The 144179-nt window shown below is 39.5% G+C and overlaps 3 protein-coding genes and 1 long non-coding RNA gene across 42 annotated transcripts; 1 reads left to right on the top strand and 3 right to left on the bottom strand.

Annotated features, from left to right (window-relative positions):
* Positions 1–5867: 5867 nt before the first annotated feature.
* LOC311620484 lies at positions 5868–9358 on the bottom strand. The gene is made up of 3 exons (XR_014794701.1): positions 8987–9358; positions 7593–7730; positions 5868–7113 (listed from the first exon to the last, which is right to left on the bottom strand). It is a non-coding gene; the product is annotated as an uncharacterized lncRNA (long non-coding RNA).
* A 7138-nt stretch (positions 9359–16496) lies between these two features.
* On the bottom strand, positions 16497–37558 carry FGL1 (fibrinogen like 1). 2 transcript variants are annotated; one of them, XM_084879248.1, is made up of 8 exons: positions 37437–37558; positions 31204–31283; positions 28631–28811; positions 22673–22832; positions 22323–22420; positions 21950–22038; positions 21592–21779; positions 16497–16846 (listed from the first exon to the last, which is right to left on the bottom strand). In XM_084879248.1, exons 2-8 carry the CDS (start codon positions 31273–31275, stop codon positions 16687–16689), a joined length of 948 nt encoding a protein of 315 aa, XP_084735374.1. In that variant the 5' UTR covers positions 31276–31283; positions 37437–37558; the 3' UTR covers positions 16497–16686. The 2 variants fall into 2 exon arrangements, with proteins under 2 accessions (XP_084735374.1, XP_084735373.1); XM_084879247.1 differs by lacking the exon at positions 37437–37558 and adding an exon at positions 35722–37403.
* A 21341-nt stretch (positions 37559–58899) lies between these two features.
* On the bottom strand, positions 58900–60740 carry LOC311620138 (BOLA class I histocompatibility antigen, alpha chain BL3-7-like). Its single transcript, XM_084879244.1, has one exon. The coding sequence runs from the start codon at positions 60731–60733 to the stop codon at positions 59540–59542; it is 1194 nt and encodes a 397-aa protein (XP_084735370.1). The 5' UTR covers positions 60734–60740; the 3' UTR covers positions 58900–59539.
* An 81-nt stretch (positions 60741–60821) lies between these two features.
* PCM1 (pericentriolar material 1) lies at positions 60822–142613 on the top strand. Of its 38 annotated transcripts, none has more exons than XM_084879208.1 (43): positions 60898–61149; positions 62843–62911; positions 72249–72366; positions 74298–74543; positions 75574–75843; positions 76665–76835; positions 77018–77134; positions 78572–78760; positions 83093–83270; positions 83407–83496; positions 85959–86068; positions 88899–89115; positions 91170–91356; positions 92219–92392; positions 92785–92939; positions 93054–93289; positions 96182–96336; positions 96479–96608; positions 97832–97972; positions 98692–98882; positions 100338–100541; positions 103200–103419; positions 103526–103671; positions 104082–104272; positions 105468–105639; positions 107576–107931; positions 111410–111574; positions 113824–113880; positions 118757–118929; positions 119245–119376; positions 124403–124523; positions 125909–126055; positions 126298–126434; positions 129197–129331; positions 131454–131651; positions 133605–133667; positions 133926–134061; positions 134868–135028; positions 136164–136239; positions 136733–136989; positions 139236–139328; positions 139417–139531; positions 140671–142613. In XM_084879208.1, the coding sequence occupies exons 3-43, from the start codon at positions 72271–72273 to the stop codon at positions 140694–140696; spliced, it is 6534 nt and encodes a 2177-aa protein (XP_084735334.1). In that variant the 5' UTR covers positions 60898–61149; positions 62843–62911; positions 72249–72270; the 3' UTR covers positions 140697–142613. The 38 variants fall into 38 exon arrangements, with proteins under 38 accessions (XP_084735339.1, XP_084735345.1, XP_084735318.1 ...); XM_084879218.1 differs by having other exon boundaries at positions 76662–76835; positions 93057–93289; XM_084879186.1 differs by having other exon boundaries at positions 76662–76835.
* The last annotated feature ends 1566 nt before the right edge of the window (positions 142614–144179 follow it).

Raw genomic sequence — 144179 nt, 5'->3', positions numbered from 1 at the left:
ATCAGTGCATAAAAGCCTGTTAAATCCAGATAACATCTAATGAGGGTTCATTGATTATTATATTCTTCTCTAGTTTCTGGTCAACTTTTATATATTTTTTTTTGTCATACAAGTAATATACAAGGAGGAAGAAATTTCCATCCAAATAGGAATGTTTGCCAAGTAGAGACATGGAAGCAATCATCAAGAGTGTCCGACAAAAACCAAAGGGAGTACCACTGGCTCAATTATTTCTTTATAAAAATAGTTATTTGGGAATACAACCACTAAACAATCTATCAATGCCAGAATGATGGAATGAGTCTTTATAGATCTTGTACTTAGTCAGAAATTCATCCTCTTCAGGGCATTTCTTAAACTGGTCATCAAAAAACACTAACCACCACCCAGCTGGTGTAGCTCAGCAGTTGAGCATCGACCTATGAACCAGGCAGGAGGTCATGGTTTGATTCCTGTCAGGGCACATGCCTGCAGTTGTGAGCTGTCTCCAGTGGGGGACTTGCAAGAGGCAGCCAATCAATGGTTCTCTCTCATCCTTGATGTTTCTACCTCTCTATCCCTCTCCCTTCCTCTCTGACATCAATTTAAAAATAAACTTTTAAAAAGAAAAAGATTATGCTTCTTACTGCATATATGCTACACCTCCATAAAAAGAGAGCAAAGCGAATATCTCTGATTAATACTATGAAATGACTATTTTCATGCTAAATAACTTCCAGCTCTGGGAAAATTAGAAGACGGGAAAATATTGAATATTAATCTAGTCAGGAGGCTCCACAGCTGAGTTTACTGCATATGGACTTGACATGGCAATATTACTTTGCCCAGACCAGTGGTCGGCAAGCTGCGGCTCGCGAGCCACATGCGGCTCTTTGGCCCCTTGAGTTTTTAGCAAAGGCCAGCTTAGGAGTGCCCTAATTAAGTTAATAGCAATGTACCTACCTATACAGTTTAAGTTTAAAAAATTCGGCTCTCAAAAGAAATGTCAATCATTGTACCGTTGATATTTGGCTCTGTTGACTAATGAGTTTGCCGACCGCTGGCCCAGGCCATTCTGTGCGATGCCCCAGTGGGACATTCGGGGAGAGTAGTGAGTAGCAAACATACAGTGAATGTGCTTTCTGGTGAGTCATGCGTGAGTCAGAATGTGGAGGAGAAGGGAGTGGAACCTTTCCCCCACACGGTGCCCCTCCTGGCCACAGATTCTTGGTTTGGCTCTGAATGGGGCTTTTCTGTCAGATTTTATGGCTTTCCACATTCTACAACGCAGGCATAAATACATGACACATGCTTACCGCCTGCAGATGCCGTTAGCTGTTTCCTGGAGGTCCCCGGGGGCCAGTTCTCTACCTCCCCCCGCCCTCAGCCCCTTTCCTCCTAATGCAACACAGATTGGGCCTTTGGACTTGGATTGGCCGGCAGCCGTTAGGTTTTTACTTTGGGCTTTCATTTGCCTGCCGCTGAAGTGGCTCTAGGTGAGGTCCGATTAGGGTGTAGCCCACAGGATTCCAGTGAAGAAGCTTTTAGAAATTGTTCGAAAGGTCACCTCTACCAGAGCAAAATCTTTGGGATGTCGCTGTGAATGGTAACAACATGCTGGTGTACTGGAGGTTGCATTCTATACAACTGTCCTGTCACCACCCTCGCTGGTTTGGCTCGGCGGAGAGAGCATCAGCCTGCAGACCAAAGGGTCCCAGGTTCGATTCCAGTCAAGAGCACATGCCCGGGTCAAAGGTCCATCCCCATTAAGCGGCGTGCAGGAGGCAGCCGACCAACAATTCTCATCATTGATGTTTCTATCTTTCCCTCTCCCTTCCTCTGAAATCAATAAAAATATATATTAAAAAAAAAAAAAAAAAAAAAAAAAAAAAAAAAGGCCGGGACCGGTTTGGCTCAATGGATAGAGCGTCGGCTTGGGGACTGAAGGGTCCCGGGTTCGATTCCGGTCAAGGGCATGTACCTTGGTTGCGGGCATATCCCCTGTAGGGGGTGTGCAAGAGGCAGCTGATTGATGACTCTCTCTCATCGATGTTTCTAACTCTCTATCTCTCTCCCTTCCTCTCTGTACAAAATCTATAAAATATATTAAAAAAAAAAAAAAAAAAGAACTAACATGGAACCTAAATGCAACTGGAAAAGGTCGAAGTAGCTTAGCCCCTACCCTTAGGCACAGGGTACATCCTGTGGGGAAGGCAGGAGGGAGAAGCTGGAATTTCTGCAGAGCAGCATGGCGTAGGGTTTCTGCAAGGCCAGCCCATTAGAAATAGCAACGACTGGTGTGAGCTCTTCCCCCGCTCAACACCGTTCCAAATCAGGGAAAGAAATAGCTGGGATCCAGAGAAAGGACTTCGCCCTGTGTTATCCTGGCCTAGAGCCTGGGGGGACGGGGGTGGGGGGGGGGGGGAGGCAGAGGAATGCTTGCAGGAGAGAGTCCTGAGATTGTCAACATTCTTCACAGCTCACCACCGGCAGCCTCCTGAGACATCCATAACCTTTTCTGCTCGCTCTGAGTCAGAGGGTGGCTGAGCCTCACTCATGTGACTGAGTCTGGGCTTCAGTGCAGAGACGATGATTGAAGGAGGTGCTTTCTTACCTTTGTCCTTGTAAATGGTGGCAAGAGAATTCTTCCAGCCTTTATCATTGGTGTGCGAGGTCAGATACAGGAGGCGCCAATGCCAAGTGGCTAAAGGACATTGGGAAGTGCATTTCTAGTGATTCTAAAAGAGAAGAATTAGAATTGCATTATGGACATCTGGCTATTTATCTAGATTTCAAACGAAGCGTTCATGTTTAATGGCTATTTACCATTCTTTTTTTTTTTAAATGCATGTTTTATTTGTGCATTTTGCAGAGCCATTTTATTTTATTTTATTTTATTTTATTTTATTTTAAATATATTTTATTGATTTTCCACAGAGAGGAAGGGAGAGGGATAGAGAGCCAGAAACGTTGATGAGAGAGAAACATCGACCAGCTGTCTCTTGCACACCCCCTACTGGGGATGTGCCCGCAACCAAGGTACATGCCCTTGACCGGAATCAAACCTGGGACCCTTCAGTCTGCAGACTGACACTCTATCCACTGAGCCAAACCGGTTTCGGCTATTTACCATTCTTTTAAAAGGAAAATTGCTAGCTCGTTTTTCCTTAGTGGTTTTCTTCACCCTTGCCCTCTACTTTTTTCTTTCTTCATTTTTTTTTTATTGTTTTTTATAGAGAGAGAAAGACAGACAGAAACATCAATATGAGAGAAGCACATCAATTGGTTGCCTCCTGTAGGAGCCCTGACGAGGGCCTGGGCCGGGGAGGAGCCTACAACCAAGTATGTGCCCTTGACCGGAATTGAACCCGGGACCCTTTGGTCCACAGGCTGATGCTCTATCCACTGAGCCAAACTAACTAGGCAACCCTCTACTTTTTAGAGACACTCTACATAGGTGAGTGAATTCTAGAGGCAAGATACTTGGTTTCAAATGCCAACCCTTTGCCTACTGGCTGTGTGACTTAGCCATTCTGACTTAACCTCTCTGTGCCTGTGTTTCTACATTCATCAAAAGGGGATGATTAGCTGAAACTGGTTTGGCTCAGTGGATAGAGCATCAGCCTGCGGACTGGAAGGTCCCAGGTTCTATTCCGGTCAAGGGCACATCCCTGGTAGGAGGTGTGCAGGAGGCAGCTGATAGATGATTCTCTCTCATCGATGTTTCTAACTCTCTATCCCTCTCTCTTCCTCTCTGTAAAAAATCATTAAAATATATTTTTTTTAAAAGGGGGGGGGATGATTATTATATAAGCCTACCTCCGAGGGTTGTTGAGAGGATGGATGAGTAAGCAGAGACAAACACCAAGAACAGCAACTGGCACTTGGTAAACACTACAGTATGTCAACCGTACTCCCATGCTTGCTGAGGGATTGCTTCTCTTGTATCTTTCACTCCACAATTTGCCTCTTCTGTTGCTATTTCTCTCTTGTCATAACTCTAGCCTTTCCTCTACATCAGCATCCTGAGCTCAGTGCTTATTTCTTGGTGAACATTTTCTCTCAACAGTTTTAAATCATAAGCTCCACGGGGAAGTAGATAATGGCCAGTATGGTAAGCTTGTCACATGCTAAGTGATTCATTAATTACCCGCTACTGTCATGCACTGGTCATAAGACTATTGAAAGGCACATATTATAAGAACACTCATCTACTTTGTTATGTTTTGGAAATAATGTGTAATTTTTAAAATATATATTTTATTGATTTTTTTTACAGAGAGGAAGAGAGAGGGATAGAAAGTCAGAAACATCAACAAGAGAGAAACATTGATCAGCTGCCTCTTGCACACCCCCATGACCAAGGTACATGCCCTTGACCAGAATCAAACCTGGGACCCTTCAGTCCGCAAGTCGACGCTCTATCCACTGAGCCAAACCAGTTAGGGCTGTGTAATTTTTTTTAATCCTCACCTGAAGATATTTTTCCCATTGATTTCTAGAGAGAGTGGAAGGATGAGAGGAGAGAGAAAAGGAAGAGAGGGAAGAGGGAGAGAGAGAGAAACATTGATGTGACAGAGACACATTGATTTGTTGTCTCCCACACATGCCCCTACCGAGGCTGTGGAGCCTGAAATCGAGGTACCTGCCCTTGACCGGAAATTGAACCCACAATCATTCGGTACACAGGCCAATGTTGTAACCATTAAGCATCCGGCCAGGGCAATAATGTGCAATATTAGCACCACATCTCCAAATCATAAAATCTGAGCTTTGAGACCAAAATGATCACTTAGTTTAACTACCTAGCTGATGCTTGTGGACATTTGCAATGAGGTCAGTCCCAGGATGGTTGATAAACTTATCAACTCAAGAGACAGCTTATTTTACCTTTTAAGTAGCTGTGATTCTTGTGAGGTTCTTTCTAACTTTACTCAAAATTAGCATATTTGAATATGCACTCTGCATTGGTAAATTTTTCATTTTTTTATTATAATGCCTAATAACTTATGTTACCCAAAGCATGTTTGCCAAATAAATGTTGAATTAATTTTTTACAGTGCTTTTTAAAGGTCACAGTACCATAATGTCATATGAAATTAAAAAAAAAAATTCAATTATGGTTTACATTCAATATTATTCCATGTTACTTTCAGATGCACAGCAAAGTGGTTAGAAAATCATATACTTTACAGAGTGGTTCCCTCGATGCTTCAAGTACCCGTCTGGCCCCATACATAGTTAGCATAATATTATTGACTATATTCCCCATGCTGCAATCTATGTCTCTGTGACTATTTTGTAAGCACCAATTTGTACTTCTTTTTTCTTTTAAGTGTTTTTATTGATCTCAGAGAGAGAAATCGAGAGAGACAGAGACAGAAGCATCAATGTGAGCGAGAAACATTGATCAGCCATCTCCTGCACACCCACCCCTCCCGTCCTCTGGAAATCGAACTTGCAACCAGGGCATGTGCTCTGACCAGGAATTGAACAGGAAACCTCCTGGTGCATGGATGACGCTCAACCAACTGAGGGCCACATAGGCCAAGCCCAATTTATACTTTGTGTTTTTTTTTTAATGAAGTAAATGTCTTTATGAATGTGATTAGAGTAGAAGTTCAGAATGTAATGAGGTAGGAACCAGACATTTCTCTTTTGTACTTAAAAGGTTACGTTGAATAGCTAAAAAGAAGTCATTCTTAAAGAATGTATATAAAGAAATATACAACTTAAGATATCAATGAGACCATTACATTCTTGAAAGTAATTCTTTAAAAAAATTTTTTTAAATCATTATTGTTGAAAGTATTACATATGTCCCCTCTCCTTCCCTCACCAATTTGTACTCCTTAATCACATGGAATTTTTTATAGAAGAGGCCCAGAGATTAATAAGCCCATCTCCTTTCTTAAAGGCCTGCTTACACCAAACCATCCAGTTGACGAGTTGTAGATCTTGAGTCTTATGGACATCAGGAAAAGGGATTATTAAACCCAATAACTTAGTCATGCATGTGCCTATGTATGCCTCCAACCACACAACCACTGGGCCTGTAACAGTATGGGTGGATTTCTGCGCAGATTCAACACCTCCCATGGCAGAGAAACAGCTGGAAGACAGAAGCCACACACAAAGCTGCTCCACAGAAGCCTGAGGTGGAAACTTCCAGTAAATCCTGCTGCCTTGGCAGGCACATGGCATCCCACATTCTGGACCAGGGAAACGTTTAGAGAACAAGCGTGCCTTTCAGGAGACTGCAATGAATCAGACCTTAAACTATACACTAGGGGCCCAGGGGATTAGGGTTCTATTTATGTTTTTTGTTTTTACATGGAAAACATATGTGTATATACACATATGCATACATGTTATACGTTACACATAGATGTTTTATATATAAAAACACAAACAACATATGAAAGATACCCTTTCCTCATTGGTTTCGGTTAACAAATACTCTTTGGTCATAGCTGCTATATTGAACAGAGAGGAACAGCTACCTCAAGGCCTTAAATTCTACCGGATTTTTCAAAATTGATATTCAATTTACAGCTTAGCTTTGATAGCAATCCTTTCAAATCATAATAAGTACAAAACACTGAAGCAAATTCTCCTGACCATGAGATCTTATGGGCACTGAGGGGATCGGAACACTGGAACCGTGGGTGTATGTGTCTTTGATGTGGCTCTTACAGCCTGCATCTGTAACCGGGCAATCAGTGGGTCTGTGCTGCCGTCACTACTTGAGCCAATTAAGCAGAGAGGGTTGACATTGAGCGTTTATTCCCGTACCGCCGGCAGTATGGGAGAGCAGCAGGTCATCCACAGAAATCTGCTCTTCACCCCACCGTAAACCAGCTGCTTGCGTTGTGTAGAAGGGCAAAGATGACATGGGAAGTAGGCAAAAGGGTAGCCAAAGAGGCAGTTTACGGGCAATGCGGGCGGGAGATTTGCAAAGGCCTGCAGGTATGCAAAGGCTGGGGTTTGCAAAGGGCTGGCGGCTCTGGTTTCTGCAACAAGGTTGTTCATCTTCCCATGCTAACAGGCGGCTCCTGGATGGGGTGAGGGGCCTCATTCCCAGGTGAGCTCTCAGGTCCCACGTGCCTCTCCCAGCAGGTGACAATGTGCCTTCTTCAATCAGAATAAAACAATCATGATTAACAGAGCATGGTGAATATTCTTACAATTATAGTTGGTCCCCAATATTCCATTTCTGCCCCTTATCACATCCAGTCACAACTCCCTTCCTTTCTGTCCAGAAATCCCCATCAATAAAGTTAGAACCAAAGTAAATAGAGCTTATCGCTTGGTTACTGTAGGGCATTGCCCTTCCTTGTTAGCACCTCAGGCAGCAATGGCGAGTCAGCACCTGAGAAGGTACTGGAAGGAATCTACTGAGAGACCAGGTTCCTGACAGTTAGTTCCCATGGACCGAACTTCTCCCCGGGCCCACAGGTGGAGCCTCTGAGGGCCAAGAAGACCCTGAGTGGCCTGAGCAGAGAATGCCGAGTGGGGAGGCCTGAGGCCCTGGGCCAACCTCCAGGAAGCTCACTGGGCCAGCCCTTTGGGAAGGGAAGACTGAGTCAGGAGGGGAGAGAGCCGAGACTCACTTGGGATTTGCCCTGGGAAGGAAGTCCTCCTTGAGTGGCATTCTTGCCACTGTGACCTTGCAGGGTCAGCAAAGCCACGTTGTGACTTCACGATACAATCCTGCCTGGGAAGCAGCAAGAGCAGGCCTACAAAGCTGCCTGTGGACACGAGATAGAGGCAGTTCCTCTGTTAGAACCCACATATCGCCCTGAGTGGTTTGGCTCAGTAGATAGAGTGTCGGTCTGCGGACTGAAGGGTCCCAGATTTAATTCTGATCAAGGGCATGTATCTTGGTTGCGGGCACATCCCCAGTAGAGGGTGTGCAGGAGGCAGCTGATCTATGTTTCTCTCTCATTGATGTTTCTAGCTCTCTCTCCCTCTCCCTTCCTCTTTGTAAAAAATCAATAAAATATATTAAAAAAAAAAAAAAAAAAAAAGAGCCCACATCTCCAAGCAGGGAGATGGTCCTGCAAACAGTGGCCACCTCTTACCAGGACGACAGACCCAGGTCACAGCCATTCCATGAAGGGCCTCCGGTCTGCTACCCCTTCCTGCCAAACTCAGATACACCAGTGCTAACAAGAGTGTCTTCCTCTCCCCACCATTGCTGGACTTTTATTCCATCAAAACCACAAAAATCCCATCCTAGTAGGTTTTCTTCCTTTTATTTTAGGAAATTTGAACAAAATACTTTTCAAATAAAATATACAAATGCTTATTTTTAAATATTTTAAATGTTTGTATTTAAAACACTCTTTGACTCAGAAATTATTCTTCAGTGAAGACTCGTCACATCTTGGAGCAGAAGGCTGTGTTTTGGCAGGTGTTATTTATGGATATAGGAAAAAGGGAGTAACTGAAAATGGCCAAGAAGACTGCCACACACTTTACAAAAAATAAATTTAAAAAAAAATTTTTTTTTGTTCTAGGCCTACTTCCAGCATGGAAAAGTTTTCCTCTCTAAATAGACTCTTTTAGGAAGTTTTGGATGGTGGTGAAGACTGTCTACAGAAAGTTAGTCACCCTAACTTCAGCTTTGGTGAACATTGTCCTATTAAAAGCTACAATGGCCAAAACCGGTTTGGCTCAGTCAATAGAGTCAGCCTGCAGACTGAAAGGTCCCAAGTTCGATTCCAGTCAAGGGCATGTACCTTGGTTGCAGGCACATCCCTGGTAGGTGTTTCTCATCGACACAGCTGGTCGATGTTTCTCTCTCATTGATATTTCTAGCTCTCTATCCCTCTCCTTTCCTCTCTGTAAAAAATCAATTAAAAAAAATATATATATACACACATAAAGCTACAGTGACCAATGAGCTCCAAAAATCAGCCTTTTACTAAATTGTGAAACAAGCCCCCTGGCAGCTAGCACGATCCAGGCTTTCTGACCGAAGGAATGAGTATGGAGAGCTCACCAGCTGTCTGAGCATCCTGGCTCCAGCATCTGGTCCTCCGGGGACTGCTGAAGAATGTGGCCACACACCTGATGGCCATCTGCACGCTGGAGTCATCACTGCATCGCTTTTCTCTCGCCGGGTTTCAGAAAACTGTGAGAGAGCGTAGGTCTGAACTTCTATCCCATTGAGGTTCACCCTAGAAGACTGTCCTTGAGCTAAAACTGCTATGTCAAACTGTTCAACTTCTCTGAATGAGAACAGTGTTGAGGAATCACACCAAGGATCTTGAAACTTCTGGGTGAATCAGATTTATTTCTGGAACTTGTTAAAACTGAAGTGGCTTGGGCCTCCAATGTGGAGCTGCCATTAAAAATAGCCTTGAGAATAAAACATATTCTTTCCAAACTCCCGCTCGCTCCTCCGAGTTACACATCCTATTACATGCTGACTCATACACAAACAATATGCAGATATTCCTTGAACCTAAGTTTCGAAAGATCCCTGTTTAGAAAAAGTTCGTCCTCATACTCACCAAATTCCTTACATAGTGTGAGTGTTTTCAGAGTTATTCTCTCTCTGGCCCTACTGGTCTCCAAGTCAACATGGCACTCCTGCTAACGTTTTATTTTAATTTGACATCGCTTAACTTTGCATAATCATTGCATATGTCTATCAGCTTTTGACTTTTAAAAAACATTTTTTAAGTATACAGTTTTCTGTCTCTTTTTTAAAATCCCTTATATTGTTGCTGTTTTTTAACGTCTATGTTTTTATTGATTGTGGAGAGAAGAATGGAGAGGGAGACAGGGATAGAAATATCAGTGATGAGAGAGGATCATTAATTGGCTGCATCCTGCATGCCCTCTACTGGGGATTGAGCTCAGAACCTGTGCATGTGCCCCGACAGGGAATCCAACTATGACCTATAATCACTGAGACTCACTGGCCGGGCACTATTTTTTTTTAAGTATACAATTTTCTGCCTCTTCCATATGAGTAAATGCACAAGGCTATAACACTCTGAAGCCACAACCACTAGCACAGGACAAAGTGGCTGGCATTATGTCGACTTTCCACCAATGAGCTACTTAGCGTTTCAAATTTAACTAGGGAAACACGGGCTGTTTCAAACAACATCAGTTAGTGGTTGAAGAGCTAGTCTTATCTCTAAAGAGCCTTCTTTAGGAGCGTGCAATTCCTGAGAAGCTCAGTTCGTATGGTCAACAGAAAAGGTCAGAGACGCCTTTGTAACCAGCTGACTTTTCGGAGGTCTCATCTTACATGTCAAGCAGCCTGTGTTCTAACATCACCCAAGCGAAGAGAGACGCTGCAGGCGTGATGAAGGAGGAGAGCACACGGGAGGGAACCGCTGGCACATGTCGGCCACCTCTAAGAGCTGCAAAACTACCCGGTGCTCCCCACAGTGACGTGCGCGATCATTCCGAAGGGTGTCATCGCTGCTCCCGGAGAGAGCCACCGCGGGAGCCAGGGAGGCAGCTGCCACCCGACAAAGGGGCGTCTGTGTGGCAGCCTGGAGGAAACCTTCCCATGACCCCAAACTCAAAACCGTGTAAGGTCGACGTCTTTTTTTTTTTTTTTTTTTTTTTTTTAAATGTATTTTATTGATTTTGTACAGAGTGGAAGAGAGAGGGATAAAGAGTTAGAAACATCGATGAGCCGGGACCGGTTTGGCTCAGTGGATAGAGCGTGGGCCTGCAGACTGAAAGGTCCCGGGTTTGATTCCGGGAAAGGGCATGTACCTTGGTTGCAGGCACATCCCGAGTAGGGGGTGTGCAAAAGGCAGCTGATCGATGATTCTCTCTCATCGATGTTTCTAACACTCTATCCCTCTCTCCTCCTCAATAAAATATATTAAAAAAAAAAATGCCCGCAACCAAGGTACATGCCCTTGACCAGAATCGAACCTGGGTCCCTTCAGTCCCCAAGCCGACACTCTATCCATTGAGCCAAACCTGTCTCGGCAGGTCAACGTCTTCTAATGAACGTATATAGAGGGCCCCTTGGGAATGCACATGGATGACCTTTAAATTAATGTCAGCTGAGTCCGAGGTGACTGGCACGGCCGTCCCCCGGAAACAGCCTCCCAAAATGTGGGAGACGGTCATCAGTACTGATTTCTTATCTTTATCCCTGTGCTTGGAATGAGGAATAAATAGGACCTTGACTTACCCAGGTCTTGATATGCTACACCCCAGGACTGAGGGAATGAATAGGACCTGGGCACCCCCAAAACTCCTTTGACCTTAAACCCCCCTCTGGAAATCAATAAATGCTCTGTGTGGTCTGTGGTGGGGGTTGACTGTCCCTCCATCAGAGTGACAGCCCCTCACCCGGGTCCCAGCTTTTGGATCTATTTCTGCCTCTTGTCTCTTTCTTTCTTTTATTTCTTAACCCCCAGCTCCTCCGCTCAGGAACCTGTCCTCCTCCCTTTCCGTGCGGGACGCGGAAAAAGGAGAAGCACCCACCGCAAACGTACAAACCTTCTAAGACAGACCCCGGCCCCCTCCCCCTTGCTGTGTGACTTTGGAGAGACTTCTTTTGAAGTTCTCTGTGTCTATAAAACCTGGATAATAATACCTTCTCCCAGCTGGTTGAGATTGCAGGAATTAATTAGTTCAGGCTGGAAAGGTCTTTGATAACGCTTAGGCGCTGACTGTTGTTCTGGCTACAGGTGCAGGTGGAGGCGATGCTTCGTAGCACGTCTGTTGTTAGAAAGGCCTAGAAACTGCAGCGGTGCCAGCGCCCAGGAGTCCGGGAGACAATGCCCCGGGTCACCTGCTCCCGGGAAGAAGCGGGGTCGCTGCCGCTAAAACCTCCTTCCGCCCTCTGTCCTCCCGGCCAGGCTGCCGCTGGTCTGGGCCTGCCCCGTGGGCACGGCCGTAGGAGGTTTGACTCGGGGCACAGCCGTTCAAGGCCGCTGTCTAAGCCAGTGTTTCCCAACCTTCTCTCATGATGAGAATCACCTGGTGGAGTTGTTAAAACACAGATTCCTGAATCCCAACTAAGAAGTGCTAAACTAGAATTTTTGAGAACATATAGGTAAAATTGCATACCTAACTTAGTGCTCTGTATATAAAATCTGTCTTAGAGCACTAGTTAAGTATACAATTTTACCTATATGTTCCCCAAAATTCTAGTTTAGCACTTCTTAGTTGGGATTCAGGAATCTGTGTTTTAACAACTCCACCAGGTGATTCTCATCATGAGAGAAGGTTGGGAAACACTGGCTAAGCGAAGCGCCGACGTTCTTAGGTCTGTGATGATGCCTGTGGCTCTACTGGTCAAGGGAGCCAGTCAGTCCTTCCCCGGAAATACCTGGAAAATGCAGACGGTCTCTCGGTCTATACCATAAAGGGAGAGGTCTAACTAAACCTTCTTTCAGAGATGGACAACTTTGTTTTTCTTCCCCCCCCCCCCCCCAAACAAACAGGTGTTTAAAATCACAAAGTGTTGTCTGGAATGTAAATAGGTAAAATATATAAACACGGAGCTTTGTCAGAGTGGAGAGCTCTCCTGAACCCTGGCCCCCCATGCCCAGGCCCTGTCCTCCCATGTCGCCTCCCCCCACCCCAGTCTGCACCAGCTCCATGCCCACAGGGCCCTCTCAAAGGACCCTCCCTCTGAGTGGTTAGGAGCCCAGCTCCCAGGAGAGATCACAGGGCCAGGCAAGGGATAGAAACCAATCCGAGGCAGGTGTGCCCACTGTGACCCTCTGGAGAGGATCATCTTCTAGGGAGCTAGGCCAGGAGGCACCCAGGGAAGAGCCCACGGGGAGCCCGGCATCGGCTGTTGCCTGCCCATTGGCGGGCTGTCCCCACAGGAAGGGCCCGTGGCCTGCTCTGGGATGCCGCTTCACCTGCACCCCATGCAGGACACGGGCGCCCCTTCCCAGCCACTGCCACAGACTCCCAGACCTCACCAGGTCCCTGCTCAGAGGACAGGATGCCAGGCCCCCCCCTCCCCTCTGTCCTGCCCCAGCACTCCCTCTTCTCATTCCCCCCACCCCCACCCCTCACACACTCTGTGCTCCAGAAGGTGCTGGGGGTGGAGCTTGTCCAGGGAGGCGGGGTCACTAATACTCGTAGACTGAGCACTGAAAAGAACACACTGGCTGGTGGACCCTGATGTCCAATCAGCTGATAGAAAGGAAAAGCATATTTGCCTAAGTAACTCCCTAAGGATGACATTTCAGAGGCACTTATTTTAGACTGGGGTCTTCCTGATATTTGTGGCTTCAGGTGGGGCAACCGATTTCCCTCTTTTACACCCAAACTTCTCAGGTGACTCCCTGTTCTCTCTCTGCTTTTATTTCCTGGCCTCCGGTTATTCAGGAGGTAAGGATACATTACATTATCACCAAATCCAAGGTTCTTTCATTGGAACTCTTCCTCGTCCCTCTTTTTATGGCATTTACATTTTCATGTCATTCCTGCCGGATTGTAAAACTCGTATACAGAGCTTTAAGTCACACTATACTGGTTTAACTGCCCTCCTACTTTTCTGTAGAATCACAATTTTTTTTTTAACCTTTAAAAGCTTTTCTTCTTTTGATCTCTTAATTGTATGAGTTCTCCAGGCCATTCGTGGAGCAAATAATACCATTCTTTCTGCCTTTCTCAAGTGTGATCTGCAGCACGCCATTCCCACAGGGCTGCATTAGAAAGCAAATGTTCAGAAACATTGGGGAAGGACTCTCACCGCACCTCCTGGAGACTATAAAACGGAATATTCTCTCCTGATCGTCCTTCCAGATGGAGTGACCACATGACGCAATGCTGGCCAAGAAGGCAGAGCTGGAAGTCCGTTGACCCTTTGCCCTTCTTCCTGCCTTTTCCGTGGGCCGGAAGCAGGCTCTGCAGTGGACACCTTGTGACTGTGAAGAAGGGCGCAGTGAGCTGCAGAGATTCTATCAGCTTCCACACTGCAGAGCCCTGATCCTGGGCAGCAGCCTCCCGCCTCCGGGGCTCTTGTTACATAAGAACAATCCCCTGTGTTTGCATTTCCAAATCAGGTGACTTATGCCTCCCCACTGAACACACTTCTAACTGGACATAAAAATGCGGCATGCTATCTGTCTCTCTTGGAACCTGGGAATGCACATTAGAATATTAAAGGACCCGAGAAAATATTCAGGAGAAATCTGTTGAATTTTGTTCCATGAATCATCTCTTAAACTCATTTGATTAAGGGGCCCTTTTTGTTATTGTTTTGTGTTTTTTGTATCAAGGGGCCCTTTTATTCTTGCGTGAGCTATTACTATCCCATAAGGCTACAGTTTCCTACATCCTTGATTTTCAAAGTGTGATCTCTAGAGCAGCAACTTCTGCTATCATCTGGAAATTTGTTAAAAGAAGAAAACAAAACAAAACAAAAAAAAACAGAATCCTTAAAAATAAATAAATAAATAAATAAATAAAAATAAAAATCCCCCAGAATCCTAGCCCTGCCCTCCCCGGAATCAGAACATGACATTAAAGGTTGAGAAGCACAACTTTGGGAATAAAGTTAGGGAATAAAGTAAAACTAACCTTAACATTTTTATGTGACCCATTATTTTGAGACATCTATTATTATTGTCCCTTCATGCCTACTTCACTGATAATTATAACTAGTTCTTACTGACTGCTTACTTTGTGCAAGGCATTATCCTAAGTACTTGAGTAATTCTCACTCAACCTGAGATTAGTGCCTGTGGCAGGTACTATTGTAATCATCTTATAGATGAGATAGCTGAGGCTCAGAGAAGGTAAGTAGCCTTCCAGGGTCACACAGCTGCTCAGTGACAGAATCCTCTGTTTGAGGATGAAGGATCACTAAGTGATACTGCCCCTCCAACCTTTTTTGTTTCCATGCCCTTTCCAGCTTTGTGTGCTTTTTTACACAAGGGTTTCCTCCCGCCTGCAACAATCTCCCACATCCACCGAATTAAAAGATGTTAGTTGAGCCCTCATCGGTTTTCTTAGTGGTTAGAGCATCGGCCTTTGGGCTGAAGGGTCATAGATTTGATTCTGTTCAAGGACATGTGCCTCGTTGCAGGCTCCATCCCCGGCCCTGGTCAGGGCACATGGGGTGTGTCTCTCTCACATCGATGTTTCTCTGTGTCTCTACCCCTCCTTTCCATTCTCTCTAAAACATCAATGGCTTGGCTCAGTGGTAGAGCGTCGGTCTGTGGACTGAAAGGTCCCAGGTTCGATTCCGGTCAGGGGCATGTACCTGTGGGGGGGCTGCAAGAGGCAGCTGATCAATGATTCTCTCTCATTGATGTTTCTAACTCTCTATTCCTCTCTCTTCCTCTCTGTAAAAAAAAAAAAAAAAAAAAAAATCAGTAAAAAAAAAAACATATTAAATCATCAATGGGAAAATATACCCTCTGGCGAGGATTAACAACAATACAGATGTCAGCTGAAAAGTTTAGTTCTCCCAGGAAGCTTTTCTCATCCTCTCCCCCAAACCAGGGCAGGCCCCTGCTACCAGTACACATGTCGGAGGCCTCTGGTTATTTTTCCTTCATTCTTATCTGCTTTTAAAACTATATTTGACTCTACTAGAGGCCTGGTGCTCAAAATTCTTGCACTGGGGGGCAGGGGGAGTCCTTCAACCCAGCCTGAACCCTCTCATAGTCTGGGAGCCCTCAGGGGATATCCAACTGATGGTTTAAGCCCACTCCCCATGAGAGGCTCCCGCCATCACCACTGCACTGACCACCAGGGGGCAGCTCATGCAGTGAGCATCTGCCCCTTGGTGGTCAGCGTGTGTCATAGTGACCAGTCATTCTGTCATTTTGTCTATTTCCATATTAGCCTTTTATTGGAATATCTTGGAAAACAACTAAGCTTCATGTGGGCTTTATCTGTATTCTCTGTACCTGATTCTTGTCGGCACTCAAATATTTGGAGGAATACCTTACCCTTAGTCTTGATTTCACTCTCACTTTGAAGGTTCTCTCTCTACCTCACCTGTCCACGTTCTAGTCAGAAGAACCTGTAGCAAGGTGGCCACATGTTTCATTTGGCCTCAGAAGGCTTGGGTGTGAGTCTTTGTTCCCTTACTTACTAGCTTTGTAACTTTGAGCAGTCACAGAACCTTAGATCCATAAATTCTCAGCTCTGTTCATTGGGATAATATTGCCTCATAAGGTTTCTGAAAGAAGAGTACAAACTACATAAACATCCTAAAAGTATAAGGTATGTTTTCTTGTTATTAAGATCCTGGGTTGTGTTTATAAGATTTCTAGCTTTGTAATCAGAGACGTGTGCTCAAATCCCTACTCAAAATATTTATTGTCCATGCAGTTGATCTGGCAATCCATTGTTTGCTGGATTTTTTAATGTGTATATTCAACTGCATTCATACTTAATTTGGTATGTACTTAGGCTTGTGTTAGCTCTCAAGATGGCATATATTCTATGCTTTTTATTTCTTTTATGCTCTTTACTTTTTATTTAACTCTTTTTAAATTTTGTATTCAACTCATCCTATCCCTTTTTACACAGGAACACAGTCAATATTAACATAATCTACATTTATTTGGTGAGTATTACATACAATTTCTGTACACTAAGTAACAAAGACAAGTGAGAATGAAAAGCAGTACGCAACAATGACCATCATGATCCATGTATATTGTTCAGAATTGCTATTTTTCAAATCACTTTACACCAACATGATTTGCAGAAGGAAAACCCCAGGGGGAACGATCAAACGATGTTTGAAATAAAGTCGTTTGGCCTGATTTTCATAACCACGGATTTCAGAGAATACCACCAGCCGTGCCAGGTGTGCCAGACAACCCCGTTGTCCGTTGTGTTGCTATAGGGGCCTCGGTAGTATAAACCATTCAGGTTAGCAGAGTGACACCTAGTGGAAGAAAACATAAACACAGAACAATCAGACCAGAAAAACATGCCGGCACCCCTGTAGACTTTTGCTAACAAATGATCAAAAACATCTTTATGAATTCTTCCATTTCAGACAAGGAAATATTTGTCAGTTTTCAGAAGCCAAGATATTCCTACAACAGATGGATTAAAAAAAAAAAAACTGGTGGATTTTAGCACCATAACAAGTCTGAGGATCTGAGTCAGGACAGTTGTAGTGAGCATATTGATAAAGAAGCATTTCTGTTATTAACAGCCTTTAAACAAAAAAGAAAAACAAGCTAACAAAGGCCGAGCTTTGTGGTCCTCGGCCTTGGCAAGCGTGGCGGTGGGTAACGCAGCGAGGTGGGGCAGAGTGCTCTATCTACCACTGCTCCCGCCCCCCTATAATTTGCACTGACACATTCATCCCTCTGCTGCCAAGACGCCGCTTTCGTAATTCCAACTCTTTCCCTCCGCTTGTAAAAATCGCTAGCATATCAACATTTTAACCTCAAGAATAAGAAAACAAAGACTAAACCCACAATTTAAAATTTTCCCCAAAAAATAAAAAAATAAAATAAAATAAAATAAAAATTTCCCAGCTGACAACCAATAATTATTTGTCAGATTCACTGAATTAATTTTTTACTCTAATATATTGCTTCAATCTGGGTAAAGTGGTTAGGTTATGATGCATTTTATTTTATTTTTTAAAATATAGTTTATTGATCTTTTACAGAGAGGAAGGGAGAGAGAGAGAGAGAGAAACATTGATCAGCTACCTCCTGCACACCCCCCTGGGGATGTGCCCACAACCGAGGTACACGCCCTTGACTGGAATCGAACCTGTGACCCTTCAGTCCGCAGACCAACGATCTATCCACTGAGCCAAACCAGTTTCGGCAATTATCATGCATTTAAAAAAGTCTCCCTTCTTCCTTTACTATCTATAAACTAAAGGCCTGGTACACGAATTCATACACAGGTGGGGTCTGGCTGGCCAGCCTGATGAGGGCCAATGGGGGCTGGGCCAAGGGGGAAAGGTGTGGGGGAGGAGAGCCCATGGGCAGTTGGCCCCACCTCTGATCAGGGTGGGGGACCAATAGGGGGCCAGACTGGCCAGGGGGAGGAGCCATGAGGTTGTGGAGGGGGGTGCCAATCGGGTCCTGGATCAGGCCAGTTGACCACTGTAGTCATTCCGGTCATTCCATTGTTCCGGTCACTTGGTTTTTATATATCTAGACTTTGTCCCTGGCATGGACTAAGAGTATGTACAGTGTTATGAAATGAACTGCTGTGTATTTCTTTATTGATATAACCAATGAAAAGATGTCAGGCGCCAAAACGTGTTTGGCTCAGTGGATAGAGCATCAGCTTGTGGACTGAGGGGTCTTGGGTTCGATTCCAGTCAAGGGCATGTACCTTGGTTGCTGGCACATCCCCAGAAGGGAGTGTGCAGGAGGCAGCTGGTCAATGTTTCTCTCTCATCGATGTTTCTAGTTCTCTATCCCTCTCCCTTCCTCTCTGTGAAAAATCAATAAAATATATATATATTTTAAAAAGATGTCAGGCAATAGGATGTAAAGAGAACATTCACAAAGAATAGTTCTAATATCTACGGAAAGCACCCAAATTATATGGTCTTCCTGAATTAAAAACAAACAAACAAACAAACAAAAACACCATATAATTTGCCCATAAATGCTAAGTGCTTGGTTTGGATCATTCACCCACTTGATAATTCACTCCTGCTGACCACCCTGAAAGTCATCCTAATCTAAGTAGATGGAATTAATCGAAAAAGTACATTAAATTTGAAGTGTCAATAGTGTACTGTGTTTTTAAAACTGCATCGAGTCTGGCTGGTGTGCCTCAGTGGCTGAGGGTCCACAAAGGAACCAAGAGGTCACTGGTTCCATTCTGGTCAGGGCACATGACCTGGTTTCTGGCTCAATCCCTAGTAGGGGGTGTGAAGGAGGCAGCCAAACCATGGTGTTTCTCTCTCATTGGTGTTTCTATCTCTTTCTCTCCCTTCCTCTCTCTGAAATCAATTTAAAAAATATTTTTAAAATATAAATAAATAAAAGAAAATCTATGTGACAGAAAAAAAGTAACAAGGAAGAAGAGGTTGATAAAGTTAGACTACAGTAGTACGTAGCAGGCATGGGAGAAGTAACACTAAACTTATGGAAATAATTGGCTTTTTCTCCAGCTTTTCTGATTTCCCACCTGCACAGCCCTCTCATCTCCTCTGAGTCCAAGGATAATGCAGGTTCCTTGGGTGGCCAACCACTGAATTGCCTTTGTGCTCCCTGAAGCCCTATTTTTAAAGTCAGGTAGATAATGTATTTGCCCAGGCTCACATGTCTGCCAGCATCTTTCAGACACAATACAAGCCGAACAACTGAGCAGACACATGGTTTTGATCTTATGCTAATATTAACCAATGTAATTGCCATGTCTGCATATGGAATTCTGTTCAAAAGTAAATATGAAGGGATGCTTGCAATTTTGTGAATTATAGTTAAGTTTTACATAACTTACAAAGATGGGGGGGGGGGGGCGCGAAGAGGAGAAAAGAGAAGGTGACCAAAGATGGTTTCTAAAAGAACAAGAAGATTGCTAGGGAAAGGACTATCATTGCCTCTGAGTCTCTAAGTAGGAAAGATAAACTTTGTCTCTCTGACCCTTCTCACTGCTGTATGTGCTTCAGCTCCCTTACAGATGACCAAAAGGTAAATATATTCGAACTTTTAGCAAAGCAAAGTCCAGAGAGAATACTGCTTTACAACTACTTAGATTTAACTTGACCCTACCTACAACCCCTAGCCATACAATTCTAAAACCTCACAATAGCAGATGTTCCTAATGAGGCCGCTCCTGGTTTTAGGAAAATTAACATATATCTCCCATACCTCCACTTTATATGGGAGGTGATCCTTAAATGCTTTAAAAGTGCTTATATCATGCTGAAACCGGTTTGGCTCAGTGGATAGAGTGTCGGCCTGCAGACTGAAAAGTCCCAAGTTCGATTCCGGTCAAGGGCATGTACCTTGGTTGCGGGCACATCCCCAGTAGGAGGTATGCAAGAGGCAGCTGATCGATGACTCTCTCTCTCATCGATATTTCTATTATAACTCTCTATCCCTCTCTCTTTCTCTCTGTAAAAAATCAATAAAATATATATATTTTTTAAAAGTGCTTACATCAAAAATGTGGAAAATGAGGATTATGAAACTTGTTCTTAATTGCATGGACAATCTGACATTTCAGAAACAATTATGCACAATACTATAATGGAATGTTTAAATGTCCAGATATTGCGAGGTGGCCCTGCCTTCTGAAGAGAGAAGACGTTGAAAGCTGGGGTGCTGCCCAAAGGTTGAGCACATCAGCTCTGCAGACCAGGCCCATCAGCTTGCTTTAAGGACGGCTGTATGAACTGTCCATGCCTGCCTTAAACGTGTGATTACAACACAGGGAGCTGTCCTGAAACCACTGTGGGTGGAGCAGAGGTAAAGGAATTGGGGGTATCTGGCCTAGGGAAGAGAAACTGTGGAGGAATACAGTGAGTGCCATCTGAGCCAGAGCCTGAAGACCTACGTCGAAAAGGAATTACAATGACTTTGGAGCTATCTGAGGAAAACACTGGCAAAGTATAAGAAGGCAGCTATCCGGTTAATAAAAGCAACAACTTAATACAATCGGTAGTGGAGCGAGCTTGCTGATTAAGTAACATTGCAGTGTTCCATCAGAGAGTGGAACTAGGTCTCAGGAATATGATAGAGGAAATTGCTGCATTGGGAGGAGCTTGGGTTCAATGATTTAATGAAAGTCACAGTAATTGAAAAGTATTATTACCCAGAAAAATTTACAACAATAACATGGCCACCTCTTATGAGGGGGGAGGTGAAGAACTACTTGGTTACTAAAAGGCCTGATATTAAAAAAAATATATATATATATATATATATATATATATATATATATATACACTTTCTTTTTCTTCATACCTACTTTCTTTTTTTTTAATATATTTTATTGATTTTTTACAGAGAGGAAGAGAGAGAGAGATAGAGAGCTAGAAACGTCGATGAGAGAGAAACATCAACCAGCTGCCTCTTGCACACCCCCTACCGGGGATGTGCCCGCAACCAACGTACATGCCCCTGACTGGAATCGAACCTGGGACCTTTCAGTCCGCAGACCGACGCTCTACCACTGAGCCAAACCGATTTCGGCTTCATGCCTACTTTTTTCAATTTTTGGCCTGCTGTTTATGATAACAGAACCATAATTCAGGTTGCTAACAATTTTTTTAATTGATTTCAGATAGGAATGGAGAGGGAGAGGGAGACAGAAACATCAATGATGAGAATTAATGATCAGCTGCCTCCTGCTTGCCTCATAATGGCGATCAAACCAGCAACCTGGGCATGTGCCCTTGACCATGACCTCTTCGTTCATAGGTCAAAGCTCAACCACTGAGACACACCAGTCAGGAACAAACATCCTTGTAAAAACAGTCATTTGATTTATTTCTAAGACATATTTTTCCTGCTTTGCTAACATACACAATGAACGAATACTCAAAAATACTTCACCGGTGAAGAATTCTAATAAAGATGATTACTTAATGCCAGTATTACAAAGAAGACCAACATGACCTCATACAGATATAATTAATGCCCAACAGTGAGATACCATCAACGCCATTGCACCTATGTTTATAACCCGTCAAACCTGTTAAACCACCAGCCGGACTGATCTTCCTCTGCACAGTTGCCTTCGTAGTTGTCATGATCTCTGTCCCATGTGCTGAACTTCATCCTTTGGTGACTGCCCCACCATTGCACCTCCGGGTGAGATCTCACTGCAAGCGAGTCTCCTGCTGTTCCAGAATATTCCCCGATATTCAACTCATAGGAATCCTGAAGGAACAGAGGCAATTTCTACTGTCAGTTGTGACTATTAAAAAAGTAGGTTCATATAACAAACAAAAGAATTCTGTTGGTATATGTATGTTTTCACTGACTTCGGGGTTCATCTTATAAGTGTTACGCATTAATTGGTGGTATTTGTTATTTGAGAATGTTAGTACCTTTTCATCTCCAACTTTGAAATTTTGGTATTGGGCATAACGGCTATTTCTTTCAAAATCTCCAAGGTCGATTTTTAAAGTGTAGTCTCCTAGGGGGGGAAAAAAATCATAGTGGTTTCTTTTTTAATGTATTAAATAACAATGACTTACTGAGGTTTAAAATAATTCAGTCCTGCTCAGTGGACAGAGTGTTGGCCTAGTTTCTTTTTCCCTATATCTTAGCTTTAAACCGCCACATTTTAGAAAGGGAATTGTTACACAAAAGAGGCCATTGCTGTCTGTGAATTAGCTCTATTGTCTATGATTCAGAGAGAAACATTTTAGTGTTGTTTTCATTGTATTTCCAATGAATATGATATTAGGCAAATCTTACCTTGTGTGGTTAATAAGTGAAGGTTTTTGTTACCCAGCCAATATTCACCATTTTTTTGGACAAAATTTCCAAAGCCGTTTTCATAGTCATTCCAGTTCCTACAGAATTTAAAGTGAAAGCTGATTTTAGCAAAATCCAAATAAACCTTTGCAGTACCCAAGGTGCCCACACCCCCTCGCTGCTGCTCTCACACCCAGTATTTCATTGATTTGTTAATGCACTTTCAGGATTCTTACTTAGAGAGAGTGAGAGTCTGTCTGATTAGTAGATTGTAGGACACGAGAAAAGAGCTCCCTTATAAATCTCACATGTGCTACTCCAAATCAACCCTTATGTCCTAATCAGCACACCTGTTAAAGTTCTCACTGCCATCAGAGCGTCTCTGAATCACAGTCCATCCTCCTCCATCAGACATGTCACAGTAAACAGAGAACTCTGCCGGGCTCTGGAGAGGTTTGATCTTGTAAAATCCACTGAGCTTAGATCCATCATTGAAAATTTCTGAACAGTCTGTTTGCAAAACAAGCTAATGTAACATTTGTTATGTGTCTTTAAAAAAATAAAATAAAAAAGGGAGCCTCTGAATGAGATTACTCAGTACCAATGGAGACAGATAAACACATGACATAGATAATTAGCTTTTTAAAATTGCATCTTGTCCATTAAGAAAGCATTTCTTTCCTTAGTATTTAATTATCCTCTGACTCCCTGATATGATCATAAAAAATGGAGTGAAATAGGAATCTGCTTTTTCTTTTTAAATATATTTTATTGATTTTTTTTACAGAGAGAAAGGAAGAGGGATAGAGAGTCAGAAACATCGATCAGCTGCCTCCTGCACACCTCCCACTGGGGATGTGCCCGCAACCAAGGAATCGAACCTGGGAACCTTCAGTCTGTAGGCTGAAGCTTTATCCACTGAGCCAAACAGGTTAGGGCGGAATCTGCTTTTTCATTTCTAATTTTTGTGGAACACAATTTTTTAAATGATGTGTGTTCAGTTGATTACATTTATTTAAGTGGAACTTACAGATTTATCAGGCAGAATAGTGGAACTTATCTCTCCTCTGAAGCTAAAATAAAAAGTAGAACTATAACATCAAACAAGTCATATGGGTTATCTTGACTTGGAGCATTGCAAACCATTCAGAAAATCTGGGAATGAACTCAAAATAGTAATATTTTTTAAAATATGTTTTTATTGATTTTTAGAGAGAGGAAGGGAAAGGGACAGAAAGATAGAAACATAATGAGAGAGGAACATCATGGTTGAGGTTGCCTCCTGCACAACCCCCACTGGGGATCAAGCCCAAAACCTGGGCATGTGCCCTGACCAGGAATCAACTGTCGACCTCTTGATTCCTGGGTCAATGTTCAACCACTGACCCACACTTGCAGGGATAAAATCATAATCTTCTTTTTAGATTCTTACAACTTTCCAGTCTCATTAGATGTTTTACTAAACCACTGACATTTCTAATAGTCCAGATATTCTTAGATATTTTTGCTGAAAACTGAAAGTTTCTACTATTCTTATCTCAGCATTCTTTTTTTTTAGCCAGGGTATTTCTTTGACCATTGGAGCAAAAATAGCTACCAGTTTGTCACTATAAAGTGATTCCTGTTTCTTAAACCACTTGAGGGTGAGACAAGTTAATATCATTGGGTCTCATTTAGGCCAATCTGTGCAGACTTAAAGAATATGGCAAGCCCTAGCTGGTTTGGCTCAGTGGATAGAGCGTCGGCCTGCAGACTGAAGGGTCCTGAGTTTGATTCTGGTCAAGGGTACATGCCTGGGTTGTGGGCTCAATCCCCAGTAGGGGGGTGCAGGAGACAACCAATCAATAATCCTCTCTCATCATTGATGTTTCTATCTCTCTCCCTCTCACTTACTCTCTAAAATCAATAAAAATATATATTTTTAAAAAGAATATGACAAATACAAACTAAGCTATGGTTTAAATGCCTAGGAATCTATGTTTTAAGGTAAAGTACTGTATTGGTCACTATACAGAGATTGTTTCAAGAACACTCATTCACAGACTTTTGAATAAAGACTATACTATGACATCACTAACCTTCAAATTTTACCCTTACAATTTTGTTAATTTCCTATCTTTTTTTAAAAAAAAAAAAAGTTTTATCTTCCTGATTGGATAATTCTGTCCTTTCAGCATACTTTTAAGTTTTTTCTTCATTTTCATTGTTTTGACAACGAACTGTCTACAACTCTGCTTTGTTACTAGCATATACTCCACTTTAAGTAGATTGAGTAGGCGATAGGAATCAGAAGAGAAAGGAAACAAAGAAACGTGGTCACTTTCTAAAGCCCTCCCCAAGTTGAAACGAATCACACACTATTGCTTTGGTGAGATGATCATCTTTGTAATGATTTAAGCTTTGTTCACATGTTTATTTTTGAGATTCAGAAACACAAGTGTTCTTGATACTGCTGAATTATAAAGAAATGTCCTGTAAATGATTACCTAAAATTAGTTCAATGTTCAAAAGCTTACATCTTGTAGGCCACTTTTCATTAAAGAAGGCAGATTTTAACTTTCCTTGTTAAGAAAGCTTTTTGCTTACATTTAACCTCCTACCAAAATGCTGAATAGTAAAGTCTCATAGGTTCAGACTATTTTCCAGGCAAATATGGAAATAATTAGCTATAATGTTTGCATCTGGAAAACTTTGTGAATATGGACTTTTCAACCAACATTTCCTATTTGTTTTTATTTTATGCCAAGTGTTAGTTTGTTTGTGTGTGTGTGTGTGTGTGTGTGTGTGTGTGTGTGTTTTAATTTCTTCTTCCCAGAGGAAAATGTCAACTTCAACTTAAGATCCAGGGGAAAGCTTTCAAGCAGGGGAAAAATAACCAACACAGAACAACACCCAACATATAAATGGAGTAAGCGCCTGTAGCAAAATTAATTATATCAAATAAGATAGTCGCCTACCATGAGGACATGTGACTTCCATTAACAGAGTAGGGTTTTCAACATTAACTAAAACTGTAATTTTCAAAATGTTTTGAGTCACTCAACCCCCCTGGAGAATAGGCAGGAGGTCAGGGTTAAAGAGCTCTGTGTTCATGGGACTTAAAAAAAAAAGAAAAAGATTTTTTGATACTTACAAAATATTAGAGTGAAGCCCAGGCTTCCTGCCCCATTTGACAAGCACTGCATTAAACTGGGCGAGGTGAATACCTCCTTTGACCATGCAGAAAACAGACCATGTTGGAAGTCTGAATGTTTAAGCTTTTCATAAAGGGATATGACAACCTGCCAAATGGGCTTTTCCTCTTGTCCCAGCATGGAGGCTGAGCTTAAAGCCAAGAACTAAAGGCATTTCAAAAGGCCAGGAGGCCTTTGCCGGTTTTCCTCAAGGGTTAGAGCACTGGCCGGTTGACAGAAAGGTCTTGGGTTTGATTCCCGGTTCCCGGTCAAGGGCATGTACCTCAGCTGCAGGTTCCCCAGCCCTGGTGGGGGCGCATGTGGGAGGCAACTAACTGATGCTCTCACTAGATGTTTCTCAATTACTGGGGATTGAGCCGCAACCTGGGCATGTGCCCTGACCCGGAGTCAAACCGTGACCTCCTGGTTCATAGGTCAATACTCAACCACTGAGCCACACTGGCTGGGCTCCCCTCTCTTTCTTGCACCATTCTCATTTTTCCCTTTTCTCTAGTTTTGATCATGCACTGGAGGTTTTCATTACTACTTCCTCTAACCTCCTCCCTCAGTTCTGATCCCTTTTCTGATCTAGGGGTTAAAGACAGAGCACCAGGGGCTGAGGGTGACAGCAGCAAATTCAAGGGCATGTAGGAAGTTGCATCAAATTTAAATAGCAGCCCTACCCAGTTTGGCTTAGTGGATAGAGCATCGGTCTGTGGACGGAAGGGTTCTGGGTTCGACTGCCGGTCAAGGGCACATTGCCTGGGTCGCAGGCTCAATCTCCAGTGTGGGGCGTGCAGGAGGCAGCCAATCCATGATTCTCTCTCATCATTGATGTTTCTATTTCTCTCTCCCTCTGAAATCAATAAAAATATATCTCTTAAAAGAAAAAAATAATTTTAATGGCAAGGACTTCACATCCATCCGCCCCTAGGAAATTAGATCGGAGAGAAATAGATACGATACATAAATCTGCTCAATTTTGTCGGGACCCCTTCCAGTTTTATACTCGGCTTCTTGTGTAACACAAATTTACCTTTGAAATGTTTTTTTAAAATGATAGCTATACCGTGAGCACTTACTGTGTGGCAGGCACAATTCTAAATGCTTTCATTCACTTAATCCTCACAACAACCCTATAAACTGGCAGCCGTTACTATCCTCGTTTTACAGCTGAGAACATTGAGGCATGGAGGAGTTAAATAACTCGCCGGAGGACATGCTGCTATCAGGGCTGCAATCCATTCTTCAAACAATGGGCAGGACAACCCTCATTTCAAAATAGACTGTTCATGTGTGTTTGGATGACTAAGAGCAGGGACATCCAGGGAGGGCAGATCCAGGCTGGTCCTTTAGGAAGATGCTCTGGCAACAAAGATCCTTCTAGGCTTCCTTCATTAGAGTCAGCTTCACCAACACATGCTAATTTTATGGGTTGCCTGTCTGGTTTCACAGTCCTTGGGAGTTCTGACTCAAGGCATTTCTAGTTACTTTTCTTATTTAAATATATATATATATATATATATATATATATATATATATATATATATATATATATATATATATATATTATTGATTTTTTTACAGAGAGGAAGGAAGAGGGTTAGAGCTAGAAACATCGATCAGCCGCCTCCTACACAACCCCTACTGGGGATGTGTCCGCAACCAAGGTACTCGCCCTTTGACCAGAATCGAACCTGGGACCTCTCAGTCCGCAGGCTGACGCTTATCCACTGAGCCAAATTGGTTTTCGGCCAGTTACCTTTCTTTATAAGAGTGTTACCTTGCTGGGCCAGAAGCTGATATCTAAGGCAAGGCAAGGAGCATTAACTTGCCATAATAAAATGCCATAGATTGGGAAGCTTAAACCACGGAAATGTATTTGCCCACAGTAGTGGAGCATGAAAGTTCAAGGTTAAGGTGTCCGTATGTTTGGTTTCTTCTGAACCCTCTCTCCATGGCTAACAGACGTCTGCTTTCTTGTTTTGTCTTTCCATGGTCTTTCTCCTGTGCACCCATATCCTTGGTCTCTCCCCGTAGGTCCAACTTTCCTCTTCTTAGAAGGACACCAGTCAGATTGAATGAGGGCCCATCCTAATGGCCTTGTTTTCACTTCATCACCTCTTCAAAGGCCCTGACTCCAAACATAGTCATATTCCTGGTGCTGGGAGTTAGGGCTTTAATGTGAAGATTGGGAGAAAGGGGACAGAATTCATCCCATGAGGCAGGGTCATCAATCAGATGGCCTTCTGACCATGCTGGTGATCCCCTTTTCTGTGAATCATTTCTGTCCTCCACAATGATCGGCCCAAATGGCCCAGTGAGGTCTTACAACTGTTGCTTGTGGACTTTGAAAGGTGCCTGGAGGAAATCAGGTGAGCAGTTTTCTGAAGGTAACAGTGATATGTTCAGTGCTGTGTTTCTATGGGGAAATACTGGCCTCATGAAAAGGGAAGTCACCAAACTATAGAATATACACGTAAAACAACTCTTTTATTTTCCTAAATAATTTTCATTCCTTTTCCTTTTCCAAACATTTATTCTGTTACCTTACTTATTTCCTAAGGCACATCAGAGTTTCAGGAGGAAATACTGTGTTAATGTACCAAGAAAAGAGACACAAATAAAAACAAAGCTCACCCTAACCTGTTTTGCTCAGTGGATAGAGCATTCGCCCACAGACTGGAGACCCCGGTTCAATTCCAGTCAAGGGCATGCACCTTGCAGGCTAGATCCCCAGTAGGGGGCGTAAAGGAGGCAGCTGATTGATATTTGTAACTCTCTCCCTTCCTCTCTGTAAAATCAATAAAAATATTGATTTTACAAAGCTCAATTGCAAGATTTTGCAAATATAATCTGCCATTTGCAAACTGATATTTAAGCAATCTGTTGTCTTGATCTCTTATTAAACAATAGAAATCCTCGATATTGATATTAAATGTCCCCTGTAGAGATAACAGAGAAAATAGGATAAAATATGATGGAAGACATTTAAATTTGATATAATACTTACATTGCTGGTTACTGGATTAAAAAAGCTCTTTAGCAAAATCTGAAGTAATCAAATGATTAGCATCATCATTGCACGTGGGTTTACATAAGCTATTGAAACACTAAAGAAAAATAGATTCTGACCTGCATATTGCCTCTTGCCGCCAAGGTCAATGACACTGCTCTCCACTCCTTCATCCAGGAGCTGGATTTCCTTCTCGTGCAAAAGCTGAGCGATCTTGACCTGTTGTTGTTTGACCCGGGTCTCAAGCAGGTGCACCTGGGCTCTGAGACGCGCCTGCTCCTGGAGACAGTTCTCAAGAGCCTGCAAAGTAACATGCATGTTGTCCTCATGGGAAATAAATGCTCCTGGTAAGCTGGATAAATTAATGATCCAATAATATTCTGAAATTCCCACTTCAGAATATTATTCCAACCAGAAATCGTTAAAACTTCTAATACTATTAGTTATTTGAAGGATAAGAAGTCATGGTGTATGTTAATGTGCTTGAACTTAAAAATGTTATAAAATAATCTGATGATTACGCTAAGAATTTTAGAGTCACTGTCTCATTTGACCCTCATAACTATTCCGTGATGTGGGGATGGGTTCCATCCTGATGAGGAAACTTGCTGAGGAATTCCCAGTGGGCAAGAGAAGTCAAGATTTAAACCCAGCTCAGGTTTCTATTCTCGATCTCTACAGGACACTAAGTGCCTCTTACCAGTGAAATGAACCAGGCTTGTGAATGACCTTTCGATATTAACACATTGCACACCAGTAGTTTTATTGCTAGCTTTACCTAGAGGCCAGGGAAGTTTCTGTTGAACGAGTACAAAAAAACGTTGTACGAAGATTCATACTTTAAAAATACATTAGCTTATAAGAACGTGTAATAAATAACTGCAAAATGCAATGGGTATTTAATTTTAAGGTGTGCCTTTAACATTTATGTAAAACACTGGGTAATATGAAAACATGAGAATGCTCGTGATGCGCCCGAAATGTTTAATATGTTTTAAACATATTATCATTGAACACTTATGCTCTTAGACATAGGGTCACCTTTGTTAAAAATGCTTACTTTAGAGTCTAAAATTTAGACTCTCATATCCTTGAACTTCTCACCCATTTACCTGTTGCTGAAAATTCTACTGGGTTCACTTTAAGTTTTTGCTTACTTATCGGTTTTTCCTCAGTCACTTTAAGAAGGCATGGGAGGAGCCTGAGCCTTCCAGGTAAGTCATTATCTACTCTAAAAAGGCAAGTAGCTGAAACCCGTTTGGCTCAGTGGATAGAGCGTCCTGAAAGGTCCCAGGTTCAGTTCCTGTCAAGGGCATGCACCTTGGTTGCGGGCACATCCCCAGTGGGGGGTGTGCAGGAGGCAGCTGATCAGTGTTTCCCTCTCATTGATGTTTCTAGCTCTCTGTCCCTTTCCTTTCCTCTCTGTAAAAAGTCAATAAAAATATATTTAAAAAATAAAAATAAAAAGGCAAGTAACCCAAGCATATTGCATGTGAGACAGTTGATTAGCTTCTTTCTAAAGTGGCATCTGACTGAGCAAATCCTCAAAAGAGAAAGCCAGTGTGGTGGGTGGATGGGGAAGGAGGCTCGCAGAGCTGGGTCTCCCGGGAAGAGGAACTGAGGCCAGGAAGCTGCAATAAAGCTCATGAGTGTTCAATGTGGGAGCCCTGCTAAGGGGGAGTGGGGAAAAAAAAAAAAGAAAAGAAAAAAAAAAAGAGGACAAAAGACCATTTCCCCCCCCCATTTTTACCTTGACTTCTCTATTTGTAGCCAATGTCATGATCTCCTGCGGTACAAGCCAATGTTTACTTCTGAGAAATTACCAATTTTACTGTGTAAGATGCTTCACACTTCTTTTATATACATTATTTTCTCAAGCAGTCTGATATAGTATTTCCCAATTTATATTTGCATCACTTCCTGTCCCCGTCTTTATGGGCTACCTCATATTCATGCCATAAATACAAGGCCCTCCTGCTGGGTAGGACTATTTCTTATTTGTTCCTGGTTTATTCTCTTTGATTTATCCTCGTAGCCCCCTGAGTCCCCCCGTCTAAAAAAAAATGAACAGCACAGACTTTTGATGGTGTCTGGAATCCCGTGAGGCTTTTAATAGTGGAAAATAGTTTGTGATCTTGTTAATGCAGTGGACTATGTGCAACTTAAAAATAACGGAGGGGATTACAGGGCAAGTTTGTTCAATCTGTTAGATGTTCCTGAGACCTGACATACAGTGTTAGTAAGCTTATTTAACACCTAGCAGCTTTCTTTCTCCCAGGCCTGTGAGTAAACGAGAATTGTCACCTTTTTGCTCATGAATGGAGGAAGGCATGAGATCATGGTAATTACTTTCAAATAATCGGCCTAACTTATACTAACAGTGTTCAATAGCAGAAAGCTCAGGGTCCATTTTAATGGACAGTTTTAAATTCCTCATGTTAGGTAATCACCCAAATAACCCAAGTAGTTTAAAGAGTTTACTGATTTGTTGTCAACACTGATTTTTTTACTTCAAAAAGTTTTTAAACACTTGGTAAGTACCTACTATGTGGCAGGTGCTGCCACAAACCTTCGTCTCCACCCCTTAATTAAGTTCTTCAGTTTCACAACTTACTATAGATTTTCTGCAAAATAAAATGACATGCAGGTCAAAGCAGGCGTTACAGACACAACAGTCTTTCTATGAGCTTACCCAGCTGGCCTTGCCCGTTACCAGAGCAGTGGTAACAAGGATGAAACTGAACATCTTCGCCATTTTCCCCATGGAAAGGACTGCAAGAACAAGACTTTCATAAAGTTATTGTCTGTGAAGTTTTCATGGGGGCAGGGTTAGGGTCAGACTCAAGGCCATCCAGGAGGTCAGATGCAGTTCCAGGTCACCTGAGCGTCGCCGAGGAAATTCTCCTGGACTTTGCCTGGCTTCCCCCCAGGACAGATCCTGGCCCAGTACCTTTAATAGAATCAAGCCTGTTCAACTGCAAATATAGAGGAGGGACTCTGGATCTGCGGGCAGTCTGAACACGCTGCTTGTACACTGTTGCTGAAAGGGCAGAGGCTCTGTTAGCACAACACAAAGGGTTCAGGGGTCTTCAAACTACAGCCCGCGGGCCACATGCAGCCCCCAGGGGAGTCTGATCCTGCCCGCCAGGTTTTTTGGGCAGTGAGCGCAGCCAAGGTGTTACAGTAGGGATTAGTAGTTCATATAGTCCGGCCCTCCAGCTCTCTGAGGGACCGTGATCTGGCCCCCACTTTAAAAAGTTTGAGGACCCCTGGCTAGATGTTCGCTGAAATGCTTTCTGGTGTGTGGCCTCAAGCACTTTACTACAAGGCTTTTTATCTCTAAAACTAGAGGCCTGGTGCACGAAATTTGTGCATGGGTACGGTCCCTAAGCAATCAGGGCCATCTTCCCCAGCTGCTGGCAGCCTGCTCCACCCCCCGCTGCCACCCACTCCCAGTTCCACATTTGCCATTGGGCAATTAGAGCCTGACAGTGGGGGGAGTGGAGGGAGCTGAGAAGTTGGCTGTTCCTGCCCACTCACTGGCCCTGCCCCCACCATGGGTTGCCCTCTGTGTATGGGGTTAACGGTGGGGCGGGGGCCTTGGCCTGGTGCTGACCCCATTTCCTACCACCCACCCCCGGTTCCGCATTCCCCATCAGGGGATGGGAGCCTGCCTGCGGGGAAAGGAACTGAGAGGTGGTCAGCGTGCCTCATAGTGACTGGTCAAGTGGTCATTCTGCTGTTAGGGTCAATTTGCATATTACCCTTTTATTATATAGGATGGAGATCCCAATTCCTACTTTGCAGGACTGCAGCAATTTTGATGTGAGATTTTAAGATACCCTGGCATATGATAAGTGCAAAATGAATAGTAACTCATTTTGTATATGGAAGACAGCTTTTATTTTTTAAAAGAAGAAGGAAAAAGTTACAACAAATAGAAGGTGATGTACATCGTTTGCCTTCATGTCTAAGTGTTTAGGCAAACTCCCAAGGTAATATAAAATCTTTAGGCCCTATTGGAAATTGTGGAGGAGAAATTTTGCCCATCCTCAGATTAACTTCTGTATGCTGCCAGTGGTGAGTTTTTGTTTTTTGTTTTTAAATATGTTATTATTGATTTTTAGAGAGAGAGAGGGAGGGAGAGGGAGACAAAGAAATCTCAATGTGATAGCAGAACATCGATCTGCTGCTTCCTGCTTGCCTCCCACTGGGGATCAATCCTGCAAGTGCCTGACCAGGAATTGAACTTGCAACCCTTTGTGCTTGGGATAACACCAACCAACTGGTGCTGTCATAGGGTAGACATAGATCCTCTACCCTTATTTTGGTCAAGGGGAAAACAATGGGCTAAGTGCATTTTTGAAAGTAAGTATTAAGGGCTGTAAAATAAAGAGCCACACCTGCCAGGAAAGTAGTGAGTTGTTTTTTTTGTGTTTGTTTGTTTTGTTTTGTTTTTTGTTTTGTTTTTGTTTTTGTTTTTACTCAAAGCCAATTTTATTTTAAAATATATTTTATTGATTTTTTACAGAGAGGAAGAGAGAGGGACAGAGAGAAACATCGATGAGAGAGAATCATCGATCAGCTGCCTCCTGCACACCCCACTGGGGATGTGCCCGCAACCAAGGTATAGGCCCCTGACCGGAATCAAGCCTGGGACCCTTTAGTCCCCAAGCCGACGCTCTATCCACTGAGCCAAACTGGTTTCGCAGTAGTGAGTTTTTATACATATTAGAAGCTATCCTCAGAAGGACAGAAATATCTGTATTAGCTTCAAACAAGTTGTAAACATATGGTTTCTGTTGAAATAAAAAAACTGGAATCAACTGACATTTGTTAGCCAATTTTTTTTTTCTTATAGAAGCTATGATCACTAGGCCCTTTTAATGTGTCTCTGTCTCCATTCTTTATGTAAATGGTTCCTAAACTTGGCTATCCATTTCTCTCAGGCAGCTTTTAAATAATCATGTGTAAGATGGCAGCCATTCCTTGAAAATTTTTAGACTCCTCTCTGAGTGCAACATTTGGCAAAGATTGGGAAACAATTGCTTAAAGACTGAATAGACAAAACATGTTTAGTCTACGGTAATAAAGTAGGTAGTTCTTAGTCCTCCTGGGGCCAAACAAAATACTTACAGAATGGGAGAGGCATTGCTTACATCCAGTCACAAACAGCATGCATGACCTTCTTAGGAAGCATTGTAAAATACAATATGGATTTTTAGAACATGTGATATGTGTGCATTACAGAGAGTAAGAAAGAGTCTGTTAGATATAACTGTATAACCTTACTTCATACATGATTACTTCTGGCTAACATTTTTATAACTGTGTACCTAGAACTGTGCTATGCATTTTATAAACCTAGGAATTAATCTTCAAATAACCATACAAGACAAGTACTGTTATCCTCATCAAATAAATTAATTATAGACCAGAGACGTTAAGTCACTTCCCTAAGCTCACACAGCTGGCGTATGGAGGACCAAGCAATTGAGCTTTCCACCTTGAAGGCTTGCCCCCAACCTGCACTCTATTTGGCCTCCCTCCCTACATACATGCAGCATGGGGCAAAAGTAGACTTACATGTGTGAGTACCTGAAACACAGAGTTTATTCTTGTATTATCAGTTATTAACTACAGGCCCGGTGCATGAAATTTGTGCAAGAGCAGGCCTTCCTTCCCCCGACTCCTGGCACTGGCTTCCCTCTGGTACCTGGGACCTGGGCTTCCCTCGCAGCCCGGCTTTGTCCAGACAGTTGTCCGGAAGGACGTCCGGTATAATTAGCATATTACGCTTTTATTATTATAGATTATGGTCTTATTTTCCATACATTCTGAATATCCCTGCTGTCTACAGGGACAGAGGCTGCAGCGAGGAGTAGAGGCCCTCTTACTTGGCCTTCTCCACTGAACATCCCTCTCACTCCTGAACGTGGCTGTGACTTATTTGCTCTTGAGCCACATGCTTCTTTAAAGGGACATTAGGCCCACTTGGCGGGAGAGGAGACAGCTGTGCCGAAGCCGAAGCGGTCCTAGGGAATGGTAGCATCAGCAAGCAGTTACTGATGGCCTGCTATCTGCTCAGCACCATGCTAACCGCTGCGGGAGAACAAAACAGCTGCCTCGGCAAAGCGATGCTTTGAGGAAAAAAACAGAAAATAAATATTAAAACGGAAATTAAAGACAATATAAATTATGAGGACATGACACCATCTGTAATTAAATGTAAAAACTAAACTAGACCACCCCTCAAGAAAAAATTAATAACTTCCCCCGCTGTGATCATGTACCAATATAGCATTTATTCACTCAGTAAACATGGTATGCATGCCTGCTGTGCTCTAGGCCCCGTGCCAGGTAACGGAATTGTCGTTTAGTCAGCTTTTCACGTCTTTCTCCAACTGTTTCCCTTTATCCAAGCTATTTTGCTTAGCGTGAGATTTTTGAGGGCAAAGGCCACAGCTTGCTAATTGTTGTCTTCCCCAGCATCTACCCTACTTTGGCAACTCAGATGAAAGTGAAGTCATTGCCTCTGCAGAAAATATTCCCCAGGAGGGAAAATGTCATTTCCTTGCCATAAATCTGCAGTCTGTTTATTCTGATGTACTTCCTCCTCTACCCTTATTTTGGTCAAGGGGAAAACAATGGGCTAAGTGTATTTTTGAAAGTAAGGGTTAAGGAGGAGGTGGGCACTTTTAGTTGGATTGAACTCATGAATTTATGTTTTCTTTCTCACAAAACCCTACTCCAGAGCCCCCTTGAATCTCCTGAGTCTCTTTCTTTAGTGCCTAGTTGTTCCTTTCTTAATATATTAAATCGAACGATATGAAATGACATATGTTTGAGCCTTTTTGACCTACAAAATTGGAAATTTCATATGATTCAAATGAATACATGCTGGTTAGATGGAAAAAACACACTTGAAATCATCGTAGCCTTTTTTGCCAGAAGGCATAAGTTAAAAACAAAATATTTGCAGTTTATATAATGAAAGAAAATAATTTAGTAACAGCCTGTTTTTATATGAATGCTGCCTCCATGTGAGTCCTATATAATAAAAGGGTAACATGCAAGTTAACCATCACTCTGTCACAAAGATGGCGGCGCCCAGTCCTTAGCCCTGCCAGAGTCCCCCAGTCCCGGGGGAGGGGTGGGGGGAGGGGTGGCCGCTGAGCAGGCAGCCTGAGCAGCCTGGTGGAATGCTTGTTTTGTCGCCACGGCAACGAGGAAGCAATCAGTGCCCAGCCATGGATGGGCCTCTGGGACACAGGGCGCCTCCGGGCAGTGGATGCAGGGTGGCCAGGCCCCTCAGAGAGCTATTGGAGCGTGAATTCGTGCGCAGGACTACTAGGACATTAATATAAATCAATTGAAATATATTTAAAAATTGCTAACACATAGTCAACACGTGGAATCTTATAGTTCTGCCATGAATCAATCCTCAGGATGTCTACAGAAAAGAAACTACAGCTTTTAAAAAATATATTTTTATATCTATGTCTGAGTCCGATTCTTGTTGCATAAGTAACAGTGTTGAAAGTGCTCTAGGAAACTATATAACATATGTTCACATTGCTGTACCTTAGATCTGCTGTAAAATAAAAGGCCAAAGAAATGCTTTGGCAGGTCTCTGCATCTTGGTGTCCTGAAATTCCTATCTCACTGGCATTAAGATAATCAAATCTGATTTTTCCCAGAGAAAGGAGGCAGCTTCTAGTCTTTAGACCCTTAAACAATAAGGCATTTCAAAATGTCACGTACATCTTAATAGTCATTATGTTAATTTCACCACCTTTGGAATAGTTCCTGAGGCTATCTTAAGTCTGCAGGGCCCTCATTTCTCTCTTTCTTTCTTTTTTTAAAATCTCATTTCTAATTCTAACCACATTCTACAATATTGAAGAAATGTTTAGGTATTAAGAAACTTGCTTTGAAAATCTGGTCTCTATCATTCATCAGTGTAGACCATTATTATTCTGCAAATCTGGCTTGTGGTAAAGTTATATCAGATTATTTAGTTCTTTACTATGCAACTAGTTGTATTTCTTTTACAATATTTTTGCTTTGGGCTATTTCAAAAGTTTTCATGTTTGTAAAATAGTTTAAATTGGCTATTCTTTGATGTACTGTATTATTTGGTAGAGTAAACTAGTCTAAGTCTATAAAGTCTAATTTCTTACCCACTAAAATTTTTTAAGTTAGTTGACTATAGTGGATTAAATTTAAGTTTGGAACGTAAAAGTTCAACAGCTGATATGTAACTTTTCCAAACACAATTATAAAAGCATGTAAAACTTCAAAAAATGATATTTTTTAAATGAGCTATTACAGAAAAAATACAAGATACAAGAAATTTTAAAAGAAAGGAAAGGTTATCAAAGAAAGCATATTTAATAAATTAGCATTCACAAATGGACTGCACTCTTAATGTAAAACAGTTCAAAATTTACCCATGACATGGACTTAGAGATTGTTTATATGCTATTTTCTTCCAACTTTATTCCTTTTTAAAAAAATAAAAAATAACAGTATCTAATTTATCCCAAGAATTTAGACTCAGTGAAAGCTTTCCAAGTCTAAATGAGTTTATCCCCAAAGATAGAAATAAATAAAAATATTTCTGAAGTTTTTACTTCTGAAGTGGAAATTATAAAATGCTCCATTATTTCCCACTTTGTATAATGAAACTTCGAATATAGTTATGCACATCAAATTCCCATTCAATTAATCCATAATGTACAGGGAATGGGAAGGAGACAGAATTCGAAATCTCTTTTCTAAGCTGCAGAAGCAGCTTTTTCTCTCATTGACCTGACTTCTGTCAGTAGCTGACGGTTGTTTATTGAGTTCTGTGGAATATCACATCTCTGAAATAAATGAGCATTATCACAATTATGTCCAAAGCGAGGAGAGGTTAAATACCTTGTTAGAGTCAGAACCGAGTCAGACACAGCGCAGGCGAGGTCTGGCCACTCTGTGGGATCCTCTAACTGCATCGGGATTTGTCATCGTTTCTCCATTATTTGGTTAGAAATACGGACAATGTTGATTCTGGCTTTCACCCAGAAACAAATATGTGAGGAAATCAGCTTAACTGGAAGCAAAACTAAAAGAGGAGATTCAAGGACAAATCCCAACACTCTGATATTTTTCTCCTATCTGTATGACTTTTTATGAAAGATACAATAATATGTCCTCACAAAAACACAACTCTGATTTTTAACCTCTTATTATTGGTTATTTCTCACTCAGAGAAGTTTTGTGGTTTGCTTAATTTCAGTAATGCTCCTTAAAGCTTAAGTAAAGCCAAAGTTCCATTGAAGCTTTGCTTTATAGTACTAATAATAACAACAACAAAGTTTTACCTATAAAGATATGAATTAAAATGTCATTTCAACTACAATAGAAAGAGAATCTAAATTTTCCTTAGTTAGAGAAATGGGGCAAGTTAATAATTGCCAAGATGGAAGGGTCAGTTTATTTGCAAAAGGATTCCCTGAAGAGCAAAATTGTGACATTTATCTGTAAGCATCAATAATCTTCTAAATGAATTCCTTTTATTTTAAACTCGAGAGGATTTTTTTTTTTTTTAATGTGTAAGAGGTATCTTCTTAGCTCCCTTAACCATATTGCCTAATAGTTCAGGCTGCAAATCCTGGTTCATCGTTTTCTTTTCATTCTGATGTTACTCAAGCTGCTGTTTGCTATTTGTTCTGTGATCCCTATTTCTTAACTCAGATTCCAGTAAAATACTGAAGCTATGTTTTCTCTCTGTTCTGGACTCAAGTACTTCAGGTGGTAGGACTTCCCATTGAACATTTTCCTGTCATTCGCTCAGGAAATTTGAAGTTCATCCAGAAAAGGGTAATCCTGATGATTTACTGGAAAGAAAAAAGTCAGTTAGGTTGAAGTGATTTACACACCCAGGAGAAGTAGATAGGATACTCGAATTTCATGCACCAGGCCTCTAGTGATAAAATAAAATAAAATAATTTGACATATAAATCTATATTTTCCTCCTTGTATCCCTTCTGTCTTTTCCCCATTCAAGCATTTAATAACTGCTCTTCCCACTTCCTCAGAGGAGGGACAGTAATAACATAACAGTAACTAACAGATGTGGCACATTTATTCTGTGCCAGCCATGGTCTGTTTAGTAAAGAAGTCAGCCACAGTAGCCCTAGATGCAGGTATTGCTCATACCTCCATTTCACAAACGAGGGAACTGGGTAACAGAAGTTTAAGTAACGGGCCCACGGTCACACAGTTAGAAAGAGGTGGCCAGGATTCAAAGTCTGGCTCAGAATCTGAGCTCCTCGCTATTAAAAATAGACAGTTCTGTCTCTCAGGGACATTGCCTCAGGGGAAAACAAAAACAAAAACAAAACACCCTGGAAAAAGCCATTCGAAGGGCAGAATAAAGGTCAATGTTCCGGGAAGGCATGCCAGAGACTGAACTTCACTGGGGAGGAGGATGTTCTTCCTTTAGTTTTTGGCTGCTCAGTCAAAACATGGTGAAAACCTGTCATCAGGAAAGGTCAAATTTTCGATCTTGTATGATTGCACCGAAGGTATGAGACGAGAATGAGACCAGACATCACTGGCTGAAACACATTTTTTTTTTTTTTTTTTTTACTGCCAAGGAGATGGTTTGCCTGGGAAAGAAACCGGAAGTGGCTTGATCCTTCAGGAGTTACCAATAGATTATTCGAAGGTGGTGAGGACATAAATGGAGGTGATGGCATTGAGGTTGTGACAGCGGGGCTGATGAAGAGGGTTTGGCATCCAGAAAGAAGAATCAATAGGACCTACCACTAAAGAAGTGTAGGATAAGGACAAGAAATTATGTGTGATTATGCCAAGACTTTGAATTGGATAAATAAATAAGTAAATAAACAAACAAATAAATAAATAAATAAATAAATAAATAAATAGTGGTCTTACTTATATGCTCTATTTGTCATATAGATAAAAACTGGGGATTGGTTCTATTTTTAAATGTGGTCATAGAAGTTTGAGTCATCATGTGTTTTCCAATTAGTTGGGTAATATTCTAAAATGAGATAATATTGTAAGAATCTAAAAGCTGGAGAAAAAGTACACATAGAGATTGGATTTAGGTATCTGAACAAAAAACGATTTATAACCAAGTTATTGAAAGCAGAGAAGTCGTACTGAGGGCGACAGTGAAAGCAGACAATCTGAGGTACCGCCCATCTTCCTTATGTGCTCAGGCATATTTCAAAATGTGGTTTTATTTACCATGTGTTCTTGTTTTCTTTTTCCTCCACATATTTTTACACAAGATAGCTGCACTTCTTCTTCATGTGTGACGTGCAAACAATCTGCTTTCTATTAGGATTTAACATTTATTTGGTTTCAATTGTTTTGTTTTTTTTATGATGGGATCTTATGAGGAGATTCTTGTTTCATAAGAAAGATGTTATTATTTAGAACCATAAAATATATGCCATTCTGAAGTCCTTGCCTACACATGGGGAAAAAAAAAATAACCCAAACATTCCTTGGCAGAGCTCTTTCTATCCTTTGCAGGGGGAAAATTGAATAACAAAACATCTCTTGCGCTTTGTTAGGGAACAATTTAGAGTTAGTTATATTCCAGTAGGAAAAAAAAATCAGGTAGGTGTGTCACCTGAGCACAAAAAAGTGAGAAGGCTTGAGATAGAAATAAATGACAAAAATTTATTAATGTGTCTCAGGATTTGCAAATCAGAAACACTACCAGGTAACACCCAGCTTGTTCTAAAGAAAAGAGAAGAAAATAGAGTTCTTACAGTAAAAAGTAAATTCTTGAGGATAGGTCCTGCATTCTTAGCCTCTGGATTGGTCTGAGATAGAAATCTTACAGATGTCTGATGGTCTGAATAATGTATGTCAGGTGACATGGAAGCACGAATATTCCTTTTTAAAAAATATATATTTTATTGATTTTTTACAGAGAGGAAGAGAGAGGGATAGAGAGTTAGAAACATCGATGAGAGAGAATCATCCATCAGCTGCCTCCTGCACACCCCCTACTGGGGATGTGCCCTCAACCAAGGTACATGCCCTTGACCAGAATCGAGCCTGGGACCTTTCAGTCCGCAGGCTGACTCTCTATCCACTGAGCCAAACTAGTTTCAACACAAATATTCTTTCGTAAGTTTTTCAGAAGGTTATCTATAGGATATATATTTTTATTAATATATTTTTATTAATTTCAGAGTGGAAGGGAGAGGGAGATAGAAACATCAACGATGAGAGAGACTCATTGATCGGCTGCCTCCAGCACATCCCCCACTGGGGATGGAGCCGAGCCCGGGCATGTGCGCTTGACTGGAATCAAACCTGGGACCCTTCAGTCTGTAGGCCGACACTCAATAACTGAATTTTATGATTGTTTGTATTATGTGATTTTTATGTAAATGTATACACACTTTAACAGTTGATAGCTCCATTTTGAGAATGAAATGTTTTTTAAACACATTGCCTTTAGAATTATCCAAACCCCTGGTTTAAACCCTCCATCTTGATATGTCCTGGGAAGTAAGCATTCCACACAGGGTTTACCGTGAATAGAGAAGGTGGGGTAAAAACATATAGACCCCCAAAGAAAAAATACAGGGAGAAGTAATATAGTAATTACAACTCCAAAGAACTAAAACCATGTACACATTGATGAAATGCAAATGTGATGGCATTGTCAGAATCACAGGGTTATTTTTTTTTTTTTTTAAAGAAAAGGACAAACTGATTATGAAGGAAAGGGCAGTTCAGGCTGGTGTAAATATTAATATTGTGTGTTGAGAGTAGCAATTGGGTATTTTGGAACTTGGTAATAAAAAAGCAAAGTAGGCAGTAATGAGTGATGTCATGGTGATTAGATGTGAAGAAAAAAAAAGAAGGTAAGAGGAGCTGGGGAACATTACTTATGCACTTTGATATAATTAGTTGATAGGATTATATATAGCAATTGATTTAATTATTTATAAGTATGCAGTTGTTTTTTAGCAAGAGAGGTACATAAGAAAAAATCATAATTAATATGCCTCTTTTTTTTTCAATACAAACACTAGATCAGCATTTCTTAACTGGGGGTGATTTTGCCATCCTCTCCCCATCCGGACCCCCACTCTGACAACGTCAGTAGACATTTTTGGTTATCACAGCTGGAGATGGGGTGCTACAGGCATCTATGGGAAGAGGCCAGGGATGCTGTAAGCATCCTGCATTGCACAGGGCAGCTCCCACAGCAAGGAGCCACCCAGCCCCAGAGGACAGTTGTACCAAGATGGAGAAATGCTGGGCTGGCTTAAGGCAGAGAAGTAAAGTTCATAAATGTCATTACAAGGGCTAAGAACCAGGTCAGAGGCCTCCAAATAGTCCCTTGTTCGACATGATCAATCTCCTCTTTCATCAAGCTACCCACAAAGCTAATATGAAGAGTAAAGATAAAATTAGTTACATTCAATTGTAGGAATATTCCAAATTTCACATTCTGCTCTTAATAATAGACTCTGTGTTTCCACCCATCAACATGGATGATTCTCAGAAACATAATGCTGAATGACATTCAAGTAAGTCAAGTAAGAATATATTCAGAGTGATACCAGTTATAGAAAGTTTGAAAACAAGCAAAACTAAACAATATGTTATTTAGGGATATATAAGTTATATGAGGAAAATGAAGAATGATAACAATATCATTCTGGATAGCATTTATGTCTGCAAAGAAGGAAAATGGATTTGGAGAAAAGCACAGGGGACCCTTCAATATATTGATTACATTCTAATTTTTGAGTAGGTTATTGAGTGAAGTTACTGTACTTTATAGTTTACATAAATATCATATATTCCTTTGGGGCATCAAAAATCACATAATACAAACAATCATAAAATTCAATTATTGAGTGTTGGCCTGCAGACTGAAGGGCCCCAGGTTCGATTCCAGTCAAGGGCACATGCCAGGGCTTGGCTCTATCCCCAGTGGGGGATGTGCAGGAGGCAGCCGATCAATGAGTCTCTCTCATCATTGATGTTTCTATCTCCCTCTCCCTTCCACTCTGGAATTAATAAAAATATATTAAAATAAACTGAAATTCAGTTATTATATCAGTGCAATGACCACTGAAGATTTTTCCTTTGAACTCTATTACCCCCTGCAGGTTGTATTAGGTACTGCAAAGAAATGTCTTTCAAAAACCAAATGAATGAACATCAAAATAGATGAACTCTGCAAGGTATTTGGGATATAAACAAATACAAAAGGCTGGTTTTCTGCTCCAGCCATGCTTAAAATCCATTTGTGGATAAAGAACATCAAGAACACATTAAGGAAATAAACAATATAGCACACAATATTATATTTGTGTGCTATATTTCTGTCATTTAAGTATGACACTTTGTGAGTGTCATACTTAAATGACAGAAACAAACGATATTTGACAGCATGAGAAACTGATTTAGTTTACCATCAGAATCCAGTCCCTTCATCTGATTCTTCCTGCCACTACCTCAGGCCAGGCCTCAGTTACTTCATGCCAGTTACCACCTGTTCTCCTTGTCTCTCCCCTCTCCTCTGTTCTCCCTCGTTTGTTCTAAACATTGCTGCTGTCTTAAAATAACCGCTTCATATTAGAAGCCATTCATGTTCTCCATCTTTATTTCCACCAGACCGCTGTGCCCAAGTTCACCCTATTCAGAAATCCTGGAACTATCATTATCTTTGAGGGAGTACTTTCTCTGAATTCCTAGAGCACTTACTGTTTGTATCATTTATTTGCCATTTTCACATACTGATACTGAAACTGATTCCTTTACATAAGGTTTGTCTTCTAAATTAGGTACGTTTTTGGAAGTCTGGGATAATTTTCTAGTTTTAGGGGGTTTTCTTTCTTTTGTCGCCTGCTAAGATCTGTAATGCCTATATTTGAGTTTGAGGGCCCCATTTTAATGTAAAAATTTCTCAGACTCCTCCCTTACCAAACAGACATAATAGCATTTACATTTTTCTGGTTCCATAAATTAAAACCAACAACATAATGACCATATTGATTTTAGTAACACCTTAGAATTAATATGAATTGTTTTAATGACAATAACTTCTATAAAAGTATATACACACTAGAGGCCCAGTGAACAAAACTCATGCACAGAGGGTGGAGAGGGGAGAGTCCCTCAGCCTGGCCTGCCTCCCCTCGCAATCTGGGACCCCTTGGGGGATGTCTGGAATCGGGCCTAAACTGGCATTTGGACATCCCTCTCGCAATCCAGGACCGCTGGCTCCTAACCACTTGCTCGCCTGCCTGCCTGATCACCCCTAACCACTCTGCCTGCCTGCCTGTCTGATTGACCCTGCTTGCCTGCCTGCCTGATTGCCCCTAACCGCCTCTTCCTCTGCCTGTCACCATGTTTTTGTCCAGAATTACATCTGGAAGGTCATTTGGCTGTCTGGTCTGATTAGCATATTATACTTTTATTATTATAGATAACCATTAGGGATATATATATATATATATATATATATATATATATATATATATCCCCAATGCATGAAATTGCAGGCCTGGTTGCTCCGGCCTCATCACGAAGATTGTCTAGAACACATATGTCAAACACAAGGCCCGCGGGCCAAATCCAGCCCGCCAGGCCTTGCAATGTGGCCCGCACCGCGCTGTCATCACTGCACTCCGCTGTCAGTTTATGACATTGTCAGTTTATGACTGTTCAGTAAACCATTCGGCCCGCGATTTAGGCTGGATTTTAGATTTTGGCCCCTTCTCTTATTGAGTTAGACACCCCTAGTCTAGAAGGTTGTTCCACTGTTTGGTCAATTTGGTCAATTGGCCATTTGGTCAATTTGCGTATTATGCTTTCATTATTGTAGATATTAGAAGCCCAATGCATGAATTCATACACCAGTGGGGTTCCTCAGCCTGGCCTGCGCCCTCTTGCTATCCAGGACCCCTCAGGGGACGTTGGAGAGCCAGTTTTGGGCCAATCCCCACAGGCCAGGCCAAGGGACCCCACTGGTGCATGAATCCATGCACCAGGCCTCTAGTGTGTATATAAGGTCTTTGGTTAATCTTTTCCTGCCCTAACCCCGCTCCCCTTCCCTCTGAGATTCATCAGTCTGTTCCATGTTTTCATGCGTGTGCATTGAGCATCTGCCCTCTGGTGGTCATTGGGTGTCATAGGGTTGGTCAGTCGCTTAAATTTTCATATATATATATATATATTGTGTATATATATATATATATATATATATATATATATGCACCATGTTTCCCCGAAAATAAGAGTGTCTTATATTAATTTCTTCTCCCAAAGTTGCACTAGGTCTTATTTTCAGGGGATGTCTTATTTTCAGGGAAACACGGTATACTAGAGGCCTGGTGCATGAAAATTCATGCACTGATGGGGGGGATCCCTCAGCCCCTGTAGGGGGCTCCCTGGAAAAACATTCTTTAGATGGTTGTTGACTTGTGAGACTTATTTTAGGGAGAAGTAGTTTAACTATCAAAAGTTTTCAGGTTTTACCAGGTGTAATAGACCAAGACTATACTGGTGAAATCAAAGTTATAGCACAAACAGCAAATACCATAATTCAAATTTTTCCAGAAACTAGGATAGCCCAGATTATAATTTTGCCATATTATTCAGCAGGGAAACTTCTCTCCACAGAGCTTCGGGGAGAAGGAGGATTTGGATCTTCTAATCAAATGTACTGGGCGCAGCTAGTTAAAAGAGGGCGCCCAGAGCTAGAATTAAAATTAAATGGGAAAATTTTCTGAGGAACAGTAGATACGGGGAGCAGATGTTTCTGTGATTTCCTCCAGGCACTGCCCACCCGCCCCCCCCTCCCCCCTGCATGGCCTCTTAATACTGCCACTGCCAATATACAAGGCATTGGCCAAGTCTCTCAGCCTCAACAGAGTGCGCAGCTCATCAAGTGGGAAGATTCAGAGGGAAAGACAGGGTATTTTACACCTTATGTGCTTGATCATTTACCTATTAACCTCTGGGGAAGGGACATTCTAGAGCAAATGGGTGTATTACTAATGAGTTCCAAAGCTGCAGTTACAGCTCAAATGTTAAATCAAGAATTTTATCCCATTAAGGGAATGGGCAAAAGGCAGCAAGGCAGACTATCCCCTATCCCCACGTCCACCCAGCAAGGGAGAAGAGGGCTAGGATACAGGGAGCCACAGCTTTTTCGTTAGGGGCCTTGGTCGTCTCTCCGACCCAGAAAAAGTCTGCTGCAAAAATCACATGGCTCTCTGAAGACCCTGTTTGGGTTGATCAATGGCCCTTACCTGGAGAGAAGCTTCAAGCAGCACAGCTTCTAGTACAAGAAAAGCTTGAAGCTGGTCACATTGAACCTACTTATAGTCCTTGGAACACACCTATTTTCGCAATTAAGAAAAAGTCAGGTGGATGGAGGCTTTTGCAAGATCTCCGAGCAATAAATAAAACCATGGAGGTTATGGGCCCCCTGCAATCGGGGCTGCCCTTACCTACTGCTATTCCTCTTAATTATGAACTACTCATTCTAGATTTAAAGGATTGTTTTTTCACTGTCCCTTTGCATCCAGATAACTGTAAACGATTTGCATTTAGTGTCACTGCAATAAACTTTAAAGAGCCAGCGAAGAGATACTGCTGGGAAGAGCTGCCACGGGGAATGGCTAACAGTCCTGCGTTATGCCAGGGTCTTGTGGATGCAGCTGTCCGCCCCATAAGGCAGCAGCACCCCCAGGCACACATTATCCATTATGTGGATGACATCCTATTGGCTCATGAGAATGTGGACACTCTTCATAAAGTGTTTGCAGACTTACAATATTCGCTTTTAACTATGGGCCTGTGTGTTGCACCAGAAAAGGTACAGAAAAGTTCTCCTCAATATCTAGGCAGTTTAATTGAAGGACATACTGTGCGTCCTCAATGCTTACAAATTCAGACAGATTCATTAATAACTTTAAATGATTTTCAAAAGTTACTTGGGAACATTAATTGGGTCCGTCCTTCATTAAAATTGACCACTGCAGATTTAGCTCCTTTGTATGGTATTCTTCGAGGAGATTCCTCACCACCTTCTCCTAGACAATTAACTGCAGAAGCTGGTATTGCTTTAACCAAAGTAGAAGCTACCCTTCAAGCTGCTCAGCTTACAAGAGTAGATTCAACTGCACCCCTTCAGGTATTAATTTTCCCTGCTGCTCACACTCCCACGGGAGTCATTTGGCAGGACCCAGGAGTAATAGAATGGCTCTACCTGGCCCATTCTCCAACTAAAGTATTAACGCCTTTTCATGATTTGGTTTCTCAGCTCATAGCGAAAGCATGTTCAATTAGTAGGGCAAGAACCTTCCCTCATTACAGTGCCGTTTGCCATAACACAGCAAAATTGGCTATGGCAATACTCTACTAATTGGCAAACAGCTCTTGCTAACTATCCTGGTCAAATTGGAAATCATTATCCTGCTAATAAGATTTTACAGTTTTTGTCTGTTACAACTTTTATCTTTCCAAAAATAGTTAAGCAACAACCTCTCCCCCAAGCACTAACCGTCTTCACTGACGGGTCCAGCTCAGGGAAAGCCGGATTTCATAGTGTAAAGAGTTCTAAAGTAATTCAGACAAATTATTCCTCTGCACAACGAGTAGAAATCCAAGTTCTCATTTATGCTTTAGAAAACTTTGCCTCTGAACCTGTCAACATCTACAGTGACAGTGCTTATATAGTTGGAATGGCTACAATTATTGAAACTGCTACCATTGGGCATACAAACTCTGAGGAGCTATCCCATCTGTTTATCACCTTGCAAAGAGTTATTCAAAAACGGCAATGCCCGTGTTTTATTGGCCACATTAGATCCCATTCCGGCCTTCCAGGTCCGCTGGCTGCTGGTAATGAGGAAGTAGATCGTCTCATTGCCTCAGTAGAGGAGACAACCCCATTTTCTCATGCCTTGCATCATCAAAATGCCTCTGCCTTGCACAAGGAATTCCATATTTCTCGAGAGCAGGCTCGCCAAATTTTCAAGCAATGCCCTCAGTGTGTTATCCATCTCCCTGTGCCAGCATTAGGGGCAAATCCCCGAGGACTTAAGCCTAATCAAATCTGGCAAATGGATGTTACACATGTGCCTGAATCTGGCAGGTTTCGGCGGGTCCATGTCTCTGTAGACACATGCTCACGTTTCATTTTTGCTACTCCCCGAACAGGGGAAAGTGCAAAGCATGTGATTGACCACTGCCTAGCGGCTTTTCCAGTCATGGGACGGCCCCTAGAAATAAAAACAGATAATGGACCTGCATATACTAGCTCCTCATTTCAGCAATTTTGTAAGCAATACCAAATTATGCATAAAACAGGAATTCCCTATAATCCCCAGGGACAGGCAATTGTAGAAAGAGCTAATCGAACCTTAAAAACTCAATTACAAAAACAAAAAGGGGGAGAGAGGTATAATCCTACCCCACAGAATCCGTTAAATCATGCCCTTTACACTTTGAATTTTTTAAAAATATATTTTATTGATTTTATACAGAGAGGAAGGGGGAGAGAGTTAGAAACACCGATGAGAGAGAGTCAGCAATCAGCTGCCTCTTGCACACCCCCTACTGGGGATATGCTCGCAACCAAGGTACATGCCCTTGACCGGAATCGAACTCGGGACCCTTTAGTCCCCAAGCCGACGCTCTATCCATTGAGCCAAACCGGTCCCGGCTACACTTTAAAGTTTTTAAATTGTGATGATGAAGGTCACACAGCAGCCGAGAGGCATCAAACTCCTGGTGCCGTGGCATCTGCAGGTATGGCACGATGGAAAAATTTACAAACAGGACAGTGGAAAGGGCCAGATCCAGTAATGACGTGGGGGAGAGGCCACGTTTGTATCTTCCCAGAAGCTGCTTCTAACCCCATCTGGGTGCCAGAGCGAGCAGTGTGTCACCACCATGGACCTGGAAGAACAACTCATCCCACCATTCAAGAAGCTGAATATCACACCTCCGGTGCTGATGCCAGCTCAGCCACCAGCCCCAAAGAAGGAGGAGAGAGTAAGGCAGCAGGCTAAGACCACCAGAGAAGCTAGTGTCCCCACATGGGGTCAATTGGAGAAGCTGACCACTGATGCCCAGGAAGTGGTGAAAGAACAGGGGGTTCAGGTAACCCCCTCCAACCCCTTTCTTGCTATGATGGCACTCGTCAGCTGCCAGGTAAGGATGGCTGCAGCAGAAACTTACTGTACTTATGTTCCAGACCCTCCTATGGTCAATCCAGCCACCTGGACTGGAAAGTCAGTGCTAGTATTTATTAACAACACAATATGGTCGGGGAGAGCTCCGACAAACATGTAACTTCTTCTTCCCAAGGTGATTATACTTATAATGGCTTTAGTGGGGAGCTCTCTATTTGCTTATCAAAAAGGGAACTTCAGGATGTTTACAGTTTGGTCAAGAAAATAAGACGTCCTATGGTGGCACAAACATTGCTAACATTGAAGGTCCCTAGAAATGCACATGGATATTCTTTAAATTGATGTCCATGGCCTAGAACAAAGAATATCCTTACATGATATTATTCTACAAGGTCATTATAACTTCAATATTTTACAATAGCATATTGTACAATTATTCTAAACAAACTTAAAAATCTAATTTTTGAATGTTTGGCAGTCATTTAAAAGGACAAAAAAGGATTTAATCCATTCCACTGTGTGGAAGGCCCTATGGGAAGGCACTTGAGCGTTCTATTGTGGCCTTTTCTGCCAAGAGGGACCCTCCCACAGCTGTTGCCTGGATTTTCAGTTCATGCTGAGGCTGAAGCCTCGTGGTGGCTGGTGTCTCTCGCCCAGTGGCGTGAGCTGGGCCCTCCCTGGAAAAGAAACTTGGGTTCCCCAAGGTATGTGATCAATGCCAGGATCCTGTCAGCAGGCGAGGGGATCCCAAGGCAGGTGCTGGGCATGGAGGCCACGGGGGCATAAGCTACCAAGGAGACAGAACTGAACCTCACATCACTCTGCTTGGCCCCAGAGGATGGCTGGTTAGCCAATGACAGGTAAGATTCCTCAAGGGAGGGATGACCTAAGACAGGCACAGTCGCAGAGGGGCCATTAGGAGAGAACTTGGGGGTTAACAGAGGTGGGGCATAGATCCTCACCCCCCAACATTGCAGGGGCTTGAACCTTTGCCCCTTCTGAGGGAGGTCTCCTGCCCCATGGCTGCCTCGTGCTTCCCATGCCTATCTCAGATTGGGACCAGGCAACAAATGGAGACTTGTCCAGCTCAAATAGACAATAGAGACTTGGCCCAGCTAAGAATGGGACCCAGGCAACAGAGAATTGGCTCATGGCAGCTGCCCTATATCTAAATCCAGCCTCAATTCAGAAACGCTCAGGGCTTTCTCAAGGATGCAAAAAATCCATTCCATTAACATTTAAGATTTAAATTTGACAATAAAATAGTCAAGTTTTCAGATTAATTTAAATTTGCTAATTGAAATAAATATTTAAGAAAATTTCATTGTACAAAAAAGCTGTTTCTAAAGTATTAACTAAAAATTTCTATTAGTAGTTCATTTCATGGTAAAATTGCTTAACATGTAATCAATCTAAAAGCAGTCATATTTTTGTGCACAAATTAAAAACTTAAAATAATCTGAAGTCATTTTCAAGGTCCACCATTTCTTACCTCTTTTCAGTTGGGTCAAGTTTCTAAGCTTTCTAAATCTCCATTTTCTGACTAATGAAAAGAAAATGAAATTCCATCCAGTATCCTATTTACTTACTGCAGGTCTTCTGTGAGGATCAAATGAGATGAGGCACAGAAAAGGCCTCACAGATATTTGGTTGTAGTGTGAAATGGGCCGAAACTGGTTTGGCTCAATGGATAGAGCATCGGCCTGCGGACTGAAAGGTCCCGGGTTTGATTCTGGTCAGGGGCATGTACATTAGTTGCGGGCACATCCCTGGTAGGGGTTGTGCAAGAGAGGCAGCTGGTCGATGTTTCTCTCTCATCGACGTTTCTAGCTCTCTATCCCTCTTCCTTCCTCTCTGTAAAAATCAATAAAATATATATTTAAATAAATAAATAAAAATAAAGTTTTTTTAAAAAAAAAGTTAAAAGAGAAAAAAAAAAGAAGTGTGAAATGGAAGCCAGACGTGTTTCTGGGCTGAAGAAACTGCAAGAAGGCTAGTCGCTATGAAGAGGAAGCCAGACGTTGCTACCTGACATCATTACCAGCATCCACAAACCATTTATGGGCTGGGCTGTGGGCTGCATTTTGCGCCATGGCAGCATCAGCTGCGATTTGGTGGGCTGTCACTCTGGGGTGGTGGCGGGGCCAGTGTCCCACTTGGGGGAAGCCGAGTGTTGCTTTGTTGGCACCAGGTCCCAGCTGCCATTTCTCTGTAAATGGCCAGTGCATGTCACAGCAGCTCCTGCGTTGAGTGTCTGCCCCCTGGTGGTCAGTGTGCACCATAGCAACCAGTCAGATGGGCAAAGAGACACTTAGCATATTAGCCTTTTATATAGATAGATGGATATGAGGGGGGACCAAAGTTTTGCCTCTTCAAAATATGCCTTTTAAGCCGGGACCGGTTTGGCTCAATGGATAGAGCGTCGGCTTGGGGACTGAAAGGTCCCGGGTTCAATTCCGGTCAAGGGCATGTACCTTGGTTGCGGGCATATCCCCAGTAGGGGGTGTGCAAGAGGCAGCTGATGACTCTCTCTCATCGATGTTTCTGACTCTCTATCTCTCTCCCTTCCTCTCTGTACAAAATCAATAAAATATATTTTTTAAAAAAATATGCCTTTTAGGACTTTGATTTTAGGCTGGTTATTAAGAAAACAAGACTAGGAAAGAAACTTTGACCCTCCCCCTTATCTGCTCAAAGGAATTTAAATAGAAAAACCTGCTTAAAACATAATATCATAGATTACATGTGCCAGACCCTGAGAAATCTAGCAAAGCCTGTTTGTTGAACTTCCTCTGTGTACCATTGTTTCTGAGTGGTCCAGCAAGCATTTGTTTATTACATGTTTCCTCTTTCTATCCACCTCTAAACTGCTTGTTTTCCCTTTAAAATCCCAGATCCCTGCTGCCCTCTCATTTGTCCAGAATGGCAAATGTCTCAACTGCCAAGTGCCTCCTATGGTCTCATATTCTTATGGCACCCCCTGCATTATAGCTGTAATACAGTTTGGACATTTTCCTCCTGTTAATGTCTCATGTTAATTTGATTATTATTAGCCCAGCCAGAACAACTTAGAAGGTAGGAAGAAAAATTATTTTTGCACCACCATATGAAACAAAATGGTAATGATGCTGATACGGGTAGCTAATATTTTGCAATCTTATACGCTAGTACTTTCCCCCATGCATTTTCTTCTTTAAGCCAAAAATCCCTCCAAGGTTTCAGTAGACCTCAGTTTAAACCTGGACTCTACCACTTGGGAGTCAAGAACTTTGGTGATTTATTCAACCTGTTGCTTGTAAAATGCAATGAATGCAGAATCAATCCCTTCAGGGTCGTTATGAGAATTTATAATCACAATAGGAGAGATGCTTACCTCTGTGCCTTGTTCAAAATAGACACTACATAAAGAGGCTCGGAGAGGGGAGTAACTTGCCCAAGACCTTAGCGCTACTGAGTGTGAAATTCGAAGGGGCTAGGGCAGTGGTGGGCAAACGGCGGCTCGAAAGCCACATGCAGCTCTTTGGCCCCTTGAGTGCGGCTCCAGGCGAGACTATTTTGAAGAAGTGGCGTTAGAAGAAGTTTAAGTTGAAAAAATTTGGCTCTCAAAAGAAATTTCAATTGTTGTACTGTTGCTATTTGGCTCTGTTGACTAATGAGTTGCCGACCACTGAGTTAGGGCGAGAAAGGATTACAACCAGCACATACTGGTTAGCTGCTCCATGCTCTGTGCACTTTGTTTTCTTACAAAACAGAATGTTTACATCACTCCCAGTCACATTGTTCAGTAAAATGGGAGATCTTCAAGGACAACATTTTTGTTAGCTAAGTAATCAGTACACACAGTACTATGATAGAATATGTATGACAGAAAGAAGTGCCAGACCAGCGCATGGAGCTGAGCCTGGATACAGTTGCAAATGACAGCAGGCTGGAAGAGCTCCCGAGCCTGAATTATGCATGGAGACCAGCTCTAGTGGTTGGTTTTGTGAACAGTTTCTGTTGATCATTGAGAGCAACTTGTTGTTGGAACCCAGATGCCCATTCATTCTTCCTTACTTTGCTAAAAACAAGCAAACAAGCAAAGCAGAATTATAAACTGCCTAAAAATAGAATGCCCTTGCCCTCCAGCAAAATGGACCAATTTTAACTTTCCAGGTAGGCACACCTGAAAACCTTACATATCCCTTTGTCACATATTTTTGTTTTACAAGAGAACTGTCAACTTACTAACCTTAAAAAAGCTGCTGCTCATAGAAGAGCGTAAAGTTAAAAAAAAAAAAAAAAGAGGGGATCCAAGATGGCTGCTCGGGTAGATGTCTAACCGCAGCAGCACACAACAATTTCAATGGAATACAACTAAAATGTAGAGTGGACATCACCCAGAGCTACAGATAGTCGACTGACTGAAAATTCTACAAGAAGGAAAGAGAAAACCAGAAGGAAAATCAGAGCTGAAAAAAAGCCTAAGATACGGAGACATGCTGCGTGCTTGCACGCACACGCGCGCAGAGAGGTCGCAGCCGGAGAGGAGGAGAGGGCTGGGTGCTGCCCGGCGTTCCCTAGCAGGAAGGAAATAAAACCCCAAGCCTGGGCTGAACCCCCGAACCGGCAGCGCTGAGCCCCAAGTTATGGGCCAGACCCTGGGGACCCAGGCTCCAGCAGGGGGAGACGGGGCTGTGAGAAGGAATCCCAGGGGAGCAGCGAAAAGCAGGGCCCCCGGAGTCGCGCGCACATTGCGCGCAGAGGACTGAATGTTGACTCTGATGCTGGATTACCCTAGCCGGAAGGAACAGGGCCTCCGGAGGCGCTGAGCCACAGTCTGGACTGCTCTGAACCCCAGTTCTAGGCCAATCCCTGGGGACCCAAGCTCAAGCAGAGGGAGACGGGGCTGTGAGGTGGAGTCCTGGGAGAGCGGCGAAAGGCCGAGTCCCGGGAATTGTGCACATTGCTTGCAAGGGAAGAAATGTTGACTCTGATGCGGGATTGCCCTGGAGGGAAGGAAACAAGGGAAGAAATGTTGACTCTGATGCGGGATTGCCCTGGAGGGAAGGAAACAAGGGAAGAAATGTTGACTCTGATGCGGGATTGCCCTGGAGGGAAGGAAACAAGGGAAGAAATGTTGACTCTGATGCGGGATTGCCCCGGCCGTGTTGGGCCCCAATTTCGACTGCTCTGAAGCCAGTCCTAGGCCAGACCCTGGGGACCCAGGCTCAGGCAGGGGGAGACGGGGCTGTGAGGCGAAATCCCAGGGGACCTGCGAAAAGCAGAGCCCCCAGAGTCGCGCACACTGTGCGCAGAAGACAGTCTGTTGACTCTGATCCTAGACTCCCCTAGGGGGAAGGAGAAAGAAGGCTCTAGACTAGAGGAACGCGACGGGGAGCAGGAGCCCCTGCCTGATGCCGGCCAGCCGGGCGCCAGCAAGGAGCTGGGCGACGGGGCCCCCGGGGGGGGGGGGTGCCCCTGAGCCTTCGACCGCTGAGCGTGGGAAACGGAGCCAAGGCTGGGGGCTGCTTCCTGGGCGGCGCTGACCCGGCAACAGGCTGAAGCAGCGCAGGAGCCCGCAAAGAACAAAGGGGTGCCACAGGCCAACCTGCTGAGCTCCCAGGACAAGGAGGAAGAAACCAAAGAAGTTCTCAATGTGAAGAAATCATGTGAGAGCAAAAGATAGTAAAATTACTTAAGAAAGAATACAAAGAAGATCTTGAAAAATCAAAGACTAAGTCAGAACTCAACTCACCAGCCAACATTGCAACATAAATGCGTTTAAAAAAAAAAAAAAAAAAAAAAAAAAGGACAGAGTGGCCAGGCACAAGGCAGTGGCAGCTGGGCCCGGAGCAGCAGTGGCCAGGCCCCAGAGCAGCAGCAGCCAGAACCAGAGCATCAACAGCCAGCACTGGAGCAGCCAGACCTGGGGCAGTGGCAGCCAGGCCTGAGGCGGAGGCGGCCAAGCCCAGGGTGGCCAGTCCAGGAACACCCAGACCCGGAGTGGCCGGGCCCGGAGAAGCCGGGCCCAGAGCAGCCGGGTTGGGAGCAGCCAGGCCCAGAACAGCAGTAGCCAAGCCCGGAGCATCCAGGCCGGGAGCGGCCAGGCTCGGAGCGGCTGGGCCCGGGGCAGCCGGGCCCAGAGCAGCTGGGTCGGGTGCGGCCAGGCCCGGAGCAGCGGCTGCCAGGCTGGGAGTGGCCAGGCCCGGATCAGCTGGGTCTGGTGCGGCCAGGCCCGGAGCAGTGGTTGCCAGGCTGGGAGCAGCCAGGCCCGGAGCAGCCGGGTTGGGTGCGGCCAGGCCCAGAGCAGCAGCTGCCAGGCTGGGAGCGGCCAGGCCGGGAGCAGCGGCTGCCAGGCTGGGAGCAGCCGGGCCCAGAGCAGCTGGGTCGGGTGCAGCCAGACCCGGAGCAGCAGCAGCCAAGTCCAGAGCAACTAGGTCAGGAGCGGCAGTGACCAGACCCGGAGCAGCTGGTTGTGGAACGAACCAGAGCAACAGAGGCCAGGCCCGGAGCATCCAGGCCCGAAACAGCTCGCTCCTCGCCTGTCCCTGCCCACGGCTGCCTCTCAGACATGGCTGGAAACTTTTGGGGGAACTTGAGGGTCTGCTGAATCAAGTGATGAAGGCTTAGATCTGGATGTGTTGAGTTAGTATAGCACTGGGGTGTTGATCTGTGAGTGCCTTGGGTGGGGCCTGGATGAGGCTGGTTGACCTATTTGGAAATGTCTTTTGTGTGAAGTGTATCATTGGGCATGTGGAGGTATTATTGATATGAGAAAATGCTAAGTAACTGATTTACTATCTGAAAAGGGATTTACTATCGGGGAAAGGGAGGGAGGAAGAGACTGAACATAAACTGTGCACCTATGGATGAGGACAATGGGGGATGGGGAGGGGGCGGAGGGTGGGGTGGGAACCTGGTGGAGGGGGGAAGAAATGAGGAACCTTTGTAATAATATGAACAATAAAGATTGATTAAAAAAAAAAAAAAAGAATTCAGAGTGCTGCTGTAGAGAAAAGTTCTCAATATTAAGTTCTGGGGTATATCACCTGGCCCTTCTGAAAAACAAAATGGTAGGGCATTTATCCAAGGTGGCATTGATTATTAATATTTATGATCTCCCACAAACTAATATATATATGGCTTTCGGCCAATGAACGCCCGTGGATTTTTTCTCCTCACCTGTAAACCTAAAACTAGGTGGTCAAGGTCCTTTTGTTCCCATCCCGCCGTGACTGGGAAGTGGGTGGTGGGCAGGGAATCCAAGAGCGACCGCGGACTTGGGTCAGTCCTCCTCCATCCAGGGCACTCCGGAGCTGACAGACACCCCCACAGAAAAGGAGAAGGCACCCCCGTTCTCTCCCTCTCTCCCTCTCTCCCTCTCTCTGGGTCAGTCCTCCTCCATCCGGGGCGCTCCAGAGCTGACATCTCCACAGAAAAGGAGAAGGCACCCCCGTTCTCTCTCTCTCTCTCTCTCTCTCTCTCTCTCTCTCTCTCTCTCTCTCAGAAAAGGAGAAGGCACCCCCGTTCTCTCTCTCTCTGGGTCAGTCCTCCTCCATACGGGGCACTCCGGAGCTGACATCTCCACAGAAAAGGAGAAGGCACCCCTGTTCGTGTTCTCTCTCCCTCTCTCTTTTGCTTGGTGCTTCTGTTTATTTGCTCTCACAAAACATTTAATTAGAGGGTCTCCTTTAATTACAGTCACCGGTCACAGCAAGAATCGAAGAACTGAAATAGGATGAATTCAAATTCTAAGCAAGGTTATGGGCAGAACTTCCTTTTTTTTTAAAATTAAAGAGCCAGCCCTATGTGCACTTAGTGGTTATCTCGTTGCTGGCCTTGAAAAACAGTGCTGTTCTATCCAATTGAGACGGTGCACCTGGCATGGTATTGAGATTGTGGGCATATCTGGTCTCTGGCCTACAAGGTCAGACAGCTAAGTTTATCTTCATCATTCTTCAAACGGGCTAAAGCAAACTAGAAAGCAACATTTTATCTAGGAAGAACAGCAGAAAATTCCAAACGAGTTTGTTGCAAAAGAACCTTTAAAAATAACTACCTGAAGAACAAAACCCAGGAGAAACGAAGATGGCGGCATAGGGTAGACACCCGAATGCAGCCTACCACAACAAATTTGAATTTAGAACTGGTAAACAGGGGAGGCATTGCCCTGAAGCGCCGGACGGCTAGCTGAGAGGAGGCTCTGCCATCTGGGAAGGAGAGAGAAGGTACGGAGAACTGTGCGCGCGAAAAGGTGCTGGCTTACTCCCGGCGCGGGGAGGGCGGACAGCTAACGCGCGGCTGGCTTTCTTGTTGGAGAGGAAAACAGAATCACCCTATTGCTCTGAGAAGGCAGCCCCAGACAGGGAGAGGCCAGACTGTCAGGCAGTGGGCAGAGATCTCTCAGAGGTGAGTGAAGCCAGAGGCCATTACTGCAGGACTTGGGGAGGAGCCGAAGGGAAAACAAAGTTTGTCTGCACCAACCCGAGACTCCGCCCCATCTGTGGCTGAGCACAGAAGCTGTCCCAGAGGCTGGCTTTCTCTAAGGAGGGACTGGCCGGAATCCAAAGCTTGTCTGCGCCTTTACCAAAGAGGTGCGCGCACCTGCAACCAATCTTCAGAAACTCTCCTCGAACAGGACTTTTCTAAGGCGAGACTGACAGGGAACCAAAGATTGTCTGCGCCACCCGGAGACCCCGCCCTATCCAAGCGGAGTACAGAAGCCCTCCTAGCTGAGACACTGCTGATCCTCACAGCCAATTGGCTTGGAGATCAATGCTTCCCAGTGAGACCAACAATAAGCAAGGCTTAACAACAAGACTGCACACACAGCCCACAAAGGGCTACACCAAGACTGTCCACTGCAGGTAACTGGGAAGGCTGTGCTACTGGGCTCTACCAAAACACCTAGCACACAAAGCTATTCCATAAAATCAGGGAAACAACTAAAACGCAGACAAGAGGAAGGACACAAAGGAAGGAGACGGAGGAAAATAAAAGATTGGACATTAAGTTCAAAACTATAGTTATAAGGTTATTCAATAATATCCTAAAAAAGGCCGATAAAATAAATGAGACCTATGAAGATATGAAAAGGGAGCAACTAGAAATAATAAGGGATCAACTAGAAATCAAGAAAACATTGTCTGAAATAAAAAAATATTATACAGAGTCCTAAAAACAGAATGGAAGATAGCAAGAATCAAGTCAAAGATTTGGAACATAAAGAGCCAGAAAACACTCCTCCACAGAAGCTAGAAGGCAAGAGAATCCAGAAAATTGAAGATAATGTAAGAAACCTCTGGGACAACTTCAAGCAAACCAACATCAGAATTATGGGGGTCCCAGAAGATGAGAGAGAGCAAGATATCGAAAACATAATGAAAGAAATAGTGACAGAAAACTTCCCCCACCTGGTGAAAGAATTAGACTTACAAGTCCAGGAAGCGCACAGAACTCCAAACAAAAGGAATCCAAAGAAGACCACACCAAGACACATCATAATTAAAATTCCAAGACCAAAAGACAGAGAGAATATTAAAAGCAGCAAGAGCAAAGAAGGTAGTTACCTATAAAGGAGCACCTATACGATTGTCAGCTGATTTCTCAACAGAAACCATGCAGGCCAGACGGGAATGGCAAGAAATATTCAAGGTGATGAATAGCAAGAACCTACAGCCAAAAATACTTTACCCAGCAAAGCTATCACTCAGAATTGAAGGCCAGATAAAGAGCTTCACTAATAAAAAAAAAGCTAAAGGAGTTCATCAACACCAAACCAGAATTATATGAATTGCTGAAGGGGGTTCTTTCAGAAGAGAAAGTAAATAAAGATAAAAATTATGAACAACAAATACGTAACGGTCAACAAGTGAATCTAAAAACCAAGGAAATTAAAAAAAAAATCTGATGAACAATATTAACTGTTGAATATAATAGAATCAGAGGTATGGAAGGGGAGTGAACTGACGATTCTTGGGGAAAAGGGGTGAGGGGGATGTGGGAAGAGACTGAACATAAACTGTGCACCTATGGATGAGGACAATGGGGAGTGGGAAAAGGGCAGAGGGTGGGGTGGGAACCTGGTGGAGGAGAGCAATGATGGGGAGGGGAAAAAAAGGAACATTTGTAATAATATGAACAATAAAAATTTATTTAAAAAATAATAAAATAAAAATAAAAATAAAAGAATACTGGAAGAAATAGTGACAGAAAACTTCCCCCACCTGGGGAAAGAAATAGACTTACAAGTCCAGGAAGCCCGCAGAACCCCAAACAAAAGGAATCCAAGGAGGACCACACCAAGACACATCATAATTAAAATTCCAAGAGCAAAAGACAAAGAGAGAATATTAAAAGCAGCAAGAGAAAAGCAGGTAGTTACATATAAAGGAGCACCCATATGATTGTCAGCTGATTTCTCAACAAAAATCATGCAGGCCAGACAGGAATGGCAAGAAATATTCAAGGTGATGAATAGCAAGAACCTACAGCCAAAAATAATCTACCCAGCAAAGCTATCACTCAGAATCGGAGGACAGATAGTGTGGTGCTCTTGCGGCTGTCTTGGCCAGATATTTGGCTGTCTTGGCCAGATATTTCCATAAATCTTTGCCTGCTTTTTTAATATATCATCAGCCTCTGGTGGTCTTATTTTGAACCCAGGGTTCAACCCCACAACAAGATCCAGGTCAATCCACAGTCTCATTTCAATCCGGAGCAGGAAGTTGCAGCTCAGAGCACCAGGGAGGAAAGGCAGGGGTGGAGATGGGGAGGGTCCAGCCCCCCAATAAGAGGTTGCTGAGTCAGGAAGTGGGAGCGGGAACACACCTTCCATCACTCAGTCACAAGGCAGGAGAGAGACATATCAGAGCCCTGGGCGCTGTTACTGCTGGCAGCCAGAGCATAACTCCCTCCTCTTCCACCTGAGCGCTTCCTCCCCCACATCACAGCTCCCAGCAGAACCAGCACCCCCACAATGCCCAGGATGATGAAGACGAAGGTCTTAGGGGGCGGCTCCCATCGGAGGGCCAGCGGCTCGGACAGCCCCTCGTGCTGCACGTGGCACGTGTATCTCTGCTCCTCTCCGGCGGGCACCCGCACGGCCGCCCACTTCTGGAAGGTGCCGTCCCCCGCAGGCCTGGTCTCCACCAGCTCCGCGTCCTGGGTCTGGTCCTCCCCGTCGCGCCGCCAGGTCAGGCTGATGTCCGCAGGGTAGAAGCCCAGCGCCCAGCACCTCAGGGTGGCCTCCTGGGCAGAGACGGGGTGGCGGCTCAGGTGTGCCTTCGGAGGCTCTGTGCGCTGCAGGGTCTCATTCCCTCGGTCCAGGTACCTGCGCAGGGAGTCCACACACCGGCCCTCCAGGAAGCCCCTCCAGCGCTCCGCATAGCCGAGCCCTTCAAACTTGCGCTTGGAGATCTGGGCCGCCGTGTCCAACGCGGTCCAGGAGGCCAGGTCCTCGTTCAGGGCCAGGTAGTCGGCGCCGTCGTAGGCGTGTTGGTAGTGCCCGCGGAGGAGGCGCCCGTCGGGCCCCACCTCGCAGCCGTACATGCCCTGGAGGGTGTGAGGCTCGCCCTCGCTCTGGTTGTAGTAGCGGCGCAGTGTATGCAGGCTCACCCGGTACATCTGGGCGGTTTCCTTGCTGACCCGCGTCTCCCGGTCCCAATACGCGGGGTCCTCCCGCTCCACCCACGGCTGCCGCATCCACGGAGCCCGCGGCTCCAGCCTCGGAGTCGCGGAATCGCTGTCGAACCGCACGAACTCCGTGTCGTCCACATAGCCGACGGCGAGGAAGCGGGGCGCCCCGCGGCCCGGCCGGGACACGGCGGTGTGGAAGTAGCTCAGGGAGTGGGAGCCGGCCCGGCTGGGGGTCAGGGCCAGCGCCCCCGGGAGCAGCAGGAGGAGCAGCAGGAGGAGGGCGGGGGGCCTCAGGACCCGCCTTCCGGGAGTTTGGGGGAGCATCTTCGCACCCGTTCTTTCCCCAGCTGCCGAGGGCGCACACGTGAGTTCCCCAATTTCGCGAACTGACATTTGTAGTCCTCTCCCATTGGGCGTAGAGCGGAAATGGATTCTGGGATTTGTAGTCTTTGGTTGTTGGTGTAGGCGGCACCGGCCGGTCACGTCACTGCGGTCCAGCGCGGTGAGCGCGCTGCGGCCCCCGCCCCGGCGCGCGCCCGTTGCCGCGGAGACGGCGCACGTCGCCGGCGCGTAGCCCCTCCGCGGCCCCCCGCCCCTCTTCTCCCACCACAATGAGATCCTAAGATGGCGGTGGCTGCGGCGGTTGGCGCCGCCCGGCTGAGCTAGGGAAGGCGGCCATTGGGCCCGCGGCAGCCCGGGGACTGCGGACTCGCCCTGCTGCGGTCTCCAGGGCAGGCCCGCGGCCGGTGGCGGGCCGAGGGGGCCGACCGTTACTCCGCCCTCGGCTGGAGCGGCCGCTCGGTTTCCAGGTAAATACCTGCGCGTCCCCGGCCCTTGGCAACCGGGGCGGCGCGGCCCGGCGGCGGGAGAGCCGCGGCCCGGACCCTGGGCCCCGCGGGCCACGCCTCGGGCCACGCCTCGGGGGGCCCCTGGGTCTGGGCCCCGCTGCCCGCCCCGGGCCCCCAGGCAGACGCCCGCCCTCGTCCGCAGCCGCGGCGCCATCTCCGGGTGAGCTCCGGGGCGTTAGGGCCGCCGCGCCCGCCGCCCGCCTCGCCTCCCGCCCCGGGAGGGGGCGCCCGCCCGGGAACGGCCCGGGGAGCGGCGGGGAGACGGCGGGCGGCAGAGGCCGGCGGGGGGAGGGGGGGAGCGGTTCTCCGGGGCCGCGGTGGCCATGGTGGCCATGGTCTCCGTCCTGGGGGACCGCCCTCTCGCCCTCCCCCACGTTCCATCCTGCGGGGCTCCCGCACGCGGAGGCGGGGCGAGGGGCGCCGCGGGGCCCGCTGTGCGGGGCGGTCGGGGAGCCGAAGGGCCGCGGGCGGCGTCCCGGGCTCGGGCGGCCAGGGCGGCGCCTGGTCTTTGCGCCGGGAATGCCGACCCGCCCCTCCCCGCGCCTTCGTTCCCCGCCCCCCGCTCCGGGCCCCCGGCCCCCGACCCCCGTCCCGGGCCCCCCGGCCCCCGCTCCGGGCCCCCGGGCCTCCCGGCCCCCGCCCCGTCCGGCTGCGCGTCCCGGTGGGCGGCCCCGGACGGTGCGGGGAACGGCGCCCGCTGTGCGGACCCCGCGCTGGGGGGCGGTGCCTCCAAACTTCCATCCCCGGGAGCTCGCTTTTCTGGAAGACAAAAACAACAACAACACACACACACACACACACACACACAGAGAAAAATAACAAAACACATCCCTCTGCAACACTTTTGTGTATATGTATGTCCTCGGAGCTCGCCTTTCTGAAAAATAACAAAACACACACACACACACACACACACAGAAAAATAGCAACAAAACACACACACACACACACACACACCACTTTTGTGTGTGTGTGTGTGTGTGTCCTCGTGTTTTGGCGCCGGGAGAAGCTGGCTTTCGGGGCGCCCCCAGCACCCCCGCCCCGTGGTCGCTTCTGGGTGCAGGGGAGGGTGAGGCTCAGGGAGGGTGAGGCTCAGGGAGGGTGAGGCTCGGGGAGGGTGAGGCTCGGGGAGGGTGAGGCTCGGGGAGGGTGACCTGCCGCCCTCCTCCCCCTCACCTGCCGGCCTAACGGGGTTTCTGAGCTGGAGGTAAATCCTGTGCGGTTTTTTCTGTAACAGCAAAGCTGTTTCTCTTTAAGAAAGCAGGTAGTTTTAAACAAGCCCCTGCGCCTCCTTCCCCTGGGATGGACAAAGGTCTAGGTGGAGTAGTTTGAGGGGGTGGGAGTTGAATCTGGAGGGGACGCCTTGGCCTGCCAGCCGCTTCCCCCGGATTCCAGAGCAGATGCAGGGTCTGACCTCGCTGTGTGGTGAATCTGACAAGTCTGGAGGATTTAAACATTTGTGTGTGTCGCGATGTTTCCCAAAAGGATGAGAGTAACTTGAGTTTACAATATTATTGGTAAATTGGATTTTTTTTTTTTCTTTCCTATTGATCCTCTGAACGTATTTTAGGCCTAAACAACATAGTGCTTGCTATTCTGTACTTTCTAGTGTACGAGATTTTTACTAAAGTCTTTTTTTTTTTTTACTCAAAAGAGACGACAGCTTTGAAGTGTGAAGCAAAAAAGAGCTATTTCTGAGCTGCAAAGACTAGTTTCCAAACAGGTAATTTGACATCATCATGTTTGTTACTGTCCCTCGGGTTATAGTGGAGGAAGACTTGCCGATGAAGGTGCGAGGTGGAGGGCCCTCTCTGCTTAGTGAGCACACAGCCCTGGTCTGCTGCCCTGTTTGCCTGCCTTTTGGAATGCCACGTACTTTGGTTAAAAGGCATCTCATTCCTTCATACTTTGGTTAAAAGGCATCTCATTCCTAATTATTAAATACTGGAACAGTTTGTGTAATACCTTTTGAAATGTCTTTCTTTCCATAGAATTTCTTTAGACCTGTGGTCGCAAACTCATTAGTCAACAGAGCTGCAGTTTGCCGACCCATAGCAACTGTCCTATAGCAACTGTTTGGATAGCCAAGTCTATTTATTCTTAAGTAATCTTGTACAACTTCTCTATTAATTACGCTTATTTTTTTATTCACAAACAATTTTTGGGGTTTGTTATACATACTATATTGACTAGAGTTTATTTTTTTCTTTTAGCTGTCTAAAATTACTTTAAATGTTAGTTTCTATGCATAGAGTATTATTAAATCCTGGAGCTCTGGCCAGCAGAAAAAAGCCAGTGTACTAGTAAGTTCATTGAGGGAAAGTTTGCTAAGGACAATCTAGAAATTAAATGACTAAAGTAGAAGAAATTTTTGTTAAAAATGTTTTAGAAATAATCTCTTTTTAAAAAAAATCTCAGTCTGAATTCTGAAAATTTTAAGGCAGACCATTTTCTAAATTTATTTAATGTTTTTGCTTTCTAGGAAAGCAGACAGATCTTCCTTATGAAATAAGCTGACCCTCATGAGAAAATACAGATTGACAGTAGATTTATATCTTAATAGGGGTCTGGTGCATGAAATTTGTGCACGGGTAGGGCCCCTAGGCCTGGCCAGTGATCAGGGCTGATCTGTGGGGTGACTGGTGAGGCGGTTTGGGGGCCCCCTCTGGCATCAGCCTTGGCTAGCCTGGCACTGCCCGCTTGCTGGTTCCACTGCTGCTGGTTGCCTCTCTCTGGCAACCTCCTTGGCTGGCCTGGGGCCTGTGGGCTGAGGACAGCTCCTGCATTGAGTGTCTGTCCCCAGGTGGTCAGTGTGTGTCGTAGTGACTGGTTGTTTCCCGTTAAATAGGACTAGAGGCCCAGTGCATGAAACTCGTGCACTTGGGGGGGGAGGGGTGTTCCCCTCAGCCCATCCTGCCCTCTTTCATAGTCCGGGAGCCCTCAGGGAATGTCCTACTGACAGCTTAAACCAAAATCTGGCCTCCCTCTGTGGGAAGCAACTGGGCTGATCAGGGGAAGGTGCCACCCCATCACCTCTCTGCTGCTGTCACTGCCAGCCGCTGCAGCTGCCAAGGTGCTTTCATCAACACGGACTCCAGTCCCTTTACCACGAAAAAATGACAACTTTCTTCAGGCATTTTCAAGATGTCTCCTAGGATATGACATTTTTTCTTTTTTATTTATCCTCACATGAGGATATTTTCCCATTGATTTTTAGAGAGCGTGGAAGAGAGGGAAAGACAGAGAGAAACGTCAGTGTGAGAGGGACACTTCGATTGGTTGCTTCCTGCATGAGCCCTGACTTGGGCCGCGGCCGGGAGGAGCCTGCAACCTAGGTACATGCCCTTGGTCAGAATTGAATCCCGTTTCAGGGCCAGGGCTGGGAGCCGGGTCCCCTGCAGGTTTGTGTCTCTGCTGCTCTGGTCCTAGCAGCCTAGCGCTGCGGGGTTGGGGGCCGGCCCCCCTGCGTGGTGTTCTTTCCGGCTCTAGGGCCTGGTGCGGGCCGCTCTGTCTGTTCTCTCAGGCTCTGGACCCACGCCAGGCCCCTGCTCCTGAGCTGGTGGTCACTGTTATGGAATCCTGGCCTAATTTGCATATTGCCTCTATTTATTATATATATGTAATTATAATTCTTAGTAGTATTTTCTTTTTTAATTGTCAGACTATAACAGAATAGGACAAGAAAAATGGAATTCTGAGTAAGGTCAAAAGTGAGTGTGTGCATTAGAGTTCTTAACACTAAAGTATGTAGTTGGAGTTTGGAAAAATAAAAAGAATTGTGAAATGAGTTATAAAGTAAAATAAATTTCCTTTTAACATGGTAAGGACAATGGATAAGATGAAACAAAAACATAGGATCTTTGGGCTAACTCACATTAGAAGAACTTGGTTTTCTCAATAGGGTTTTGGCCACCTGACAGAGGCAAGTATATTTGAGACCTGGGAGAAAATTTAAAAGGCTTGGCATTCTCACATTGGCATTCAGTGAGAAGTCATTATGGACACACAGCAGTATATTCATCTTACAAATTTAATTGAGTGCCTACAGGTGGTACTTAATGACTGAAAAGTACTTGAGATATGGCTGTGAGCAAAAACTTACTCCTTACCTCATGGAGTAAGTTTACATTTTAAAAATGCGTGTGTGTGTGGGGGGCGGGGGGGGGTATACTGTAGTAATGGACACAGGCAGTGCCATTTTAAAACTGGTCCTCACGGACAGGTGGAGAGTAGAAGCAGAGAAAAACCATTAAATGAATTGACAGAATAGGCAAATAGGTGAGGAAGTTAAGGATACTAACAAGGCATTTTTGGAATGGTTTTCCTTCATAGACTGATTCCTTGAAAAAATTACCTAATGACCATCTTTTCAAATCCTTCCCATTAATAAACAAATGACAATTATCTAATTGACCCTCCACATCCTGTTGAAATTTCTCTTAACAAAGGTTATCATCAGTAATCTTGTTGCTAAGTCCAAGTGGACATTTCTCAGTACTTTTCTTACATGACAAAATAACACCTAGCATTCTTATACCCACCCCCTGTCTTTATACACTCTTCTCCATTTCCAGTACCCTGGTTTCCCTTCAGTCTTTTTGTACCTTCAGTGTCCTTTTTCTCTTTAAATATCAGTGTTCTTCAGTCTTTTCTTCTTTCCCTGAACCTTCTGTTCCATTTTAAGTACTTTTATGAATGTGTGACTTGCAAATTTCTCTCCAACCTAGAGTTCACTTCTGAGAGATTCGTATTTGTTCACTAGACAAATTTAATTTGGTATACCATAGGTATCTCAAACAACATTTTTTCTCAACCCAAACCTGTTCCTTTTCAAGTCACTTCTAATGTATCATCATATACCCAGTTGCTCAAGCTACAGATGGTTCTAGGGTCATCCTTGTATTCTTTCCTCACTGCCTCATCTCCATATATGTAGTCACCAATTCCTTTAGTGCCTACAAGTGGTACTTAATGACCTCTTGTAGGCACTCTGCCTTGGAAATCTTGCTTGTATTGGCCCCTCTTCTCTACATACCTACTGTTTTGATTATTGGAAGTCTTTCTATATAAATAATAGTAGTTTGTAATAATAAACTATATAAATAACAGTTTATATTAATGTGTCTACAGAATAAAATTTAGAAGGCAGAGATCCTGTATTTCTAATGGTGACTCTGAGATGATTAGAATGGTTGGCATAAAGAAGAGAGAAATAACTTGCCTTTATTTTGCACCTTTTATGGGGTAGATTTTTATAATGTTAAGAGAATTAGTCCACTTGCCATTTTTCAGTTTTAATTTTTTAAATATTTAATGATCATTTTTAAAAAATGTGTTTTTATTGATTTCAGAGAGGAAGGGAGAGGGAGAGAGAAACATGAGTGATGAGAGAGAATCATCATCAGCCAATTGATTGGCTGCCTCCTGCACGTCCCACACTGGGGATGGAGCCTATAAACCCAGGCATGTGCCCTGACTGGAAATCGAACCCTGGCGGGGAATCTAATCCTGACTGGTTCATAGGTTGGTTCACCCACTAGGCATGTGCCTTTTTAATACATTTGGTATTATGTTACTACATTCTACATCTTTGTATTGTTAATCACAATATAACAGTAGACAAAGTTGTTTATTTTATAAACTTAATAGACTTTATTTAGGAAGTAGTTTTCTTAGAAAGGTTTAAAAATATTTTATCTATTTTTTCCAAACTAATTTTAATGTGTTCAAATTGTTTAAGAACCTTATTTTAGTAGTCTTCAGTTATTAGCCTAAAAATAGATTGTTAATAATTTTATAAGTTTATCTTAAAGGGTTTATTACTCTATTGCTAGAAAGCATAACATACTCTAATTTTAAGAAAAAGTTATGTAAGAATTTTTATTTACCTTTAATAATTTTCCAATCTAATTTACATTTTAAGACAGTTTACTTTTAGTACTTTTAAATATGATATCACCTGTATTGCATACGTATTTTTAAGCTACTTAATATTACAAATATGATCAATAGTTCATTGATTTTTCTGTCTCTCTGAAATCAATAAAAATATTTTAAAATATTAAAAATTTTATAATATAAAAATATCAATACATCTAGAATATAGTACCCTGTTTCCCCGAAAATAAGACAGTGTCTTATATTAATTTTTGCTCCCAAAGATGCTCTAGGTCTTATTTTCAGGGGATGTCTTATTTTTCCATGAAGAAGAATACGGTACACATTTATTGTTAAATGAAAATAATGGAAATTTATTATCTGTATACGGTACGGTAGTACGGTAGTTGTCAACACAAACCAGACAAACTGTGAATCCTACAGTATCAAGAATTTACTCATTTATTCAATGACAATCATGTCATCATCTTCTGGAACATCATCATAACAATCCAATTCCTGAATTTCCTGGTGAATTTCTTGTGACTCCATTTCTTTCAGAATCAGTGGGCCAAATCTCTCGTGTTTAGCAATAGCATTCTGAGACAGAGCCTGGGGGGGATTTATTTTCGGGAGATGCCTTATATTTCACTCAGAAGGAAACCTGTAAGTAGGTCTTATTTTCGGAGGATGTCTTATTTTCGGGGAAACACAGTAGTTGCTAAATGCTTAGTTTAAATGAGTCATTTCAGCTTACTGGACATATCTCTCTATGGGTATCAATTATTGCAAAAAATGTATAAGACAGAGAAAAGAGGAAATAAAACTTCATGTTCCTATCCCTCTAACTGAGTGGTCAGCAAACTCATTAGTCAACAGAGCGGCAAACCATGGCTCTCGAGCCACAGTTTGCCGACTAGTGCTCTAACCAATAATTGATTGCATGCAAGCATTTTATTGTATTTTCTTAAAATCTGTATACAATTTTGCATATTGCTTTTTTCCTCTTTTACACTATACTAGAGGCCTGATGCATGAAATTCATGCGAGAGTAGGCCTGCCTTCCCCCGGCTGCTGGCACTGGCTCCCCTCTGGCACCTGGAACCCGGGTTTCCCTAGCAGCCCCAGCTTTGTCCGGAAGGTCATCCCATCTAATTAGCATATTATGCTTTTATTATTGTAGATGATGATATAAACACAGGCAATATTATTTAGCTTTTATAAGTACATGTTTTGAAGGATATTCTTCCCAAATAGCATTCAGTCTATTTGATATTTAGTTTGTTTTCAATTTATTACAATTGTAACATAATAAACAACTTCCTTTATTATAGTCCCTCCTCAACTGTGCCCCCACCACCACTCCATTTTTTTTTAGATTAGTTATGGAGAGGTAGAATTACTAGATCAAAACAATTTTAGTTCTTGATTCAGTATTGCCAAAATGCTTTCTGGAAAGCTTATACCTGTTTAGGTTCTCACCATAGTGACTGAGTGTCTGGTTTCCCTTTGCTGTCATTAGGCTTTAATAATATATGTAATTGAGCAAATTTAATAATCTCTTATTTTGATTTTCATCTGGATTGTATTCATGTCTTTATCATTTTATATTTACCTATTTTTTTGTAATTTTCGTGATCAGATTATTTGGATCGGGAGGGTTTTAAAAAAAATTCTTCATATAGTAAAAGTATTAACTGTATACTTCATATTTATTTCAGTAGTTTTTCCCAATTTATCATTTACTGTTTGTTCTCAGCATACTTAGGATTTACTTTTATGTAAATAAAATCTGTTGAACTTTTTTTTTTTTTTCATCCCAAATTAGTAAGCGCTCGCTTTTTAAAAGTTGTATTTTGTATGTTGTTTGATTTTTTAAACTTATTTTTAATCTACTTACTATCTTGGTGTTGTATAAGGAAGCCTTTTTCAGTTGGAGAGAATTAAACTCTTATGCTCTGAGCCCTCCATGATTTACTGTGAATTAATTCCTCTGTTTCTGGACTGGTGCTGGGTATGCACCATCCTTGGAAGAATTGAGAAAACAGTCACTTACGTCATTTTCCTGGGTTCTGTATCTGAGATGAAGAATCCTAATTAAAGAAAGCCTGGTAAAGCTCTTAATCTCTTTCAAAATTGGTTAGCAAATTGTCTCATCAACTGTATAATCTGCATCATAGACTTCTGTGAGGATTAAATGATAAAATTCACATAAAATTGTATAGTGCTTGGTTTACATATAATAAATACCAAGATATAGATGTTAACTATAATTTTTCTCACTTTTTTTGAATTAGGTATATTGAGGATTTTCTCTTTTTGGTCTGTACTAATTTACCCATATGGCCATTCAATGTGGTTGAATTAGCTTGGAACTACTTTTTTATTTTCCTGACTTCTATTGCTATTTTTATTTTTTCATACAGTAATTTTTTTCCTGACTTGTTTATTCTTACCTGTTCTATTAAATTCCAAGAAGAATTACAGTGAAGTTTTGTTGGAATTTTATTAAGCTTGTACATTTAGAAAAAAAAAATAGTATGTTTGCAATACTTGACTTTTTACCAGAGAAGAGAGTTTTTCTCCTTATAAAATTTTATCTTCTATTGTTTTATAGAGTTTAGTAGTGTTTCTCCACATAGGGCATATAATATTATCCCTACATATTTTGTCACTACAGACAGCCCTCGGGTTATGTCGGACTCGCCGTACATCGTTTCGTGGTTACGTCTCCATCTCCCATTTATTTATTTTAAAAAAAAGTTCCGTCATTTTGACATATTTACATATATGCTTGATCTTTTTCATTATTTACTTATCACAAGTAAAGGTCAGGAATTGTTATTTTCTTTTAAATTTTTTACTGTTTCTCTTCATTACTGCTGTGTTTGTGCTCCATGGGAGTGCTTACGCAGGTGGGTTCTGACTTAGGGCAAAAAGCGGGTCTCTGACGTAACCTGAGGACCTACTGTATTATAAGTGGCATCAATTTTCCCCAGTGTATTTTCTGAAAGGTTATTGGTGATTATTTGAAGTTCTCTGTGTGTGTGTGTGTTTATATTGATTCTAGAGAGAAAAGAAGGGAGAGAGAAAGAGGCACATCTATACAAGAGAGAAACATCAGTGGGCTACCTCCTGCACACCCCCTTCTGGGAATCGAGCCTGCAACTTTGGGCATGTTCCCTGACCAGGAATGGAATCAGTGACCTTCATTTTTTATTGTTAATTCTCACGGGAGGACATTTTTCCATTGATTTTCAGAGAGAGTGGAAGGGAGGGGGAGAAACAGAGACAGAGACATTGATGTGAGAAAGACATCAGTTGGTTGCCTTTAGCACGTGCCCCGACCGGGGCCAGGGATTGAGTCTGCAACCGAGGTACAGGCCCTTGACCAGAATAGAACCTGGGACCCTTCAGTCCGCAGGTCAAGGGTCTATTCACTGAGCCAAAGCAGCAACCTTTGGTGCATGGGACAATACTCGCCCAACTGAGCCACACTCGCCATGGAGGGCTTAATGCATATTCTTTAAAAATACCACCTCTCTTTTCAACATTAATATTTGTTTCTTATTTTTCTGTATTTTGTGTGTGTTTTTTTTAGACTTCTGAAACAGTGGTAAATAACTGATAATGTGGCATTCTTATTTTGGTCTTTATTTTAATAGGGGTGTCCTTCAAGTTTTATTTTAAAATTATTGGCTTAAAATGTACTTTTTTCAACTCCAGAAGTTTATTAAAGCAACATATGTTCATTGAAAAAATAACACTATAAAAATAAGTATAGCTATAAGGAACTGTCAATATATTTGTAGTTTTCAGATTTTTTCAGATTTGAAGTACTTAATTTTATCATATCACTTTTTATTTTGAGATGGAAAAATTTAATCTGCTCTGTAATCAGTTAACACATGATTCTGTTAGATACCTAGCACAGTGGTCGGCAAACTCATTAGTCAACAGAGCCAAATAGCAACAGTACAATGATTGAAATTTCCTTTGAGAGCCAAAATTTTTAAATTAAACTTCTTCTAATGCCACTTCTTCAAAATAGACTCTCCCAGGCCATGGTATTTTGTGGAAGAGCCACGCTCAAGGGGCCAAAGAGCCGCATGTGGCTCGAGATCCACAGTTTGCCGACCACGGTCCTGGCATTAAAACATCCAGGGGATCAATCCTACTTTGTCATGGATGATAGTCATTTTAATACTGTATTCTAGTGATGAATGGGATAAGTTAGGATCTGAGAATTAAAGCACCTAGTATTTGTATTTATCTTCAATATTTTTAACTGCATCACCTTGACAAAATTATCTTAACTTCTTTTAATGTTAGTGTTATTGTTTATGAAATGAGAAACCTATTACAACCCTGATGCCTAATGGCCTTTCCTGCCCTTTGGATTATAAAGTTGTCTCACCCTCTCCTTCACTCAGACCCTCTCCAACAGGCACTGTTCCATACCCAGGGGAAATTCAATTCTCCATAGGATATAAAGAAATATTATTTTCTCGTAAATATCTCTGCTCTTAAACCTTTGCTTGCTTCTCCCATTGCTGCTACTGTTCCTCATCTCTGACTCGGGCATGGAATTCACTGCCTTCCTTGATTTTTATAAAATTCCTAGAAATACAATTTAAAAGGCAAAATATTTTTAGTGATTTAAGCCACTGTATTCTTTGCTTTTATAGGCCACCCATTTAGTCCTGCTGCTTCCTGCTTTCTTGTCTTGCTTACCATTCCTTTCCTTTCTGTTAAAACCAAGCCTTCCTTAGTGTTTCACAAGAGCAGTTCTGCCCTCTGAATCTTTGACATAAAGCAAATACCCTGGTCTCTGGAGGGTATCAGTTTCTTTTCTAAGAGCACTATTGGTTTTAGTTACTAATAACTTATTCCTACCACATTATCTTTTAGGACTTCGTTGAATAAATTAAATGAAATAACCTTAAAGTTTACAGGCAAGTCTACATAGTAGATATTCAAAGGTTTTCCTTCCCTGCCCCCACCCTATCACTCCAACTACTTAACTCATGTTAATCATACTATGTTTAAATCAGTGTGTTTGTGGTGTGTGGTTTCCAGTGCCTCTTAATTTTGTAAAATCAACTTTTTCAAGATTATTTTATAATGATTTAAACATTAGAGTTTGTTTTTATGTATTAAAAAGCTTTTTACTTGTTTTATAGGAAATTAATTGTTAAAGCCAGTATGGCAGCAGGAGGAGGTCCTTTTGAAGAAGGCATGAATGATCAGGATTTACCAAACTGGAGCAATGAGAATGTTGATGACCGACTCAACAATATGGTATGATTATCTTATTGATGGTGTGTTCCTGACTGCTGATATTAAAATGCAGGTTTCCCTTGACTTAGCTAAATCAGACTCACTGAAACTATCTGTAAAGCTGGCCAAGATATTGATGCTTGGCTATTTGTTACATTAGTGAAGACATTTTTGTTTGCAGGTAACAGATACCAACTTGAGTTAGCTTAAGCCAAAAAAGAGGTTTCTTTAATAAGGATATACAGCTGTTTTATGGAAAACAGTTTAAAGGAATAAAATTGGGTTTTAAGAAGGGACTAGAAAAAGGAACTAGAAAGTTTTCAAGAATTACTTTTTTTGCTACTTTCACTCTCCTGAGTGCCTCTGTTTAACACAATTTTTTCTTCACAGCCCAGCTTTCTCTCTCCTCTGCTCCACATGGTGCATTATGGTTGCCCTTTGATTCTCAAATTATCAGTTAGAGCTGCAGTTAAATATTGATTAGTTATTTTTTTCACTGGCTAGTGAAATTTTAAAGTATGAATATCCCAATTTAGATTAGATATGCATCTTTTTTCCCAGTTATTCATGCACCAGGCCTCTAGTAGTAAATAATTGTCTCTAAGGATGGGATAGGGTAGACAGCAACACCAACACATGGATTGGGGTAGAGGGATAGTTTGTAGAGAAGGATCTTTTGTTATAAATGAAGAAAATATCCCGAAGGTTTTATTATTGTAAAACTAAAGGGTTCTTCTAATCTGGATATGGTGGGAATTTATAGACTTTTTGTTGAATGAGTTAAGTTAGTAAAAATGTTTTCTAGGGAAAACATTAAGCATTTTTTGTTATCAAATCTTATGTAAAACTTACTATAAAAATAGTAAATTTTCTTTATTGCTCACTATATACTAGGCACTGTGTTAGATGTTTTCTATATGTTATTTTTAATTGTGTTTTAAAGGTGGCACTATTTTAGAGATTAGGCAGCTGTGACTATGGGAAGTTAAATTGCTTAGGGTCATGCAATGGAGCATTTCTTCAGAAAACAGTAATTACTTTAGAACCCAGGTTGATTCCAGATCTGCCTTCTTGTCATTCATACTAACTTTAAAGAAGTTCAGTAAAGGTATCTATAAATTCATTTCCCTATTTTATTTATATATGCCTAAGCAACCATTATGAACGGTTGACCAAATGACTGGTCACTATGATGCATACTGACCACCAGTGGGCAGACGCTCAATGCAGGAGCTGCCCTCTGGTGGTCAGTGCACTTCCACAGCCAACCTCCCCTGGCTAGCCAACCTCCTGCACTCTCTCCACCCGACCAGCCCCTATTGGGACTGGTTGAGACAGCCCCAATAGCTGGCCAGGCTGAGGGACACAGCCCATGCACGAATTTGTGCATCAGATCTCTAGTTCATTAATAATAAAGAACCATTTATAAAAATGCTTTTGAAAATATTCAGACTAACCTTAGGGTTGGACTTTGGGGATTTTTTTGTTTGTTTGTTTGTTTTTTGGTACTGATCTAAAATTGATGGTTTAGTAATTCTCCTATATAATGAAAGGATAATATGCAAATTGTCCCTGCGACTGGGAGTTTGACTAGGAGTTTGACCAGGGGGTGGGACCAGCTGGCCAACAGCCTGAGGCCCCTCCCCCTGGCCAGCCCCGCACCCAGTCAGCCCTCCTACCCCAATCAGGGGCGAGGCTGGCTGGCCAAACACCTAGAGTCCCTCCCTCATCAAGCCCTGCCCCCAGTTGGCCCAGATTGGGGTGGGCTGGCCAGACCCCACCCATGCACAAATTAGTGCACCATGCCTCTAGTAGTAAATAATTGTCTCTAAGATTACATGTTGATGTGAAAGTGTTTTGTCATTTTTAAGGCTGACCAAAAATTTTTAAGCGTAAGTTACTTTCCTGGTTTGATAGAGGCTCTATTAACTCTTGCCTTTACTTTTTTAAAGGATTGGGGTGGCCAGCAGAAGAAGGCAAATAGATCATCGGAAAAGAATAAGAAAAAGTTTGTTGTAGAAAGTGACAAGAGGGTAACTAATGATATTTCTCCGGAGTCATCACCAGGAGTTGGAAGACGAAGGACAAAGACTCCACACACGTTTCCACATAGTAGATATGTGACTCAGATGTCTGTTCCAGAGCAGGCAGAATTGGAGAAACTTAAACAGCGGATAAACTTCGGGGATTTAGATCAGGTTAGTGAATTATTTTAAAAATAAGTTGTGACTAAGGGAAATATTTGAGATGGCTTAAATAATTTCTTTTAAGTAAAATATTGAGCTTTTTATTTTTTCTTAGTTTCTGTGCATGGAAAGAATCTTGATCAGTGATGATAATGTAGGTTCTTTGAAGGGCAACAAGGTCTTATTTCTAAATTTGCTAGACGTCTTTCTTTACTTTGTTACTGTATCTTATTCCTAAAATTATTTCATTATGAAACTAAATTTTGTATGTTAGTACTGAATAAGATTGCTATTAAGGAAAATCCATATTAGAATATTTATCATTGGCTCTATGGAATGTGCTGGATAAACCTCATTTAGAATAAAACTAGGGTTTGTATTAGTAATCAAATAAAGTTTACAAGTAAGAGCAAGTAGAAATATAATGAACTTTTTTTTTTTTTTTTTTAAGATGCTGAGCTTTATGTTTTTCAATTGTGGTACCATTTTGTGTAAATGATAATAAACACCTAATATTTTACTAAGACATTGGCACTTTATATAGATGAACAGGTTTTTAGATAGCATGAATGTAGATAAAGTCTTGTATGGTGATGATCATATGTCATTAGTCATTTATTTACTAATTATTGAACACATATTATATGCCAGGCACTGAGCCTAGTAGTTTTTTAGGTGTTGCTTCATAAAAACAAATCTTTATGCTGGTGTTCACATTAATTAACATTGATTCACTGGGCCTAAAGCCTATAGAAAATCTGTGAATTAGTAAGACTATAAATATATCCTAGTACTTTCTGTAGATCAATCTTGCTGATATCATTAGTTGAATAGTCTGAAAATTAGGAATCAAATTTGTACTAGCCAAATTTTGATATTTCAGTAGAATTTTGTAGATCTGAAGCGATTTCATATCTTACAAAAGGTGTTTATACACACCTCCTGAATCAATATCTCATGGTGAAACTGACTAAGAATGTTGGAATTTTTTTAATTGTTGAAAGGTTAATGTTTGTGGATTTGTTTTCTTTTTCATATATAGAGAAGCATTGGAAGTGATTCTCAAGGCCGAGCAACAGCTGCTAATAACAAACGTCAGCCTAGTGAGACCCGAAAGCCCTTCAACTTTTTGCCTATGCAGATTAACACTAACAAGAGCAAAGATGCTGCTCCAGGTCCTCAAAAGAGAGAAGTGATTGGCTCAGCGCAATGTAAAGAGTTGTTTGCTTCTGCTTTAAGTAATGACCTTTTGCAAAACTGTCAAGTCTCTGAAGAAGATGGGAGAGGAGAGCCTGCAATGGAGAGCAGCCAGGTGGTAAAATGTTTCTTTTGCTCTTTGCCTTCACAAACCTCAAAGTTTAAAACATTAACATGAAATATATATATATATTTTTAGTGACCATAACGACCAAACAACTGGTCGCTATGATGTGCACTAACCATCAAGGGGCAGATGCTCAACATAGGAGCTGCCCCCTGGTGGTCAGTGTACTCCCATAGCCAACCTCCCTCGGCCCCTCTTCCCTGGCATGCTGCCCTGATTGCCCGATCCAGGCTTGCCAGCCAACCTCCCACAGTCCTGCCGCGCTCCCCCCCCCCCCCCCCCCCCGTGCAAATTCATGCACCGGGCCGCTAGTATAATTATATTTTTGCTGTTTATCTGCCAAATACTATATTGCCAATTTTTAGTAAAGGGGAGTTGGGAGCAAAGTGATTAATAGATTGTTGTAAGAATTTTTAAAAATGGTGATATAATTCCTTGGAAAAGTACTTTCAAAAGTATTTATAATAGTTTAAAATTTATTTATAAATAAATATAAACATTAGAAAAAATTTATATAAATATTAGTTGATATACAGTTCTATAATATAAATAAAAATTTTCAGGTAAATATACGAATTTTGAAAATTTTAAGTAAACAGTATTTGGAGTTATTAGTATAGCTGATTATATTTTGATGAAATTCTAAATTTGATTCGGGTGTTTTGCATGTATGAATTCACACAATTACTAGAAGTATTTTTAGTCATATTGAAGTGTAAAGTATATAAAATTGTTGCTGTTGAATGAATTATACTCAGTTTTACATCTGTTTACTTTTATGCCTTTTTAAAAAAATATTTCCCCAGCAGATTGTAAGCAGGCTTGTTCAGATTCGTGACTATATTACTAAAGCTAGTTCCATGCGGGAAGATCTTGTAGAGAAAAATGAAAGATCTGCTAATGTTGAGCGCCTTACTCATCTAATAGATCACCTTAAAGAACAAGAAAAGTCATATATGAGATTTCTCCAAAAAATCCTTGTAAGTTATGGACCTTTTAAATAATGTATTGAGTTATTTTTTAGTGTATCAGTGTACATGTATTGATGACTTTCTGTGCCACTTCAGAGGAGTTGATATATTTCAGAAAATCGTGCCGTCCGTTGTAACATTTTACTGCCCTTTTTAATAGTTGTATGATTTATACCACTGAAATGTTTCAGGCTAGAGAAAATGAGGAGGAGGATGTTCGGACTATAGATTCAGCTGTGGGATCTGGTTCTGTAGCTGAGAGCACATCGCTAAACATAGATGTGCAGTCTGAGGCTTCAGATACCACGGTAAGCGGCTTTTGGTAATTACAGTGCTAGAAGTGAAGATTTAAACTTTTCTCCCACTTTTCAAGATTATATTTTATAGGCATTCCTTAATGAAAATATATTTCAGGGAAGAAACTTCAAATTGTTAATGCTGACTGTATTCTTTTTAAACCTGGAAGTTTAAAAGTTTTATTTATTAACATTAAAAATATAGTTTTAATGGTTGATTTTAAAATCTAATAATTCTGATCTTCACCTTCCAGAAACAAGGTTTTTCTAGTTTGTTTTGTTAAGCACAAGTTTACTTGTCTTGAACAGCATTGGGAAAGTTCAAATTCATGGATATAAGAGCTATAAGTATAGAGTATCATTGCTTAGAATATTGTCTATTTCAAGTCGCCAAGTTCATTTGCCATTGAGGACCCATTTAAGGCTACTAGGATTTTTCATTTCTCAGGTTAGTCTAGGAACTGTAGCACATCAAATGACTGAAAAATTGAGATGAAAATGGGACAAGGTAGTATTTTCATTGTCATTTATTCACACAGAAAAATACTATAACTTCTGACTACAAAATAAGATTTCTTAAAATACATCTTGAAAAATAATCAAGATTTTACAGAATTTTGAGGAAAGATTTGTAAAATACATTTAGTTCAGATAAATTAGTGTGCTTTGATCCTATTTTGCTTTTAAGCATTTTTATTTTAATAGATGCACCTATAATTGTGCATCAGTAAACTTTAAAACCTGTTACCAGTAAACCTTTTCTTATGAAACGTGATATATGTATATCTTTCATTCCAAATACTATTCAGCATTAGGAATTTGAAGGTTTGTTTCCTTTTAGTATTGACCTGCATACTGGTAGTTTCTTATCTGCCTCTTTTCTCTTTTCTGCCCTTCTTAATTTAAAGAGGAAATTTGAATTTTTTTTCTCGATATTATTTTTACCAGGAGATATTCAGAGGGCTTGATCAAAATAGTTGTAAAAGAATGGATTCTAATGAGGAAATTGTTTTTCTGTTTATAGTGGTGCTGGGAATAATTTCTTCCTCACCTTTCATTCCAGCAGAAATGGAAGGCTTGGGGCCTATGGGTAAAGGAATTCTGTTGGGTATGGGTGGGTATAGTTGGTTATTACAATTTTTATATAGTGTTCACTATGAAGATAATTTTTTATAACAAAATCATATTGAAAATTAATAACATAGCAGCATAATTGTTAAAATATGCATCAGCAGTTGTATAACTTGGAATTGTCTAGGATAAAATGATTGCAATAAGCAGTAGTCTAGTATACAGAAATTTAAAAGTCATAAGTTTATTGACACTTGTGGGAGGGTGGATTTTTAAAAAAATAGACGGGTAAATTTTCTGTATTTATTTATAAGGATGACTTGTATGTTAAATAGGAGTTTGTGTTAAGAAATTAATATGCTACACTATTTAATAAAGGAGGCATCTTTTAGTCTGAGAATTCGGCCGTTCATTGAGGACAAACTAGGGAATTCAGCTTCACAAGAACAGGTTTCAGACAATGACGTTACTACAAGTCCAAAAGGGAAAGGTGGCAGACCTCCTCAGAATGACAGGGAACTGAGGCCTAATAGGAAATATAGCCGAAAACGCGGATTTCCCTCAAAGGTATACACTTCACAATATTAACTTGGGAAGTCTGTATATGAGCAGCTCTTTTGTTCCTATTTCCTCTTCCTTGTTTGCTTTTCTGTTACTGCTATTTTTCTTAAATGTGTTATGAATATGGTTAATTATATTGTAATATGCTTTAGCAAAATGCTGTTTTTTAATGTTTTTATTCTTTTCTGCTTTCTTATACTCCACTCCAGGGGTTAAATTTGGCAGCTGTTTTGAATTTGCGTTAACAAAGGACCTGAAACTTAATCAGTTTTTCCTTTGAGAATTCAAAATGTAACAAATTTTTTTGCTATTGGGAATTCAAAATAGACCAAAGTATCTGCCTTGACCATTACTTGCCTTTGGTTTGTAGTTTTGTTCCCATTGGAAACTCCTTCCATTCCTGTTTTGTTGTTGTTTTATATGTGTGAAAATACTATCCAGTTGACTTTGTTTGCTAATGTTTTTTTTCCTTTAGTGTTTGCTCTAAATGTTTTTTTTTTAAATATATTTTATTGATTTTTTACAGAGAGGAAGAAAGAGGGATAGAGAGTTAGAAACATCGATGAGAGAGAATCATCGATCAGCTGCCTCCTGCATACCCCCCACTGGGGATGTGCCCGCAACCAAGGCACATGCCCTTGACCGGAATCGAACCCGGGACCCTTTAGTCCGCAGGCCGACGCTCTATCCACTGAGCCAAACCGGTCTGAGCTAAATGTTTTTTCTTTTAATTTTTTATTATTTGCATAAAGGCACTCCGGAAAGGTTTAAAGACAACTATTTGTGTAGTTCAGTTAAACAGTTTCAATAAAAATAGCATTTCTAATGGTGCTCATATCCATTTGGCAAGAATAAAGGGCTATTTTAATAACTGAGTATCGATAAGACTAATTTCATGTTTTATTACTAGCTTATTATTACCTAGGATCAGTCTTTCTTTTATGTATGTACATTTTTTTTTGTTATGTACATACTTTATATTTTTTGTGTATGTTTAAAAATGGCAAAGCTTAACTTCTAGGTGTCTTTTTTTTTTTTTTTTATGACTCCCACAAGAGTTTGAAGATACAGATTAAAATCAGCTTTGGTGATGTTACTATATAGTGTTAAAAAGGTACCCCAATTCAACAGAAAAGTCAGTAAAGTAGTTGATTATTTTTAAAACTACTGGCATTGGAAAAGAGAAAGTGAACGTGAAGCACAGTAGATATTCTTTGAAACTAATGTTCCTTAAAACTTAGTGACAAAGAGAACTTAAGAGTTGATAATTTACTATAGGGTAGTATTTGCCAGTTCTTTCCCTAAGATATTACATATGCCACTTTCCTTATTTTAAGTTTCTTTTAATAACATCCTTGTAAATGAATAATAATATTCTCCTGAACTTCTTGGAGTTTATTCTAATTTGAATCTCTTTAATTGTTTGATTCTCAGGGCCATCCTAGAGTAATTCTATCAGTACTCTGTTCATAAAGTTATTTTAATTTCTCAGAAAAAATTCATAATTCCCACTGACTTGGTTCTTTCTCTGCTATGCAGAATCTGTCATTCTTCCTACCCCACCTTTCCTTCCTTGACATCCTATCAAAATGTAGTATTCTGTTAGAAGAGTAGGGAAAAGTTGTGATCTTACCTAGATTCAATGTAATGGAAAATGATTAATACTCTCAAGCTGCCTACAAGGGCAGAGTCCATTTTATGGATGTTTTTATAGATAGGATGACGTTTGGCATAATTTTTAAACAGAAGCCTTCCACAAGTACTTATGTCCTCATTGTTTTCCCATTCTCATCTTTTTCCTTACCCTTAATCCTAGCTCTTAGAAAATTTGTAGGCTTTTAAAAATACCATTTAGTTTTTTTCATGTCTAACTTTGTTTCCCAAATCAGATTATGCTTCTTCAGAGGTTATATCTTAGACCTCTGTGTTTATAACTATCTAAATGCATAATTTGGGGGCAGATAGTATGGTGTTAAAAACGCAGAACTAGAACCTAGGAATTTTACTTCCCCAAACTGTGATATTGGATAAATCATAGCTTTATTTTCTCTGGGCTTTTAATTCCTCATCTTTCACATTAAAAAAAAAATGTTGGAGTACATATTTATCTGAAGTGCTAGCCTTAAAAATACATTTGCATTCATGAAGAATATTGGAGGAGCCTCAGCTAAGTAGAGGAAACTTAGGGTTTTCTGAAATCAGACTGTTAACCTGTATGTAACTCAGTATTTCATGCCCCAAGATTTTTATTTTATTTTTTAAAATATACTTTATTGATTTTTACAGAGAAAAAGGGAGAAAGATAGAGAGTTAGAAACATTGATGAGAGAGAAACAGTAATCAGCTGCCTCCTGCATACCCCCTACTGAGGATGTACCCGCAACCAAGGTACATGCCCTTGACTGGAATTGAACCTGGGACCCTTCAGTTCGCAGGCTGATGCTCTATTCACTGAGCCAGACCAGTTAGGGCCCAAGTTATTTTTAAAATCTATAAATTAAAAGCATTCTTGTTGAAAGTGACTCAGGAAGTTTAGTATGGTTTGAAGAGTGGATATAGGCTTGGCTTCTTTTTGGGTTTCTGGTCCATGCACCATCCTCTTGCCATATTCTTATCCCTAAGTATTTTTATTTCCATTTTCTCATCTTTCCTTTATATTTGATAGCAGTCACCACCTTCAGCCCTTAGTTCAGCTTTTTGAAGTATTATTCTGAAATGTTATTTTTTATGGATGCAAAAGTTATCAAGCAGTAATAAAACCACCAATTTAAAAAATTGTTGGGAATTCATCTCTGGATTAGTGAAAAATCTAAATGTAATTGTGTTTACTTTAGTAAATAGTTCAGAATTCTTTATAATTAGGATATCAAAGTTCTGCAAATGGATGTGACTAACAAGGATTAAAATTAATTTAAAAAGTTTGCTTTTTAAAGTGTAAAAAATCCATAATACTATATTGGATAGTAAGTCCTTTAGGAATAGATAGCTTTCAGGTTACCTTGAGGTCTGAACAGATTTTGAGAGATGAGAGGATTTTTAAATTAGATGGGCTATATACATTCTTGACCTTTTTTTTTCTTTTCTTTTTTTTTTTTTTTTTTTTTTTTTCCTAGATCACATTTTGCCTTATTTGTGCAATGTTTCTTCTACTAATTAATCACCATTAATTCTTTGCTGGAATATTTGATGTTAGTCTGGAGACATTTCTCTTGGTCATTCCATTAAGATCTGTACCTATTTTTGCTCTGGTTTCACATTTTACCAATGACTTTGATGCAATTATTTTGGATCAAGTCTGAGAAAGTTAACTACTTATAGTTATCCCTTCAAATTTCTTTTTTTTTTTCTTTTTTCTTTTTTTATATAAATAGTGTTGAAATAAGCCAGAACTAAGAAGATGAGTTATGACAGGAAAGAATGTAACATATGTTCTGAGTTAATAGAAGCATCTTATTTAAATATTAAGTAGAATCATTAAACTTTTAAAATATAAGATTTTAAAAAAGCAAATCTATGATGAAAAATATAATGGTAAATAGTTCAGACATAATTTGGTTTATAATTGTTTCCTAGCTATATTTAAATTTGTCTCTGCTTAATTGACTTAATTTTTCTTGTTGGGTTATATATGAATAATTATAAGTTCTTAAAACTTAGTTTTTAAATAATCTGATCCTCTATTTTTAGGCAAAAATGCTGACTATTTTGAGGGGAATATCAGAGTATTCTAATGAACTTATTTTAGAAGAAAAAATATTTTTTATACAAAATGTAAAATTTTCTGCTTTACATTTGCTGGTATAATGTGATGTGAGTAAATTAAAGCCTTTCACATCAGATTATCAAATGAAAAATGTGTTTTTAAAATTGTTTAGTGGGTTTTTTTTTTAAACACTCTTAGGAGTGGGGCAAAACTGTTGTTGTTTTTTTAGTCATTTTCAAGGATACTCTTTAGGGCATTAGCCTGGTGTGATTTGCTCTTCCTTTTCTGTAAGGACTGGATCTCTCCTTTATTTGTGTATTTGTAGATGTTTATAGCTCCTTTTGGTTTTAAGCCTTCCTGTCTTTTATTGTATGCCTTTTTCTTTATTTTCCTTTCGTTGGTTCCTCTTTATGTTAAGCCATTGCTTATGGTCTTTGACTATGAAATTACCTATCTACCTTCTCAATATGGCAGGCTTCCTGTGTTACCATTTTTTTTCTTAAAGTTTATTAAACCTGTGTCTAGGGTTGTATAGTTAGTACTAATTTATTATCTATGTATGTACTTTGCCACTGGTAATTGAAACGGAAACATGAATTTTAATAGATATAATTGTTGTTGGTCTCATTTTCCAGGCCAGAGATCCTCAGCAGGAACCTATGGAAGAGATAGAAAATTTGAAGAAACAACATGATTTATTAAAAAGGATGTTACAGCAGCAGGAGCAACTGCGAGCTCTGCAGGGAAGACAAGCTGCTCTCCTTGCTCTGCAACATAAAGCAGAGCAAGCTATTGCTGTGATGGATGACTCTGGTATGCCACAGTCTTAGAAAGTTGTTTTAGAAGCAAGGTGGATGCTGGTTTTAAATAGTCAGATCTTGATCATTGACAAGTTTAGAAACCTAAATGTAAGGCTTACCCTGTCCTGTGCTTTTCTCTGGTTATGCAGAAAATATTGCAGGGACACCTCCTGGCCATCATACTGTACCGGGCAGACAGCCATCTCGCTCTCCTTTTCATCAGAGAGTACCCTTACGAGGTAAAAGGGACAGGCTGTAGTTCTGTTTTTGTACTTTATTTTGGTAGGATTGCTATATTTTGCTTGTCTCCCAAGGAAGTGTTAAGACCTTAAGTAAGATGGTGATTAGATTTGTAGAGCTTTTTTAACTTCTGAGATTATTAGTAGTAGTTTAGGTATCCATTTGTGTACAGTAGTTCATTTGGGCTATGTTTTTATCCTACACAGTTTTCCTGAGACTCAGAAATACTCTTTTTCTCCCCCTAATAGTCGTATATCACTTAGGTGGAAATTTTATTGCATTGTTTAGTATTGAGTTTAATTTGTTTCATCGCCTTCAAACCTAAGTGTTTAATCTTCATTAAGTTGGAAACAAATTTTTACTTTTTAAAACTCAGGTAATATTTCTAGTAGTCTCATCCCATTCTAATAATTTATCACCCTGTGGGCTCTCCATTTTAGGTCCTCACTGAAGTTAGCTTGTTACTCGATTTATCCTGCTACTCACACCCAGCCCACTGGCTCAGCTCTCTGGTCACGTTATGCATAATTTAATTTTTCCCTTTTCATAAGAAACTTTATGACTTGCAAGTAACTTATTACTCTTTTATAATAATTATATAGTTATGTATAATATATATAGTATAGCATATAGTAATAAGTATAAGATTTAAAAGAAAATCCTCACCAAGCCTGTGCTTATTGTTTTTTAGAGAGAAAGTAACGGGGGGAGAAGGGTGGGGAGAGAGAGAGGGAGAAAGGGAGAGGGAAGCAGGCAGAGGCAGAAACATTGATCAGTTGCCTTCCATAATCACTCCCACCAGGTAATGGGACCCTCAGCCTAGGTATGTGCCCTGACCAGGAATTGAACCCACAACCTTTTTGTGCACAGCATGATGCTCCAATCATGAGATTCCTGGCCAGGGCAATAATTATAAGATTTTAATTCCCACTTTCCCTTTTAAAATTCAAAGTATCATTAGCTTTTACATTTAGTAAAAATATATTTTACTAATGACCAATACTAGTTTGGTTAATTATACACTTTTAAACATTTTTCAAATTTGGAGTGTTAGATTTCAGAGCCTTTTCTGTGATAGTTAATGTTATTTGAAATAAGTTTACATCATCTCAGTTGATTATCACAAAATTAGTCTGAGGAGCTTTGTTTTCTTACTTTATAAAGAAGGACCTCCAGCACAGAGTTTGTGACTTGCTTATACGAAATTTTAGTAGCATCAGATCTCTTGAGCTTTATTTAGGTCAGTGGTCTTCTGTTTATGAACTATTATTTTTAAGTAAGCATATAATCTATTTTAAAAAAAAAGAAAAATGTGTACTGTCATTAGGCAGGGACCAGGAATAGAATGAATAAGAGTTTTATTTTATATACTATTTCAAAAAGAATTTTAGGTTAATAATTTTAAGGCAGATTTACTCTTATGAGATTTTGCAGAGGAATACTAATGGAAAGCCACAATTGTTTTATTTAATTTTCTTGTATATAAGAGGCAACATAATTGTCCTGGGAAAGAGTGCTCCTTTCATCATGTAACTAGAAAGCTGTGTGTTAGGTATTTAGACTGTAATTTCTTCCTTTTCAGAACATAGTTTGGACTAGATGTGTGGGATTCTCTCCAGCCCTGAAATTTGAATTTTTCAATAGAAAAAGCTAGTATATTCCTTTTAAAGAGAAACAGTTTATAGTCAGTGTCTCATTTAGAGCTAGGATAAGCATGGGGTGGCTGTATAGTAGAGCACCAACCGTTATCAAAATGTCATCAGAACACTGCCTTAGAAAGGAAGATAAAACTACGGTCTTTTAGTATGACTATTATCACAGGCACTTACTTCAATAAACTATCTGTTCTGTTGCAGGGGTCAGCAACTGATGGCCAACTGGATTTGGCCCACTATCTGCAATAAAGTTTTAGGGAATATAGCCATGCCCATTTGTTTATGTATTTTCTGTGGTTACTTTTGCCCTACACTGGCAGGGTTGAGTAGTTGAAACAAAAGCTGTATTTCTACAAAGCTTATTAACATTTAATAATATCTGAATCTTGAAGAAAGTTTGCTAGCCTTTGAACTAGAGCATAATTTGTTAGTGTAGATGGGAATTGAGACCTTTCAGAATCAGTTGTTCTTTTTCAGACAAGTACTTCCCCTAACATAGCCTCAACCCAGATCTGTCCCGATCCCCACTCCATCCAGTCACTGTTGTTAATTGAGATGTAAAAGTATCCCTCCATAAATGTTGGGACAGAAAAAGGTGAACCTCTAACTTAGAGTTTTGTCAGTTTCCTTATTTTCAGGTTAGATGGAAAAATAAAATGATTGGTTGACAAATCTGAGGGTTAACTAGTTTCAAATTATGTTAGTGGAGGTTTGTTAAGTCCTGTTTCTCCACAATTTATTTTTAGTTTCTCTTAAATTAAGTTTTTGTATTTACTTTAATTAATAATTCTTAATTTTCTTTTCAGTTGTACCAGAAACTGCAGGTAGCCTATCAGGAGTTAGTATCACATCTGAACTAAATGAAGAATTGAATGATTTAATTCAGCATTTTCATAATCAGCTTCGTGATTCTCAGGTAACAAATTTTTCACTATAGTTGAGTTTAAAGTCACATTGATTAAAACAGTGGAGCTCAAACCTTACTGAGCATAAGTATTATCCAATATGATTGTTAAAATAATGTAGATTTCTATTTAGTGGGAGTCTTCCCACCTTTAAAATTACGATTCATACATTTAGCGTGGGCTTTCTTCCATGTGTTCTAGTGCTGGTAGTTTAGGGACTACACTTTGAGATACAATAAATTAGAAGAAAATCTATTTTGAATGAAGTGATTAGTGAAATTTTCCCTTTGTGTGCTACTGAATAACATGTTATTTTTTCCTCTCAAAAGATGAAGGGTCACAATTTTAAACTTGTTTTGTTTGAATCTATGTCCTTGTAATAATTTCTTCTTTTTTTTTTAAAATATATTTTATTGATTTTACACAGAAAGGAATTAAGAGGGACAGAGAGTTAGAAATGTTGATGAGAAACATCGACCAGCTGCCTCTTGCACACCCCCCACTGGGGATGTGCCCGCAACCAAGGTACATGCCCTTAACTGGAATTGAACCCGGGACCTTTCATTCCGCAGGCCGACGCTCTATCCACTGAGCCAAACTGGTCCCGTCTATGTTGTAATAATTTCTAACAATTTTAAGAAAGTTCTTAAGTTTAATTTCAGAGTAAATTAGTTCATAATTTATTGACCTTTTATTTATTTAAAAAAAAATACATTTTATTGATTTTTTACAGAGAGGAAGGGTAAGGAATAGAGAGTTAGAAACATCCATGAGAGAGAAACATGGATCAGCTTCCTCCTACACACCCCCAACTGGGGATGTGCCCACAACCAAGGTTGCCCTTGAACGGAATCGAACCTGGGATCTTTCAGTCCGCAGGCCGATGCTCTATCCACAGAGCCAAACTGGTTAGGGCATGACCTTTTAAAATAATTATATATAAATGCAAACATTTTAGTCTGTGGGCCTTGAGTAAGAAAGGTGAATTAATACCTCTCCAGTGGAATTGAGTATGATTGAAGATGCACTGTCACCTGCCTGCTGAACAACTGGAAAGAAAAGAATATGGCCCAAACACTCTGGGGAGTTATTTAGCAATATCTAGTACGTATTTTCCAGGAATCTTGCAATGTCCCACCTTAAGAGATTCCGTGTTCACAAGGAGTCATGCTTTGTACAAGAATGTTCATGAAGCATTGTGTTAATAGCATAAAAATAAAAAGCAACCTAAATGTTCATCCATGAACAGGAAAATGGACTAATAACTTATGTATACATAGAACGAAATCCTTTAACCAGTATGGTAACTGAACTAGAGCTGAGGAATGAAAAATGCAAGTTTAAGAAGGGTACCACTTAGTATATGTTTAAAAATGTATAAAGCAGGGGTCTTCAAACTACAGCCCGCGGGCCACATGCGGCCCGCAGAGGAGTCTGATCCGGCCCGCCAGGTTTTTTGGGCAGTGAGCGCAGCCGAGGTGTTACAGTAGGAATTAGTAGTTCATATAGTCCGGCCCTCCAGCTCTCTGAGGGACCGTGATCTGGCCCCCACTTTAAAAAGTTTGAGGACCCCTTGTATAAAGAATGCATATTTTTTTTATGAGTACATACATAGGTATTACAGACTAAAAGCATGTTAATACTTTTGGAAAGAGTAATGGGGTTGGGTATTTTTATATAGAGAGCTTTAGCTGTATTTATAAGGTTATAGTTCTCTTTAAAAAAGAAAATAGATGCAAATGTGGCAAAATAGTAAAATTTGAGCTCAATGGCATTTATTCAAAACTAGAGGCCCAGTGCATGAAAATTCGTGACTGGGGGGTGGGGGGAGTCCCTCAGCCTGGCCTGCACTCTCTGTCAGTCTGGGACCCTTCAGGGGATGCTCACCTGCCAGCTTAGGTCTGCTTCCTGGAGGATCAGGCCTAAGCTGGCTGTCAGACATTCCTTTGGCAGCCTGGGAGCCCTTGGGGGATGTCCAACTGACAGCTTAGGCAGGGAGCAGGCCTAAGTTGTCAATGGGACATTCTTAGTGCTGCGGAGGAGGTGGGAGAGGCTCCTGCCATCACCTTTGCACTTGCAGTCATCAGCCTGGCTTGTGGCTGAGTGGAGCTCTCCTTGTGGGAGCACCCTGACCACTAGGGGGCAGCTCCTGCATTAGTGTCTGACCACTGGTGGTCAGTGTGTTTCATAGCAACCAGTCATTCCTTATCATTCTGCCGTAGGGTCAATTTGCATATTACTCTTTATTCTGTAGGCTGTGGTTCCTTCCCTATGTCTTAGTGGAATTTTGAAAGGTTTCATAATTTATTTTAAATAGAGGAACATAGGAAAGAAGTGAATTGAAAGCCTTTGATAGGTATAAGAAGTTAAAAGTTTATGGTGGTGGTAAGAGAGGGATTGAGAAAGCTTATTTTGTGTAAAGTGTGGCACTGTGTAATCACGTGTGTCTATAAAATTATGTATATGTTAATAGTGGCACAAAAGGAAGCACTATTCAATTTAGGAATAAGAAAGGCATATACTTACCCACCATACAACCCAGGCAAATATATATCTCTCAGGAAGAACATTTATTTTTTATATATTTTTATTGATTTCAGAGAGGGGGAGAGGGTAAGAATATTAATGATGAGAGAGAATCATTGATTGGCTGCCTCCTGCATGCCTTCTACTGGGGATCAAGCCTGCAACTTGGACCCTTCAGTCTGCAGGCTGATGCTCTCTGTTCACTGAGGTAAACCAGCTAGGGCTCATGAAGAATTTTTATGCCTTTTAAAAATGAGGATGCAACCTTTAATTACCTTGGTTTTTATTTTTCTTCTATCTTTTTTTTTTTATAAGCCTCTACCTGTTCCAGATAATAGGAGACAGGCAGAAAGTCTTTCATTAACTCGGGAGGTTTCCCAGAGCAGGAATCCAGCAGCTTCAGAACATTTACCTGATGAGAAAGGTCAACTTTTTAGCAAAATGAGAGTGTTACAGGAGAAGAAACAAAAAATGGACAAACTGCTTGGAGAACTTCATACACTTCGAGATCAACATCTCAACAATTCATCATGTAAGTAAATCTGGCTTAGTGGTATTAGGTAGAAGACACTTAAGTATAATAGCAGCATCTAAATAGTTCCTTAGTAAATATTTGGTGAGTGTATGAACACATAGTTTCTCAAGAAAATGACAGATTTTTTTTTTTTTTTTTTTTTTTTATGGGGAGATAGAACTTGCATGTGAAAAGCTTTTAAGTAGTAAGGCAGTATGATAAAGCCACATAGATAGTAGATCTGTTGTATAATTCAGAATAGGGAAAGGATAAAGTTAGGCCTTGAAAATTGGGAGAATTTTAGGGAAAAGTAGAAGGTAATTAGATTCTTAGACATAATACTGCAGTTTTAACATATTCAAAATTTTCATTTAAAGAAAAACTAATCCAAATTAATACTTGGTTTAAAAACATGAAAGTATATTTAAAAAAAGTGAGGTAAAATAAAGTTTATGTAGTACATATGGTTTAATGCAGAAATTCCAAAACATCCTTTTAAAAATATGTAACTAGTCATCTCATGTGGGAATAGGAAAGACAGTAATCATCCTAGTTATACATAGAAACGGTCTTTTCTGCTTTGCAGATGTTTTCCTTGCCTCTGTCTAAGATATAGTTCTAATTTCTCTTTTGCTGTCCTCATCTTCACCAGCCTGGTTCCTGCCTTTTGCCCAAACAGGAGTAGGAGCTCTAGCATTGAAAATGGAGTCAGTAGAGTCAGGCTCAGGTGGTCATTATTCTTCAGCATTCCAGCTGTTCTCTTACTAACGATAAAACAAGGAATCGAGATATTTCTGGAGTCCCTGTTTCTTCTCTGCCATGTTCAAAAGAACCTTAATATTTCTACCCTGAAACATACTCCTTTTCCCTGACCTCTGTTATTCTGCTTAATCCCAACACTTAGCCTTCCTAAACAGATTAATACAACTAAGAAAACCTTAAAATTTTTTAAAAATATATATTTTATTGATTTTTCACAGAGAGGAAGGGAGAGGGATAGACAGTTAGAAACATCGATGAGAGAGAATCATCAACCAGCTGCCTCCTGCACACCCCCTACTGGGAATGTGCCAGCAACCAATGTACATGCCCTTGACCGGAATCGAACCTGGGACCTTGCAGTCCACAGGCTGACGCTCTATCCACTGAACCAAACCGGTTTCGGCAAAACCTTAAAATTTGAAAGTTGTACTCAAGGCCTTGTGATCAGTGTTATTCATATAGGAAAGTAGCACACTGCTTACTGATGATGCCAGAAAGTCATTTTCTTTCTACTGGAAAACTGTGCAAAGCAGCAGCAAAGGTAGAACAGCCTGGGAATAGAGTAAAGAGACTACTGGAAAGCAGCTGTAGCAGTTGATAATGTAGGCAACGAGTAGTGATGATGCTGCGGTGAGAAAGAGACAAGTGACAATAGTTTTAAAGTGGTGGAAGATAAAGTACCGTACAAAAATTTTTAATCTTCATTTATTTCCCGGGAAGGCATAAGATAACCTTTGTCTGATCTGTGTGAACAGAAAAGTAACTAAAATGTAGTGGTTAAAGAACTACAGAGGATTGGCCATCATTAATTAGAACTTTTTATTGCTGAGTAGTAGTTCATAGTATGGGTATACCACAGACACTTTAATAATTTTGCTTTATTTTTTGGAATAAGAAAAGTTCTGCTTGGAGACCGAATGTAATTTCCTTTGAGCTATAGATTTGGTATTCTCCTAAGGATATTCTGTGCTAGGGCTGCCTTATAAAGATTTGTGGATAGTGCACTGCACATCATACACAGTGGCCTTGATAAACTTAACGAAACCAAGTTTATCGTGCTTTATCGACAAATACTGTAGGTACAATATCATTGTTCTTGTCAATTTCCATTTTTAGTTTTCTTTCTGTTTTAACTATGTTTGGTTGAGGGTCATGTTTATAAGTGCTCTGTTAATATTAAGTTTCTAAAATTTATGCAGAATTTAAGATGTTAATGACTTCTGCTTTTTATTTTTCTACATCCAAATAAACTGTAAATAAATGTTTGGTGCCATATTTGTTTCTGGTAACTTTTTTTTGTATGTGTGTAGTTGTGCCTTCTTCAGCCTCTCCACAAAGGATTGTGGACCAAAGAAGTACAACTTCAGCTCCCTCTGCTCCTGTTGTCAATGGAGAATCCAACAGCCTGACGTCATCAGTTCCTTACCCTGCTGCTTCTCTGGTTCCTCAGAATGAGAGTGAAAACGAAGGCCATCTAAATCCAACTGAAAAACTCCAGTAAAACACTTTTACAAATATTGTTAAATAGATTAAAATTGAATAATGGGGATGAGTGCTGTGTTTGTTTAATATGATAAGCATTCGTAAGTGATATGGTAATACAAGTGTGTGTGTGTTACATGAGCAATCTTGAGGCTTCCCAGGAGGTATATGACATTGTAATATAGATCATTTCTATGAGCAAATGTATTTCCATTTTTAAATAAAGAATTAGAAACAGCTGAATTACAGTTAAAATAAGTGGTGTAGAGGCTGACTTTACAGTCAGCACTGCATTTGTGTCTTTCAAGGCTATAGAGGACAAATAACTGTGGACAAATAACTTACCCACACTTAGCTTCTGTTTCTTCATCTGCGAAATAGGGATAATAATATACTTGTTCGCAGAGGTGTTTTAAGGATTAAAAAGCATTGGCATGCCTCCTGGCACTTAATAAAAACATAAGCTGGTCATTTTTTGGTAAACATGATATCCTTTTAGATTTCTACAAATGCTCAATAATGTCTGCATACCTGATTTGCCTGAGAGCTAGTATTCAAATTGAGTATTTTGTACTTCTCATTTTAGATACATATTAAGAAATCTAGGAATATTTCTGACATTGCGTTTTAAGCTGTTAACATCCATACCTGTTTAAAATGAACACTTGGAACTCTTTAATATGTTTTTGTCCCTAACACAGCATGAAAAAAATAAAGCAATGAGATTTGGAGTAGACTATACTTTAAATTTAATTACAGTCATAGCCCCTGGATATTTGACTAGACTTAAGTTTTGTTTGTGTTGGCTGCTATTACATGAAAATAATGCATGCTTTACTTTGCTAAAATAGTTATTATATGTATATATGTTTATCAGGAAGTTAAATGAAGTTCGAAAGAGATTGAATGAACTAAGAGAATTAGTTCATTATTATGAACAAACATCAGATATGATGACAGATGCTGTAAATGAAAACACAAAAGATGAAGAAACTGAAGAGTCAGAATATGATTCTGAGCATGAAAATTCTGAGCCTGTTACTAACATTCGGTAAGAACTTTTATTTGACTTTTCTCCTGTAAGTCTGCAGTGTAATCTTAATTGATTTGTGTACAAAATAGGGAAGAGTTGAGTATAGTAGTTTAGTAAGTTTGCTATTTGTTAGATCAAATGCAAGTAAATTATAAGAAGTATCTAAATTAGCATTTTTCTACCTCTTTAATTTTAGGTATAATTTTGACTTTTCAAATGTTTTAAGTTTCTAATTTGCAGAAGTTAATGAAAAGCATGTGCCAATTATTCATAGTTTGAATTTAAATGTGGAAAAGCCAATGATGTTCATAGTTTAGAAGTACTTTATCAGCAGTTCTACACCTTGGTTGTTGTTATTATTATTATTATTATTTTTACTTTAAATAACAAAGTTGTTTTCTTTTTTTTAGAAATCCCCAAGTAGCTGCCACCTGGAATGAAGTAAACAGTAATTCCAATGCACAGTGCATTTCTAATAATAGAGATGGCAGATCAGTTCATTCTAATTGTGAAATTAACAACAGATCTGCGGCCAACATAAGGGCTTTAAACATGCCTCCTTTAGGTAAGAATGACTATTCACAGAAATGTTTGCCATATTGTTCTTCGGAAGTAGATTTTCTTTCTTTAGTACTCTTAAGTTTATGAAATTATGGATTTCAATGATACCTGTTTTCAGCAGATTGTCGATATAATAGAGAAGGAGAGCAGGGGATTCATGTTGCACAAGGTGAAGATGAGGAGGAAGAGGAAGAAGCAGAAGATGAGGGTGCTAGTGGAGCTTCATTGTCTAGTCACAGGAGCAGTGTGGCTGATGAGGCTCCCGAGGATGCTGAATTTGAACAGAAGATCAATAGACTTATGGCTGCAAAACAGAAACTTAGGCAATTACAAGATCTTGTTGCTATGGTACAGGCAAGTACTGCTTGGTTTTTAAAAAACCGCTTGTCAAATAGTGCAGTCTGACAAGGTAAAATTTATGTATTTTGACAATTACATGACATAATTATAGTAGTACATATTTACGTATTAAGTTCTTGCTATATGCCCACTTTACATGCTTAGCACTTAAATTTATTTTTCAACTACAGTTGACATACAATGTTATATTAGTTAAAAGTGTACAGAATAGTGATTGGACATAGTTTATGAAGTAATCAGCTTGATAAGTGTAGTACCCATCTAATATTATACATGATTATTACAATATTACTGACTGTATTTCCTAGCTGTACTTTATATTGTTGTGACTATTTTTGTAACTGCCAATCTGCACTTTTTAATCCTTTTCACCCATGACCCCAACCTCCCCTCCTATCAGTTTGTTTTTTGTATCTGTGAGTTCATTTCTCTTTTATTTGTTCTTTGGTTTTTTAAATTCTACATATAAGTATTACTTACAGTTTGCTTTTTTTCCCACTTCACAATGTCTTGGAGAACTTTTCATATTAGCATATATATTCCTATATAATTATAGATAAATAATTGTGAAATATTGTATAGAAAACTAATTATAAAATTATAAAATATAAATCATACTGCATATATATGTGTGTGTTTGTGGTATATATTAAATACAACTCTTGCCGGGACTGGTTTGGCTCAAGTGGATCGAGCGTCGGCCTGGGGACTGAAAGGTCCTGGGTTCGATTCCGGTCAAGGGCATGTGCCTTGGTTGCGGGCGCATCCCCAGTAGGGGGTGTGCAAGAGGCAGCTGATCGATGATTCTCTCTCATCGATGTTTCTAACTCTCTATCCCTCTCTCTTCCTCTCTGTGAAAAATCAATAAAATATATTTTTAAATACAACTCTTATTAGCTGCAACAGAGTTTTCTGTAGTATTAACAGACCTTAATTTAGTTAATCTGACTCCTACTGATTTATACTTTTGTTGTTTCCAGTTTTTTACTACTTGAAATATTCCAGTGAATATTCTTGCCCAACTCTCTTTGTGCATTCCAAGAATATATATTTTTTATTGATTGATTTGTGTGTGTGTGAGAGAGAGTGATTGAGATTGATAAGTTGCCTCCCATATGTGCCTGACTGGGAATCAAACCCCTTCAACCTTTTCGGTGTACAGGATGACATTCCAACTAACTGAGCCACTGGCTGCATTTGTGTTTTTCAAGAGCATATAAGAAGTGGAATTGCTATGTTAGATTTTAAAAAAATATATTTTATTGATTTTTTTACAAAGAAGAAGGGAGAAGGATAGTTACAGACATCAATGAGAGACAAATATCGATCAGCCACCCCCTACTGGGGATGTGCCCGCAACTAAAGTACATGCCCCCGACCGGAATTGAACCTGGGACCCTTGAGTCCCCAGGTAGACGCTCTGTCCACTGAGCCAAACCGGTTAGGGCTACTATGTTAGATTTTACGCACTTATTAATTTTAATGGACACCGCTTAACTGCTCTCTAAAGTGAGTCTATTAATTGATATCTAAGCAGTGGTGTATGAGTCCTTTTTCTCATAATCTTGATTACATTTTTTATATTGCTATACTATTACTTGTTTAACCATTACTAGAATTGGTGTTTGGCTTTTTCCAAGTTTTCCCTAATATAAGAAAGGCTATTGTATAAACACATACATACAAACACATATAAGTGTGTATATACACATGTAAATATTTTGCTTATGCAAATTATATGTGTGGGGTACATAAACTGATAATATTGGTTACCTATGGAGAAAGTAGTCAGTTGGGGACAGAGATGGAAAGAAGACTTTTCTAAATGTCTTTTTTACTTTTTGAACTTTGATTATATGACAATATTACCATTAGAAAAAAGTAAAACAGCTTCTAAAGCAAATAACAATAATATTGAGTAAATATAAACTATATAGAGTTAAAAAAAATGTTTTTTAATATACTTTTATTGATTTCAATGAGGAAGGGAGAGATAGAGAGATAAAAAATCATCAGTGTGCCTTGACCTGGAATCGAACCATGACTTCCTAGTTCATAGGTTGATGCTAACCACTCACCCACACTCACCGGGTTAGGATTAAATATTTTTAAGAAAATACAGTAGTTCACCCCAAACCTTTAAAAAAAAAAAAAATTCTTCATTGTTTAAAGTATTATATTACATATGTCTCTTTTTTTCCCATTGACCTCTCCCTGGCCACCCATTTCCCAACCCCCCGCCCCTTTTTTTTTGAGGGCCTTCTGGTAAAAAAGTGGAAGACCTGCTAGACAAATTCAAAAAGAGCTGTGAGCACTACACCCTAAATTTTTTAATAAGTACATGGATTTCAATAAAATATAGATCTCTTAGGAAGATAGTAACTTCATTTGTATTGCCAGGGGTGATTAATAATTTGAAATGGTATATTCTCATTAGTTTTTGTATTGCGAGCCATTGGCACTTGTTTGGCAGACAAAAGCCAGTGAGGAAAGGAAAAAATTTATGTAAGCAAGTGACAGTGGACATTGATTATTTGATATTGTTACTGTAAAAGTTAAATCTTAAGAAAAATTAATATTCAAGAGTTTGTAGTTTCAGTAGTACATTTTTTATCTTCATATTCTTTGATAGTTCAGTATTTGGTCAAAATAACAAAAGACAACTTAATACTATTATTACTGGATAATAGGCAGCTCAGATATTTAATATACTATTTTTAGTTTCAATACTTCATTTCTTACTATTGGTAGAGAATGAACTTCAGTGTTCTCTACTATTTTCTCTGCTTCCCTAATTTTTCTTATATAACTTTGACAGACTAGTGGTATTTACTAAGGTATGAATTAGATTTATCAAGATTATTTAATATAACGATGTGTTTTTAGGATGATGATGCAGCAGATCAAGGAGCTGTTTCTGCCAGTACTTCACATTTGGATGATTTCTACCCAGCAGAAGAAGGCACCAAGCAAAATGCGAATAACAATAGAGGAAATGCCAATAAAACACAGAAAGATGCTGGAGTAAATGAAAAGGCAAGGTATGTTAAGCTTATAGCCTTCATTTAATGAAAATTTAGTGTTTGTTATAGAGAAAGTACTTGGCTGGGTGTAGTGTATTACATCATGCTTAATGTTATCAGATTTACTGGAGTCCAAAATATAATGTCATTTTAATTATAGAGAGAAATTTTATGAGGCTAAACTACAGCAGCAACAGAGAGAGCTCAAACAGTTGCAGGAAGAAAGAAAGAAACTGATTAAGATTCAAGAGAAAATTCAAGCATTGCAAAAGGCATGTCCTGACCTGCAGGTAATTAGGAAATTTCTCTCTTTCTGTTTGAAAAAGATGTCTAAAGCCCAGTATCAATTGAAAGTACTCTTTCTAGTATTGATAAGATAGATTTATTTCTGTTAATTTTATGATTAATGAAATGGTTGAACTGATCAACTGCTTTAGGGATACACATCTGCACTGTGAAAGATACCACTTGTTGGGTTAGCTAGCTAGAGACTCAGAATATGAATATAACTGTTAAAATACTCTGGTTTCACATTTCTAGGTTCCACTGAACTTCAAAGAGATCACTTTTTACAACATTGTCAGGCCTTAGCTAGTCAAAAAAAAAAAAAAAATCAAGATGAGTAAAATGCCAAAGACTTGGAAAGAAAGAAAATGAACCATATTCACACGTACTATGACTATGTACCAGAAAATCTAGCAATTAATTAGATTTTTTTAAATGAGTTAAGAAAACCCAAAGAATAGAATAGTTTTTCTATAAATCTTCAATAAAGAATTAAAAAATAAAATATTCTGGTTTCAGCTTTGCATTTCAGGGACTAGCATTTCCATTTTTACTGGTCTAAATTATATAATAAAGTTCTTAAGCCATCATGTGTTATCTAAGGAAATTAAAATGTTTCATTTTTAGCTTGAATATTAACTATATATATCTTCGCTTATTAATAGTATCCCATGTTTAGGTCTTTGATATTGAACAGAGAATGAACAGTCTTTGACCATGTCAGATAATAGTGATAGCATTAATTTGGGAAGGAAATACCAGTTCTTTTTGAGATTTGTTTTTTCTCTCTAAAATTTATTGGTTAAGTTTATTCTTCAGTCAGGTTTTATTTTCAAAGGAAGGGAAACATATCAAATGATATTTCTAATGTATTTTCTAGACTTACCTTTTCCACTATAATCTTTTTCTCCTTGTCCCCAATCTAAATAATGTCCAGAGGAATACATACCTGAGTTGGGTTGAGTATATGAAATTTTCCACAGTAACATTTTATCAGCCTCTTATCTCTCTTGTTTCTGAAGATTGGTTAATACTCATCAGCTTTAGTCTGTGCTTTTATCTTTCTTTTATTATGTCAGATTTTCTTTTAATCATGATAGCAGTTGAGGTCTGATAATAACAAATTAAATATGTCACTAGAACCCTAAAGGAGTAGTATAATAGCTGTTATTATTAAATTAACATAATTGCTTTAATTCTTCATAATGTTTCTAATCCTTATTTTTAGCTGACAACCACTAGTACAGGTAATTGTCCCACAAAAAAATATATGCCAGCTGTTACTTCAACCCCAACCGTTAATGAAAATGAAACCAATGCAAGCAAATCTGTTTTTGAGCCTGACGATTCTTCAGTAGTAAATAATGAGGTATTGTATAATGTACCCTGTTGTTCTTTAGTCTTAAGTCACATATTGTTTTAAATTTTATTTTCAAATACAGTTGAATACAATATTATATTAGTTTCAGGTGCATAACATAGTTTATTAGACATTTATATACCTTATGAAGTAATCACCATGATAAGTCTAGTACCCATCTGACACCATACATAGTTATTACAGCATTATTGACTATGTATTCCCCATGCTATATAAGTCACAACTTAAGAAGGAAACATTATCTGTGAAATATGTTTTTAAATGCAGCCTGTGTGTCTTTTAGTTTGGGGCGGAAATATATATATTTTTAAGTATTTAAGTTAGGATCTCTTCAAAATAGTCTTGATATTTATTAGCAAATATTTAGTAGAATTATATGTAAAGATCAGTTGCAACAAATAGCAATAATTTCAGTTAGAAAGACCTATCCTTTGGTATTTTCCCTCATTTATATGTGATTTGTAGTAAACATAACTTTTCTAAATAGTTTGTATTTGGGTGCTACTTGTTTCCTTTAAGAATTAATGAGTGCCTAATTTTTTTATTCATCATTAACATTATTTTTAACCTTCATGAATATTTCAGTGTAAAAGGAATAGAGTGAGAATAGAAGTATTAATTGGTAGTGACAATAGTATTAGCCTGTTGTTCTTTAAGGGGAAGAGAAATCCAACTACTTTACCTTTTTCTAATTTTTAAATTAATAGCTATGGTCAGAAATGCGAAGACATGAAATTTTAAGGGAAGAGCTGCGACAGAGAAGAAAGCAGCTTGAAGCTCTGATGGCTGAACATCAGAGGAGGCAAGGTATAGCTGGAACTGTATCTCCAGTGGCTGTTTCATTGAGAAGCGATGGATCTGAAAACCTGTGTACTCCTCAACAAAGTAGAACAGACAAGTAAGAGTTGTTTAAATCTACCTGTGGCTTGTAGGATAGGCAGTCTTGTTTCCCTCTGTACAAATTTGCTGTGGTAGTGAAGATAGTATTTAAGTATCACCTTGGTGCCTCAGTTTCACTAAATTGAGTTACTTTCTGTTCAGAGTTCTCATAGCATCAACTTATTTTAAAATTACTAAGACACTTAAACAATGGTCTAGATTTTCTTGAGTGTATGACCTTTATTTTCTTAGTTAAGTTTTAAGCATATAAAAAGAAAACTTAGTTAAGCTTTAACCTTGATACTTTATAGTGCTACTCCATCAGGCCAGAAATAAGCACTTTTTTTTTTTTTTTAACTTAAATTGAGTATCTGCTATTTGTAAGATTTCTAAGGATCTTAAAACATTTTATTACATAAGACATTTAGTTTTTAGGATTTAAATTTGAAATTTTCATATTAAGTATTTCTAAAAGACTTGGTCATCTTTAATATCAGTCAATTACTATCTGGATAGTAGTGTTCAGATCTAAAATTTGGAATTCAAATGTGTTGTGACTTTACATTTTGATATTTTTAGATGGCATTTCTGGAACGTTAGAAGAACTTCTCCTATTTGTGGAGTCCCCATACATATTTAGTGATCAAACTACATCTTTAGTATTCTATTCTGTTCTGAATATTACACATTTTAAAAAATATATATTTTATTGATTTTGTACAGAGAGGACGGGAGAGAGATAGAGAGCCAGAAACATCGATGAGAGAGAGTCATCGATCAGCTGCCTCCTGCACACCCCCCACCGGGGATATGCCCGCAACCAAGGCACATGCCCTTGACCGGAATCAAACCCGGGACCTTTCAGTCCCTAAGCCGACGCTCTATCCATTGAGCCAAACAGGTTCCAGATGAATATTACACATTTATACTTCAAGTTCTTTGGATAGCTTTGATAAGCATCTAGATTTTAGAATATAGGTTCTAGAATTGTACTACCCAACATGACAGTCACTAGATAGAGTATAAAGGTATCTAAGTTAAAATTAAATAAAATAAACATTTTCTCAATTATGTCAGTCATATTTTAAGTGTTCATTGGTTATATGTACCTAATGGCAACTGTGTTGGACAGCACAGTTATAGATCATCACTACTGCTCAGAGAATGGTATTGGACAAGAATGGTATTGATCTAGAAAACTGTCACTCAAAGAAAGGAAAATTGAGGAAGGTTTAGTTTAGGAAAAAATGTTCAGAGGATATGATTACTGTTTTAATTGGAAGAATTGTTTTATGGAAGGCAGAGGAAATATATTCTATATATAATTTAGAATACTCATATAGTTACTAAGATTAAATGAGATTTTTATATACACACGCACATGTGCGTGTACATATATATTTGGTACAGTGTCTGGCACATGGTGGTAAAGTATTTAGCTCATCTCTTGGCTTTTTTGTCTCTTAATCTCTAGGACAATGGCAACTTGGGGAGGTTCTACCCAGTGTGCACTAGATGAAGAAGGAGATGAAGATGGTTACCTTTCTGAAGGAGTTGTTCGGACAGATGAAGAGGAGGAAGAAGAAGACCAAGATGCCAGTTCCAATGAAAACTTTTCTCTGTATTCTCCTAACAGCATGAATCAGAACTCTTACAGTGTAAAGGAAACTAAAAATAGGTTAGTTTCTGTTTTAATTCTTTGCTTGATTTGAAGAGTTTCAGGTTTTTCTGACACCAAGAGATTCTTTCATTCCCTGACTGATGGGGGATCCTACAGTATAGTTCAATTCTGACACTTAACTAGTTGGAGTTAGGGCAGAGTCCACAAGTTAAGGTGTTCAGTCCGCCAAGACTGCTGTCACTTCTGATGTCAGTTGTAAGTCCCCAGGGAACCGACCTTTCTGTCTGACATGGCCACTAATTTGGGGGTTCCCACAATCCCTTTTAAGGTTTCATAATTTGCTAAAACAACTCACAGAACTTAGGAAAATGCTTACATGTATTGGTTTATTATGAAGGACACAACTCAGGAACAGCCAATGGAAGAGATTTCTAGGCAGGGTTTGAGGGATGGGGTTGCAGAGCTTCAGTGCCCTCTGGATGCATCACCCTTCCTGCACTCCAGTGTGTTCACCAACCCGGAAGCTCAGCTAACCATGTTTTGTTTAGTGGTTTAATGGAGGCTTCATTTCACAGGTTTAGTTGATTAAATCATTGGCTATCGACAATCCAGCTTAATCTCTGGCTCCTCCTCTATCGTCCTTGGAGTTTGGGAAATAGGGCTGAAAGCTCCAACTTCTCTAGTCGCCTGGCTAGTTTTTCTGGCCATCAGGTCCCCTCATGAAGCTACCTCGGGGCTGCCAAGAGGTATTAGCAGAAACTCAGATATGCTGGAAAGGGGCACTTTATGAAAAACACAGGGTACTCAGGATGCCAAGAGTTGTAGGAGCTCTGCTGGAAACCTGGGACAAATATTTTTAATTGAATTTATTGGGAATTTTATGTGTATAACTCTTTTTTGAATTTTTATTTTTTTAATATTTATTAAATTAACTGGGATGACATTGGTAAACATGAACATACATGTTTTAGGTATGGGTTTCTATGTTACAATATCTGTATCTTGATCATGTGCCCACCATCCAAAGTCAAATCTTCTCCTGTCACCTTATATTAGGACTCCTTTCCTTCTCTCCCTTTATCTCTTCCCTCTGGTGATCACCACACTGCTGTTCGTGTTCACGAATTTCAGTTTTATCGCCCACATGATTGAAATCATATGGTTCTTAGCTTTTTCTAACTGACGCATTTCACTTAGCATAATGTTATCAAGGTCTATCCATGTTATTGCAAATGGCAGTATTTCGTCATTTTGGCTGAATAATATTTCATTGTGTATATGTACCATGTCTTCTTTGACCATTCTTCTATTGCGGGACACTTTGGTTGTTTCTATGTCTTGGCCACCGTGAATGATGATGCAGTGAACATAGGGGTGCGTGTATGTTTGTGATACATGATTTCGAGTTTTTCGGGTATATGCCCAGGAGAGGGATTGCTTGGTTGCATGGTAGCTCTATTTGTATAATTCTGTAATATATTATCTGTATATTGTATTGTGTATTTACCACTCCATGCCAAGTCTCCTTCCATCACCATTTATGCTCCCTAAACCTTCTTCTACTTCATCCAAACCCCCTTTCCCTCTGGTAATCACCATGCTGTTGTCTGTGCCTACAAGGTCTTTTTTTTATTATTATTATTATTATTCTTAATTCTTTCACCTTTCAAAAACTACATACATAGTTTCTGTTAATCCTTACCCAAGGATATTTTTCCATTTATTTTTTAGTGAGAGTGGAAAGGTTGGGGAGAGACAGAGAAACATTCATGTGAGAGAGAAACATAGATTAGTTGCCTCTCTGCACAGAGAGATACGTCAACTGATTGCCTCTCACAGGGCCCCAACCATGGCTGGGATTGAGCCTGCAAACAGGTACATGCCCTTAACTGGATTAAATCTGGGACTCTTAGGTCCTAGGGCCGATGCTCTATTCACTGTGCAATACCAGCTAAGGCTCAAAATATATTTTTTTATTATATCACAAGAGTGTTGTTGAGATAAATTCCAGCTCTACTGGATCAGGATTCATAAGCTTTGGTTTTGCTTTTTTTGGTGAGGTTAGCAAACATTTAAAAATCATAGAACCTAGCCGGTTTGACTCAGTATAGATTGTTGGCCTGTGCTCCAAAAGGTCCTGGGTTTGATTCCAGGCAAGGGCACATGACTGGGTTGTGGGCTCAATCCCCAGTAGGGGGCATGCAGGAGGCAGCTGATCAGTGATTCTCTCTCATCATTGGTTTCTATCTCTCACTCCTAAAGCTAAAAACTCAGAAATCAATAAAAATATATTTAAAAAATAAAAATCGTAGGGAATGAAAAAAAGTCTATACAAAGATACTGATTATATAGTTAGTTACAATAGTGAAAAATGTTTGATGAGTAAAAGATGGTGAAGTATAATAATTCCACCTGATGGTGTAATGTGGCTAAGCTTATAACATGAAGAATGGAAAAATGCTTGTGATATATTTTTATTTTGCAACACATAGAATTATATGGGCACTTCTGTTTAAGTCATAAGTGAAAAACACTGGGAAAGAGTAAAATATGATAATTGTATAAGGCTAAAAACCCAGAATCTTTATCCCCTTTATTTTTCATGCTTTTTGAGTTCTTTAACTTAAAAAGAGAATACTGGCCTGTGGTTTGTTGCCAGATTTTAAAAACCAAATAATTATATGTGATGCCCTAATGCTTTAAATCTTGTAGTAGATGGAAGAATAATCGCCGTTTTCCAGAAGATGGAAATTGTCGTCCATTAGCCAAGACAAGGCAACAGAATATCAGCATGCAACGTCAGGAAAACCTTCGTTGGGTGTCAGAACTCTCATATGTAGAAGAGAAAGAACAATGGCAAGAACAAATTAATCAGCTAAAGAAACAACTTGATTTCAGTGTCAGTATTTGTCAGACTTTGATGCAAGACCAGCAGGTAAAGTTCACTATGAAAGTAAAAATTTTTTTATCTTGTTTTTGAAACAGTCCACACGTTTCTCGAGTCATTAGTAAAATATTATGAAATATTTTTCTTTCCATAGGCTCTGTCTTGTCTGCTCCAAACTCTCCTCACAGGTCCCTACAGTGTTATGCCCAGCAATGTTGCATCTCCTCAAGTGCACCTTATAATGCACCAGTTGAACCAGTGCTACACTCAGCTAACATGGCAACAGAATAATGTACAAAGGTAATCAGTTTCTTGGAAATAGTGAAACTCTATAATAAGTGCTAAAACTGAGCAGTGGTATTGCAGCTATCTTCTGGGACAAAGGGCATGAGCCAACTTATATGTGCAAAAATTCTCTGTCACCTGAGAATTTTATACACTTACATTAGGTGAATTATGTGGTATGTAATGTACCTCAGTAAAGAAGCAGATAAGAAAAAGAGTTTCTTATAATTATATCTATTATCTAATAAAACGCTAAGTGCAGTTTTTGATCCTAAGAGCCTGCAGGACAAGCAAATATTTGTTGTAGTGAATATCAGAGCAGTCAGTCAGTTTTGCATGAATCACTTCTTACACATATTCGTTCTGAATGTACTGTGAGTTAATATACCTGATTCTTAAATTACCAATTTCTTAAATTTTTATAGATTGAAACAAATGCTAAATGAACTTATGCGCCAACAAAATCAGCATCCAGAAAAACCTGGAAACAAGAAAAGGGGCACTAATGCACCACCCCCTCCTTCTCCCAGTTTATTTTGTCCCTTCAGCTTTCCAACACAGCCTGTAAATCTGTTTAACCTACCTGGGTTTACTAATTTTTCATCATTTGCACCAGGTAAGTGACTGAAAATCTAAAGGAAAAATAAATAAGAACAAAAGCGTTTGAGAGTATTGTTTGTCTGTTGCATGAATATTTTTCAGTCTCTTTTGGACTGGTAGAAAATACTTGCTAAGAAAGTTAGAAACTCTTCTCTACTTTGATTCTTAATAGTGAACATTTAAGTTTATTATGGTTGCTAATGGAATTAAGTAAACTATTATTAATTATTGCTAAGTCTTATTTCTTTGAATTATTTAACTATTAAGGAGAAAGGGAATTGATGTATCCAGTGGCAACTGTACATCAGGCACTGTTTAAACAGAGTAAAATGAATAACTGTAGAGGAGCTTCATGTCTCGGCAGGGAGATATACTGCTAGGCTAAAGGTGAGTGCTTAGTTTAGGCTTACATTTAATTTTATTCACCTTAGGCTTTTATTCAGTCGTTTTTTTTCTGCACACATTATGTGCCAGACACTATATACTAGTAAGTGACTGGATTCAAAGATGATTAAATCTAAGATTTTAAGGAACTTAAAGTCTATTGAGAAACCTAAGAATGTTAATAAATGCCTAGTGCAGTACTGCAGATACAAATGAGGTGATTGATCTACTCTTACTTGGGGCAAGAGATCATCAGGGAATGTATATTTTCCAGAAAAATATGTTATTTAAGCTAAAAAATGAATAAAAATTATTTCCAGGGAGAGAAAGGGCTTCCTAATCAATGGAACCACTTAGTTACAAAGCAGTGAAACAGTATATCACTTAGGGAATTTAGAGGTCAGAAGTATGGCTACTGTTTAGGGCCATAGCAGGTAAGAGTAATTGATGTGACTGGAGAGCACAGGCCTTTTGTGTCTTTTTTCCCACGGGTGAAATAAAGATTACGTCTATTTTATAGTGTTGTTTAAAGCATTGAATGAAAGGACATGCAGAGCGCCTACGGTAGAGTCTGACACCCTGTAATTTGATGTTAGGTACTCTTATTCTTATCTTTTAAGGGGATGAAATCTTTTTTTTTTTTTTTTAATTACTAATGTTGAAACAGAGTGGGCTGAGCTATAAACTGTGATTCAATAAATTACAGTTTCTTTTAATAAACTATTTTTTGGTAAATCTGAATAGCACATTTAATTAAAACTGTCTTATTTCATATTAAGGTTAAAGGTACTTTATTATCATCTTTACCCATTGCTTTTACTTACTAGGTATGAATTTCAGCCCTTTATTTTCTTCTAATTGTGGAGATTTTTCTCAGAATATTACTACACCCACTGAACAACAGCAACCATTAGCCCAGAGTTCTTCAGGGAAAACAGAATACATGGCCTTTCCAAAACCTTTTGAAAGCAATTCTTCCATTGGAGCAGAAAAACAAAGGTAACTCAATTGCAAACATAATTCATATGTTTAATAGAACACATTAGTCTCTTTTTAAATTATATTTAGTTATATGTAATTTTAAATCACAATTAGGGAGTATGTTTGTGATTGTTTGGCCTGGTAGTGTTGGGATTATAAAACTTTGACCTCTCACCAGATATGTCTCAGCCATATACCTGCCCTGGTACAAGAGCAGTTCAGAGTTTTGATCAGGGTGTCCTATGACATTCATTTTGAAAGGATAAGACTTACTTATAATGTCTTTTGGGCTTGATTTGATATCTCTTTAAGTTCACGGATTTTAGTAAAAACTAATATTAATTAATAGAGGATAGTTGTAAAGTGATGGCACTTTTGATTCAGAGCTCCTGATAAGAATGAGTTCCTAAGGCTTATTCAAGTGTAATGTTGAGTATTGTTTTATTATAGAGACAACTTTAGACAAGAAAGTTATAGTGATATATGGTATCACTTCCACTAGGAGTCCGATGATTGACCTCTCTGACTTTGCGTTTCTTAACTGTACAAACCATTAGGTTTTCTATTAAGTTTCATGGTGCTTTATAAAAGAGTCTAACAGTGTTCAGTTTCTTTCAGAAATGATGGCTGAGTGAACCTCCGTAATAAGCAATAAACATTTTTTCAAAGCTTTAGTGAATAGCCTACCTTCTGTGAAGTTCCTACTTTTTGTAAAGTTCCTACTTCATTATTATCCATATTTTATATATAACTAGAGGTAAAAAAGGATGGCTATGGATATCTAATATGGTTTGAGATATTTGACCTACTTCAGATTATACCTAATCTCCTCCCCAAAATCTCAATTAGTATAGGTTCCCTGAATTGAATGGCTAGAGATAATAAGGGGTCAAGTGGAACATTATAATTTTGAGCTATGGTTAGAAAACGTTTCCTGAAAAGGGCTAGGTAGTAAATATTAATGTGCCTTTTGTACCGATTCATTTCCGTCATTTTTGTACAAAAGCAGCCATAACAGTATGTAAACACAGTGGCTGTGTTCCAACAACACTATGGGCACTGAAACGTAAATTTCATATACTAATAGTCACAAACTTTACTCCTTTGATTCTGTTTTTTTCAACCATGTATGAATATAAACATCATATTAGCTCTCGAGCCATACAAAAAAACAGGAGGGTCAATTTGGCCTGTAAACAAGGTTGGCTAACTTTGTCTAACCTCTATAAGTAAATCAGTGTCTCCCAAATTACACTTTTAGGACTGGAACACTGTTGTTCATGTAAGGTTCTGTGATAAAAGGTCTTGGACATCTCACTATGATCCCTTTTAAGATATTTTATAAAGTACATTGGCATATTAAAAATTCTGAGGAATCCTGTTTAACTTTGTTTTGACTCTTTTTTTTTCTTCTTCAAATTAGATGACCAATGAATATCTATTAAAATATTAAGGATGCCAGTGTTTAGCAGGTAAAATTTGAAAATGACACTGGACCAATAGAACTAAACTATACTTGATGTGTGGAGAAAGAAATTACTAGTTGCATGGCCATTGTTTTTTACCAAATTCTGGTTATAGTTGAACTGCTGTAAGGGACACAGATCCATGTATGTTTCATACCCTCTGCTTCAGCTCTTCCTCCAAGTTTTTTGTGTTTTTCTTATATGTCCCATCCTTTCTTGATTTTTCTTTTGTAGTCTTTTCTGTTATGAATGCTAGATCTTTGGTTTTGGACTTTTGCTAGTGAGAAGGGTTTAATATTAAAGTTAGATAATTTAGAACACTAACCTGTAAAATATTTATATATTTAATGCATATTTTGTGAAAAATTTTTATAGTCTTTTGACTATTTACTGAAATCTAGTAAACTATAAATTACTATATCTGGAGTTTTTAATAAACATAGAAACTCTCACTGTACCCTCTAAAAGCTTATTTTTATTGGTGTAAGGAATCAAAAGCAGTCCGCAGAGGAGGTGGAAAACAGTAGGACGCCATGGTTATATGACCAAGAAGGTGAAGTAGAAAAACCATTGAAGACTGGATTTGCAGTGTCTGTAGAGAAAACTACCAATGGTAATCGCAAAGATCAATTAGATACCAGCATGAGAAGACGCCAGTTTGATGAAGAGTCCTTAGAAAGCTTTAGCAGCATGCCTGACCCAGTAGATCCAACCACAGTAACGAAAACGTTTAAGACAAGAAAAGCATCTGCACAGGCCAGCCTGGCATCTAAAGACAAAACTCCCAAATCAAAGAGTAAGAAGAGGCATTCTGCTCAGCTGAAAAGCAGAATTAAAAATAGTGGTAAGTATTTAAATTGGTTGAATATTCATCAGTGTGATTGTTGGTAACTTTTTTTTGGCATATTTAATTTCAGTATGGTTAGATGGGTGGGCACTGTTCTAGATATAAACATTGCATTTCTTCTTTTTTTTGCTTCTTGTATTTCTTATAAATGTGTTTACTGCAAACTCAGAAGATTTTTTTCCCTCCAAATCTTGTAGGTTACTTAAAAGTTGCTAAAGTCCAAGTTTTACTGTTATATTTTAATGTTATATCTTGTCCTACATTCAACACTTAGTCATGCTTCTCGTTAGGTCCTTGATTTGATTTATTGCAATCTTTGAATACCATATAGATGAAACTGCTTTTAAAACTTAATTTTGCTCTTAGCCTTCCTGAACCTTAGTTAATAAGGTTTAACATTAACCCATATTTTATTGAATCTTGCCATTGAATATCACATAAACCTTCTCTTTATCGTGTTAAATAGCTACACGTCACTTTAAATTTTTTTCTGTAATTTTGAACATTTTTCTATGATTTTTAAATAATTTAATGAAGGTTACACTAGGTCTGGTAGAATTGTTAATGTGCTGACTCCTGGGTTCTGTCCATCCCTGCATCTTTTCATTTCTTCCCTTTTCGCCCTCCTGACTCACTCATTAATGAAGATTGAGATGAAATAGATGTTAAGCACTAGGCACGGCCTGTAAAGAAACAGCCTTTTTGGATTCAGAGAATTTATTACTTCTATAAATAGAGAAAGGAGAAGTGGCTAAAGGTGCCAGCTCCCCATGTCATTTATTCCACACATGGTAAGGGCAACCCTGAAACAAAAGGGCTAGATGACAAGTATCGCATACATGAGTGGTAGATACCTATTGCTGAGGAGCCAGTGCTTGTGCTGTAGCTAAGCAACTCTGTAGAATGGAGTTGTGCCTGTGGGGTAGCAGAAAGGTGTCATGTCATCAGAATCAGGGAGAAGATAGAACATGCTCAGTAGTTTTCCAGAGGAAAGGGGGAGGCGAGTGAAAATGGCCCCATAGCAGCTTCTCACAATCCTCCTGTGCTCTTATGTTCCATGTTCCATGTTCCATGTTCCAAGAGGATTATTATAAGGCCATCAGCCAAGCCTTCAGTCAGCTGCAGTTCAGTACTTTCCCGTGTGGCTTTTGTGGATACGTGCAGAGTCCCCACGGTGCCATGGCTGAGCTGTTCACCTACAGTGGACACAACTAGAAGCACTGTTTCTTCTGGCTATGTCAGCCATTCATGCTGAGAAAAATAAATGAGTGTAAGGGAAGGAGTGATGAAGCGGGATAGGGGATGACACTTTTCAGTAATGAATGTCAAGTGTTATTCTGGCTGACTTAATCAGTGTTCCTCTGAAGTATTGTTACTTTTCATTAAGTCTCCTGTTCTCCCTGGAGGATTACTATTCAGGTGCCCAAGAGAGAAATAATTCAGTCACACTATTCACATACCTTTGGAAATCTAGCCTTGATGTTTTTCATTTGGGACTCAGAACACCATAGTTGTGTGTGTGTGTTTAATCTTTATATAGCATTTAATTATAGCACACTTCTTTTTGTTTCAGCTGTTTTGGAGTGTTAGTTTGTCTTTGAAGTGCCTACTGGGGCTACACAAAGAGAATTTTGTGTATGCCACATAATGAATATTTTAATTTTCTATTAGAATTCATTCAGCACTTTTTATTCAGTAACAGTAACTAGAAGATTAATTTCATAAATGTTGTGAAGGTCAGACATAACCAAGAGAGCTCTTTTCCTGTAAGTTTTGAACAGAATGAATGAGCATGGCTAGACTTCAGTCAGAGAGACCAGTGAAGAACCAGGAACCTAAATAGGAGATGATCAAGTCCTAACTGGAAAAGTGGCTTTAGAAATAGAAAGGGAAGGTAGACTCCAGATAGGATAGCACAGAGGCATATTAACCGTATATTGGGGACTTGTTATTAGCAGAGCCTCTGCTGTGATTGGGAAGCTGTAAGCAGCCAGGCTTTCTTAAGGGTCTGCTGGCTCTTTCAGAGGGTGTCTAGGGCAAAGATCAGAACTCTATGGTTTTGGAAACATTTGGTTGAGAAGATCCATGCAACTCTTTCTGTTGTTGAAAACTCCCTATGCTGTAATTTACATTTCTGTGACTATTCTGTAACTACCAATTCGTATTTTTTAATCCCTTCACCCTTTTCACCCGGCTTCCTCACCACCCTCCCCCACTCTGGCAATGGTTCTCTGTATCTGAGTCTATTTCTGAGAGCTTAAGAGATACTGGAAAATAGCTCTTAAAGTAACTGGTAAATACTTTTCTCTATTATAGTAATATCCAGTAGAAATGGAAGTGGAAGGAAATATTCTCATTTTATTATCCATTTAGTATACTGAGGGAAATTTTTCTTAGGAGTAAACTTAACAAGGAAAGTCCTAGTCCTAGTTCTATAAAAAATTAAAAAATGTTTTTGAAGAACACGAAACTAGAATGAACAAATGTAAAAAACACAACTATGCTTTTAGATGAGAATGGATAAGTTATTAAATATTACTCCTCAAATTAATAAATACTTTCAGTGTGATTCTATTTTGAATCCCCAAAGATTGTTTTTGAAATTTGGAGGAAATTTTTACTGCTTATCTGGAAGGACAAATGTCCAAGAATAGCCAAGGAAAACTAGGAAGGACTTGCCTTACTAGTTGTTAAAACACACTGTAAAACTTTTGTGACTAAAAGAATGAAAATGGCATTGGAATAGACAGATTACCCAGGAATAAAACCCAATAAATATGGAGATTTAATATTTAACCAAGATTACATTTTTAAATATTTTTTTATTATTGATAGTATTACAGATATATCCCATTTGTCGTCTCTTCCCTCAGCCCCCTAGATCTCCCTCTTCACCTATCCCCCACCCCCCAGATCTTCACTATCCTATTGCAAGGTTAAAATTTCATTCATTGTGCCATATATCAAAATAAATGTAAAAGAAAAAAAAACAAATTTAGAAGGAAAATTTATTAGAATATATGTATAACCTATGAATGGGCAAGACTTTTTAGACTAAGTCATTACATAAAGGTATAGTAAGAAGGCAGGCATATTTGCCTATTTAGTGCCCATTATTCTTTTCTGTGTTGGACATTTGTACAGATAGGATCTATTTTTTTTCCCTTGTATTTTTTAATACTGAAAAGTTGTTAACTTAAAGCCTAGTGGAGAATTTGGGTCATATTAGATATATTCATTAAGATGGGTATCAAAGGACAATGAGTGATAGAATATATTACTGTTACCTCATGCTTCCAAAGATTATTGTAAAGATATCTCCAAGACATTTCATTTACTCTTTCATATTCTATTTATACCAGGCCTTCACAGCATGCTCAATTGAGTTACCTGTACTAATTTACTTTGGAAATCAGTTTCCCTTTCAGTTTAAATTAGTTACAACTGATAATAGTTGTCACTTTTTTTACTTAAGGGTATGAAAGTGCCAGTATGTCTAGCACATGCGAACCTTGCAAAACTAGGAACAGACATTCAGCCCAGACTGAAGAGCCTGTTCAAGCAAAAGTATCCAGCAGAAAGAGTCATGAGCAGCTGGAAAAAATAATAAAATGTTGTAGGTCTGCAGAAATATCTTCAGGTATGTTCTTTTTTTGGTTTGCTTTAATTTAAGGACTTCTTCATCTTACATTTGAAAAGCTGTACTAAAACAAGTCTTAAAATTGGTCTATCACACTTTTCTCTCTGTAGAACAGTACACATTTTTTATATTAAGAAATGTAAACCAGAACTTTTTTATTGTTATGACTTTAGCTCTTGACTCACTTTTCTAAAATTCTAGACAGAAAAGTATGGTTAACGTTAACTTGGAAATCCGAATAGAAATTCTGAAAATCTTCTCTGAATAAGAATTCAAATATACAATCATGTCATTTTCCTGCTTCAAACCATGCCTGCAGGAGAAAGTCCATATGCCATAATGTAATATATCTGTCCAGCAGAGATTCCTTCCTGCTCTCCAGTCTCATTCGCATCACCTTCTGTCTTAAACCTACTCCTTTACTGGCACAGAACTGAAATGTTCCTATAGCTGTCATGCTGTATGTTCCCTCAGCACTTGTTTTTTCTGCCTCAAGTCCTTTTTGCTCTTTGTGAGAGCCCTTTCCTCTGCTGGTCTCTTAAGTAAAATCTTAGTTCTGTAACTCTGAACTTGCATCTAAATGCAAGCTGGGATAGCTTTCCCTTCTTTGTTTTTATTGTAGTCTGTGTAAACCTCTTTTGTTGCCTGTATCACACTGTCTGGTATTTACCTGTTTAAGTGCCTGTATCTTTTTGAGTCCCTTGGCAACAGATACTTCATTTTCATATTTGTTAAATGTTACTGATACCTGACACATGGCAGTCACTCAGTAAGTGATTATTGGATGAATGGGGTCAATATGTATTTGCCACTGTTTTAGTTTAAATAAGCACTGGTACTTCCATAATCTATAAAGAATAAGTACATCTCAGAGAAATGTGGAGAGGACGGGCGGTAGTAAATATTGACTATCCGTTTTCAGTTGCCCATAAGATCCGTAGTGAAAATGATAATTGCAGCTACCATTTGTATTATGCTTCATTGTTTACAAATTAAATTATTCATCTCATTTGAGCTTCATAATTCTGTGAATTATTTTTATTTCCATTTGTAGATGAGTATACATGATCAGAGAGTGTATCTGACTTTTACAACACTCAAAAAAAGGGCCAGTATTATAAACTGGTGCAGTTTTTCATCAAAAAGTCATGCACTTGACTCAGTAATTCTACTGTAGGCATCCCTCCTAAGGAAACAAATGGGAAAAAATAAATTAAGATTTATTGTTGTTTGAACTGTATGATTTCAGCTATGTTTTTTTTTTTTTCTTCAACTATATTTAAACAAAAATCTAAATGCAAAAAAAACTAGAAGAAAATGTATCAAAATGTTAATAGTTGTTTTATCATCTTTAAACTTTTCTATATTTTCTAAAATTTTATAGTATTTATTACTTTTGTAATCACAAAAGAAATATCACTTTAAAAAAAATGACATCCTCAAGGTCATATTGCTTAGAAATAGTAGAGCTGAAGTTTTCATCCTGGTCTGTTAAGTCTAGGATCTTTTTGACAAAAATATCAATTTTATTGTCCTGACCCTGAAATTTTAGCAAAATTTTATAATTTTCATCTCCTTTTACTATCTTTATCAAATAGTGATGTCTTCAAAAGTAAACGTTTGGATGGAGGTTAGGGAAAGGCACTAAATTGAAAGGATATATCAGTTACATAAATTGATTGTTGGTCAGATCTTACTGTCACTTATTAAAAGAAAATGATTGAATTTTAGTGAATTGAAAAATGTTTGAGTAGTGTAAATGTACCTTTCTGTGCATTTACATGCTTTCTAAAAAGACTTCTTAATATTAAACATCACCCTAAAATTCTTAATAGCATGTAACAGTTTTTGTTATATGATTATTAGAGAGTAACGTATATGACTGCTGGTACTAAAGTATACAGTCCTCCTCTCCCTAAGGAGATGTGAAAGGTTCACCTGGATGCGTATTCTTCTAAGAGAATGGTAGAAGTTTATTATGACCACTATCAGGGTCTTTAATATAAGTTTATGGCAAGTAGTTTTATATTTTCTCTGATGAGATTATTTTTATATGAATTTTTTGTTTGTAACTATTTTTCCCTTATTTTTGATGAGATTATTTTTAAATAGAGCATATGTGATAACATTTCAGTTTAGGCAAATAGCTTTAAAGGAATTTGCTTATTTAATTTTTTTATTCACTTGTTTATATTGTAGACCCTATCATACACATTTTATGTTCATCCTATGTCTGCCCTTTCCTACAGCACATGCTAGGAGAATACTACAGCAATCTAACAGAAATGCATGCAATGAAGCGCCAGGTAACAATATGTTTAGTTTTGGTGTCCACTCTATGTTAATTTTTTTTTTCTTTCATTGTTCTGTTATTTTTTAGATTTAGCTTAGTTCATATGTTATTTGGCTTGTAAAAGTCAAAGAATATTCATACTCATAATATTCCAAAGTCTTTCATTTGTAATTCTTTTCTTGGTAAAATTGGCTGCTTTTTGTTTTTCATTTTCTGTTAGTGTATGTAATATAGCCAACACATCCACATAAGAACAGAAAATGTTTTTATAATTTCATGTTTAGTAAAGTTAATTTAGTATGTCTTAAAAGCTTAAGAGCATTAATAATTTTTGCAAACATAAATATAGTTATTTTATTCCTACCTTTTGATTTTCAGGGTTAAGTATTGTGTATGCCTTGTAGTTGCTTATTTTTCATTACCAGTCATCTATAGAAAATAAACCATTAAACAAAAACAACTGTGACATGCAGAGACCATCCTATATAATAAAAGCCTAATATGCTAAGTGTCCTCCTGTACTGCACATGAATAAAAAACAACCAGTTAGCTATTCAACCAATCAAAGTGTAATATGCTAATGATATGCTAAGGCCACTCAACTGCTCACTATGACATGTACTGACCACTAAGGAGCAGATGCTTCGACCTGTAGGTTAGCTTGCTGCTGGGGTCCAGCCAATTGTGACTGAGTGAGACGGGTCAAACATACCCTGGAGTCCTCCCTCAGTCCCTTCCTAGCTGGCCAATCTTCTGTGTCCCTCTCCAGCCATGATTGTGCACTGGTGGGGTCCCACGGCCTTGTCTGTGCCTTCTCCCAATCCGGGACTCCTCGGGGGATGTCAGAGAGCCAGTTTCGGCCCGATCCCGCAGGCCAGGCGGAGGGACCCTAGGCTGAAACCAGGCCTCTAGTGATAAATAAAGATCATGGAAAATTACAGATTCCAAAATGCTGGTTTTGTCTTAAATTATGCATTTTCATTAAGTATGGTTCTTCGTGGTTTCCTATATAATAAAAGCATAATATGCTAAGTGTCCAGTCGTCCATTGAGCCTATCAAAGTAATATGCTAGCGATATGTTAAGGCCGCTCAACCCCTCACTATGATGTACAGTGACCACCATGGGGCAGACACTCAATGCATGAGCTGCCCCTTGGTGGTCAGTACACTCCCATAGGGTAGAGTACAGTTCAGCCACGACGGCCGCAGTGGCGGGAACCTCTCCTGCCTCCGCAGCAACGCTAAAGATGCCTGACTGCCAACCATCAGTCAGACATCCCTCGAGGGCTCCTGGATTACAACAAGGCGCAGGCCAGGCTGAGGGACACCTACCTCCAGTGCATGAATTTCATGCACTGGGCCTCTGATAGAATTAAAATATTTATCAATGCCTCCTGTACTGCACATGAATAAAAAATAAAAGCCTATTATGAATCCTTAGGGGAATCTAAGGGAAAAAAACAAGGACCTGTTAAAAAGTTGAATTATATCAGCTGGGACCGGTTTGGCTAAGTGGATAGAACGTCGGCCTGCAGACTGAAGGGTCCCAGGTTCAATTCCGGTCAAGGGCATGTACCTTGGTTGCGGGCACATCCCCAGTGAGGGGTGTGCAAGAGGCAGCTGGTCGATGTTTCTCTCATTGACGTTTCTAACTCTCGGTCCCTCTGAATTCCTCTCTGTATAAAAATCAATAAAATATATTAAAAAGTTGCATTATATTAGTGGCACTTTCTACGGAAAAGAATAATGAAAATAGAGAGGGTAAAAAGTAGGTAGGTCCTCCCCCACAGACATGCATCCCCTGACCTCTAAGGAACCCTATGAGACTTGCAACCAAGGGAGCAATGGAAAGGCATAGCTCTCCCCAGGTTAGCTTCCCGAACCTGCTCCAAGGTCCCCTTTCTCTGACTACTAGTGAGCTAAAGCAACTCAGCCTGATTGCTGCTTCTATGCCATGCCCTTCCTAATTTCACTGTCCCCAGCTTTAATAAATGTACCCCCATAGTCACCTGGATTTGTGAAATTTTTCCTGCACTAAGTTAAGAACCCACATACCAGTGGCTAGCCTGAGGCAGTCCCACTTAGGACTACTAGTAGATTCCCTATCTAGTAACATCTTCACCTTTTTAACCCATCCTCGTAACCCCAAGAGAGAAAAAACAAAAGCAAGATGGAATCAGAGAAACCTCACTGAGATCAATGATTTTTAGTCCAGGAGAACCTGGCAAAAATTTTCCACCCCTCTCTTGCCAAGAGGTGGAGGTATGAAAAAGCATGTGTTTGACAGAATTCAATTATTTCAGAATAATTTGATCTTTAATTATATAATTTAGTGATAATTTTACCGTACAGGGGGATGAAAAATATTAAATATGCTTATTCTTGTCTTAGAGATAACACATTTTCTAACTGTCAAACATAAATAGAAAGTTTGCATATATCTTATCTGGGTTTTTCCTATAAGTTGAGATTTCCTACAGAGAGAGTTTGGGTTCTTGCGTATAAGAAGATTGTTTTTGTAGTAATATATCACACTTGGACATCCTATATAATAAATAGGTGATATGCAAATTGACCCTCATGCCATCACAAGATGGCTGTCTACGATCAGGCCAGTAGGGGGGTTAGTGAGGGATAACCAAATGACTGAACAGCAGGCTGTGTGGGGCAACCAGGCCGGCGGGGGGTTGAGAGGAACCATGAGGGGCGACCAGGTCAACAGCAGGGAGCAGTTGGGGGCATTTAGCTGGCAGGGTGGGGGTGGGGGGGTTGAGGGGAAACTAGGCCCGGGGTGGGGCAGTAGTTAGGAGCAACCAGGCCGGCATGGAGGAGGCAGTTGGGGGTACCTGGCCAGCAGAGGGGGATAGTGAGGACTGATCAGGCCAGAAGGGGGGGCAGTTAGGAGTGACCAGGCAGGCAGGTGAGCGATAAGGAGCCAGCAGTACAGGGTTGTGAGAGGGATGTCCTGGATTGAAGAGGGTGCACACTGGGTTGAGGGGATCCCCCACCCTCTTCACCATGCATGAATTTCGTGCACTGGGCCTCTAGTTTTATAACACTAAGAGAACTTTCATATGTCATTTCATTTTATATTCATAAGTGTCTGAGGCAAGATAGGGAGGTTTTGTATTTATTATTTTATTTTACTTGTGGAAATTGAGACCTGAACATGTTAACTTATTTAGGACATTAGTGAAAGTTGTTTGTGTTTTTTTTGGGGTGTGTGTGTGTGTGTGTGTGTGTGTGTGTGTGTTGATTTTTAGAGAGGAAGGGAGAAAGGATAGAGAGATAGAAATATCATTGAGAGAAATATCGATTGGCTGCCTCCTGGAGCATGTTCTCTGACTGGGAATCAAACCAGTGAACTCTTGGTTCCTGGGTCAACTCTCAACTTCTGAGCCACACCGGCTGGGCAAAATTTTATTAACCCCATTGGCTTTGCATTTTCTTATTCCTCTTTTGCAAAAAGTGAATTAAATCTATATGATCTTTGCATACTTATCTGAAAACATAATATATTAAAAACCGCATTTTAGATTTTCTTTGTTAGAAACTTCTTACTGATTTTTGGAATTTTAAATACTTAACTACATTTGATTCTACTACTGCTCTAGAACAGTGGTCAGCAAACTCATTTGTCAATAGAATGGCAAACCACTGCTCTGGAATGTTTACAGAATTTGATAGAACCACTTGGACATAATTTTTTTTTCACAGAGAAATAAAAATGGAAACAGTTCCTAATTTGTTCTCTTAAAAGTAGAGATATGACTACGTTAAGGGTGATATTCTGTGTTATCAATAAACACACGGCAGAATTTTTGCTAAATAATAGAGTGCTACCTGGTTCTGTGAAAGTGAAAATTTCCATGGCAGCTCCAACTTATACTTAGTATGTTAGTATGCCGGTATGTCGTACTGTAGAAAAATTGAACTAGAGTGTCATAGTTGAGATTTGACAATTTGTAGATAACTACCCTGTTTCCCCGAAAATAAGACAGTGTCTTATATTAATTTTTGCTCCCAAAGATGCGCTAGGTCTTATTTTCAGGGGATGTCTTATTTTTCCATGAAGAAGAATACGGTACACATTTATTGTTAAATGAAAATAAAGGAAATTTATTACCTGTATACGGTACGGTAGGACGGTAGTTGTCAACACAAACCAGACAAACTGTGAATCCTACAGTATCAAGAATTACTCATTTATTCAATGACAATCATGTCATCATCTTCTGGAACATCATAACAATCCAATTCCTGAATTTCCTGGTGAATTTCTTGTGACTCCATTTCTTTCAGAATCAGTGGACCAAATCTCTCATGTTTAGTCTAGGGGGGGCCTTATTTTCAGGGGGATGCCTTATATTTCACTCAGAAGGAAACCTGTAAGTAGGTCTTATTTTCGGAGTATGTCTTATTTTCGGGGAAACACAGTAGGTAGAGCTTAAAATAGTAACTCTCATTAGTAGCATTTATTCTCAGTATTAGATTTCCTTCTTTGTAACAAGTTCATATTAGCAAGAAAATTAAATTATTTGCTTTAGCTGATTTTATCCAGATGTTGAAAGATTTCCACTGATAGTCCTATGGAGTGTATAACATTTTCCAGATTTTTTTATTGAGAAATAATTGTGGTCCAAGTAATACTAGATAATATTATTTATACATTTACATATTTCTTTAGTGTACAGTATATATCTTGATATTTTTATGATTATTTTTATCTTGGTATTTTTAAGATTTCTCTTTCTATTTTAAAAGCCCTGAAATAGAATTAAGTATGCTATGATTTTTAAGTAATTTCAGGCTGAGAGTAATGATACAAGTTAATAGAAATTGTCAGAAATGTATCAATGTTAACTTTCTGATACTTTATATCTTCCAGAAACTGGGAGTGATTTTTCCATGTTCGAAGCTTTGAGGGATACTATTTATTCTGAAGTAGCTACATTAATTTCTCAAAATGAATCTCGTCCACATTTTCTTATTGAACTCTTCCATGAGCTTCAGCTACTCAATACAGACTACTTAAGACAGAGGGCATTATATGCATTGCAGGTAGCTGGCGCTTACCGTTCTTTTTCCTACCCTATCTGGTATTGCTGTCTTCAGGATTATGTCTGAAGTATATATACTTGTTCTTATGTCTTTTGATTGTATTCTATGTGCCTTCTTGCCTTTGATTTAAAAGTTCTTATATAGCTAAATAGCTTTTAGATAAAATCTTTTTCTGAGCAACTTTTCAATATTATTTTTTCCTCATAGTTATCCTAGAAGGTGAGGAATATTGAATTCGTTCTTTTGTCTGGTTTTGCTTTCAAATTTTGGTTGGACATTTATGTTTTAACATAAATATTTTATTTTCTCATTTAGGACATAGTATCCACACATATTTCTGAGAACCATGAAAAAGAAGTGAAAAATATAAAGTCAGTGAATTCTGGTACTTGGATAGCATCAAACTCAGAACTTACTCCCAGTGAAAGCCTTGTTACTACAGATGATGTAAGCTGATAATGATTAATGAAATCTATATATAATTTTAGCACATATTAAACAAATGTTAAATTGTTATAAATTGTGAGTGTAAATATTTGGTTTTCAGCTTTAAAAAACTCAAAGTACATTATAAATTATCAACTATATAGTCTAAAATAGTTGTTTTATCTCTCTTGCTTATCACAGAAGTTGATTCATAACATCTAATAAAATTTGTTGTGTTCAGTCAGAACCTTTCAGTAAGAGAAAGCAGGTCTTTGGGCTAAAAGAGAAGCCTAGACAAAAGAAAGCCTTTCAGGACAAAAATGTAATTTAATGTATTAAAGTTGATGAAGGAAACTTTAAGTAGGAAGGAAAGTAAAAGAGTGATGAGGAAAATGATATATTTTCAATAAACTGGTCTCCAAATAAGCACCTATCTAGCATACAGGACCTATGGTGATGCTAGGAAGGTGCTATTAAATGACCAAATGGCAAACGACTAGGATACTGAGGAGAGAGATAACATGTGAAGTATAATATCTGGAAATCACCTGTCTAAAAGGTTCAGACCCTGATTCTGTCATAAAAGTTTATATGTGGTTATGGGATATCAAATACGCTCTTTTTATGCCATCTCTAGCACCTGGATATCTAAGTATAAGAGAACCATAACTGACTAGTATATATCTGCTATTGAAAGAGTTGAAAGTATATTACTATCTTTGTTTCTGCCAATTGTTGATATGTTAACATATTTTTTTTCTGGAGTATTGTTTTTTTCCCAGAGGATTGTCTTTTCACATAGAGTAATTTTTTTTTTTTTTTACAATATCAAAGACTTTTCTGGAGTTTTGCTCTTTAACTTACACTCATGTTTAAAACAATACTTTCCCATGTCTTTTTTTTTTTTTTTTTTTTTTTTTTTTTGCTTAAAACCTTTCTATACTAGGCTCCAATGCCTATACTATTAGGAAGGTAAGCCTATGTCTAAAAACTACATGGTTGCCAAAACTGGTTTGGCTCAATGGTCCCAGGTTCGATTCCGGTCAGGGGCATGTACGTTGGTTGTGGGCACATCCCCGGTAGTGGGTGTGCAAGAGGCAGCTGGTCAATGTTTCTCTCTCATCAACATTTCTAGCTTTCTATCTCTCTCCCTTCGTCTCTGTAAAAAATCAATAAAATACATTTTTTTTTAAATAACTATCAATACATGGTTTTAATTGACTTTACAATGTCAAGTATAAGTTAATGTAAGGAATTGCTACTTGGATTACATTAAAGTTTATTAGACATTGAAATAACTTTACTGAGAGCATGAAGTGTTTTTTCTAAAATTTTTTAAATAATTTTATATAACTCCAGTGTCTCCCTTTTTATTCAAATTTTATAGGTAGCATTATTTTATTATTTTTTAAATATATTTTTATTGATTTCAGAGAGGGAGAGATAGAAACATCAATGAAGAGAATCATTGATTGGCTGCCTACTGGGGATCCAGGCATGTGCCCTTGAGTGGAATTGAACCTGGGACCCTTTAGTCCACAGGCCAGCACTCTATCCATTGAGCCAAACCAGCTAGGCATTTTAAGTTATTTTAAGATTTGGGCACATTGGTCTGCACCATCAGTAGCAAATTTTGAAAATTGAGTTACAATTTGTGAGTCCCTACTCACCCAAATGTTAACCTGACAAGGTTTTAAAGTTACTGGTAAATGAAGTTTAAAAGTACTATACTGCTTAATAAGTAGGTGCTTAAGTCAGCTTGGCCTGGTAAACAAAATACTGTAGCCTGGATGGTTTAAACATTTATTTTTATGGTTCTGGGGGCTAAGAAGTTTACGATCTTGGTGTCAGCACATTTTGCTGCTTGTTGAGGACCCTCTCCTTGGCTTGCAGATGGCTACTCACTCCCCATGTGCTTTCAATGGCAGTGAGAGGAAGACCTAGTGTCACTTCCTATTTTCCTAAGGACACGACTGCCATCATAGGGCTCCACCCTCATTACCTCATCTAAACCTGATTACTTCCTAATGCTATCACATGTAGGGATTTAACATATGAATTTGGGTGAGTAGGGAACTCAGAAAGATTCAGTCCATAATTGTAGGGATTTGGCATAAGTAATCATAGTATTAATAAATTTTTAAAAATGTAAAAAAATTATTTTATTTTTAAAATATGTTTTTATTGATTGATTTCAGAGAGGAAGGGAGAAAGAAAGAGATAGAAACATCAATGATGAGCCCCCGCTGGTTTTGCTCAGTGGATAGAGTGTCGGCCTGTATATCAGAGAGTCCTCAATTCCAGTTAAGGGCACATATCTTGGATGCAAGCTCCTCTCTAGCCTGGTCCCTGGTTGAGATGCTTGCAGGAGGCAACCAATTGATGTGTTTCTCTCACATTAATGTTTCTGTTTTTCACTCTTTCTTCCTCTCTGAAAAAAATCAATGGAAAAATATCCTTAGGTGAGGATTTACAACAGCAACAAAAGAAACATCAATGATGAGAGAAAATCATTGATCAGCTGCCTCCTGCACACCCCCTACTAGGCATCAAGCCTGCACCCTAGTTATGACCCAGACTGAGAATCAAACCGTGACCTTCTGGTTCATAGGTTGTCCAATGCTTAACCACTGTGCCACAACAGCTGGGCTTATTTATTTTTTTAATTGATGATAGTATTATAGGTGTCTCCTATTTTTCCCTCTTTACCCTCCTCCACCCAGTCCCCTTAACCCAGTCCCCTTAGTATTTTAAATAACTAGTTCTTTAATTTTTCACCTAAAACTTAAATTCAGTATTAATGTCAACATCTTCCCTTATTAATGCGATTTAATTAGCTGCAGCAGTACAGCATCCAGTGTTCATACCCGTTGATCTAGAGCAGTTTTGTGCAGTGGAACTTTCTATAACGATGGAAATGTTTTAGAATTGCATTGTCTAATATAGTAGTCATTGGACATGTGCTATTGAACCCTTGAAATGCGGAATTGAGGAACTAAATGAAAATTTTATTAAGTTTGAATAGCTACATGGCTACTGTTACCATAGTGGACAGATAAAGAGCCTCATTCTCCGTGTTTCTAGACCAAGGTCCATTGAGCTTCATTTATGGAGCGTTAACACACATTTCAGAGTATATAGAAGAGTCTTCATCCCAGGACAAAGAGAAGGAAAGTGGACATCTGGGAATTATAAGTGAAGGAGAATAAGGAATGGAAGTTTAAGCAGAGGAAGAAACACTGTGCAGCTTCTACTCCGGGTGCTATAAAATGCAAAAGCACCTCCACCAGCAAGTCGTAATTGACGAGCAATAGAATGGTTTCATTTTCTAAAGTGTGTTCACCAATACCTGGATTTTCTTTATTTGGGGCTAAAACTTTCACCTAATATCAGAGAAAAATTTAAAAAACGATAGGTAGGGGGAAGAACATAATTATGCAATGAGTGTCAGTCAGAGTACAGGTGAGACCTGGCTGGTGGCTCACTTGGTGGTTGGAGCATCGTCCTGTACATCAGAAGGTTGAGGGTTCAGCCCCCGGTCAGTGCGCAGATGGGAACCCACCGATTGATGCTTGTTTCTTTCCCACATCCGTGTTTTTCTCTATCGCTTTCTCTAAAAAAATCAGTGAAAACATATCCCTGGGTGAGGATTAAAAAAAAAAATACCAGTGAGACTCGTGCCACCCCCCAATCATACTGAAGACAAAAGTTAATGTGAAATTTCTTGAAGTCCAGAAAAAAAGCTAAAACTATGACTTGAAAAGAAAACAAGGAAATCTTCATGATTTTGACATAAGCAAAGATTCTTAGGACAAAAAGTACTAACTATGAAAGAAAAATTGATTCAATTCTTTATTTGAAAAGTTACAATTAGGAGAAAATAATTTCAGTATATATAGTTGCCAGATAACTATACATGACAAATTCAGACTGTTTTATAAAAATCTTTTATAAGTCAATTGTAAGGCAATCAACTCAGTAAAAAACGGGCAAGAGATTTGAACAGCTGCTTCATGAAGGAAGATACGTAAATGGCCAGTGTCAAAACCACATGAGATGTTACCAGAAAGGCTGAAATTAAACAACAGGAAGTGTTGGTGTGAGTTGGAGCAGTTGGAACTCTCACACTGCTGGTGGAATTGTAAAATTGTACAACCACTTTGGAAAGCTGTTCGACAGTCTTATAAAATTAAAACATAAACTTGGCATGTAACCCAGCAATTTCTATTCTAGGTGTTCACCCAAGAGAAATGAAAACATATGTTCAGAAAAATTCTTGTACACTATTATTTATAGAATCTTTAGTCTTGATAGCCTCAAACTGGAACTTGAACAGATAAATGGATAAAGAAACTGGTATATCTATACAATGACATACTATTCAGCTATCAAAATAATGAACTGTAGAAACACAAAACAGCTTCGGTTAATTTCAGAAACATAGCTGAAGAGTACCATACTGAATGGTTCCATTTATATGAAGTTCTAGGCCAACAAAATAACCTGTGCAGATAGAAATCATATGAGTGGGGTGTAGTGGAGATAAAGGACCTTTCTGAGCTTATTTTTAGGGAAGGTGGTTGCATGGGTGCACATATTTTTCAAAACTCATCAAACTGTATACTCAATGGGTGTATTGTTTATAAATTATATTTTAATAAAGTTGATTTTAAAAATATGAAGCTGTCATGTTTTCTTCTGATATGAAACAACTATATATCATAGTCTAAGGTTTTGGGCACTGTTCGGTTTTGGAGGCAGGAGAATTTCCCTGAAGGTGGGGAAATAACTGCAACATTAACTTTTTTCCACGTTAGAGTTTAGTCTGTAGCTGGCTCTGTGTATTGTCATCTACATAAGGACAAGTGTTCTGCAAGGCTACTTAATGTTTTAATGTTTTCTGTGACTCTTAATGTTTTATAACTTGGTTATATAGTAATTTTAAGTATATAGTTTTATGCAAATAGTTTTTTTTATAATTTTAATATAATCAAACTTTTAAAAAGAAGTATTAGTGACTCGTATTTGTCTTAAAACTATAACTTAGGAAACTTACGAGAAGAACTTTGAGAGAGAAACACACAAAATAAGTGAGCAAAATGATGCTGATAATGCTAGTGTCCTGTCTGTATCTTCAAATTTTGAGCCTTTTGCAACAGATGATCTGGGTAAGCAGAATTTTTTATAATCTTAGAATATGACTTTATTACAGTCTTTGAATTGCATTGGTAAGGAAGCAAAAATCTAGAAGGACAAGTTCTAGTAGAACAGGGTCTTAAAAATCTATCCATCAGTCTAAATTCAGGAATATTTGACTGTTACTTCTTTGACCTTGTGCAAATCATCTAACCATTCTGACTGCATATACTAAGGAAATTGTGGGGGGTATCTTGTTATGTTCTTATGAAAAATATTAGAACTTTCTAGCAAGCATAGGAGAAGTTTAGAAAATGTAATTTCCTTTTCCTTAAGAGAAAGGTCACTCTGTTAGATCTTCCAGTTAATGGGAAAAATCCAGAGTTAGCAATGCCTCATCCAGTCACATTTTTAATGAAAGTGTTAATGACTTAATTTGAGGTAAGAATTGAAATTTCTTAGCATAATAATGAAAGAAGTTTTAGAGGCTTGCATTACTCAAAGGTGGAGAAAATAAAGCCTGAGTCCTAAAATTGGGAAGGAAATTAGGGAAAAGAAAATGTATGAGTACCACTTGATTCGTTTTCCAGGCTGTAGCCTATCAAAAGATACCTGAGTATCCAATGCTGGAACACAGCAGCATCGATTAATTTCAGAAACATAGTGAGCAAAAGAAGCTAGGCACTAGTTCATCTGGTAATCTGATGTCATATTCAAGTGATTGTATATACGTTGGGAACAAGTTTAGATATTTCAAAGGCATTTTTCTACTACAAAGAAAAGGGCCAAGCCTTGCCTTGTCATCTACCTTTTACCAAAGCAATGAATCTTCCTTTTGCCTTATTCTGATTATCAACGACTCTAAGGCCAGTTCTCTTCTGAGTAAATGCCTGTAAAGTCTGTACTGAATTCATTTCATAATAGGGAAAAACCACTCTGACCAACCCATTCCTTTTTAGTTTTCCTCACTATTAGCTTTGTCTGAAGTAAAAAAAGGAAAATTGGGAAATGTCATTCTAAGTTCTTTTTCTTTCTTTGATTGATTGATTTAGCTTAGGTTTTTTGCATCAGAATTAGCATGACATTTTGGAATTTATTTTTGTACTGTTAAATGAAGCAAAGTGATGTACTGAAATGCATTGACCTCAGCATCTAAGAGACCTGAGTTCAAATTCCTTTTCCAACATTGAACTGGCTGTGAAACCTTGTGCACCTTACTTAAGTTCTCTGAAAATGAGGGTTCTGTCTTCCACTTCATAGTCATTTTAAGGATTAAATAAAAGTGCCATACCTATAACTTGTTAAAGCTATTTTTCCTTTCCTGTGTTCAAACATTAGTTTTTTATTAATAAATTTGAGGAATACATGCAAAAATTTTCTTTTACATCTTCTAGACTTATTTCTGTTCCATATGCAGGTAACACTGTGATTCACTTAGATCAAGCATTAGCCAGAATGAGGGAATACGAACGTATGAAGACTGAGGCTGAAAGTAACACAAATGCGAGATGTACCTGCAGGATTATGGAGGATGAAAACGGTGCTGCTGCTGATAGTGTGAAAGGTGTGTTGTTGAATTCATTAACAGGAAAAGTCATTTTATATAGTTCCATATATAAAAACTAAATGCCCCATCTGATGTATAATAGTGGTTTTTTAATCACTTTGTTTTATTAGGGGTGCTAAAATTACATAGATGTTTCTTTGTTTTACTTGAGCATTAAATCATAATTTAATGTTTAGAATTTTGCGTAAATACATATAATGTCAGACTTTATTTTGCTTTCATTTTCTTTTTAAAAATAGAAACTCCTATTATTGAAAATCATAGTTCACAACAAGCTGTAAGTGAAATTTCTACCGTCCCATGTCCTAGAATTGATACTCAGCAGCTAGACCGACAAATCAAAGCAATTATGAAAGAAGTCATTCCGTTTCTGAAGGTAAGCAATAATTTTTAAAAATAAACTTGTTTGTTTTTTAATTCATACAAATTATTCCATTATAATACATTCAGAAAACACACGTAAACAAAAGTTAAAAATGTAACCTGTAGTTGTGTCACTCAAGACATAGCCCCATCAACATTTTGGGAACCTTTCCATAATATTTTCTACATACATATGTGCATTCTGCTTTCCTCATACATTATAAACATCTTTCTACAAGATATTTTTATGGTTACACAATATTCTTTGATTATTTATTAAAAAATGCCTGCTTTAAGCCAGGTTTTGTGGACATGGCAGTGAACAAGTCAAAGCCTTTGCTGCCATGGGAGCTTACATGCAAAGAGGTTACTTATCTTAAAATAAGTGAATGTATATTAGATAGTGATACGTGCCATGCAGAGGATTAAAATATGGTGATATGATAGTGTCTGTTTTAGACTGGATGGTCAGGGAAGGCTTCTGAAAAGGGAGCATTTAAGTAAAGATATGAATTAGGAGCCAGCTTAAACCAAGATCATTCCAGATAGAGTTAAAGGCCTTAAGGTAGGAACTAGCTTGGCTTGTTGAAGGAACTAGAGGAGGACCCATCTAGTTGTAGGAAATTTGTCAGAGATGAAATTGGAGAGGGGGCAAGGGCCAGTTATGTAGAACATTATAGGCCATGATTAGGAGTTAGGACTTTGTTCAGAGTTCAAGAGGAAACTTCAGGAAGGTTTTAAGCAAGAGAAAAAGTCTGGTTTGTTTGTGGATAATTGATTGTAGGGGTCAGTAGCACAGTAAACTCCGATGAGACATAATAGTGGCTTAGACGAAGGGTGTGTAGTACAAGAGATGGGGAGAAGTAGACAATTGAAATACACTTTGGAAACTGACAGGTCTTATTATTGGTAGATGGTTACCTGAAGCAGGCACTAGCTAAGAGAAAGGGGCTAGAACTGGGGCCCAGGACAAGATGATTCAACATCTAGAAGGTGTGCAAAAAAGGAAAAGTTAGAGTTTACCAAATAGGACTGCCAGTAGTGAGCTATGTTGATTGCTACTCTGAGGGTTGAGTATTCATAGAACAGAATTTTCTGTTATTTTGTCAGTTCTTATTGTTAAATATTTATGTTCATCCTTTTCCCCCCCACCTTTATAAATAAATGATTTAGCTAAATTTAAATATATATCCCATTTTTATTTCTTGAGAAGTAATTCTTATATAAAATTTCTTATTCTAAGGTTATGAATATTTTAAAGACTTTTGAGACATTATATTAAACTAGAGGCTTGGTGCTCAAATTCATGCACTGCACAATCTGGGACCCCTCAGGGGAAGTCAGACTGCTGGTTTCGGCCTGATCTCCACAGGCCAGGCCAAGGGATCCCACTGGTGCACGAATCTATGCACCAGGTCTCTCTAGTTTGCATATAAGAACTTTGGTTAATCTCTACCCACCCTCCCCTCTGCCCCCTTCCCTCTGAGATTCATCACTCTGTTTCATTTTTCCATGCCTGTGCATCTGCCCCTTGGTGGTTAGTGAATGTCATAGCTACTGGTCGAATAGTCGCTTAGGCTTTTATATATGTAGATTATCCCTCAGAAAGATTTAACAGTTTATATTCCTACCAACAGGAAGAGTATGAGATTGGTAAGCAGTACTGTTTATTTTGTTCAATAACCATGAACAAGGCAAAGAAAAAAGTCTGCAAGAAATGAAAGTGGGCCTAGCTCGGCAGCTCAGTTGGTTAGGATGTCATCCAGTACACCAGGGTTTGGGTTCTACCTCTGGTCAGGGTCTGGGGACATATAAGAAGTAACCAATGAATGCATAAATAAGGGGAAAATAAATCTTTCTTTCCCTCTCCATTCCTCTCTCTAAATTCAATAAGAAAGAAAGAGAAATGGAAAGTGAAAGCAAGACTTGTACTAGAGATGGCACTCTCTTGCACTCTTAATTTAAATGGAAATTGAAAGAATTAGAAATGAAAAGCCAGTCTTTCCTTTTCATTCAGATACAGCAAACTACAAAATATGTTGTAATTGGGCTCATTTCTTACAATCTACTTGTACTTTTCAATGTGTAAGACAGTGACAGTGGAAAGCTAACCATCATTTGGATTGTAGGTAATTGGACATGCTTCTAAAGCCAGCAAGGAAATGAGAGTGCGTACGGGGTCCAGTGGTGAATTCTCTTGAAGGCCAAAGTGGCTTGTTAAGAAAGTTGGAACAATGGTTCTCAGCTGGGAGTCATTTTGACTCTCAAAACATTTTGTAATGTCTAGGTACATTTTTAGTTGTCAGGGCTTGTGGGGGTGGAGGGTATTGCTGGCATCCAGTGCATAGAGGCCAGTGCGCTGCTGGACAGAGGCACAGTGCGCAGATGCAGTAGTGCCAATTGAGAAAGCCTGAGCATGGTTGTAAGAGGAGTTGAACTGCACTGCAGACAGGAACACAGACAGGAACACATGCCACAGTGGAAACTGTGGCATGAGTCTTTCCGCTTAAAGTACAGAAAAAAAGTGATGAGAAGATTTTAGTGAGCAGTTTCTTTTACTGGCTGTTATCTGCTATGGGAAATCAAAATTTGCAAACCTCTTGACGTGTACAGAGAGGGGTTGGAGAGTTGGCTATTCTTATGCATAAATTATTCCAAATGTATATCTGTGTTGAAAAGCATCTATACAAGAAAAATAAAATCTCATATTATGTGGATTGATATCTTTTGAACAATAGGTAAATTTATATCCTAACTAGCTAGGATTTTTCTCAGGAGCACATGGATGAAGTATGCTCTTCTCAGCTTCTGACTTCAGTAAGACGCATGGTGTTGACCCTGACTCAGGAGAATGATGAGAGCAAAGAGTTTGTAAAATTCTTTCATAAGCAGCTTGGAAGTATATTACAGGTAAGAGTTTGTACTTGTATGTCAAAAATATGCACCACCTGATTAGGATTTGTTTTTGCCATTTCAGGCATTCTATATTCAAAAGCTCTCCATCTAGCATTTATTTGGGGTGACATTTTAATACTTTATAGATTATTCCTTTACCTGGTTTAAAAAAATTGTATTAGGGCCTGTATCTTCATTTAATTTGACCATCGCTAATGACTTTCGCAACTCTAATAACATTTTGTTTTTATTTTTTTCTACTTACTAAGAAATTTCAAGTTTGAACTGTTTGAAAAAAAAATTGTTTATGTGTATATATTTTTATTAATTTAAGAGAGGAAGGGAGAAGAAAAAAGAAATAGAAACATCAGTAATCAGAGAGAATCACTGATTGGCTGCCTCCTGCATGCCCCCCACTGGGTGTCGAGCCTACAACTCGGTCATGTGCCCTTGACCAGCATCAAACCCAGGGCCCTTCAGTCTGCAGGCTGACGCTCTATCCACTGAGCCAAACCGTTTTCTCAAATAATTTTTTACCAATCTGGGAGATTTTTGAAGCTAGAAACCAGCTGTTGATTGTGGAGACTTCTTAGGCTATAACAGTAACCTTAAATTAGGTTACAGTAGTGATTCTCAAGGGTGCGGGGGTTGAGTTTTCCTTCCAAGGAGACATTTAGCCATGTTTGTAGACGTTTTATTTGTCACAACAGGCAGGGAGGCCTCCAGCATCTAGTGAGATGTTAATAGTGCCAAGGCTGAGAGAATCCTGTGTTAGGTAAGGATACCTTACATACTCCATGTAATAAAAAATCTCTATGGTTAAATTCACTTGTATATTTTCTCACTGAGATAGTTCAGTGATGTGTATTGTTATTCCAAACTAGGAAATGCATTTTTAAAATGTTTATTACACAATTTTTATATAAAATTTTTCCTTCCTATTCCTGTGTTTAAGTTGGTTTTACAGACAGTATTATTACTTTGCTATTTTTATTTATTTGTTTGTTTGTTTTCTGTTTTTTGTTTTTGTTTTTTTAGAGAGAGAGAAATATGGATGAGAGAGGACCATTGGTTGGCTGCCTTCTACACCCTCTACTGGGAGATAGACCTGCAATCTGGGCATGTTCCCTGACTGAAAAGCCCACCTGTGACCTCTTGGTCCATGGGTTGACCCGACCTCTGAGCCATACCACTGGGCACTTGGGTAATTTTTAAAACCCTAAGCTTGATGTAAATTTTCACCACTATAAATTTTCCATTTTGTTTTTATTTGGACTAAGGTATAAATTATATATAGTTTTTAAATTGTCCTGGCTCTATTTAATATAACTAACATTATAACTTATAAGGAATATAAAACATCAGTGGTATTATCCATTGTTTAAGAATGCTTAAGATAATTTTTAGGTAAATGTATTTTTATAAATGCAGCTAACTTATTTCTACATGAAGAAATAACTCTCTTAGAATCAGGTTGAAAGAGATACTGTAATTTAAATTTTAGTTTATTAAGATCCATACAGTTCTGCCTCAATTTTGCCTACTATAATCATAATTCGGGGCAAATCCCAAAGTATAAATTTGGAAATGAGATTTTTTCCCTCTACATCTCAGAAAATCTGCTTTTCTTTCATCCTGCTCCTGGTTTTTTCCCCCCAAGGGTTCTCATATGAAGAATAAGGGTAGTATACATTAAACCTTGCTTAAAGTATTGAAAGTTTTTCATGAGCTAGAACTTAAATTTCTTTCTACATTTTTCTTACAAAACTTGTTCAATTATTTTTTTCCCACAGGTACCACTATTTGTACTTCTTTCCATGATTGTGCTAGATAAGATCGTTTTTGGATGGAGCGGACTCCAGATATCATAGTTATTTGCCTGTTTTCTAAACAGCATAGTTCATATTTTTAGGAAGAAAGAAAAAGATAATTGGCTTTATTAAGAAGTATCTCAAATATAGCAGACGTGTTCATTTGATGTATTTGAATAGAATTGAGGTTTTTCAATATTGAAAAGTAATACAATTGGGTTGTGTTGTGTTTTTTTTTACTAGATGACTATTATAATTTAGATTTGTATTGCTCTATCCACAGTTAACATTTACTGTAATCTTAAAATATTTGGTTATTTGAATAGGATTCACTGGCAAAATTTGCTGGCAGAAAACTGAAAGACTGTGGAGAGGATCTTCTTGTAGAGATCTCTGAAGTGTTGTTTAATGAGTTGGCTTTCTTTAAACTCATGCAAGATTTGGATAATAATAGTATGACTGTTAAACAGAGGTGCAAAAGAAAAATAGAAGCAGCTGGAGTGATACAATCTTATGCCAAAGAGGTAAATATCATTCATTTTTATTTTAGAAGTAATCATAATTAGCTATTAATATAGTTATTATTCATAAATAAATTCATACTTATCCTCAAAAAAGCCATTTTAAAGTAATACCAGTTAATCAGATTTTAAATTGGTACATATGCTAGCCCCATACTGAATGTGACAACATCATTGTCTACAGATCAGGAATGCAGACAGGAAGTGATGCTAAATGTGCATTGTGAGGTTCACATTCTTTTTATTTTTTTTATTTTTTTATTTTATTGATATTTTACAGAGAGGAAGGGAGAGAGATAGAGAGCTAGAAACATCAGTGAGAGAGAAACATTGACCAGCTGCCTCTTGCACACCCCCTACTGGGGATGTGCCCACAACCAATGTACATGCCCTTGGCCGAAATCGAACCTGGGACCTTTCAGTCCGCAGACCAACGCTCTACCACTGAGCCAAACCGGTTTCAGCGAGGCTCACATTCTTGTCACTCAGGTTTGCAGAGAAGAGGGTGCCTGCCACAGCTCTTGCCTACCCCAGTAGATTCCCTGGGCATATGTATCACCCAGCCAGCACACATGCTCACTTGTCAGGACTTGGCTGCACATCCCTCTAGCTTCTTATACCCTAGTAAGTTAGTCTTGATCACGTGTGAAATTGGATGAGGCTTTTTCCCTCAACTTGAGGTATCCCTAGATCTTCACCCTAATCTTGACTCCCTAATCATGAAAGGGAAAGCAGGTCAAGACCCAAAACATAATGGGATAACCTTTCCTCCTTCAATCTAAAGTAGATAAAAGTCAAGCCATCTGTTTCATGCTTTGTATAATGTTTTTATTGTAGACATAAAGAAGGTTCAGCCATTGCTTAGAGCTTGAAAAAAATAAAACAGGATAATAACATAAATGATGGAGAGGACTACTTTAGATAGGCAGTCTCCTAGGCTGTCTGAGGAGGGGAAGCAGAACCTAAGGCATGAAAGACTGGGGATTTATAATGATGCTGAGGGGGAAGAGCATTCCGGGAGGAGAGGACTTAAATGTGAAGACTCGACGATTGAGCAGTTGGAAAACAGGGAGAAAGCATTAAATGAATTGAGAGTATAGGAGAGTGAATCACAGAAGTAGATGAAAACCAAATTACAGAGCCTTACAAACTTTGATAAGGACCTTTCATTTTATTCTAACCATGATAGAAACCCATGGGAGAGTTTGAAATAGAGGAGTGATGTAATCTCATGTACAATTTAACATTGTTTGTCTGGATACCATATCCAACAGGAATTGTAGAGAGTAGAGAAAGAGGCAGAGAGACCAGATACTAGGCTGTGTTAGTCCAGTTAAGAATGAGGTGTCCTAGCTGAGTGTTCAGCAGCAGGCACACTTGGATGATTGAGTCAATAAGACATTCTAATAGTTTAGATTAGGGGTGTCGAACTCAATCAGAGAAGGGGCCAAAATCTAAAATCCAGCCTAAATCGCAGGCCGAATGGTTTACTGAACAGTCATAAACTGACAATGTCATAAACTGACAGTGGAGTGCAGTGATGACAGCGCGGTGCGGGTCACATTGCAAGGCCTGGTGGGCTGGATTTGGCCCGCGGGCCTTGTGTTTGACACATGTGGTTTAGATGTTGGTAATGAAAGGACTGGCTTGCTTCCTGGTTTTCTCACTTGGGCATTTGTGTAAATGAAGGGCCATGTCAGAGACCAGGAAGATGAAAGGAGGATAGTGTTTAGATTTTTGTTTTAGACTTAATAAATTTGAAATAGCTCTTCTGAATCCAAGGAGAGGTCAGTTGGCAGTGTTGCTTTTGTTTTATTAATTTAAATAAAAGTTTAATTTACATTTCTAAGAAACATTCAACTCTTGGATGATGCAGCCTTTGTTAAAATTTACTGAATACAGAAGTGTAATGCTGAAAGGTTACCCCTAAATTCTGTTTAATTTATTTGCTTATAGGCCAAAAGGATTCTTGAAGGAGATCATGGCTCAGCTGCTGCAGAAGTTGATGAGGAAGACAGAGTATGTGCTCATTAATTTGTGCCTAACAATAATGATTTCAAAATGAGATTAAATGATTTCAACAGCTTTTACCTTTTGAGAACAAAGTATATTATCAAATGTCCTTTCTTCTGACAAACCTTTGTTTCTTTTAAAAACAAAACTAAAATGATTGTGTTTTTTATTAGATAATGACCATTATTAATTTTTATTATAGACTTATGTATCTTTTTAAAATATACTTTAAGAAATTAATTGCTTAAATTTATTTGTGGCTAGGACAAGGATGAGACCGAAACAGTTAAGCAGATTGAAACATCTGAGGAGTATGATGGTGGTGCTCCCAAAAATGTGAGATCTGATATTTCTGATCAAGAGGAAGATGAAGAAAGTGAAGAATGTCCAGTGTCTATTAGTAAGTTTAAAGATTTCATGCTAGGATCATACAGTTGTTCTTTGTTTGTTGGTTTTGTTGTTGTTGTTGTTGTTAATCCTCACCCAAGGATATTTTTTTATTGATTTTTAGAGAGAGTGGAGGGGTGGGGTGCAGAGATAGAGAGAAACATCTATGTGAGAGAGAGAAATCCATTGGTTGCTTCCCACAGGTGTCTTGACGTGGCCAGGGATCAAACCTACAACTCAGCTACTGGCTCTAGACTAGGAATCCAACCCTTCACCCTTTGGTGCAAAGGTCGATACTCTAACTACTGAACACACCGGTCAGGGCCATAGCTTGTTCTTTATAAGTCTCTTATTGAAACAGTTTGGTGAAATGTAATGAATATAGAATTAGGTGTCCGACAACTCTGAATTTGAATTGCTATGTAATCCTGACTAAATTACTTGTGCTGCACCACAGTTTTTTCTAGTACATACTATTTTGAAGATTTCAGATGTTAATATGTAAAGCATTTGGACAAGCCCTAAGTGGTTTGGCTCAGTGGAGAGAGCATCAGCCTGCAGACTGAAGGGTCCCAGGTTCTATTCCAGTCAAGGGTACATGCCCGGTTTGCAGCCTTGATCCCCAGTGTAGGGCATGCAGGAGGCAGCTGACCAATTATTCGGTCTCATCATTGATGTTTCTTTCTCTCTCCATCTCCTTTCCTCTCTGAAGTCAATAAAAAAATTTTTTTTTAAAAGCACTTGGATGATACAAGAATGTAATAAATTGTAGCTATTGAGTGCTGAAAATTTACCCCAAAATTGTGTTAACCATCTTAGATTTGTCCAAAGCTGAAACTCAAGCACTGACTAATTATGGAAGTGGAGAAGATGAGAATGAAGATGAAGAAATAGAAGAGTTTGAAGAGGGACCTGTAGATGTCCAGACTTCCCTGCAGGCTAACACTGAAACTACCGAGGAAAATGAACACGATGATCAGGTATCCCAGCGTAGATCGACACTCTTCCCCCGTCTTAACTACTAACAGCAGATCCTTTTAAAGATGGCAGCATGTCCAGCTTCCCCATTCCCATGTTCATGAATACAACATTTGGCTTCTCGCATTCTGGAGCTAAATATGAAAATGGGGCTGAGGGCCTTACCGTTATACAGACTCACTGAATCCTGTTTTCAATGTGACACGTTGCCTTGTCCTCATTCATGCTTTCCATACCCCACTCCACCCCAGAGGGCCCCCTAGGCCTGAGAATTACTAATTTCTCCAAAATGCAATCTCCCGTTTTCTGTTGAAGTTGAGGGGAAGGAATCTAGGTGTTCATGTTTTCCTTAAACAAATTCATATATCCACCACCACCCACTTTTCATCACCAGCTCCCACAACAATATTCCTTCCTAGAATCTGGCACTTATAATTCTGAGGTGATCTCAGTGTTTGTTTTCTCCTGCTGCTGAAGGCACCTAGCTTTGTTCATCTTTCGCCCCTCCTGGTCAGTTCCTCTTCCATTCTTTTATCATGTACATATAAATAGTTGTAAGTTTTATTTAACCAGTTAACTGTCACAGTATTTTGAATTTAATTTAAAAAGGCCCACTACTTGCGTCTATAAATGTTTATGGCGTACAAATGGTTAAGATAGAATCTGACCTGAAAAAATAATTTAAAAAATAGTGAAATCATAATATTCCAATTCTGTGTATTTGAGGTTCTTTACAGAGAAGAGGAAACTTTTGTACTTAGTTGTCTTGAAATTGCAATCACAGCCTCCTTGAAAAACTTCTATAAGATTTTTAAAAAAATATATTTTATTGATTTTACACAGAGAGGAATTGAGAGGGATAGAGAGAAACGTCAGTGAGAGAGAGACATCAACCAGCTGCCTCTTGCACATCCCCTACTGGGGATGTGCCTGCAACCATGGTACATGCCCTTGACCGGAATCGAACCCGGGACCTTTCAGTCCGCAGACCGACACTCTATCCACTGAGCCAAACCGGTTTCGGCTATAAGATATTTTTAAATTCTTTTGTATGAAGGTCTCAGGTTGGACAAAAGCCACATAGTAGTTACCCTATATTTTAGGCCTTACTATCAAAACATTATTTTTTCCTTCCAGATTCTTCAACAGAACTTTGAAAAATCAGCAGAAAGCAAAAATGTCCCATCAGAACAAGAACCCACTACTGGTAAAGGTAAGAAATCTAAATAAGTATTCAATTTTAAGATTATTTAAAGTCCTGTTTATGTGCTTAAAAATTGAAAAGAAAAAAAAATCTTAGCTAATGTAAATTTTGGGCCTAATGTATGCCCCTTTTCTCTCCCTAAAAATGTAGAAAACATGAGGGTTTTGTTTTCTGCCAACAGTTAAAGTTGACATACCTAAATACACAGAAAAAAATCTATAAGGAAGATATCTTTATTTAGAAATGTGGGGGATTTAAAACACACACATCTGTTCCTGAGCTTATGCATTAGAAATTAGATGGATTTTAGGAATCTAATATTTAAAACAGCCCCAATTAAATTTGGAAACTTGATACGGAAAATTTATAGTTGCCTTCCTTTTTTTCTTAAATGTCTTAAATACTCTGGCTCATACATACATACATACTGCCTTTATTTCGTGTAGTAATAAAATTTAACAGCTGTTGCATTACACTAATGCTGAGATTTTCTTTATGACAGATGACCAGGATAGTGTTCCTATGAAACCGTGTTACCTCAATATCTTGGAAAATGAGCAACCTCTAAGTAGTACTGTCCAGAAGGACTCACTCATTACCACTGACTCATCTAAACAGCCTAGCGCTTTGCCTTTACCTTTACCTGAAATTGAAACCTTGGTGCCTAGAGTCAAAGAAGTTAAATCTGCTCCGGAAACTCCTGACAGTTCTCTGGCTGGAAGCCCTGATACTGAATCTCCAGTGTTAGTAAATGACTATGTATGTATCCATTTATCTTTCTAAATATTTCTGCATTTCATTTCTGTGCATATTTCTTTTCAGGTTAACATTTTCAGCATGTAAACACAACCTTTAGGTTTAGAGACTGTTAATATATTTATTTCTTATTCAGACTTATTTTAAACTTGAAGAGAATGGTGATTAAGGTGGCTATCTCAATACCTAAAAGCTATTCTACTGTTTATACTTTTGAGAATGGAAGAGATGAGTTTTAGGTGGCAAACTAAAGGGAGTTTTTTTTGTTTGTTTTTATTTTATTGATTTTTTTTTTTTTTTTTTTTTTTTTTTTACAGAGAGGAAGGGAGAGAGATAGAGAGCTAGAAACCTCGATGAGAGAGAAACATCGACCAGCTGCCTCTTGCACACCCCCTCCCGGGGATGTGCCCGCAACCAACGTACATGCCCTTGACCAGAATCGAACCTGGGACCTTTCAGTCCGCAGACCGACGCTCTACCGCTGAGCCAAACCGGTTTTGGCAAAAGGGAGTTCATTTTTAAGTTCAGATCTGATAGGATAATGATATTTGTATCAGCACTACTCTCTTATACTATTCATACATGACTTTTCAGCTGTTTACAGCATTTCATAAATTTTGATAAACTAAAAGTTTATATTTGGAATGGGAAATAAAACAATTTGACAGCAATAGTCTTTTTTTAATTTTTAAAAAAAATTTTTATTGATTTCAGAGAGGAAGAGAGAGAATCATTGATTGGCTGTTTCCTACATTCTCCCTCCCCCCCATTGGTGATTGAGCCCCACTACCTGGGCATGTGCCCTGGCCAGAAATCAACGTCATCTGATTCACAGGTTGATGCTCAACCACTGGGCCACACCAGCTGGGCAGCAAAAGAGTCTTTATGGCTATACACTGAATTACAGAAAACAATATTAGGAAATATGCTACCAGATCAGGACCTTTGCGTCAATTTTATAGCAAGAAGGTTTATTTTTTGGATTCTTGGGTTGTGTATGTTTTATATACTTCATCTTATCAGCAAAAATGAAGAGATTTATAACAATGTACTCTTAGGTCTAAGAATGTGTTTCCTGTATTTTTAAAATTTACATCAATTTTTTTCCTAAAGATATATTTGCAATTATGATTTTATAATTTTTCAGAAAAGGGGCTTAAAATGTTTTAAAAAAATTAGAAGAGTAATTCTTAACTTTGTTTTATTTTCTTCATTAACAGTAAAATTGTGCACCTAAAACTCTTAAAGCTACATGTTAGATTTATTCCTGTTGTTATTGATGAGTTGCTGAATGAAGTACTGCATGAAATTAACTTGAAATTAGATTATAAAAAGTCTTAAATTTGAGGCAAGGACATTACTGAAAGTTTTTGCATAAGAAAGTGACATGTTTATAATCATGGTTTTTTGAAGAAGAATCTGATGGCTATATAAAATATGTTGTCAAGGGAGCAATGTTAGGATTCTCCATTATCATATGAATACAAAATAGGAGCTAAATGGGAGATGGGTGAGAAATAGTTCAAGGAAAAGAAAAACCTACAGATTCCACTTGGGTAATGGAGGATGAAAAAATACTGTTAAAACTCGAGAGGAGAACTAAGAGAGTAAGAGAATTCAGGTTGAGCTGGTCAGAGATATGAGTGCTAAATTCCTGCCTCATTTTTCTGGTTGAGCCTTCACAGATTGATATTGAAAGTCTGGCTGAGACCCCTTTGGCTCAATGGATAGAGCGTCGGCTTGGGGACTGAAAGGTCCTGGGTTCGATTCCGGGCATATCCCCAGTGCGAGGTGTGCACGAGGCAGCTGGTCGATGACTCTCTCATCGATGTTTCTGGCTCTCTATCTCTCTCCCTTCCTCTCTGTACAAAATCAATAAAATATATTAAAAAAAAAAAAAAAAAGTCTGTAAACGTTTACTTACATTCTGCTGGATACAGCTTGGATGTATTCTGTAAACATATCAAGGACCAAGCGCTTTTCTTCTGGTTATTTTAGCCAATTATTTCTTCCTTCGGCTCATATAAACTGGCTCTTGGTTTTATAAAAATGAGAACAAAAACACAAATATGTTCCCTACCTGAAAGTTTGTAACACTTCCTGTGAACTCTAGGGTTTCTGTTTCATTATAGAGTTTAATTATATTAAAAAACCAAAGACGATAGAATTTTGTCTCTTGGCATGCGTGACTTGGCATACAGAGATGAAGTGGGTTGCCTTCATTAAATGCTAATTTGTTTATATTACAGGAAGCAGAATCTGGTAATATAAGTCAAAAATCTGATGAAGATGACTTTGTGAAAGTTGAAGATTTACCACTCAAACTGACAATATATTCAGAGGTATGTGGCTCTCTTTAATTAAACTTATCTTTATATAACAAATATTGTTAAGATGGAAATGATTTTTTCCCCCCTCATTATTCCAAAGGCAGATCTAAGGAAGAAAATGGTAGAAGAAGAACAGAAAAATAATTTATCTGGTGAAATATGTCAAATGCAGAGCGAAGAATTAGCTGGGAATTCTCAGACACTAAAGGAACCTGGTATGAGTTATTAGTTTTAACCATATCATATTGAAATGTACCTCTCCTTTCAATGTTCATATTGGTTTTTTTTGGTTTTCTGTTTGCTGCCTTTGTTATTTTTAATATATACATTTTCTAGTTTCATCAGCTTTGATGATTATCCAATTACTCCTTCCTTCTTCCTTTTTCCTTCTGTTCAGTTTCCATCATATTCTTACATTATTAAGGTTATTAAACACATTATTTTTGTTGTTAATTCTCAGCTAAGGATATTTTTCCATTGATTTTTAGAGAGTGACAGGGATGGGGAGAGAGAGAGAAACATCTATGTGAGAGAGACACATTGATCAGTTGCCTCTTGCATAGGCCCCGACCAGGGTCATGGATCAACCCTGCAACTGAAATATGTGCCCTTGACCGGAATTGAACCTGGGACTCTTCAGTCCGCAGGCCAACAAAAATCTCTATTTTCCTAAAGATGGTTCTATATAAATATGATTCATCACAGAGCCACGTGATAGTCCCAGATTTCCTTTATAGTTTAATAGCACAACCTCTGGGCCAAAGAGCAGTTCTTGCATCGAGGTCCTAAGATTTTTGTTGTTATTGTCTATCAATTTATCATTAATTAAAACCATGTAAGATTTTTGTTTTAGAAATGGGGTGAAGAGAAGGGCAGACCAATATCAAACCTTCAGTGAATTTCGCAGTCTTAGCCTGGTTCCCATTTTAGCTGGTAGCATCTCGCAGTGTGCCCAGACCGAGGCTTCTTCCCCGCTCCCTGAACCTCCTGTTCCAGCGTCTGGGACCTTGGTGTCTTCTGTCCTCTGTTCTCAGGACCACACTTCTTTTGTTGTTTGGATTTGTTCATTTTTACACTCCCCCACCTACCCCCCTCCTACCCACCCTTGAGAGAGAGAGAGGAAGTATCTGCTCAGAAGTCTGCCATCTTAAAACAGAAACCCTCATCTGTTCTTTTAAAACTTACTGTGTGCTATCAGGGAATTATCGTAGCAAAGTAAATAAGTATTTCCTTGGTAATAACTTTATATTAAAAGTGAAAATTTTAGTGGAAGACAAAAATATTAGTCAATTCTTGTAAGTAAAATTTTAATTCAAGTACTTTATAAGGCCTTAATTATTGTTTTGTTTTTCAGAAACAGTGGGGGCCCAAAGCACATGAGGTGGCTTCAGAGGCTCATCTAACTCTACATGGTCAGTGCGTATATGGAAATGGTTCTAAATAAACATCTGTTTTGAGCTGTATAAAATGTAAATTAGTTTGACACTGCATTTTTGATAGGTGTGCTAATTTCTGCCCATGGCAGTTAACATAAGAAACTAACTTGTGGACAGATTTCAAGCCTTGATACACTGTGGGGTTTTCTTTTTCTCTTTCCTTTTCTCCCCATTGTGATGTTTGGTAATGTTGAATTTAAAAAGTAGTTTTAAATAAAGTTTGAACTTACCTGTAAAGTATCTTTTTTGGAAATTATGTTGAATTCCATATAGCAAGATACTGCTCTATATAATTAGGCTGTTCAAAGAGGTAGTGGTCGAGAGTTAGAGAAATACGCTATCATAAAGCCTAGCCATTATGGCAGGCTTCCAAGTAATGCCAGTGTTACTGCTCTTGGGTCTAATGTTCGTATCTTACTCCTGTGCAAGGTAGGACAGGTTATGAAGGTTTCTAGGATATCTGTGAAGTTATCGTAGAATATATATTAATACTCTATTCAAATTGAATAATAAGCTTAGAACATATGTCCTTATTACCGATTAGATAATTTCCAGAATTTTATTCTTATCTATGTTATCTCCATCTGAAAAATGTTTTATATAATCAGAGAACATTTCTGCACAGACAGTAACATTGTAGTTGATTTTAAATGAAAAACTGGGCTCTTCCAAGTGTAGATTAATAGAAATAAATTCATGTACCAGAACATTGAGGTTATGCATGCCTTTGGATGAACTATTGAGATGATAATTTAATACCAAAGCATAGCAGTTGCTTCTGTGAGTAGTGAGAGAGATGAAGTATTGAGTAATGAAATTCTATGTGACTTCGTTACTAAATTAGCCAGCTTTTAAGAGATGGTTTACCTTAGATCCCAACCTTGCCATATACTGGTAAGGCTCCACAGAACCAGTTAACAGTTATTTATTCCAGGTATCTTTTAAATTTGTTAAAAAATGACAATACCCTATAAAAATTGGTTGGTATTTCTTTTAAAAGTCTTACCTGCCTGATACCTCAATGTAAAACTGCAATGTCCAGTCAGGGAGTATGAAATGAACGTTTTCCTATGAGGGCATTTACTGTGTTGCTACTTAATTTAGAATTGTGTGAGACATATATCTCCCACTTGAATAAAATCTATTCAGAAACCTGTCATTCCAGAATCAGGAATTGTTATCCAGTTGGCTTTGCTTCAGGAAATTGAAACAATAGGTTAAATTTTATGTATATTCCAATCCTGTGTTCGTTTTCTCGGTTGTATGGGAAGGGGAAACTTCATTTGGTCCTCAAGCCAGGCCTCACATATTGACTCTCTCTCCCTGTGTGCATGTTAAGGGTGGATATAATGGAAGAGTTGTACTCTTATCTTAGTTGTTATCGATACTGTAGTACCTGTGATCCTTATCAAACTTGTTTATTTGACTTAATGTTACAGCTGCTGTAATCATTTTAGTAGATAACTAAATTTTAAAGTACCTAAGAGCTTGAGAGCAAATAACTAATTTCATTTGGTTTTTCCCTAGTAGCTATTGCTCAAGAGTTAGGTATTTAATATTCCTGTCTGTCTTAATTTGTAAGTTAAAAATTTGGTTAGAAATAAGAGGGAGAAAAGGTCCAAATGAGAGAGAATTCTACACAGGTTGAGATAATGTCTGACGTAGTGAGCACAACAGCCTGTGCAGGTGCTCTTTGTACTTTGTAACATTCACTTTGGGTAAATGCTTTTTCACTGTTAATAAATGTATATCCTGTGTATGACCCTGAATTGCATTTTCATTTAAATTGACATATTTATGCTTAGAATTTATTCCAGAATTGGGGCTTGAAATCAAAACATGAAAAATAATGACATATCAACTAGCTAGAGAGATGATTTATTAAACGTGAGACTATTTTTCTTACAGCACAGTTATGCTCTACTGTTTATTTCTATCTATCTTATGTGGAAAACATTTTTGTATTTATTTAAACTATAATTGGCATATTTCCGGCTTGTTGCTAAAATTTAATATAAACAGGCCGTTCATGATCTGTCAAATAATTGGCTCTGGATTTCACTGCAAAAATGCAGATGCCCTGTCACAGGAAGAGGCAGTGTTTCTTGTTGTTGCTGTACAACTCTAATTGTTACTTTAGGTTTGCTGTCTTTACATGTCTGGCTCTTTCCTCATATTGACTGGTGCTTCTGATTAAGGAATGGGGGAATCCTATGCCTACAAATGACTCTGATTCAGATATAAGAAGAGTTTTAATTATCCATTCATTTCATCTGCCCAAACTCAGAAATTTTCATAAATGAACCTTTGAGCCCAGCTGGTTTGGCTAGGTGGATGAGCCAACGCCTGTGGACTGAAGGATCCCAGGTTTGATTGTGGTCAAGGGCACATCCCGGGCTGCAGGCTCAATCCCCAGTAGGGGGGTGTGCGGGAGGCAGCCGATCAGTGATTCTCTCATCATTGATGTTTCTCTCCCTCTCCCTTCCTCTTTCTGAAATCAATAAAAATATATTTTAAAAAAAACCTTTCGGCCAGCAATTTACAGAAAACTATTGATTATTTTGAAAAATAATAATGTAAAGTCTCAGTACAATAGAATTCTTTCATATAATATTCTTTAAAAAAAAAAAAAAATTTATTGGCCCTGACCAGTTTGGCTCAGTGGATAGAGCGTCAGCCTAAGAACTCAAGGGTCCCAGGTTTGATTCCAGTCAAAGGCATGTACCTTGGCACATACCTGGTGGGTAGTGTGCAAGAGGCAGCTGATTGATGTGTCTCTCTCATTGATGTTTCTAACTCTCTATCCTTCTCCCTTCCTCTCTGTAAAAAAAATCAATAAAATATATTTTTAAAAAATATTTTAAAAAATTATGGTTGAAAGTATTACACATGTCCCCTTTTTCCCCCTATCAACCTCCTTCAGCCCACCCCGGCCCCCACCACCCCACTGTCTGTGTCCATGGTAATATTCTTGCATTAAGACTTCCTATGTGTAGTTAGTTATCTCTGATATTTAGGTCTATCAAGTCACATGTGATTAACTTAAATAATAGTTGTAAATATTGTTATATTGCTAGAAATCCTCACCTTTAATGAACTATTATCTCCCAGAGTATAGCAGCCTGTTTAAAGCCATCCTCTTCTTAAAAACATATATTTTATTGATTTTTTAAGAGAGGAAGACAGAGGGATAGAGAGTTCGAAACATTGATCAGCTGCCTCCTGCACAACCCTACTGGGGATGGGCCTACAACCAAGGTACATGCCCTTGACCAGAATCAAACCTGGGACCCTTCAGTCCGCAGGCCAATGCTCTATCCACTGAGCCAAACCAGTTAGGGCAAAGCCATCCTATTAATCAAATGACATCATGAAAGAATTTTAAATATTTTTTAAATTTTATTTTGAGAGAAAGGGAGAGGGAAGC

This window comes from Pipistrellus hanaki (genome assembly GCF_964339955.1).
Source record: "Pipistrellus hanaki genome assembly, chromosome: 3".
NCBI classification, from domain to species: Eukaryota; Metazoa; Chordata; class Mammalia; order Chiroptera; family Vespertilionidae; genus Pipistrellus; species Pipistrellus hanaki.
This window is presented reverse-complemented; position numbering and strand designations above follow the sequence as displayed.

Excerpts from the sequence above, each read along its gene's own strand:
- FGL1 (XM_084879248.1), bottom strand. The coding sequence starts at position 31,275 with ATGGGGAAAATGGCGAAGATGTTCAGTTTCATCCTTGTTACCACTGCT. Across the intron at positions 22,833-28,630 it reads CGGCAAGAGGCAATATGCAG|ACTGTTCAGAAATTTTCAAT; the intron begins GTCAGAATCTAT and ends TTTTGCAAACAG. Across the intron at positions 22,039-22,322 it reads TCACTTATTAACCACACAAG|GAGACTACACTTTAAAAATC; the intron begins GTAAGATTTGCC and ends TTCCCCCCCTAG.
- LOC311620138 (XM_084879244.1), bottom strand. The coding sequence starts at position 60,733 with ATGTCAGTTCGCGAAATTGGGGAACTCACGTGTGCGCCCTCGGCAGCT.
- PCM1 (XM_084879186.1), top strand. The coding sequence starts at position 72,271 with ATGGCAGCAGGAGGAGGTCCTTTTGAAGAAGGCATGAATGATCAGGAT. Across the intron at positions 96,337-96,478 it reads GGAGTAAATGAAAAGGCAAG|AGAGAAATTTTATGAGGCTA; the intron begins GTATGTTAAGCT and ends TTTTAATTATAG. Across the intron at positions 126,056-126,297 it reads TGCTGCTGATAGTGTGAAAG|AAACTCCTATTATTGAAAAT; the intron begins GTGTGTTGTTGA and ends TTTTAAAAATAG.